Here is a 144,179-nt window from a genome sequence, read left to right on the forward strand (position 1 = left end):
AGTGCCTGCAAGGTAGGCGGGACTGTGACCACCAGCAGAGCAGGCCCAGCGGCTGGTTGCGGGTCAGAGCCGGCCCCACCCCCAGTGCCTGCAAGGTAGGAGAACCGGCGACCCATGGGCAGGCCAGGCCCAGCAATCTGCGGAGAGACAGAGCTGACACACGCGCCTGCAGGGAACGGGGTCCTGTGACCCACCAGCGGCCTTCTGTGGGGCAGGCCTGTCCCCTCCCCCAGTGCCTGCAAGGTAGGCGGGACTGTGACCACCAGCAGATCAGGCCTAGCGGCCTGCTGAGGGGCAGGACCGTCCCCTCCCCCAGTGCCTGCAAGGTAGGCGGGACTGTGACCACCGGCAGATCAGGCCCAGCGGCTTGTTGCGGGCGGAGCCGGCCCCACCCCCAGTGCCTGCAAGGTAGGCGTACCGGGGACCCATCGGGAGGTTAGGCCCAGCAACCTACGGAGAGACAGAGGTGCCCCTCGCGCCTGTTGGGTAGGCGGACCTTCGACCGGCCAGCAGAGCAGACCTAGGGCCCGCCAGCGTGGTAGACAGATCACACCAATTGGTGGAGGATCACAGCCACCATCTGTCCTGCAAGGGAGACTTTTCAACTATACAAGAGCAATATAAATAAATAGAGGGAAAATTTCAAAAACACAACAGTTTCACCAAGCAGAAAGAAACGCCAGCAGTATGAAAAGACAAGGAAAGAAAGGACCACAGGCAATGCAGGTCAACTCAACTCTAGAAGAGGTAATAGCTGCAACAGATGGAATGTCAGACAGAGAGGTCAGGATATACATGCTTCAGATGATCTGGAGTCTCAAGGAAGACATGAGACAGCAAAATCAGACAATGAAAGATCACATTGACAAGGAACTTCATAAACAAATCCAGGAAGTAAAAGATCAATTTCACAGGGAGATAGAGGAAATAAAAAACAAACAAATAGAAATCCTAGAGATGCAGGAAGCAATAAACCAACTTAAAAACTCAATTGAGAAAACTACCAGCAGAGTGGATCACTTAGAAGATAGAACATCAGACAATGAAGACAGAGTATTTCAACTTGAAAAGAACATAGACAGCTCAGCAAGTCTGCTAAGAAACCATGAGCAGAACATCCAAGAAATATGGGATAATATCAAAAGACCAAACTTAAGAGTCATTGGGATACAGGAAGGCACAGAGCTCCAAACCAAAGGAATAGACAATTTATTCAGTGAAATAATACGAGAAAACTTCCCAGACTTGAAGAATGAGACAGAACCCCAAATCCTAGAAGCCTACAGGACGCCGAATGTGCAAAATCATAAGAGATCCACACCTAGACACATTATAATGAAGATGTCCAACATACAGAATAAGGAGAGAATTTTAAAAGCTACAAGAGAAAGGAAGCAGATTACATTTAGGGGTAAACCAATCAGGATAACAGCTGATCTCTCAACACAGACTCTAAAAGCTAGAAGATCCTGGAATAACACATTTCAAACGCTAAAAGAAAATGGGTTCCAACCAAGAATCGTGTATCCAGCGAAATTAAGCTTCAGGATGGAAGATGAAATTAAAACATTCCATGATAAACAAAAGTTAAAAGAATTTGCAGCTAGAAAACCATCTCTTCAAAAAATCCTTGGCAAAACACTACAGGAAGAGGAAATGGAAAACAACAATGAAAACCAACAGTGGGAGGTAGGACAGTAAGGGGGGAAAAAATCAAAGAGAAAAACAAATCAGGTTTAACAGCATTAATAAACAAATATGGCTGGAAGAACAAACCATATCTCAATAATAACCCTAAATGTTAATGGCTTAAACTCACCAATTAAGAGACACAGGCTAGTTGAATGGATCACAAAACAAGATCCAACAATATGCTGCCTACAGGAGACGCATTTGATAGGGAAGGATATACATAGACTGAAGGTGAAAGGTTGGGAAAAATCATATCACTCATATGGACTGCAGAAACAAGCAGGAGTGTCCATACTCATATCAAATAAAATAGATTTCAAACCAAAGTTAATCAAAAGGGATAAAGAAGGACACTACATACTGCTCAAGGGAACCATACACCAACAAGACATAACAATCATAAATATATATGCCCCAAACAACGGTGCTGCTGCGTTCATCAAGCAAACTCTTCTCAAGTTCAAGAGTCTAATAGACCACCATACAATAATCATGGGAGACTTCAACACACCTCTCTCACCACTGGACAGATCTTCCAAACAAAAGTTGAATAAGGAAACTATAGAACGCAATAACACAATTAACAACCTAGACTTAATTGACATATATAGAATATACCACCCAACATCAAGCAGCTACACTTTTTTCTCAGCAGCACATGGATCCTTCTCAAAAATAGATCATATATTATGTCACAGGGCAACTCTTAGACAATATAAAGGAGCGGAGATAATACCATGCATCTTATCTGATCATAATGGAATGAAACTAAAAATCAATGATAAAAGAAGCAAGGAAAAATCATGCATTACTTGGAGAATGAACAATAGGTTACTGAATGATCAATGGGTTTTAGAAGACATCAAGGAGGAAATTAAAAAATTCTTAGAGTTTAATGAAAACACAGACACAACATATCGGAATCTATGGGACACATTGAAAGCAGTTCTAAGAGGAAAATTCATTGCTTGGAGTTCATTCCTTAAAAAAAGAAAAAACCAACAAATAAATGATCTCATACTTCATCTCAAAATTCTAGAAAAAGAAGAGCAAAACAACAGCAAAAGAAGTAGAAGGCAAGAAATAATTAAAATCAGAGCTGAAATTAATGAAATCGAAACAAAAGAAACAATTGAAAAAATTGACAAAACGAAAAGTTGGTTCTTTGAAAAGATAAATAAAATTGACAGACCCTTAGCCATGCTAGCGAAGAGAAGAAGAGAGAGAATTCAAATTACTAGCATAAGGGATGAAAAAGGCAAGATCACGACAGACACTTCAGAAATACAGAAGATAATCAGAAATTATTTTGAATCCTTATACTCCAATAAAATAGAAGATAGTGAAGGCATCAATAAATTTCTTAAGTCATATAATCTGCCCAGATTGAGTCAGGAGGATATAGACAACCTAAACAGACCAATATCAATTGAGGAAATAGAAGAAACCATCAAAAGATTACCATCTAAGAAAAGCCCAGGACCGGATAGGTTTACAGCAGAGTTTTACAAAACCTTTAAAGAGGAACTAATACCAATACTTTTCAAGCTATTTCAGGAAATAGAAAAAGAGGGAGAACTTCCAAATTCATTCTACGAGGCCAACATCACCCTGATTCCGAAACCAGACAAAGACACTTCAAAGAAAGAAAACTACAGACCAATATCTCTAATGAACCTAGACGCAAAAATCCTCAATAAAATTCTGGCAAATCGGATACAAAAACATATCAAAAAAATTGTGCACCATGATCAAGTAGGATTCATCCCTGGGATGCAAGGCTGGTTCAATATACGGAAATCAATAAATGTTATTCACCACATCAATAGACTTAAAAATAAGAACCATATGATCATCTCGATAGATGCAAAAAAAGCATTCGACAAAGTACAGCATCCGTTTATGTTCAAAACTCTCGAAAAACTAGGGATAACAGGAACATACCTCAACATTGTAAAAGCAATTTATGCTAAGCCTCAGGCTAGCATCATTCTGAATGGAGAAAAATTGAAGGCATTCCCTCTAAAATCTGGAACAAGACAGGGATGCCCTCTCTCACCACTCCTGTTCAACATAGTTCTCGAAACACTGGCCAGAGCAATTAGACAGACGAAAGAAATTAAAGGCATAAAAATAGGAAAAGAAGAACTTAAATTATCACTATTTTCAGATGACATGATTCTATACCTAGCAGACCCAATATGGTCTACAAAGAAACTGTTAGAGCTAATAAATGAATTCAGCAAAGTGGCAGGTTATAAAATCAACACGCATAAATCAAAGGCATTTCTGTATATCAGCGACAAATCCTCTGAAATGGACACGAGGACAACCAACCCGTTCACAATATCCTCAAAAAGAATAAAATACTTGGGAATCAACCTAACAAAAGAGGTGAAAGACTTATACAATGAAAACTACAGAACCCTAAAGAGAGAAATTGAAGAAGACCTTAGAAGATGGAAAAATATACCCTGTTCATGGATAGGCAGAACTAACATCATCAAAATGGCGATATTACCAAAAGTTCTCTATAGGTTTAATGCAATGCCAATCAAAATCCCAACGGCATTTCTTGTAGAAATGGAGAAAGCAATCATGAAATTCATATGGTAGAATAAAAGACCCAGAATAGCAAAAACAATACTAAGCAGGAAGTGTGAATCAGGTGGTATAGCGATTCCAGATTTCAAACTATACTACAGAGCAATAGTAACAAAAACAGCATGGTACTGGTACCAAAACAGGCGGGTGGACCAATGGTACAGAATAGAGGACACAGAAACCAACCCACAAAACTACAACTTTCTTATATTTGATAAAGGGGCTAAAAGCATGCAATGGAGGAAGGATAGCATCTTCAACAAATGGTGCTGGGAAAATTGGAAATCCATATGCAACAAAATGAAATTGAATCCCTTTCTCTCTCCATGCACAAAAGTTAACTCAAAATGGATCAAGGAGCTTGATATCAAATCAGAGACACGGCATCTGATAGAAGAGAAAGTTGGCTACGACCTACATGCTGTGGGGTCGGGCTCCAAATTCCTCAATAGGACACCCATAGCACAAGAGTTAACATCTAGAATCAAGAAATGGGACTTACTCAAACTAAAAAGTTTTTTCTCAGCAAAAGAAACAATAAGAGAGGTAAATAGGGAGACTACATCATGGGAACAAATCTTTACTCCTCACACTTCAGATAGAGCCCTAATATCCAGAGTATATAAAGAACTCAGAAAATTAGACAATAAGATAACAAATAATCCCATCAACAAATGGGCCAAGGACTTGAACAGACACTTCTCAGAGGAGGACATACAATCAATCAACAAGTACATGAAAAAATGCTCACCATCTCTAGCAGTCAGAGAAATGCAAATCAAAACCACCCTAAGATACCATCTCACTCCAGTAAGATTGGCAGCCATTATGAAGTCAAACAACAATAAGTGCTGGCGAGGATGTGGGGAAAAGGGTACACTTGTACATTGTTGGTGGGACTGCAAATTGGTACAGCCAATTTGGAAAGCAGTATGGAGATTTCTTGGAAAGCTGGGAATGGAACCACCATTTGACCCAGCTATCCCCCTTCTGGGTCTATTCCCTAAAGACCTAAAAAGAGCATGCTACAGGGACACTGCTACATCGATGTTCATAGCAGCACAATTCACAATAGCTAGACTGTGGAACCAACCTAGATGCCCTTCAATAGACGAATGGATAAAAAAAATGTGGCATTTATACACAATGGAGTATTACTCTGCATTAAGAAATGACAAAATCATAGAATTTGGAGGGAAATGGATGGCATTAGAGCAGATTATGCTAAGCGAAGCTAGCCAAGCCCTAAAAAACAAATGCCAAATGTCTTCTTTGATATAAGGAGAGTAATTAAGAACAGACTAGGGAAGAAGAGCACAAGAAGAAGACCATCATTAAACAGGGTTGAGAGGTGGGAGGGAAAGGGAGAGAGAAGGGAAATAACATGGAAATGGAACGAGACCCTCAGGTTTATACAAAATTACATACAAGAGGAAGTGAGGGGAAAGGGAAAAATAATACAAGGGGGAGGAATGAATTACAGTAGGGGGGGTAGAGAGAGAAGAGGGGAGGGGAGGGGAGGGGGGAGAGAAGAGGGGAGGGGAGGGGAGGGGAGGGGGGATAGTAGAGGATAGGAAAGGCAGCAGAATACAACAGACACTAGGATGGCAATATGTAAAGCAATGGAAGTGAAACTGATGTGATTCTGCAAGCTGTATAAGAGGCAATATGGGAGTGCATAACCCACTTGAATCAAAATGTGAAATATGATATATCAAGAACTATGTAATGGAGGGGTAAGACAAGATAATACAAATGGAAGAAATGATTTACAGTAGAAGGGGTAGAGAGAGAAAAGGGGAGGGGAGGGGAGGGGAGGGGGGATAGTAGAGAATAGGACTGACAGCAGAATACATCAGACACTAGAAAGGCAATATGTCAATCAATGGAAGGGTAACTGATGTGATACAGCAATCTGTATACGGGGTAAAGTTGGGAGTTCATAACCCGCTTGAATCAAACTGTGAAATATGATGTATTAAGAACTGTGTAAGGTTTTGAACGACCAACAATAAAAAAAATAAATAAATTTAAAAAAAAAAGAAAGATAGCAAAAGTTAATATCCAGTGGAGGATAGGAGAAGATAAAGGAAAAGTAAATTTCTCCCAATCAGATGGTAGAATGCAGCTTCTCACAAGAGCATTTCTAACTCATTGGGGGGTGGGGCTTAAGTCCAAGGTATACAGCAAAGCTAGTAGGAGACTAATAATATACTGCCATATCACCGGAAGTTAGTATTCTTTTAAAATAATCAACTAAAAGCAAGTGGAACTACAGGGTTTATTTAGGTTTTCCTTCTTAATGTCAGAGGTAGACTACTAGATCATGAGAGCATTTAAAGCCCGTGGATCTGAGAAGCTGCCCGAATTGCCTTACCTACTGGTTTCAAACTCAAAACACATCTTTCATCAGCTGCTCTTTAAACAACTCAGCCATGTCCTATAATTTAGGAAAGTGCTCTTTCACCTGCTCCATGTAAAAAAAATAGTTTTTCGCTGATAAAAGAACATTTTTAAGTTCTTGTAGGAAAGAGAGTGGTCTTCTACACACCTATTACAATCAGTATCGTGTTTCTAACGTTATTAAATAATCAGGTCCTATAAAATCTGTGATATGAGAGAACAACCCCACTAGCTTTCCAACCTGCCATCTCAGTATTTGGATCAAATTGAACAACACTGACAAATCTATCCCTGAGAGGGCACAGGGATAAAGGCTACACAGATTGAGGAAACTGGTTCTAATCTTTCAAGCAATTGGTAGCACTCGAAGTGTTTAAATTGGAGAGTGGCAAGATTTTGTATTTTCCGTTGATTATAGGACAGTCATTCCGACAACCTTGCTGAAAATGAATATAATGAGTGTTATGGTTTGGCTGTTAGATGTCCCCCAGAAGCTATCAAGTGTGTGTAGGATTATTGAGGTGAGATGATTAGATTATGAGAGCTGTAACCGAATCAGTGGATGGATTAATAATTCAGATGGACTAGGATGTAACTGTAGGCTACTTGGATAATGTGTCTGGAAGAATTAGGCCACTGGGTGCATGTCTTTGGGTTTTATATTTTGTTCCTATTGCCTCAGTTTCTGGGCTTCCTACCTACCATTAAAGGAGCAGCTTTCATTCACCATGTCCTTCTATCATGATGCTCCAGTGGAGGACAGGAGAAGATAAGGGCCCTCACTTGGACCCCAAACAATAGAATTGTCAAACATGGACTGAGATCACTGAAACCATCAGCCCACAATAAACTTTCCTCTTCTAAGTTGTTTTTATCAGGTAAAACTAATTAACACTAAAAACTAATTAACACAATGAGGTTAGGAGAAATTCTAAATAGTTCCAAGACTTGGAGAAGATCTCATGATTCAATGAAAATACCTAATTTTCAACAAATTAACTTCTTGAAATTTAGGGGTTTTTATTTATAATGGGAACATAATAATTGATGGCTATTTATACTGTGAGATTTCCATTAAATATGCTTATGAATACAATACAAACTTGGTCCACTAAAGTGTTAGTTCCCTAACATTGTGTATCTTCTATTTTCATGCAATTAATCCAAGTACTTATTAAATACATGATCAATATCTAATATTTATATATTTATATATATATATTTTTTTACTTAAATGGCTTTTTATAGGAATATATCTTTTGGAGTATGCACCAGTGTGTTAAATTAATACACAATATGAGAAAGCTATTAGACTTAAAAGAAATTTGCTTAGATGCTTAAATCTATGATATGCACAGATCAAAGAAAAATGGAAAGAGGTATAAATGAAAGATATAAATGTATGAATATATGCAGCCCTGAAAACAACACAATTCATTAATATACCATAATTATTTAATTCTAATATACAGTAATTAATCCATTATTTCATATGACTTATTATTTATTTTTTTCTAGATCTACATAATTAATGACTATATTTCTCCCTACGTTTTCTTGCAATACTGAATTTTCAAGGTTGAATAAATATCCTTTTGGAAAGTAGAGATTTCTAATTTGCACCTTTAATAATACTATTTATTATAATTTATCATTTCTAGAGGTAATTTGTTCATAAGTATATTCATTAAATAGATTTTAAATAAAATACTAATATATGTGTAAAGGAAGCAAAATGAATCATACTTGCAAATGATAATTATAACTTAAAAAGAAGTCAGTCATATTTAGAATTGCTTTTTATAAAACAAAATTTTATATGTAGTATAAGAAAATAATTACTATATTTGGAAATTAACCTTAAGTCTAAACTTAATGGTACCTCTTTAAAACAAAGAGTAAAATAGATTTATTTCACTATAAGTATTAGAAGGTAGTTTACTTAACACAAGTATTCTTTCAAATTCTAAATAAGTATGTAAATTTATTATAAGAAAAATACCTTAAAATATTTATTCTCTAATTATTCTTGTATGTTTTATGTAATAGAAGGTATCTAATCAAGTAGTTTAAAGTACATTCAGAATTCTAGCTCCACCTCCTACTCTCTAAAGCACTCAGACAACTAGCAATGTTTCTGGGCATCTATTTGTTCATGTCTCAGAAGATAATAAAAATTCTTATTACATAAAATTTTTTGATTATTTGAGTTATTATATATAAGGACCTTATACATATATAAAACTATATAAGTAATCTATGATTATTATTAATAGTTTAAATAATAGTGGAGTCAATGATATCACTGAGAGTTTCACAAATTCAGTCTTAATCCTGAAGGAAGAGCACATGAAGATTATGATTTATTTTAATGTCGTGTACCATGAAAATTTAGCAAGCATCCCATGGCAGACAAATATGCATGCTAATTATTATCAATATTATCCATTAAAACCTCAATATTTTAGCTAAGTCAGTTTTAACAGAAAGAAGTTCATAAGTTTGCTATCATAACACATTTTGACTCCTACAGTGTCAGATGATTATTTCCAGCTCCAGCTGGTGTATAGCTATTAAATTGCTTGGCATAAAGTAATTTATGATGAAGATTTTAATGGGAAAACAGCAGAGAATTTCATGTTTTTTTTTAACCCAATGCAACTAAACTCCTCTCTTCCATCTCATGTTAATGCCCAATGTTTTACAGACCATCAAGGTGAAATGGATAATTATGCAGATTAAATATTTTATTGCAATAGTATTCACCAGTATCAATCCTGAATGTCATACATTTTTGTCTTGAAATAATATTTCAAAATGTTCAATATTCAAACCAATAATATCACATGTTATTGTTTGGAAAATGTACTTCAAATATTTTTGACCAAAGACAGAAGGAAAAAAACCTTTCAAACTGGCTTTCACTGAACATAAATTCAGGGGCAAAGCATCTTCAGAGTTGGTTCATTAAGTAGCACAGTGATGACTCAAAGACCTGAGTATTTCTCTCTCTGCTTTGTCATCATGAGCATGCATCTATGCCACACTGACTCCTTTTATAGTCATCAAAATTGTTGAGGTCAAGACAGGGCACAATAATGACCTGAGAAAGAAAGTGAACTCATTTCTTGCTGTGTCTCCTTTTAAAATGTAAAAAACAAACAAAACAAAACAAAAAACACACCAAAAATCAACAACAACAACAACAAAAACTGTCTAGAAATATCAGCAGAGTTCCCTGTGTTCTCACTGGTCAGTAGTAGAAAACAAACTTAACCCCTAAACCAATCATTGCAAAGCAATTGGGTTGAACCAATCAGAGCTCGCTTATGAAGGAGGGGCTACAATCTGCCTTTCTCAGGCACGTGGTGAAAGAACACTTGCATAAACAAACTCCAGTATGTTACTAAACAGAAGAGGGGAATGGGCACAGGTTGGACAGGAGTTCTGCCTGAACAACGAGGAACATCTTTCTTCAAAGAAATGAAGTATGTTTATATAAAATCAACCACATGTTTGATTATTAATAGTGAACATGTATGTTGAAGCTCTTTGGAATATAATTTAACAAGTTAATATAACAGCATTAAGTAATTACACTTCAGATAAAGTCACTTATTTTAACTTCAGATACAGTTACATTTAATTCATTCTCCATCCTTTTTAAAAAAAAAATCTATAAAATTTGAGAATTTACGATATACCAGAGCTGAGTTAGTGAAATAAAACCCCTATACCTAGTGAAATAAAACACATATGGCCATGATCTTAAGAAGCTTAGAATGATAGGCCAACCACTAAACAAACAAATATGCAAGTAAAATATAATAAGATTAAATTGAATGATCTGGAGTGATCGCAAGATGTTATGAAAGAGAACAGAGGTAGAGAAGAGCGACATTAGACAGTTTGATTTGCGGACCCTTGGAAGGAGAGTTTCATTGAGGAAAGGAAATTTGAGTCTTGTAAGATGAGAAGGTTTTTAACCTGTAAAAAACTGGAGCAGCATTCCTGCAAAAGAAAGGTCCATTGACCTTAAAGAGGAATCAATCTTTATGTGTGTAGAGCACAAAATTAAAAAAAAAAAATCCAATTATTTGTTAGGAATAAAAGAGTTTAACAAAGATTTTTATTAAGGCTTTTTAAATTTTAAATTTGCTCCTTTAAATCTTCTATATGTAAGATAATCTAATTTTATAAAAATTATTTTTCCTTTTAGCTAAGAAAAATATCAAACTCATGGAAATTGAAATTAGCAAATAGAAAATAATGTATGAAGTATTCTGATTTCTGTAAAATAAGGCACTTTAGTTGTTACTATTTGAAGTACACTTTCAAATTCAGATTTAAATGGAATAATTTAATCCTTATAGAATTAAATAATTAATGGGTTCAACAATGGTGTTACTTTGAACAATGTCATTTTTTTAAAAGGCATTCACAATGATTGATTGCTGACTGTAGAAAAGCCTTATATATTCACCTCAATGTCTATGTTATTGTATAGTTGTACAAAAGGGAAAACTGATATGGAATGATTAATAACATATTTAATTTTACATTTTATATTTGTGACAGAATAGGGAAAAAACAGGATTTTTGATTATTATAATTTTGGAGAAGTGTTGTTTTAATCAGCCTTTTCATCATGGTGACTAAAAGACCTGACAAGTGCAATTAAAGAAGGAAATTTATTTGAGGCTCATGGTTTCAGAGTCTCAGAGCATAGATGGTCAACTCCACTGCTCTGGCTCCAAAGTAAGGCATAACATATGGCATAAGGGTATGGTGGAGGATGGCAGGTTATGACAAGGATACCAGGTAGCATAGAGATCTCTGTTTACCAGGGACAAAATATAAACCCCAAAGGCAACCTCTCAGTGACCCACCTCTTCTAGCCTATAGTTACCACCATACCTGCCTATAGTTACCACTCAGTGAATCCATCAGTGTATTAATCCATTGATTAAGTTTTACTTCTCACAATTTAATCATTTCACCTCTGAAAATGATTGCATTGTCTCCTACATGAGCTTTTGAGGGACATCACATATCCAAAACATAACAAATGTCCTTAAAGTTTATAACGTATTGTATTTATTCCAAGAAACAAAAAAGCTAATAATATTCCCCTTTATTGTTTAACATTGTCTGGCTAGATCCGCCTTATATTGGAATTTCCACAATTCTACCTTTTGGCATTCTGTGAACCTAATGAGACAAGAAAAAGAAATGGGAACTTGGAGAATGAGGCTCCCACCACCCCAGATTAAAAACCTAGGGTAAAGCTTGTTTTATTTATTCTTTTATTTTGTTTTTGTTTCTGTTTTTGTCTTGGCTGCCTGACTAAAGGCCCTACTCATGTTTGGATTTCCATCCACTCTTTTGTTGCCTGGCTTCCTTGACTACCCTAACATAAGTCAAGCCAAAGAATTGTTTTGAATCTAAACAATTCTTTTGTTTTAAGGAACAAATACAGCGAAAACTCAGGTTAACAGACACATTAAGTCATCCCATAGGGGAATAAGATCTTAAGATTGTACACTTTCAATTGAGTCAGAGAAAGAGAACAATCAAGGATGACTCCCCAGTAAAAAGTTAGCTCCCTCATTAGTACAGTATAAAATCCTAAATGAAAGCCACCAACATTACCCCCTTTTGGACCCCTCCCATGCTGTCAGAGATTTTCTTTCTTGTTTCTAATAAATCTTCTACTGAATTCTCACCCTCCTGATCTGGGTATTTCATTTTTTGGGGTGCAGGAGACAAGAACCTTCCAGTGCTCATATGGCCTTGTGTTACATGAAGAAAAGTCCACATTATTTTGAACCTTGGTTACTCATCTTCTTTCTAAGATGTAAACTGCAGAAGACAGGATGTTTGTTTAGTTCACTGGTGTATCACAAGCACCTTGAACAGAGTGCAGTACATGGTAGGAATTCAATACATATTTGTTTAATGCAATAGAACTCTTTAACAAAACTCTTAAATTTCTGTGGCTACAAGTGCTATCATGCACGTAACTGCTATTGAAAAGGACTGAGGAAAAGAGAATAAATACTTACCTATTATGTATGTCAGGGATTATCAAATAGCATTTGCAAATGTAAAATATCTAGGTTCTAGCCTTTAAAATAACATGTATTGTTACAAATAAATCTGTTTTTTCTTCTTATTAGGAAAATCACAATTTTAGTCTTTAAGTATTTTAGCATATATTTATTCTAAAAAAGTTTGAGAGAGAAAATTAGTCTGCAGACATGTAAACCTACTTAATGTTACTATTATGTATAATTATAATGCATCAAAAAAAGAAAAAATATTTGACTAATCCATACAAATAAACTTGGTAGGTGAACTTATGTAACTGAGTCAGATTCTGCAAGTTCTTAGTGATATAATCAATCCACAGAAAACATTTATATTTTGTGAAAACACAAACGCATTAAAAATTTAAGTGTAGGCATAATCACAATATCATAACTTAGATTATGAAAGAGATGATAGAAAGTTTTAGTTACGTAGGAGTAATACATTTTTTGAGATCTATTGCATAGTGTGGTGAGTATAGCCAACAATAATGTACTATATATTTCAAAATTTCTGAGTAAATTTCAGCTTTTCTTACCACACACACACCAAAAAAAAAAAAATAGAAACATGCAGTGATGGATATATCATTTAGCTTGATTTAGTCATTTTACAACATATATCAAATTATTATATAGTATGCATATACAAATATTTGCCAATTAATCATAAAAATAAATGCTATAGATTTATTAATTTGGATTAACATGGTGAATAAAATATAAATAATGTCAACTGAGAAGCAATTTAGGGAACTGGAATATTTTATTAATTTTTTGGAAATTAATAATATCACTCTCATGACTTTATTGTGGTCATATGGAAAAAGGACTTTGTATAATTTGTGTGAGGTACCCAAATTGAACAAAAATATTACATAAAAGTTAGAAAGGGAAAATTTTGTTCAACCTTAAAAATAATAATCTTTTAATTGAAACTGATATTTTATGCAATAAACTGACTTAAAAGGTAATGAATTTCATTCCCCATTATTATACAAAACAGTTGAGGGATGATTGTCTATATTATTAACAGTTCATTTATTGGACTTTAATTTATTAAATAATACAGACACTCACTTTCACTTTAACTAATACATTGTAAATATATTGCAATAGGACCAAAGCTAATTATTTTCCTCTTAGTGTATCACAGACATTCGGCAATTCAACTTCCACCATCCGGCTATCTCTGCAGCTCTCTGGTCTGTCTCTGTTTACTTCATTTTATAGTATACTTATTGTTAAATGAAATACTAAAAGACTCATCATTTCTTTCTGTCTGATTGCTTGCTGAGTTTGTACTGTAAATGTTGTATCATTCTGAAAGTGGAAAAAAATAGATGGCTATTGTTTACAATGTGGTTGAGCTCAGGAGCTATCACAGAGAGAATAAAGAATATGTGAATTTCTAGCTGGAATAGCTAAAAATGTTGTCTGGACTTAAGTCACCAATCTGTAGAAAGTCCTATGAGTCCAAGCATTTTACTTTATTATTTGGGGGAGAAAAAATAAAATTTCCAATTTTCAAGAAAGATGCATATAAGAACAATACTATTAACAACAACAACAAAAAACTTTGTCTTAGAACTTGAATGTGAATACCTCTGGTATGTAGTGAGCAGAGAGTGACTGAATAAGACTGTGAGTGAGGCTTCATGGAGGCTGCTCTATTTTGTTTTGGATTTAGGAGATGGTTAAATAGAGCTATTCAGTGTGTGGATAGCCATTGCATTTTTCATTCATTAAAGGTGTGGTTTTCTGAATGTATATTTAACATCAATAAAAGTTTATTTAAGGTTATCCTACATTCATGTTTGACTATGCAAGAGTACAATAAGAATTGATTTTCTGATTTTGATGTTGCTACAATGTGAAATCATATATTGCATTCTAAAAGGCAATGCTTTTCATCCTGTTTATAATTGTTACTTTAATCATAAAAATCATAATCATTCCAAGTAATGTATACTTGTATACATACATGTATATTATATTTACATATAATTATATGGCATAATATCATCTTATAAGCTATTTATTTATGTCAAATTATTATGTTAGAAATTTTGACTGTTTATTTCTGGCTGTAAGTAATTATGTAAACTATAAGACTTAAGAATCCTGTTAATACAAGCTCCCATAACATACTAAAAAAACATAAAATAAGATAAATTATCAAACACTAGTGTTATATAATGTATACATATTTCCAAATTTAGTAATTTTTTGGTGATTATGTTTGAAGTTGTGGTAGAAATGTGTAAATGTTGTAAGAAAATACAAACTCTATTGCTTCTCTCTACTTATTAGTATGTGCTTAGAAAAGACAAATATTACCATTATTTAAAAATTGCATTATATCAGTTTTGACCAGCAACTTATTAATTCAGAGAAAATAAATGGTTATTCTATTATTTTATTCAATGGACCAGTTTATTGAATTTGGAAAGTTAATCTATTTAAGTCAAAATCCTCCTGATACATACAAACATCAAGTATAAACTATTTGAATGAATTTGATATTACTTTCATCAATTTAAAGCCTAGTAGCATCAGTAAACACCAAGAAAATATATTTTTCTAGTTTTAAATTAAAACAAAATATGTAGACAGAAATGAGAAGGCATATGTAAAATGTGATAGATCAGATTCTCTGTTCAAAATTGATGTTTGAGTTCTCTAGATTATACTCACTCAAAACTATTTTTCTACTTATTTTTCTCATAATGAATAATCTTCTGTTAAAAAGACTTGCATAATTTTACTTTTAGAGAATTTATTGTCAAAATAGTATGTGCCAAACACTGGGCTGGGTATTGGCGAGATGAAATAGGTCGGTATGTAGTCAGGAAATACCTTTACTCAAAGAGAGATCAAGTCTGCCTCAGCTCCTAGGAGGGTAACTTGTAATCCTGAGGGTTAGGAATTTCCTCAGTGATAAGGGTGTCTTTTGTATATGTTTGCTGGTTATTTACTGGAAATGTTCAGAAACTAAACATGTAGAAAAATGGATTGCTATGGGATACAAGGTGCATGGGATTTGGTATTCATAGTAGGTCCATCAAACTATACTTGACATGATTCACAGTGGACCCGTATATGCCTCCCATGTCAAAACAACCAAACATGTAATTCCAGGGTTGATGTCTTGAGCCAGGTCATTTTTTATCCCCACTTCTAGAGATGAGGGAGTGGAATTAGATTTAATCAATCAAGGCTAGGTAATGAGCTTTCCTGGCTAGCACACTCCTTATTCCTGGATGGTAATCATCCCTTGGGAAAATGAAAGCCTTGAGGTTAGAATATGCTCAAAATCTCACACTGTGAGTTTTTTCCTTTAGCTGTTTTTGTTTTGTATGCTTTTGTTACAATAAAATAGGAATTACCTACTGTGTAGCTCTTCCCTGTATATTTTGTGAGCCATTTTAGGTTACCATCAAATCCCAGGTTGTTCAGGGGAATCTCAAGTTTGTACTCAGCTCTGCTAAACTTAGGGTGGCTTTTGAAGCCTCCAAATATATAGTTGGTATCTTAAGTGAGGTCAGTCTTATGGAGGACTGTACCCTTGAGTTGGCTAAATCTGGATAGTGCAATACTAGTCCAGTTTGTTTTTCTGTTGTGGTTCACTCATATACACCATGCTTATCCCAAAGTGTCCATCTAAGTTATTGGGCTTTGAGGCTAGGTACCAAACATCCTGTCACTTTAAATTTTACCAAATTAACCAATGCAAAAAAACGTCAGACAAAGAACACTAGAGTCTAGACAAATTTGTGAGGAGTCCAAAGTATGTCTTTGACTCCAGATAAGACTCTTTCACCCAGACTTTGCAGGTCTCAGAACAAATTAAAATCTTCAGAGCTTCATTCACACTCTCTCAGACATAAAACACATACACACACACACACACACACACACACACACACACACACACACACACCATAACCACCCTTGCCTTACAACTCCAAATTGCCTAAATACTCAAATACCCAGTCCTATGAAATAATTAGAAATTATCTGTTTTTTTCTTCCCCCAAGAGAAAATCAAGTTTAATTCCTTTGTATTTTGTCATCCTACTTTTTGAGTTACCACAAGAATTTCATGAATTTCTGGTCATCTGTCTTCACCTGAACTCATACCTCCAGATATTTCCTAATTTAGCAGTCTACCAGAGCTTTCTATTTTCCTACCCACTTCAAACTACTTTGCTTTCTGGTACCCATGATGTGTCATAAGCAAACTTTCTTCTTTCCTAATATTTAACTCATACTTTAAACTTCTTGATTAGACAGGATCCAGTTTTTCCCTAATCATATTTTATTTTGCAGCACTTTGATTGTTCAAATTATGACTATTAATTTATCACAGTTCACCAGCTATATGACCCACGTATTGTTCAAGGACTTCCCAAATCTTAATTTTCCTTGCAAATTATAGAAGTCTGTCCTCAAAACTTTACCCATTACATGTTGCACATAAAATAAGATTATCCCACTATATGCCTTTAGGGAAGACAGTGTCCTACCCTGACAGGTGTACTTCATATTGACTTCTAACTACTGACTTTCCTTTTTAAAAGAAATAATTTTGATAAAGTGTAGACTCCTTATCAAATAAATTTCATATGCACATATCCTTATCAGTTAATGTTAGAATTCATGTCCCAGCAAATGACCAGCAAGGGGAGACAAATTGTAAACTCCTTATCTAAGGTAGGAACAATCTTGTAGCGCTCTTTCTTCCTCCAGAACTTTCCACAGACATAGGGTCAAGATTATCTCTAGCCTAGACTTCATCCTGGTTTAGATTTCCCACCTTCCTAAACTTCTTCTTTCAAACCCCTTATTTTGAAAATGTTACCACAAAAAGTAGTCTCGTAAGAATTTGTTTTCAGGTCTGCCCTCAGGAAACAAACCAAACTACTTTGATGAAGATTTCAGAAGACTCTAGGTAATTTTTATCTTGTCATTTTTTTAGATTTCAACAACGGGTTCACTGTCTTTCCGCGTCCTCTGTCATAACTCTTGGTGTCTTCAATATGCATATAAATAATCACCCATCTAATAACCTGGCTTCTATAACTGATTTCTTCTTTCTTCCATGGGTTTTGCAGTATGCTCCATATTCCGGATTCTGTCACAACCAACTTGTGCACCTCCAAGATACCAATTTTAAACTTCCCATTCTCTGACCTCATAGTCTTTGCAACCACTATTTCTGACATCATAATTATAGTATGTCTTTATATTATAACAATTATGTGGTGGATTTGGAATCTTCAGTCCAATGATCCTACTAACTTTTCACTATTGCCACCTGTACTTGTTTACTTTGTTCTGACCAACTTAGCTTTTCTTATTTATTTCTAACCATTCCCTTTTATTAACTCTCTGTTCACTTGGAATTTTCTTCCATAATCATTCTCACCTGTGTATTGTAAAGATTATCCTACAAAATTTCAGGGCCACAACAGTAAATGAAGTTATTTGGAAATAGGGCTTATGCAAATGTAGTTATTTATGTTAAGAGAAGGTACGTCTAAGTTAAAAAGGGACCAAATGCAATGACTGCTATTTTTAGAAGATGGTCATATGAAGACACAGAACAGAACAGGAAGAAAACCATGTGACAATGGAAAGAGAGTATGGAGTGATGCATCTATAAACCAGGGATGACTAGAGGGCAACAGAAGTTAGAAACAGACAAAGAAAGATTCTTCCCCAGGGCTGTCATAGAGTGTAGCCCTGTCTACAACATGGTTGCCAACTTCTATCCTCCAAAATTGCATGACAGTACATTTTTGTTGCTTTCAGCCACTTAGTCTGTAGTCATTATGATGCAGTTCTAGGAAACTAATGCAGCTGGGAAAGCCACAAAAATAATATAAAGCAAATTTTCAAAACTCTGCATATGCACATGGATAACTTACAGACATATTTAATGACTTCACTGTATTTTTAATTTAAATTAAATTTACATTAATAGATACATGCAATATAAAATGTGTACATATTCATAGAGATCCTATAATGTTGTGATACATGTATATATCATGCAAAGTTTAAACTAGATTAAACATATATATTTATTTCCTCAATAAACTATTTTTTTATTTTGAAAAGATTCAAAATCCCTTTTTCTGGCTTATTAAAATCAAAAATATGTCTATTATTATCTGTAATCAACTGACTCACAGTTGAGCACCAGAACTTCTTGTCCTATCTAAATATAATTTAGTATTCTTTGATCTTTCTTCCTTCATTCTCCCCTCACCCTACTCTACCCTGCCTATGGTAACCTCAATTCTACTCTCAATTTCAATGAGACCAACTTTTTTTTTAGACTCCATATATGAGTCAGAATGTGCAATACTTGCCACTCTGTGCCTGGCTTATTTCACTTAAAATAATAATCTCCAGTTACATCCATGCTGTTAAGAATGATAGAATTTCAGTTAATGGCTGAATAGTATTCCCATGTGCATGTGTACCACCTATTCTTTATCCATTCATCATTTGATGGACAATTAAGATGCTTTCATTTCTTGCATTTTCTGAATGGTGCTTCAGTGAATTTTGGAATGCAGATATCTCTTCAACATATTTCTTTCCTTTCCCTTCCATATGTACCCAGTACTTGGATTGCTGATTCATAGTTAGTTCTATTTTAAAATTTTTCAGGAACTTCTATCTTATTTTCCATAATGACTATGCTAATTCATATTCTCACCAACAGGATACAATAGTCTCCTCCTCTCCACATCTTTGCCAGCACTTTTATCTTTAGTATATTTTATAATAACCATTCTAACTGGATGAGTTGATATCTCATTATCATTTCCATTTCCATTTCCATGATCATAGTGAGATTAAGCAAATATCTCCTTCCTTCCTGTCAGTTGTCTCCATTACTCTCCTGATTATTTCCTTTGCTTCATTGAACCCTTTAAGTTGGATGTAATCCCATTTGTCCACTTTTGTTTTATTCCTATGCTTTTAGGGTCTTGTCCAAAAAATTCTTGCCCATGCTAATGTCCTGAAGAATGCTGCCTATGTTTTCATTGAGCAGTTTCATAATTTCAAATTTTATAATTAAGTCTTTATTCTGTTTTAATTTTTACAAATGCTTTATAAATAAAAAATATAGTTTCATTCTTCTGCTTGCTCAATCTACCCAGTACCATTTATTAAAAAGAATGTTCTACTCAAGACTTGCAACTGATTTTATCTTTTCATTTAAGCTTCTCTCTCCAGTGATGAACTGTGTATAAAAAACAAGGAAGGAGTTGCTCTTAATTTATACAGAATGTCAGAAAAAAGTTAATTGACTTTTCCAAGAGATGAATTTTAGTGACAAAATTCTCTATATAAGCATATGCACAACTATATTTACCCTGAAAACATTATCACAATATTCATACTAGAGTTCTGCACTTCCATAGTTTAAAATCCCTTTTCTGAGAAGAACCTCACTTCCATTATTTCTAACATAATTGCTTTTAAAAAACCAATTCTATGGTATGTAACTAATTTTCTATGCCCATGCAGTTGCCTTATTTACCATATTTGGCTCTACTTCCATATTCCCCAGTTCTGCTTTTTGGCTTCTTGCCTTCTGCCTTTGGTTCCAACATCCCTGCCAGGTGGTTTCCAGCCTCAATTTCACCCATCAGTCCTATGAATATGTATCCCTCACCCTGCTAGAGCTCTAGCATCTGATTTTCTCTGCCCAGCATGGTAGGTTAACCATTACTCCTGTGGAGAATATCTTGCATGGCTTTTCATAATGGCTTTAACCTAAAGTAGAGTATAAAAGCGAACATGCAGAGATGAACATAGCCTAACACATCAATTAGGGTCAAAACTCTCTTCATTTAAAAAAAAAAGGAATACAAAATCAAAAGCAGCATTGTAGGTCAAGTGAAATAATTCGGAAACATGATGTAAAATAAAAGCTTTTAAAAAGATATAATGGAAAGAATGTGGATTTTAAAAATATTAAAAGAGATGGCTGAAAGCAATTTCATTATACACTTACATTATATTACCCTCTAATTTGTGTTTTTAATGACCTCTAAAAATAAGTTGTTATGTAAAATAACCACTACAGATGACATGAAACTGAAGAAAAATTAAATGAATAAAGAATTCTAATTAAGATTGGCAGAATATAGTGAACCTAAAAATCTAATGCTAAAAACCTCATAGATTTAATTTTTTTTTCTTTTGGAGACATAGCCTCACTTATATCAATGCCTTTGGTGAAATTTTGTGTGTATTTTCCCCTCCACAATCTCCACCCTTCATTAATCCAGAGTCAGCCTGTAACTCAGTTATAATACCCAGTTTCCTGAAAACAATGAACATCACCAATCATGCACACATCACCCCCTTTCAGACAACTAAAGATCTGTGGAAGTTTGACTTGGAAGCTAAGACACCAACAAAAATGTCAACTGCACTTAGAAAACAAAGAAGGTTGCTTATGGCTTTGTTACCCATCATGCAAAGGTCTTTTTCTGTTCTGACATAAAGTAAGATGAAATGAATGATAAGAGAGAAGAATGGAAGCAAAGAAAGAGGAAACAAAATCTATTTCATGGAGTAAGTCTTTTCAGCTTCCCATGCCTTGGTTCTTTAAGCTCTCTGAGTTACTGCTGAGGCTATTCCATGAGCCCAAATGTTCTGTCACTTCCTACCATGCACAGCTCCCTCTGGCTCCCAGCTCTTCTTCTTGCTGTCCAAACTCACCTCTAACAATGGAGGTAGATAAAGGAAAGGACCTGATTAGTCTTCATTCTGACCTAATTGCCAGGATGTAGTAGGAATAGTAAAAGAAATGTTTTTAATAGGGTTGAGGAAAGAAGAGAAGAATGGGAACCTATAAAAAGCATGCAGCATCAAGGTCTACTTCCAAATTTGCAGATTCTTATAAATTTGTTGGTGCTCATGTTTATAACAGGGGTTCTTTATTTAACTATTTAACTATTTAATATATTTTTCTTTTTTTCTGGGGTTTCTCTCTCAAATTTCCATAATTATTTTATTTATTTTTCTAAGAAAATATGTATTATATTTAATTATTCATGTATTTGCAATGCTAGGAATCAAGTAATGTCATTTTTAAATATAGACTTCAGAGTTTCTAATTTGCATAGAATCACAAAAAAAAGTAATATTTTAAAATTATACCTATGGGTGCCATTAGCAAGACTGAATAGAGAATTCAAGATAGACTTAGGAAGTTTGGAACAGCAAAGAAAGGGTCATTCTAGACCTGGAAGCAGCCCAGTCGAGTACTCTCCAAGGTGGCAGGGATATTCATCAAGAAGTGCAGACACACAGTCCCGTAAGAGTAGAAGGGAATGGACACAGCCTGAGAGCTGTTGTAGATAGGATCTGGGAAGTCAAGCCAGTTATATTCCTTTCCCATGGATATATTATCTTAACCCACAGCAGAAGCAAGACCCAGAGTCTTTCAACATCTTCTCCAGCATATACTAGCTTACCAGGTGTATTTTAGATTTCCATTACTGTGACCAAAATACCCAACAAGAACTTCTTGGAAGAGGAAAAGTTTATTTGGGCCTTGTGATTTCAGAGAGTCAGTCCAATGTTGGACAATTCATTTCTCAGGGACCAAAATGAGGCAAAATATCATGTCAGAGGAAAGCTGCTTAATTCATGGCAGGGAGGAAGGAGTGGGGGTGTCAGAGAGATAGAAAGAAAAAACACATATGCGGGGATCAGGGACAAAATATAAGCCCCAAAGCCAATGACCTATTTCCTTAATTCATATCCCACCAACCTAAATTTAACCACTAAGTAGCCCAATCTAATTATTAATCCATCAAATGGAATAATACACTGGTTAGATTAGCTTTCATAAGCTAATCATTTTAATTATGAATATTCCTGCACTATCACCTGAGTTTCCCCAGGACATCTCATATCCAAGCAACAACACCTGAATTAGGGTTTCTAGGAACTAGAGGCTCAGCCTGATGACATGATCGCCGCCAGGATGCCAACCTGACATGTAAGGTGATGCAAAATGAGAAAGACCTTGCAATTGCCATGATTATACAGTATATTCCCAGTCAGGTAAAGAATTTGTAGGATGGCCTGCATTGACACAGCTGATGAGGTGTATATAAGGTATATATATTTGTGACCAAAATATTTGACAAGAACAACTAAGGTAAGGGAAAGTTTATTCTGGGCTCACTGTTGTAGAGGTCAATTCCATTGCTCCAGGCCCAAGACGAAGCATCAAGATTGGAGGGCCCAGTGGAGAAAAGCTGCTCGGCTCATGATGAGATCAGAGAGACAGGGAGCAAGGGGGAGGAAGAAAGGGCTATAAGGAAGATGCTCACTTCTAGGGTACACCACCAGTGATCAACTTCCTCCAGCCATGCCACACATGTTTATAGATACCACACAGCAAGTTTATTTAAACTAGGATGAACTGGTTGGGTTATAGCTCTCATAATCCAATCATTTTGCCTCTGAATATTCCTACATTAACAGGAGCTCTTGGGGGACACCTCACACACAAACCATAACAATTTTCTGTTGCTATATAACAAATTTTTAAAATCAAACTATGAATTTATATTCCACAGGGATCGTAGAATAAGTCCACATACAGATAGAGTCCTGTGTGACTAGCAGCATCTCATACCTATAAAGTCATAAAGTCCTCTGACAAAGAACTGAAGGCTGCCTGTAGTTGTTGGGAGTTATCTGGCCAACAGCTAATAGGGAAATAGATGCCTTCATTCTATAACTACATGGTATGGTTTAAATACTAGGTATCCTCCAAAGACTGCTATTAATGTAGAAATATTCAGAGCTAAAACGATTGGATTATGACAGCCATAATTCAATCAGTCAACCCTAGTTTGAACCGACTGTGTTGTGAGTGTAGGCATGTAGGGTGTGACTACAGAGGTAAGTCACTGGGCAAATTTCCTGTAAGGGCACATCTTCCATATGACCCATGCCTCTTCCCAGTCACACTCTCTCTCTCCTTCTAAACCCTGTGATTAGCTGAGCAGCTTTCTTCCACTGAGCCCTTCCCTGATAATGCCTCCCCTTAGGCCCAGAGCAATATAATCAGACTTCTATGGACTGAGACCTCTGTAACCATGAGCCCCAAATAAAGTTTTACTCCTCTACATTGTTCTTGTCAGGTATTTTGTTCACAGTGACTCAAAAGCTAGCTAAAACACTCTATCTAAATTGATTCTGTCAACAACCATTGAGCTTAGAGGACTTAGATGTAAGAAAGAGACAGATGTCTTCTTTTTTGGTACTGGGGATTGAACTCTGGAGAACTTGACCACTGAGCCACATCCTCAGCCTAAAACGAGACAGATAAGAACTGCATTCCTGGGGCTGCGGTTATAGCTCAGTGGTAGATCGATTGCCTAGCATGTGTGAGGCACTGAGTTTAATCCTCAGCACCACATAAAAAATAAATAAGTGTTGGGGATACAGCTCAGTTGGTAGAGTGTTTGCCTCACATTCACAAGGCCCTAGGTTCAATCCCCTGGACCACAGAAAGAAAGGAAGGAAGGAAGGAAGGAAGGAAGGAAGGAAGGAAGGAAGGAAGGAAGAAAAGAAACTGCATTTCTGAGAAATACACAGTGATTTAAGCCCTGTCATGAGACTCTGAGCTAGAGAATATAACCACGTCATTCTTGAACTTTGAATTTACAGAAAATGTGAGATAGTATGGTGTTGTTTTAATGCTAATTTTCAGTAAATGTTACATAGGAATAAAAAACTAACATACACTATATCCCTTCAGTCAACTTAAGGAAAGCCTTTCAAATCTTACACAGGATTGACAGCATCTCACATAAGAGTTTACTTTATGTAAGAATCTCAACAATTGTTGTGATCTTTTCTATTAAAAACATGTAATTTTTATGTATAAAGATTTTTTTTTCAGTTAACCACATCAGAGAACTATTAGGAAGATCATAGGAATAGCAAAAAATGAAGGAAAGGAAATTTTCTAACATAACAGAATATCTGTCTCATGTCTAAAACAAAGTCATTCACAAAAAAATGACAGTAGAATAACAAGACAACAATGGCAGCAAAGGTCACTTTTGTTTAAAATAGTTATATACCAATAATATAGTTATTTTTAAAAGTAATGATATAAACACTGCAAGTGAGAATGTAACAAGAGGATGATGGCTTGTAAAAAATAGTGAGGAATTTCAAACAATTCAGCTGGAAAAGAATAATATAAATATTGAAAATAGAACACAAATTATCATATTCTATATACAAGAAATGCTTGTTCACATGCAACATCCAGGAAAATCACATCAAAACTCTGAGGATCAATAAAAGAACTCATTATAATTTTGATTAAAAAATACTAAAATATATAATAAATTATTTCCTATACAACATCTCTGACAAGAAATAAAACATATTGGAAATAAATAATATTTACAATACCAACAATAATATAAAATGCCTACCTAAATAAAACTCAGTATTATAGAATTCTATATATAAAACCATATTGGTTTTCAGACAAAAGAAAGGCAAGCATGGAAATGGACACATATTTATGCCTTTTTGTATGACACAATTTGATATATGTTCAATTGTTTATTTTATTACTACCTTTCTTTGGCTAAATACATTTATCTTTATTAAGATCACAACAAAGATTCCTCCAATACTCCATAACATAGTCTTTTGTATCCATTTCCATATATTATACTGAATTTTCCTTTCATTACAGTAAGCCATCATGATTTTGTGTTAATTTTGTATATACTTCATCTATTTCATTATTATTTTTCTAATTTTCTTTGTCTTCTGCTGACTATCAAAATTCTTTTCATTCTAGTTATTAATCATATTTCAATTTTAGATGTTTTTTGAATATCTTTTAAATTTGTTATTTTTCTATAGTCTTCTGTTTTATGCTTCATTAAATAGAAATCCTTAATTTTATTATAATATCTTCCCTTAATATTTTGCACATTATGTTTTGTTTTCTCTCATCTGAGTTCATCAAGATATCTATATTTGCATACATGCACAGATTGCCTTATGCAAAAGTTAATCCAAGTAAGCAGCCTTGCAAGTAGAATACAGTTTTTATACATTTTAATGTGTGGAAATGAAACTGGTAATGCAACATTTTTAACTATTTCATGCTTGAAAGCATAAACATTTTAGGAGTACTGACTATGTATACAAAGGGAAAATGCATATTCTTAAAAGACAGTTTATATTGCTACTGAAATAGACCAAAAATATTTGCATTAAACATAAATCTTTTCATAAGACTCCAAGACTTTACTGAGAAGTTATAAATACTTAAGGCTTGAAAGATTATAAAATCTTACAGAATTTTAATCTTCCAAAGTTTACACTGAAAACGAACATGTAGGGGTGCAAATATATTTTTGTAGACATCTTATATGAAGCTTTTGGAATGTTCCCGGTGAAAGCATATATCTTCTCACTTTGCCTGCCACCCAAGGAAGTACAAAACATTATTTACCTCTGTAATTCTTCTGAATAAGAGATTCTGGAGTCAACTGTTGCATCCATGGCTGGCAAAGAACCAGAGATATCTATGCCTACTTTATGTTTATTTATACTTGTTAGATGTGAATAACTAAATAAAAGTATATAAGCTATTAAAGATAGCATTGTAAAACCAAAAGTTTATTTTATATCCAAGATAAATAAATACTATTTTTTACACCTTAAAATACTATTTCACACCTTTGACTATTTGAATTTCCCTATATCAAGAGTGAACATTTTTTTCCTTCATATTTATCTAGGCTACTCTGATAGATCTCTCATCAATTTCTAAATGAAATTCTTTCTTTTGAGTTGCAGTTTTACTGTTTCAATTTTCCTCCAATTTGCCCCTTCAAAGTAAATGACCATCTAGCAGAGCATTAATAACAAAGAATTCCACATGTCACTCTCTTCATTGACTTGCAAATGCAATCATTCCTGTTCTCCTTTGAATTCAGAGGCATAGAGTGCATTGCTTTACAGACTGCAATTCTCATCAGGCAGTCATGTGACCTGACAGTTCTTTTTCTAATTCATATGTTGGAGATTCCTACTCAAAGTATCATATTTTGTATGCAAGCTTAATCCTATCCTTCAACCAGAAAAGAAGAATCTTAGTTGCTGAAGTATAAGTAACAGAATTAGTCAATCAAAGAATTAACAGCAGAAAGAGGGAAAAAAAAATCTGAATCCATGAGTCAGAATAGGGATAGTCACAGATAGATTTCTTAAAACAGAAATATGCATGTACTGAATAAAATAGAAAAGTAAAATACATCTATAGAGCAGTTTTAAAGAAGGAGTTAGATATACTTTTTATGTCTTTATATTGTCCTTGGAGGACTGCCTCCTGGTCAGAACATGTCAAGTTTACACGATGTTGGGTTTGCATATGTATGTATGTCTGTGTGTCATTTCAAATTTTGTGGGCTATCTTCCAACTTATTTGATCAATAACATTTCTTAAAAATGAAATGGATCTAGTGATAAAAGATTATAGTCAAAAATAATCAGGGACAGCCAAAAGAAAAAAGAAAAGAAATCTGGAGAATTTAACCAAAGCATCATCGACTAGGTGGACTAACAATCCCCCACCTCATTTTTTTTCTTCATATAAAAAGACTCAGAAAAACAGGTGATAGAATGATAAAATGTCAGATGTCCAGAAAATGCCTGGACATGCGATTTAACTATATTATTTTCAGCTTCTTTTATTTAGTTATTTTAGATAAATTACAAAACTACCCATCTATCAGTCAATCCCCCAACATATATGTAATACATACACATATATATTTGTGTATATATATATATATATATATATATATATACACACACACACACATTCAATTTAAGAAAAATTTTAAACAATATATTTTTACAGCTCTCTCTAAATATGGAGATTTTGAGAAAAATACAAATACTAATTGGAGAAGATGATACAAAAACCCCAACTTTATTTACAAATTCACCAAAATGTTTTCTTTCTTTCCTAGACACTGCAAAGACAAATTTCTTTATTCCATAGGAACTTAAATTCAGAATAATATAAGATCATTTTTAAAAATAAAAATCAGAACACTGCTGGTTTTATTTTGTTCTCTGAAGTTTAATTTCCATTTTTTTTTTAGTTTGCTCTCTCCAAAGTCTTTTCAGTGTTTTGTTATTTTATGAGAAGCAGCATTTAAAATCTGGTTGCAATGGTCAACCCAGAGATAGGTAGTTTTCTGATTTCCACTGATTTTTAGAAAACTCACTGGAAAAACACAGGAAAACAGTAGTCTCATAGTTATCTTTTCTATATCATAGCTGCATGGCTAGAATTTTGCTGTAAAAATGTCCAGTGTCATAAAATGTGCTGGTGTTTATTCTTTCTTATGTTTTCTTGTTGCTAGTTCTGAATCATTAACTGTTAAAATTATGGCCTTTTCTGGTGTACTACTTCAGGAAACAATACCATCACTTTGGGTATTTCAAATAATAATTTTAATACAAAGTCCTAGCAAGGTTGAAATTACTGAAGTAGATATCCAGCGTTCCTGGGACTAAATGTGCCTTCTTGAAGGTTTAAAAACATTTAGAAGTGCTAGTAGTTGCTTTGGGCACAAAGATACCATAAATCTCTTATAAAGTGTAGGGGAAAAAAAAGAAGAAGAAAGAGAAAGGAAAGGATATACTTTCCAAGTCCAGATTAAATTTATATTCTGGTGAGAGCTGAACTAGTAAACTTCTAATTTTTCTTTCTTTTTCTTTTTCATTGTGCTAAAAGTAGAGAAATGATAGCAAATCAATAACAACATTGCCTTATGTGAATGGCACAGATCAGTGAGGTAGAAAGGATGCCTGTCATATAAATACTCAGGTTTCCAGCCCAGAAAGGTTCTCACAGAATTGCAGGTTAAGGTAAGGTTGCAGGACTGTAGGATCTGTTTGTAATAGTGTCATGTGTGTGTGTGCAGGAACGTGCTCTCAGTGGAAATGGCTCATATTATCCAAATTCATGAGAGACTGACATACTGACCACAGGACAAATCATTAATCTATAAAGAGAAATGTAACACTCAAGGAGACTGCAATGATCATTTTCCTTGTTCAAAATGAATGCTCCCTGGGGAAAACTTCTCATGAAAAGCACAAAGAAGCTGCAATTGAGTGATGATAATAATTAGCACTTGCAACCAAAGTGTCTGTGTGTGCTAAGCAGAAAGCCCTAATGGCCAAGGCTGAAGACACAATAAAATATCCTTTCTTGAAGAGCTTCACTACTAAAAAAAAAAAAAAAATAGTCTGCTTATTATTCCCTTTCTGATCTCATGTTCTTACTTTGACAAAGGTGTATAATATTGAATTGGTTGGCACTAGATTACAGTAACTAAAACCCTCCATAAAGTCCCAGTGTCTGGAGGGATAGGTTGCTGGTTAAAGTAACACTGACATCTGAAAGTGTTTGGAGATCCACTTTTCCTTCACCTCAGAGGATGTCCCACCACACCTTCATTTCATTGCATCCCTGTAGAACTCTGAAGCTTGATCAAACAAAATCAAGAACTGCTGATTTAAAGAAAAGCAGTAGCCCCTAGTGGTTAGTGGTAGAATCTTATTTGCTAAGCATTTAAAGCTAATGCTTATTTGTTCAGAAGACAGAATAATAATATGTTCCTAAAGCACTTTGAGATTTTTTTCCTACTTTACTAAAAACACCTTTCAAATATCAGTGATATAAAGTTAATCACATTTATTTCTCATCTATTTTCACATTCTTCACAATTCCTTGCATTGTTTTTGGACTCAACCACTGTCTGGACAATGCTGGAAATCTTGAGGAGAGGAAAGGGGGTGTTCACAGGCATGCTCAGGCTTTAGATATTTCCACCCGAAGAGATACAACTTAATTCTGCTTTCACTCTTCTGAGCAAAGTCACGAGGCCAAGTATGACCTCAAGGGTTCAAGGGCATGCAATGCTGGAGGAGGGAATGGTAATGGTCTTATACACTACTTACCACTAATGTTTGCCACAAACCTGAATGATAGTCAAGAAAACTATATTATCATTTTCTAATGTTGCTTAGGTAAAATATTGTAGCATATATTGGTTTTTTTTTTCTTAAATGTATGCTGAAAGTGAGTGGAGGAGGGCCGTATGGTCATTTTGGAATATTTCCCAGCAATAGACTTTTATTTATCTCTTAGTGTGCTCCCTCAAGGTAAGAGTAGAATGGACACAGGCCCAGCAGTATTAAAAATAAGTAATTCTTCAATATTTGTTTTGCTTTTTTATTTTCCTTTTTTTCATTTCTGTAAATTTCAGGTAAGTGTACTGGTCCTGAGGAATAAGCTGCACAATTCTGCCAGAGGCCAATTTTAGGGAAGATGGAAAACCTTAAATTCCACAGAGACGTGGGCAAGTTTCCAAGCATGGCATTCACACATCTGAATGTGGAAATGTTGTAACTTGCTTACTCTTTCATTATTGGACATTACTTGTAATGAGAATTAACAACTAGAAATAAAGAATATGTTATGGGCTTGTCAATGTCCATAAGTCTCTAAAACCTAATATTTGGAAAAAGACATTGAATTACATTTTTTGTTATAGAATATGATGTTTAAAAAAGAAAAGAAAAAGTAAGCATCTGGATAAAGAAATGTTTATCTCTCCAGATACTTTCCTTCAGAACAACAACAACAACAAAAACTAGTTTTCACTTTCAAAATTTAAACAAAAGAAGCATTCCATATATCTCCCTATAAGAACACTATAATGTTAAGAAATGATAAAGGCAAGAAAAAGTACATTTTTAGTCCCCAAGGCCTTCACCACTCTTGAGGAACTACACTAGTTTTTAACTAAATAGTTTTAAGTGTTTTAGATTTTCATTTGGGAAAAACAATACACATTGAACAAAAGTAACAATGAAACATAAGTGATGTCACTAAACAAATGATATGAATCACCACCAAGTTCTGCAGCATGGTGGGTAGGGTGGCAGTCTCTGAAGCCCATGTGATTCTGAGTGTGCTCCACAGTTAGATGCTACTTAATAAAACAGGCCTGATACAAGGTGGGAACACGTCCTTTTCTGATTATTAACCAGAAAAATGGCTATTTACAATTAGCCATTGATTTATCCAGAGAAAAGTTAAACAAAACTGTTTTAAAATTCTTATTTATAAAACTAAGAACATACAAAAATGTTGTTTGATAAAATACTGGTTAATTCTTAGAGGAGATATTCAAAATAAAATGGATTTCCAATTTAAATGAAGATTTCAACCTTAAATTTAAAAAGAGCAGTTTAGCATAAATGGTTAGTTGACATTAACTAAATATAGGTTACTTTCATGCAAAAAGAAAGGAACTGAAAACACTGTAATAAGCTGATTAACATGTATACCTTCTCCCGATTCAGGACTCCAGATATTCTGTTGTTTGGTGTATTATTGCTTTTCTTATGGGGTTAGTTTGAATTAGCCAAACCTATGGGCTAACTAGCCAAACTTATTAAGGATAACTTTAAAAATTGTTTTGTAGTATGATAGTTATTCCCATTTAAAAAAAACATTTTGGAATTTATTTTGTTTATTCTAAGAATAGAACTTTAAAATTTAGTTTTAGCATACAAATTCTACATCAAAATCTGTAAAAAATAGGAGGCTGAGGCAGGACAACCATGAGTTCAACTCAGTGAGACCTTGTGTCTAAATAAAATACAAAAATAGGGCTGGGGATGTGGCTCAGTGGTCAAGTACCCCTGAGTTCAATACCAGTACCCCCCCCCAAAAAAAAATCTGGAAAAGAGAAAGATTTGATATTAATCTCTCTCTCTTTCTGTCTTTAAATTTAACAAGTTTAAATTTTCATAGACGATGTTTTTAAAATAAACCCCAGTATAGTCTGCAAAATTCCATATGTTTGAAAATAATGGGGACAATGTGCTTGTTTCTACAATATACAGAAAACTGAAAAGACCATTACTATCATTTTATCTTTAAGGAAAAAATATAATAAGTAGGAGTCCATTGGCCTGAGACTATCTTCACATTTTGACTTCCTAGGTAAAAAATACATACCTAGTAAATACTGTAAATAAACTGAAAAGAAAGATAGCAGCATATTTTTTGGTAGCAAACCCCAGATTTCAGACAATAATAGGTAGCTATGATCAAACCATGTCCAAATAAGGCAGGTGCCTAAGCTGTAGTCAACCAGCTTAACTCTCTGAGTCTTTTTCATTCCAAACTTCCTTTTGCTAGATTAAGTGAAGAACCCAATTTTACCTAATCAAAAAGTTTATTTACTTATATTATTCCCCACCAGAAAATAGTAATCATTCATAATATGATTTATGTTCAAGCCTCTTTTCTAGAAATCCCTGTGTGGGGGACTATGGGGAAACCAATAGATATAGTTTATTACTTTTGTTTATATGTTGGATTAATACTCTATTCATTTAAATTTTTTAAATCCACTGGAGTTACATGAAAAAAGTACTTGTTTCCCACAGCCAAGACAGGTTAATGTGTGTGTGTGTGTGTGTGTGTGTGTGTGTGTGTGTGTGTGAAACCAAAGTAAAAAAAAAAAAATCCTTATTCTATTCAACACTTTATCCTCTTTGAAACATAAATAATCCTCATTAATGTTAAAATTTCTTAATTTTAAAATGCTGCTAAATATCCACTAACAATTCTCTTTTCTAAGCTTTCTGGAAAAAATAGAAATAAGTACAAGCTTATAATGGAGCAGGAAACCATCCATATAAGACTAGAGGTGACATTATTCTACTAAACTCAATCAAAACAAAGCATGGGCTTATCAAGAGCAGCAAATGAATTATGGTCCTTGAACTATCCAGAGACAGAGGTGATGCCTCTCCTAGGAACTCTCAGTGCGGAGGCATCGATTTGAAACTGTCCTGCTGCTGTGGAGATGCCCTGTTCAAAGGGAAAGACCATGCCAGCTTCGAAATTATCAGTTCATTACCTAGAGTCCTGATGACAGCTGCCTAGGGGAAGAGAATTGTGGGTACAAGCTAATAGCTTAATTGGACTGTTTATACTCTCAACTTCATTTCTGTTTATTTTCAAGAAACTTTCTCACAATAATCCTTTTGATGTTTAAACCTGTATAATAAATGTGCCGAGCTTGTTTGTGGTCACTATTTCCCTACCAAGATTTAGCAATCCATCAGGCCCAGCTTTTGTTCTATTTATGTGTCTGTTTGTCTCTTCCCTGTGCCCTCACTGTCCTGCATGGGAAACTGAATTAATGGTCATATAGGGTGCAGCATAGGCATTTAGGTGAAAACACACCTTCCAGGACACCTAAGTATCTATAACTTAGAGGCCCAAGAATGTCAACAAATGTTATTTATTTGGGAGTCTCAAATAAAAACCCTAGAATTTAATAAGCTGAAATTAATAAAGATGTAGGAAAAGAGAATTTATCCATAACATAGTATGTATTTGAAATCTGCTTATATGATTTCATTGCAAAGTTGGGAGAGGAACAACATTCATATTTGCGTTTAATCATCCTGTTGTCATTTTTATTCTAAGGAAAACTTTAGTTTTCACCTTTTATTTATGTTTCCTCAAGTTGTCTCCCAGTTTAGTCCAACTTAAGTGAATTACTGAGAGGTAGTAGCAGACCCTTATGTCATTTTATCACATTCTGGATGCCCAAAATTGGAAAAGCACAACCAGATCATTTAACTAAGAAAGGAAAAAAAGGGACAATCATGTTTGAAGACCATGTACTGACATTTGCTCAATTCCATGACACCACAGATTATTAAAGATGGCATGAATAATTTATGACAGGTGCCTTGGCTCAGAGCTATATACCACCTAGTTAGCATTAAATATAATTTTCCTAATTGCAAATTTAATTTCATTATGTTAATGCTGCTCTCTTAAAAGAATACCAGCATATTTAAAAAGAACCATAGACCATTACTTTATCAACATTTTAAAATTTATTTTTAATTAATAAATAATAATTAATTAAGGAGACCAGTATTTTGTCAGAGGAATGGCACATAACATAAATGTTCTGGAGGTTGAAATTTCATTTTATTTTATGTCTACATTTATTTGTCAGTCTAGATTTCAGCTATCTTTAACTGCTTCATCAAATGAACCCAAGACCTCCAAGACATGGTTATATCCAAAGTAGCCAAGCTTATCTGAAATTATATCTTGTATTTACTGTGCTTCAAATGCAAATAAGTCCTACTAGGAGAAAGATAAAAAAACACTTGTGTCCAGCTAAAATAACCCAGGGATTCCTTTATGCCCCAGGATTTTATGCACCTTTGATATATAAACACACTGATAAGAAAAGGAAAATCTCTGTGGAGTCAATTATAAATTATTTCTTAAGTTCTGTATTTTAATCTCAGAACTCAATGTTCACTGAAAGTTCTCACTAACTGTGCAAAAATGTTAAACTATTTGTTCTTCTGTACCATAGGTATACTCAAAGTGTTATGAAATCATAATAGATGGATATACAACCAACTTAGATGGATTAGAGATGATCATTCAAATGAAATTAGGCACATGCTGAGACTTAACTCCTAATAGAATGAAAATAGGCTCAGTTAAGATAACAGTTTTTAAGTGTTCTTTACTTTAATTAATAAATAGTAATTATCTGTATTATTTAAGGAGATCTTAATCCTTCAGTAACGTAAAGTTGGTAAAAAAGAAGGATAGGTCCTGACAGTATTCTATTCCAGTTGTTGATTCTAAAACATCAACAAATACATAGATAAATACAAGTAAATTTGAAATTACTCAAATTAGATGGAACATAATATACAAGTATAAAAAGACAATGTAGAAATCTAGGAAATGTTAAAACCATACAATTCCAAGCTGAAGTATTAGGGATTTATTCCAATAGGTTTTCATTATTTGTTGTGAGAAAATTCTTTAAACCTATGAGAGACTGCTCTTTCAAAATGCTCCTTCATAGGTAAAATTTTACATGTGACCTCAAAGTGTCTGTGAAGAAGTCTGGCTTAAAATTTGGAAGAACCATGATCTTAATAATTTAAATAGGTCACTCTGTAGAAAGAAAGAATTTTAAAGAAAAAAAAAAGGTGACCTGGTAATTTAGCACAGAGTGTGTGGTGAAGGCATACTCCTGGGAGACATTTTTACATATGCAAAAATTACACCATAACTTTAAAAATAGTGTATGCAAGAACTGGGCTCTATTGACTTTGGGGCACTTCTCCCCAGGTTTCTAATGATCCAGGACATATATCATCTCCAGATTAGAAAAATCACCAAAATATGTGAAAAGAACCTCAGTTTCAGGAGAACTCAAGAAAAAGATTTCAGAAAAGTCAGGTAGGGGTCTCTGTAGCCAACCAGTTATAAGGCTTCAATAAATAAGCTTGACCTGGATGCTAGCTGAGAAATTTCAAACTTTAAACAGCTTATGTTATATAAGCAATTTGTTCACCTGTATCTCGGCTGGGAGAGAATACCAGACTTTCCTTCATTCCCGGATATAAGTAGAAAGAATGGGCTCTATTGGCCTACATCGAAGGTAACTATCTATACACTTTGAAATATGAAACCTAAAAATATGAAGATGTCCTAAGAATGTATATATGCAAGACTGAAGTCTCAGAGAAGAATAAGATTTATGAATAGAACATAGATAAGTTCAAAATTTGGAAACAGATGGGATCTCTGAGGAGAATATACCCCCAGGAATAAATAATTAAAATAAAGGAGTTTGAGTTCCATATGTCCATCAGAAACATTGTTGGAAATTTTGAATAAATAGCTGTACATTGGTATATATGAATACCGATTTTTGGAGAAGTGTCTAAGATGATGTGTAGATATAAATGTATAGATATGCAGGTATATGAGAATCAACAAGGATATTTGTGATATTTAAAGAAATGAAGACATGAGACTAGAAGCAGTCACCAAATGAATGAAGGTTACATTTAAGTAAAGAGCAGTTAGAATCAAGTAACAAGGTGACACCTCCTAACATTCTGTTGTTAAGACTGAGTGAAGCTGGTGAATCAGGAAAAAGAAGCAGAGAGGAGACAAACAATGAAGAAGAACCAACAAGAATATGTGGTATCTATGTAGGGAAGTGGGAAAGCTCTTTCAAGGAAGAAAGAGTGATCCTTTGTGTAATTAAAAACAATGCTGATACATTCAGGAAGAGGAAACACGAAACATGATGATTGGATTTGAAAACCTAGAGACTGGAGGTGATCTATAAATAGCACTTGATGGATGGGTAGGAATATCAGCCTGCAGAGAATACTGTGGCTTGTAGGGTTAAATGAAGGCATTGGAGAATGAAAGGAATCTACTGAGCAGAGTTGGCCAAAGACATATTAGAAAAAAGGAATATGTCATTTTGGTAGATAAGGGAGGAGAATATTTCAGCAAGAAAGGCCTGAGTTAGATGCTGTCATGGGATATAGAATTGAGAGCTGTGCTTTGGTAGCATAATGGTTCTGGAGAACAGATGGGTGTGCATTGAGATGGAATCTGTTGAAGAAGATGGAGCTGAAAAGAGAGAAATAAAGTTTCTATAATTTTTGTGATGGTTTTCTCATCACAACTATGATACTTCATCCAAGAAAAAAAATATGTTCAATATAGTGACATGAAGAAAGTTTAATTCTCTTTGATCATGGTGGTGCATGCCTGTGATCTCAGTGGCTTAGGAGGCTGAGGCAGGAAGATTGCAGGTTCACAGCTAGCCTCAGCAACTTAGTGAGGCTGTAAGCAACTTAGCAAGGCCCTATCTCAAAACAAAATAAAGGATTGGGATGTGGCTCAGTGATAAATGCACCTGGGCTCCATTCCAAGTACAAAAAATAATGATCATAATCATAATCATCATCATAATTATATGTAACCTTATTATATATTAATTATATTTTATATAACATACATTATTATTATCATTATCATTATTATTTATTTGGTAAATAGCCCTAAAATTATTTTTCAAATATAATTGATCCACTCTGGATGATAAGAAACAGGAAGAAATTAAGTAACAATTAACAAAATCAATTTACAATGAAAAGAATTAGACTCTCATGATTCCTGGGAAAATGATAATAAATTCACTAGAGCTGATCTTAGACATTAGGTCACTAAAAACTGCTATTTTTGAATAGTTCTACAAGAAAGGTTTTAAAATTAATAACAAAAACAGTAACAATTAATCCAAAAGTCCATTTTAAATTGGCAAGTGATCTGAACAGACACTTCTCCAAGGAAAAAATACAAATGGACAACAATATAAAGAAAATGCTTAATATCGTTATCCGTTATGGAAATCCAAATCAAAGCCACAATAGCTCCTTGTAGTTTGGGTTAGAATGGTTATTATCAAAGAACAACAACAACAAAATGCTGGTGCAGAGAGAAAACATAACTGTCTCATACTGTTGGTAGGAATGTAAATTAATAAAGTTAATAGTGTGGAGGCTCCTTAAAAAACTAAAATTAGAACTATCAGCTATCTCAATTCTAGGTATACATATCCTACCAAAGAGACACCTGCATTCCCATTTTTATTGCAGCACTATTCACAACAGCTAAGCTAGAAAATCAACCCAGGAACCCATCAACAGATTAGTAGATAAATTATCTAGAGTTGATTTAGGTACCAGGGATCACTAAAACTGCTGTTTTAGAGAATACAGTGGAATATTATTTATCCCTAAGGAGGAGTAAAATCTTTTTGTTTTCAGTGAAATAAAAGGAATTGAAGGACATTATGTTAAGTGAAATACACAAGATATGGAAAGACAAGTACTGCATGCTATCTTTTACATGTGGAAAATAAAAATGTTGGCCTGATATAAAATAGTGATTACTAGAATGTGGGAAGAGTGGGAAGGGGAGGGTGAATTTGATTATTACATGTCATACTTATGTGTTGAAATGTCACACTGTACCCCAATAATATATATAATTAACACATGTTATTCAATAATTTTTAAACTTCCTCCATCAAAGTAGCCTGTCAAAATAGCCTCTAAACTTACACATGGTATAGTACCTCTAAAGCAGAAAAAAAAAAAAAAAACCCAAGATTCTCTGGGGAAAAAAACAGCATTAAAGACCTGAACATATTACAGATAAGTTTTAAGTTAGTTCAATGAACTAAGTGAAAATACATCCCTCAAAGGAATGACTATGTGAAAAACTAAAATATGGATCCACTAATTCTGCTAACTGCAGGCAGAGACCTATAACCTAGGCATTTTATTACTCAATGGGCTCTATGCTGTCTTTAAAACAACTATGTACTGTATTGCTAACTTGTCTCCAAGAGCAATTTTTCAATTAGAATATACTACTATTGTTCAAAATTTTATGCAATAAATAATATGCATTCAATTAAATATTTATTTGAACTATGTACCTAATGTTTGAGGTTGAAATTTATAGAAATGTGCTCACTTGTTTTAAACATGTTTCATATTAACATTAACTGTACTGATTCATTTTAAAAATAACCGCACAATAAGTTTCTTTCCATCACAGAGTGTGGGTTTAAACACTTTATAAGTTATCAAATATATATTGTCCCCAGTCAATTTCTAAGTTTTTGTCTAAGAGCAAAATTAAAAATTGGGTCATTTTGAGAAAAAAACAATATAGAAGGTGTTTTCTTTTTCTTTTCTACATTTCTGCATGTTGCCTCAATGACAGAATAATTTATTTGAAAAGTAGGCTCAAGCATTTGCATGAAGTTATAATTAGTCAGAACTTCCTTTGATGACTTGTATGAATGCAGCGTATTTAAAAATGTCTTTTTTCTGAAGCCTGAAGTCAGAAGGCATACGTATTTTTCAATGAAAACTGTCTTTACCAAAAATATCAAAAAATAAAATTCACAGAACAACTAATTAACTAAAGAGTACAAGTTTTTTTTTTCCTGCAACGAAGCTTGGAAAAATTAATTAGTGCTTGTTATTTTAAAACTACTGACTAATTTAAACTTTGAATAAATGCATTTCTAGAACTTTCTCTTTTATATGATTTATAAGCAAGCTTATTTATGTCATGCATTCCTGAGTCTTTTAACATTAAATGCTAAGGGCTAAATACTTAAATATTTAAAGATTTGAAATAAAATTTGTCATTCATATGATTAATTAGGATGTAATTTATAAATTTGTGAATATAGAAATAGACCATGTAAGTACTAAAAAATGCTTTGATTTAAACTCGAAGTGTTTTATAAAACCCCTCTAGCTTTTCTATTAATTAGACCTGTAGATAAAAAGAAAACCTGTTTTTAAGTGTTTGAGTTATAACTAATTTATAGTGAAATGCACCCATTTTAATTGTACATTTCTATAAGTTTGATATATGTCACACCCTATTCATATATCAATCTTTGGCAACCAGTGACATGCTTTTTTTTTCACTATAATGGACTTTTATAGAATCTCACATAAATGGAAGCACTTGAATGACACTTTTGAAATCCATCCACATTTCGAACATCACTAATGTGTTTTCATTGCTGAATAGTATGCCATTATTTGTCCGTATCTAAAAGCATTTATTTATCCATTCATGACTTAATAGACATTTTAGTGTTTCTTACATAAGTCTGTTCTAAAGATTAATGTTCGGTTCTTGTGTGGATGTACAATTCTTTTAAAAAGAAGCTTCTTTTTTGTAAAAACTTAAGAGTATAATTGCCAGAACATTTGGTATGTATAAGCTCAAACTTACAAGAAACTACCCAACTGTTTTCCAAAGCAGCCTTATCATTTTTCATTTTCAATGAAAATGCATGTAATGTTTTGAACAACCAATAAAAAAATTAAGCCCCCCCCAAAAAATGAAAATGCATGAAGAATTTCAGTTGTTTTTCATCTTCATTAGCATTTGATACAGATATTTATAGTTAGCTATTTTACTTTTTTAAAGGTTTTTAAAGTTATTTTCTTGGCTGCATAGTGGTAGTTTATTTTCATTTTATTTTAATTTTCATTTCCCTTGTGTTTTATTTGTGTGTGTGTGTGTGTGTGTGTGTGTGTGTGTTTTAGTCAACTATTTTTGTTGTTCTCGTGACCAAAACCTGATAAGAACAATTAAAAGAAGAAGTTTATCTGACTCACACTTTCAGAGGTTATCACTCCATAGACAGCCGGCTCCACACCTCTGGGTTTGAGGTGAGGCAGAGCAACATGGAGGAAGGCTGCGGTGGAGGGAAACAGCTCAGGCCATGGCCATCAGAGAGCAGAGAGAGCTCAGTTTACCAGGAACAAATATACTCCAAAGGCATACGCCCGTGACCTACCTTCTCCAGCCACAACTCGCTGCCTACATATTACGCCCATTTAATTTCTATTAGGGGATGAATCCACTGATGAGCTTACACTTGTCATAATCTAATCATTTCACCTCTGAAAATTCTTGCACTCTCTCTCACATGGGACTTTGGGGAACACCTCATCTCTAAGCCATAAAACCTTAAATGTAGTACATATAAATGAAATCAGAAAACATTTTCTTAAGTAATTAAATAGTAAAAACAACAAAAAAAAAAAAAAAAAAAAAAAAACAGGCTTTTTGTCATACATTCTCTCTCAACCTGTTCAATCCTGCCTGGGAGCCCAAAGAAGTTACAGGCAATACATGGAAACGAAGATGTAGCTGTGATTCACTCAAACAGGTGACTGACCCCACCATATGTAGTTTGAAAACACCTAATACGGGGTATAAAGTTAAGTTCTTTTTGACAATTTATGCATCTTCTTTTGTAAAGAGTCGTTAAATTTTTGATCATTTTAATTGAATTTTTAAAAATGATCTTGTTACTGGATTTATACATTCTTATGTTAATTCATAGAGGTAGATATATTGATGGATAATATTGCAAATATATTCTACAAAGCTCAGGCTTGTATTTTTATTTTCTTCATGGACTCTTTGAAGAGTATGTCAACCTAAAAGACAAGTGGAGGCACACTGAGTATGAGAACAAAGAATTTATTCCATCCAAATGGATCAAACTTAGTAACATAAACAGAAAAAAAAATTCTAGTGTTTATATCACTTATATTCCATTTACAACTATATGAATATGAATGTATTGAACAACTATTAGGAAGAGAAAGAAAGCTTGTTTAACTTTATCAATGTCTTTTCCCTATATAATGCCCAACACTGGGCATATGGGAACATGCCTATTTATAAGGGATGAGATAAGAAGCTAAAAAATAAATCCTGTGGGTACAGCAGTGACGAATCAAACGTATTAAGTATAGGTCAGAGAAGTTTTTCTTTTTTAAAATAAATTTTTGTGAGTGCTTCTCTACATGCTAATTAGCATTGATTCTTACAAACATACTTTACAAAAAAAAATATTTACAAAAAACGCAATGTGAGAATTTTTATAGGGCTCCCTGGCAGTTTCTATCTTTGCACATTTAACAAAATGTCCCAGTTTGAGGATAATCTGCCAAATATATTTTCTAACATCTTAATTTCAAATTTTATAAGAAGGAAGATATATGGAAATTTGTGGAATTTTTTTTTCCCACATAAGAACCTGGAGTTGTTAAAAATGGAGTATGGGCAACAGTTCAGTTGAGATTAGATAAGCAAGATAGTTGAGGTAGTATTGATTTTTATAAAAGGAACAACTAGGTAGTTTTATTTTTAAAATGTGATACTAGATTAAAGAAATGATCTTCAGATTTAATTTATATTTAGTAACAAAATTGGACTTGTATAATTTTTTTAATATTTATTTTTTTAAGTTGGACACAATATCTTTATTTATTTCCTTTTATGTGGTGCTGAGGATCGAACACAGGCCTGTCATATACTAGGCGAGCGTTCTACAGCTGAGCCACAACCTAGCTCGATATTTTTTTTATAAATTCTAATAAAATCCATAGCATTTCACATGCATATTAGTAGAAACTGTGACTTAAAGAAAAGATTTTTAACAATAAAAATAAGTATAAAAAATCAAATTAAGATTAAAAATACATGAATATTTTTTTCTATGGTAAATATTTATTGCTTAAAGTATTTTAAACTATTTCACTATTTTATAACTCTTCAACTCTGATCTCATGCTCAGTTAATTTATATCATTGTTAAATAATGAGGAGGAAAAGGTGATATTTTCCGCACACATAACTCCTCCCCTGATAGTCAGATAAAGTTGAGAATACAAGGCAGTCTGAAGGTTTATAAAGAGGAATTCAAAAGGCAAAGGTAACCCCACTTATTAAAAGAGGGATACGGCTAACTTAGGAAAGATCTCCCATGTTTTTGGATAGGCAGAATTGATATTATCAAAATGGTCTTACTTCAAAAGTGATACAAAGATTTAATACAACTCCTCTTAAAACTCCAATAATGTTTTTCATAGAAATAGAAAAGGTAGTCATGAAATTGATTTGGAAGAATAAGAGACTCAGAATATTCAAAGCAATCCTTTGTGAAAAAAGTGATGCAATACCAGACCTTCAATTATAATACAGATCTTTAGTAAAAAAAAAAAAAAAACAGCATGGTACAGGCACATGTAAAGGAAGATCAATAGAACAGAAGAAAAGACATAGAGACATACCCACATGAACAATTATCTCATACTGGACAAAAGTGCTATAAACATACATTGGAGAACAAATAGACTCTTCAACACATGGTTTTGGAAAAACCTGAAATCCATATGTAGCATAATGAAATTGAACCTCTATCTCTCACCCTGCACAAAACTTAACCCAAAGAGGATAAAGACCTTGGTATTAGATCAGACCCTGCACCTCATTATGTAAGTTCAAGAACTGACATCCCCAACCAGACTCCTAAAGCACAAGAAGTAAAGCAATGGGTAAACAAATAAGTAAACAGATGGGATGGTGTCAGCCTAAAAAGAGTTTTCATGGCAAAGAAAAAAATAAAAAATGTGAAGAGAGAGCCTATGAATGGAAGAAAAGACTTGTCACCTGCATCTCAGAGAGAATGTTAATCTCCAGCTTATATAAGAAACTCAAACACACACACACACACACACACACACACACACACACACACACACACACTAAAAAAAACAAAAACAAAAACAAATAAACCAATCAATAAATGGTCAAAGGAACAGAACAGGCATACCACAGAAGAAATACAAATGGTCAACAAATATATTAAAAATTATTCAACATCTCTAGCAACAGAAAAATGCAAATTAAGAATACACTGAGATTCCTTCTCAATACAGTCAGAATGGCAATTATCAAGAATGCAAGTAATGATAAATGTAGGTGAGGATATGGTAGCGGGTTCCTCATACATTGCTAGTGGGATTGCAAATTGGTACGATCACTGTGAAAAGCAGTATGGAGATTCCTAAGAATACATGGAATGGAACCACCATTTGACCAAGTTATCCCACTCCTCAATATAGACCTAAAGGACTTAAAATCAGCAGACTACAGTGAAAAAGCCACATCAGTGCTTATAGCAGCTCAATTCACAATAGCTAAGCTATAGAACAAATCTAGGTGCCCTTCAGCAGATGAATGGATAGAGAAAATATTATATATATATATATATATATACATACATACATACACACACACACATACATATATACACACACACAATGGAATATTACTCAGCCATAGAAAGAATGACTTTATGACTTTTAATGGATTTGGACATTATTGTGTTAAGTGAAATAAGCCAAAACCCAAATGTTCTCTCTGATATGCAAATACTAACACAATATGTGAAGTGGGGAGAGGAAAAAATAGAAGTTCAGTGGATTAGCAGAATGAAAGGAAGGGAAAGATGATGGGAATAGGAAAGACAGTAGAATGAACTGGACATAAATTTCCTAAGCTCATATATGAATACACCACCAATGATACTCCACATCATGTACAACCTCAAGTACGGCCTCCTAATTAGGATAATTATGTATGAATAATATGTCAAATACATTACACTTTCATGCATATCTAAAATTAACAACAAAAAAAAGAATTTTCAGCTGTGCATGATAGCATATGTCTATAATCCCAGTGGCTTGGGAGGCTGAGGCAGGAGGTTTGTGAGTTCGAAGTCAACCTCAGCAAAAGCAAGGCACTAAGCAACAGAGTAAGACCCTGTCTGTAAATAAAATACAAAATAGGTCTGGGGATGTGGATCAGCGGTCAAGTTCAATCCCTGGTACCCCCAAAATATAAATAAATAAAGAAAGAAAGAAATAAAGAAATAAAGAAAGAAATAAATAAATGTTTGAAGTGCCTAAATTAGTGTTAACCTACAAATAATTTCTAGACAAACCACTTACCAAGATAAATATAATGCCCACACAGCTAAATATTTCATTGAAAATAGAAATAAAATGAAGACACAGACATCAGTGTGGACTGGAGATAATCTCCATTAAATGTCAAAAAAGAAAAAAAAAAGGCAAAGAAAAGGTGAAGGAGCTTTTACTTATCAAATTACTTTTTTGTACACTTGTATAAAAATTAAATCAGCACCTCAATGCCATATATATACACATATGTGTGTATATGTGTATATATACATATATACATATATGTATATATATGCAATTTATATATACATATATATTATGATATTATATAAGGTAAACTGTTTTCTATATCAATCAATTTATTTTCAGGTTTGATTACCTATTCCAATGAGAGAGAAACAGAGGATGAAAAAGTAACTATAACCATAGTTTTAATAGTATTCTCTAATTTAAAGAGCTTCAATTGAATTCTGTTTCAATTGAACAAATGTGTTTAAATAAACCAATATTTGTGCATTATAACTGTTAGAACCCACACTTCTAGAGCCAAAAGTGAGACAGTGAAGAACCTTACAGGGATTCAGCTCCTATAGAGGTCATATTATGTCAGCCTGGCCTTTCTGGAAATTCAGTTTCACCACATCTTTCATAAATGAATAGACACCTAAGGAAAGAGTAATGCTAACTCAAGTTACAAGGCTAGACTAGATTAGAATATATTGCTATCCAAGGACAGTGAACAGTTTCATAAGACTTCATACCAACCAGGAAGTCATCTTAAAGTAAAGGCTATGTTTTAATAAGTCTAAAAATTTAAATCTATTTTAATTTTGGGTATGTCTTTATATTTCCCTCTGCCTTCTCATTATTAAGCATGTTCATATGTAGCATAAAACCACAATCAAATTGATAAATGAATTTTTAAATCCATAGAAATTGCAATGGTCTGATAGAAAATCTATTTTCATATAATTTAAAATATTTTGCATAAATTTAAATTTAAAGAAATATTTTTCAAGTAAGTAGGAAAATTCCCATGTCTGAACCAATGTTGATTAATCTGATTGATCTTTTAAAATTTGGCTTCCATTTAGCATACACCAATGTTTTTCTGAGTATTTAATTTATGTTCAGTTTTTTTCTACATGGTTTTTGTTTAGTCATTAATGTTAGCTGCTGCTGCTGCTCCTCCTCCTCAATTTTATTCTCTTTTTGTTACAAAAATGATGAGAATCCACTATTTTCTCCCCACATGTGATAGTATAAACTATTGCATGTTTGTTCAAGCCATTACATCTGAAATCTCTTTAAAGTATGTATGCATCTGGCAAACAATTTTATAACTGCATATTATACAATTAATTATGTGGGGGGTTTTTGTTTGATTTATTATAACTAGTAAAATTAGGAAATTGCCATCTTAATATACATATGTTCCCTATCTATTCCAAGATTTTTGGTGTGCATGAGATATAATCTAGTGTTTCTGCATATTTTCTGTTCTTAATTGGCTATTTGTCAAGATCTTTTCTGACATTTTTTATTTTTAAATTTTTATTTACTTATATAATGTTGATCATAATATTAATGCTTTAAAAGAGAAACTAGGGACATATATTATAAAATAATTTAAAATATCTCCATTCTAATTCCTACTTTCTAAGCAGATCTCTGATAAAAATGGAGGAGAAGTTTTCCAGGGGCTTTGCCCAGTTTAAAGATTAAAGTATAAACTGTGGAATAATATGCATTTTAATCTACACTTTTGTGAAAATAGCATAGTAATATGTACATATGCAAATACATAGTTACCAAATAAGTCTTACTAGACAAATTGCTCTAAAATTTGATTTTTGGCCAAAAATAAATTATAGTTGTAATTCATATATTTACTACCTAAGTTATTCTCACTCTTGAATAATATAATATGCCAAAAATCTATCCAGATATTTAGATGTTGCAACCTACTTTCCTGATGTTTTTAGTTAGATGTTATAAAGAATGTTAAAATAAAATCTGTTCACATATTTATAAGTATTTTTAGGAAGATTTCTATAGGATGTAAATCCTTACATTAAAAAAATGGCTGGATCTTAAGTTATATGCATTTTTATTTTATATGGATATTACTTATCTGACAACCAGAAAATTTGTAGTCAACTGAATTCCATAATTGTGACTCTGTGAACTGCCAAGCTAAAGTTTTGAAAAGACTTTCAAACATGGACCAAGATAATCAGAAAATGAATGCCATTAATGTCTAATGAAGGTTCTCTAATTACTACTGTATTTGCATGCTTATGTGTTTTTGTACTTATAACCTATTCTTTCTTGAAAATAATGTTTTCAACTACTCTGTTCAGTTTTGTTAAGTTTTATTACACTCTTAGAAAGCTAGGAAAATATGTGTAACATTCATATGAAATAAAATTGTGTATGACATATAGTTTGAGGTTATTTGGTAACAAATGTATCTCAACCTCCAACCTTTTTTCTCTGATATTTTGCATATTATAATTGATGAGGAAATGTTGAAAGGAAATTGCTATGTTGATATTATCTCTATATAGATCATCTATATATTCATTTACATGTGAGCAGAATTAATTCATATGTTTAAATTATTTGAAGGATTATTTGAAGAATGTAGTTCTTTGAAAGATTTTATTATTTGCTTGATGGTGATGTATTTTATATGCATATTTATATCTTTAATAAAATTAGAAAACTATATGTCTTTTATACGCAAATATTTCCATTTCAATTTTTCTGGTTTATTATTTAGGAATTATGAATATGCATGAGTTGCCCTTTTTTCCTGACAATATGCTTAATTACTCATTTACCTTGAAAATCTGTTTTTCTTTCTTATCCTCTAAAGCATTAATTATTCTTGCCTTGATTCACCTTAATTTATTTTGGCCATAACCTTTTTCATTTTTTATTGAGTAGGAACTCCCATAGCATCAAATTAACCATTCTAAAGTAAACAATTCAGTAGCATTGAGCTTGTTCACAATGTTGTACCACTACCAGTTTAAACTATGTTGAAAAAAATTTCTTATCCCCTAAATAAAATGCATACCATCAAGAAACTACTCCCTTTCACTCCTTCCCTTCGTTTTTTACAACCACCAATCTACTTTATGCATCTGTGGATTTAATCTCTTTGAGATGCTGCATATAAATGAGCTCACATGCTACGTGAACTCTCACGCTTCATTTATTTCGTTAACGTAACATGTTCTAGGTTCATCTATGTTATACTAGGTGCATTTTATTTTTCACTGATTGTATAATGTTGCATCATTCATATGATATCCCACCAAGATACACACACACACTCACACACACACACACACACACACACACGCGCACACGCACACATACACACACACCTTATATGCTTAGCACATAAAGACTCTGGGATCAATCCACAGAATCCCCCCAAATAAAAGAAATCATTGTATAAATATTCCAGTTTGTTTATCTATTTATTTATCTTTTGGTCAACTGATGAATATTTTCTTTTTTCCCACTTTTGGTTATAGTGAATAGTACTGATTTGAACATTAGTGCATAGGTATTTATTTGAGTACTTGTTTTCAATTATTTGAGTTACATATCTAGGGGCAAATTACTGGGTCATATGGGAATTCTACAGTCAACTTTTTTGTGGAACTTCCAAACTGTATTTTTCAGAAGTAAAGCTATTTTATTTTCTCATTAGAAATATGCAAATGTTCCTATTTATCCACATCCTTGTTAACATGTATTATTTTCCCTTTTATTTTATTATACTCATGACAGTAAGTGTTTCATTTCAAAGTTTTACTTTATAAAATTCATTTTAGCTTTTATTTGTTAGAATTTATCTCTTCATGAGGTAACAAAGTGGATACTATTTAAAATCATGTTTACAGTGATAGCTCTATTCAATATTTTCTTCTTAGGGCAGCCTAGCATCTTCTTTAACATTTGTGTTTCCAGAAAAGCTCCTTAGGAGACCTGACACACACTGTAATCCCAGCATTTGAGGAGACTGAGGCAAGAAGAGAGAAAGTTCAAGGACAACCTTAGCATCTTAGTGAGATCTTGACTCAGAATAAAAAAAATAAAAATTATGAGGATGTAGCTTCCTGGCAGAGCACCCCTGGGCTCAATCCCCAGTCATTGAAAAAAGAAACTTTATATTTTTCCAGTTGCTCATATGTACTCAAGAAGGACATCTGGTAGGGAAAAAAGCCTGCTCTGTGGGCAACCAATGTGATTTTTATCTTACTGAACCAAGGTCTCTCAAGCAAGTTGTTGCAAATTATTTATTCAGTAATTCATCAAACTGAGGAACATAGGGAGAAAATTTGGGCTTTGTGTGCCTAGCAGGCACAACCTGTAGTGAAATAATTCAGTCACTGTGGTTAATCTGATATTCTAAGAATCATCCTATATACCAACATATTATTTCTTCTTATCAGCATTCTAAATGGATACCATGACATTGATGTTAATGGCTGACTGACTCATTAGTGATAAGATGCTCAGTGTCAAGGGCAAGCAAGGTCTCTAGAGGATGCCTGGTCTTTATGGCTGCTGTTGCCTTAGTATTTTTTGCATTGCTGCTGATGGATTCTCTGGATATGCACCAACAAGACAGTATCCATCTACCCTTTATCCCCTCCCAGACTGCATGAGTCACAGCAATCTTATCTGTTCACTTCTGCATATAATATGCTCACTAACATTTCTGAAGAGAATTTATTTTAACGCCTTATGCTTTTTTAAAATTGTAGAATAATCTGTGCTATATCCTCTTATAAATTTTGGTATTATTAAAGTTTCTCCTACTATTTTGCATTCTTATTTATACCACATGTCTTTATTCACTCAACAAATATCTGTCAACTGCATCAAAGACACCATGCTTCTTCAAGTACTAATCAATTAATTTGGTTTCTGAAGAACTGGATATTTTACTCTTTCCAGTTACCTTATTTCACATTATTTTTAAATATTGTTATAAATTGTAATAATTCATATTTCTGTATGCAGTTTCCAAATAGGATAAAGAAGAAGCCAGATATACCAGTCAATCACATTATGGAATATATATATCTGTTAATCATCCTGTCTTTAATCCATGTAAAGAATAAAACCCAGTTTAAGAATATGAAATATTGAATATAAATTAGGGAAAATTTGTTATAATTATTTATTGGCTTATATAACTTTGAACACATAATGAAAATTGCATGCTTTGGTTTTGTTTTCCATGAACTGAGTTTAGAGAATACAGTCGTTAAATTCATGAGTTAGGAAACAAAATACCCCTAATCCCAAATCCAGACTCTGACACTTATAACTGACACTTCAGCCAAGTCACACAGTTTTTTATGATTGCTTGCAAAGGGCTGTACTATGTTTCCACAAAAGTCATGTTGAAGGCTGAAATCTTGGTATCTGAACATATGACACTATTTAGTTATAAGCCCTTTAAAATGGTAATTAAGCTTAAATTAGGTTGTTAGAATGACTCTCCATTATGACTGTTGTCCTCATAAGTAGAGATAAGGACACAGGCAAAGAAGGTCACCAGACACTTTCATGCACAGAGAAAAGTAATGTGAATACACAGTAAAAATGTGGACATTTGTTAAGAGAGGTAAATAGGGAGCCTACATCCCATCCTGAAAACAAATTTTTACTCCTCACACTTCAGATAGAGCCCTAATATCCAGAGTATACAAAGAACTCAAAAAATTAGACAATAAGAAAACAAATAACCTAATCAATAAATGGGCCAAGGACCTGAACAGACACTTCTCAGAGGAGGACATACAAACAATCAACAAGTACTTGAAAAAATGCTCACCATCTCTAGCAGTCAGAGAAATGCAAATCAAAACCACCCTAAGATACCATCTCACTCCAGTAAGATTGACAGCCATTATGAAGTCAAACAACAACAAGTGCTGGCGAGGATGTGGGGAAAAGGGTACTCTTGTACATTGCTGGTGGGACTGCAGATTGGTGTGGCCAATTTGGAAAGCAGTATGGAGATTCCTGGGAAAGCTGGCAATGGAACCACCATTTGACCCAGCTATCCCCCTTCTTGGACTATTCCCTAAAGACCTTAAAACATCGTACTATAGGGATACTGCTACATCAATGTTCATAGCAGCACAATTCACAATAGCTAGACTGTGGAACCAACCTAGATGCCCTTCAATAGATGAATGGATAAAAAAAATGTGGCATCTATACACAATGGAGTATTACTCAGCACTAAAAAATGACAAAATCATGGCATTTGCAGGGAAATGGATGGCACTAGAGCAGATTATGCTAAGTGAAGCTAGCCAATCCCTAAAAAATAAATGCCAAATGTCATCTTTGATATAAGGAGAGAAACTAAGAACACAGCAGGGAGGAAGAGCATGAGGAGATTATTAACATTAAACAGGGACGAGAGGTGGGAGGGAAAGGGAGAGAGAAGGGAAATAGCATGGAAATGGAAGGAGACTCTCATCGTTATACAAAATTACATATAAGAGGAAGTGAGGGGAAAGGAAAGAAAACAAGGGAGAGAAATGAAGTACATTAGATGGGGTAGAGAGAGAAGATGGGAGGGGAGGGGAGGGGAGGGGGGATTGTAGAGGATAGGAAAGGCAGCAGAATACAACAGACACTAGTATGGCAGTATATAAAAACATGAATGTGTAACCGATGTGATTCTGCAATCTATATACGTGGGAAAATTGGGAGTTCATAACCCACTTGAATCAAATGTATGAAATATGTCAAGAGCTTTGCAATGTTTTGAACAACTAATAATAATAAAAAGGTAGACATTTGTAAGATAAGAGAGGCTAGTAAGAAACCAAACTCACTGACACCTGTATCTCAGGCTTCAAACCTATAGACATGTGAGGAAATAAATTTTCTTGTTTAAACCACACAGAATGAGGTAATTTGTTATGGAAGCCCTAGGTAATATGCTTCAATTTTTCTCATCTTTTCAAATGAATATTAAACACAGATCTTTCACAGCAATAATTTAAGAATTGTTTAAAGATAAGATATGTGCAATATTTATTGCAATGCCTAGAACACTGTACATATGAAAATGTTGGCAGTAGCACAAGCCTTATGAATAAATTCTCATTATCCTATGTATTTTAGAGTTACAATGTAGCACACTGTCACAATATTTTAGATGTAAAGATCAATATGATCAAATTGATAAGCATTCACACCAACCTTTGTGTGTAAGCATGCGTGTTTTTGCATTCAGTGAAAGAAATGGAAGGGTAGAGAAATGGCCTTTGGTTTCAACATTTCCATGTTCTTATTTTCCCAAAAGCATATAGAGATAGTTTAGAGCAGAGAAAGTTTTTAAAAAGCTGACAGACAAGGAGACCCTGAGAGTTTGCAGATTTACGAGTTTACAAAATGTACTCTATTGATCTGTAGGGAACCATTGCAAAAAAGAAAGTGATGAGAGTAGTGGGAATCTATCAGGGAACTCCTGTGCATTTGGGGGGATAAGAAGACTTCCGTCAGGAGGTATTGGAATGATTCCAAGATCTGCTACTTTATAGGATTGCAAATTTTGGAAATTCTGAATATCCTAAGTCATACTTTTCCCAACTCTGACTGAAGAATAAAGACACTAGCTTTAAAAAGTTCTTGAGTACAAAGAAAATGTTAAGAATAAGATATAAGGATGATCCTATTTTTGATAGTAAAAAAATATTAGTTGCATTTTTTTATATCAAGTAGATAAACTGATCACTGGCCTTACTAGTTGGTATCCAGATTTATTTATTTGTTTGTTTTGGTACCAGGGATTGAACCAGAGATGCTTAACCACTGAACCATATCCTCAGGCCCTTTTTAAATTTTTCTTTTTTCTTTTTTTTTTTTTGAGAAAGGCTCTCACCAAGTTGTTTTAGTTCTTCCTAAATTGCTAAAGCTGGCTTTGAACTTGCAATCTTCCCTCCTCAGCTTCCTAAGCTGCCAGGATCATAGGTGTGTGCCACTGTGCCCAGCCCCAGCTTTGTTTTTATTTTCTATAAAAAAGATTTCTTAGGAATCATAATTTTTTAAACCACTGTCATTTATCTATATTTGAATAAAATAAATCTCCCACTTACTTTCACTTTGTAAATATTAATCAATAATTTGTATGGTTCATTTATTTAAATTTTAAGGTAACATCTTGTTAATGAAAGAATTGAATTGGAAAAAACTAGCCAAATGTAACTTTAGAACAAGACTGAAAAAAATCATAATTTTAAACCACGGTTTTATAAAAAGCACAAGAAAAATAAGGTAAGATCAATTCACTTGTGGTGAAATAGACATATTCTTGGCTAGTGTACTTCCGAGAAATACATTACAGCACAGCACACACATTGTTTTTACAATTTTATGTGTGCAGCATTGTTCTAAATCTCTGTACTTTAATTTTCAAAGAGGGAACAAAGAAAATGCTTACTCACGTGGAAAAAATACAAAATACTAAGGGAAAGATATTTTAAGAGACAGGGATCCCATTAGTAAAGTTAATGTTCTTCACCTCATATAGCATCAGAGATTTGTAAATTTACAAATATCTTGAAATGAAATGTCATTCAAAGCCATCACTTTAAAATAAAAACTGAAGCCCAACAAGGCATAGTTTTTAGAACTTTGCCAACTATTTAGAAACAGATTTGGTCCACCAATCCAGTATTTAAACACTATTTCTAGCTTCACAGATTATATTTTCAATATCTAGTGTAGTTTCTCAATATTTGTTTATGATTAAATGAATATTCTTATCTCCCTGTCAGACCCATAGACTGCATTACATTAATATCTGCTTCCGTGGGCACAAAATATGTACATTAAGAAGCCAAAATGAAATATATAAGAAAGTTATAAAATGTTTGTTGCTTTCATTGAATATTGAAAAATATTAATTTTTTTCATACTTGTATGCCTTTTCTTAGGCTTCTAGGACATTGGAAATGTAGCTAAGTTTGCAATGGTTTATCAACCTAAGAAAATATGATAATAGATATTCATCATCTTACGTTTTTATTTCATGCCTAAATTTTAATCAATGTGCATTACTGAAATAACCAGTAGCTTCATAAATAATTCAAAGTATAGGATTCCAAGTTGACCCTGAGATAAATTTAACTGAATACAAAGCTCTTGAGATAAGCTCTATGTTGCTTTGAGAAAAGTAAAAGAAACAGATAAATCCCTGGCCCATAGTTATTTATGATCTGCCAAAGAAGATAAAGTTATATAAAACAAACCTTTTAAAATACACACAAAGCTCTCATGTGACTACACAAAGCACATAAAGTGTTAGTACTAAAGAAATGGTGGCTATTGTGATGATGAAGTACAAATGCTAAAGCTAAATAACATTTGAGACTTTAATTTTGATTACACATGTTTGGTTGTACATTAAATTTTCTATTGAAAAGCATTAAGCACTTTGTATTGGTGGTTAATGTGCCTTATTTTTGTTCAAATTACTAAAAAAATTTCAATTTTCTCATATTTTGAACCAAAGTGTACAATAAAGTACATAGTATACTTACAGGCCTCTCAAGATTTTGGGAGAGATCCAACATGTCAATTTGCCATTTAATACCTCACTACTATTTCAGATGCCAATCATTGCATTTAGGTCACTTTTGGTTTTAGAATAAAAACTCACAACAGTATGAAATTATACATTTTGTATATTAGATATTAACAACAACAGAAACACCTAGACTATCAGTGAAGAAATAACTTCCTCACACAGAAATAAAATTTAAAAATCTTCTGGTTTGTGTGAATTGTTCATTTATAGAAAAAAAACCTATAACACAGATTAGTGAGTAAGTGATATCTTCTAGACTAACACAGACACAGAGCTGAGGATTGGATAGTACATAAAAATTACCTTCCAAACAAGTTACTGAAATCTAAAAACATCTGCAGTGCCTGAGGTATACATGTCAATACATAGATTGCTAATTTCTCATGTTAATTAGTGTTAATTTAAATATGTAAAAATCTATAAAGCTATGAGTTATATATTTTCTCCATCATCAATTTTAATTTTATTATATTTTTATACTTGAATCTGAGAGAATGTTTAGAAAATGTACAAATGCCCACAGGTGTCTGAAAAGATATTCAATACCATTACTCATCAAGTATATACAAATTAAAATTATTATGCACTATTACCTCACAATTGTTTATATGGCAAGTGTCAAAAACACAAAGATCCTAACAATGATATGGAAAATATATGCCATTGCATACTGTTTGTAAGAACTTAAAAATGATAGAGTCATGATAAAAACCAATAAGAAAGTATCTCAAAAAACAAAATTTAAAACTGCCATATTATCCATAAATTCTACCTATGAGTATGTGTCCTCCCAAATTTGAAATTAGGATTTCAATGAAATAATAGCCTTCCCATGTTCATTGTAGCACTATTCACAATAATAGAAACATGGAAACAATCTAAATGACCAATGATTAATGAATGGGTAAACAAATGGGGATACAAACACACAATTGAATGTTATTCATACTCAGGAGAAAAAAATTGGAACTGCCACCTCATAGATAAACCTGAAAGATATTCTCCTAAGTGTATTTATCTAGTCACAGGACAAGTCCTGGATGTTTTCACTTATATGAAGCATCTAAAAATAACTAAATTCATGGAGATAGAAAAAAAGAATGGGCACTGCCAGAGTCTCCTCATAGAAGAAAAGGACACAGAAAATTTTTGCTCAATGTATATAAGGTTTGATGTAAGATGAGTAAGTTCCAAAGATCTTCTGTGCCCATATAATGTAAATTTATATGTAAATTTATTGCTCTTACTCAAAAATTTATTAAGATGGTATACTGTTGTACTCATACCAAAAACATTTTAAAATACAGAGTCAACACTAAGTATACAATTTGGCTATAATTTTTTCAGAATATTAAATTATTATTGTGTTTAATTTTATGTAAGCATTTTTCAATATGGTTGTCGTTTGACTCCATTATTGTTCTATATATCCATCAGTACACAAATTTTCATAAATGGTGACTTATGTACAAAACTTCTTAAAAAATTCTAAATATTCTTACTTCACTCATGTTATGGTATTTGAAATCTAAATATGTACACGAACTTCAGGATAGAGAATTATTCTGTTGTTTTCTCCAATCTATCATTATTACAGTTTCTATGCATTATTGTTTTTGTCATTCTGGAAGGAAAATGGAAACAGTAACAATTATTCAAGTCAGTTGAAAAACTAACACATAGTGTATAAATGGAAAATTTAAAAAATTATGTTGAATATAAAATAAGGTTAACTCAAAAATTAATTATAATACCTAAAAATGATGATATAGGAAATGAAGTAGAATGTCTATTAAAAACAAAAGTTGTGAACTTGGGCTGCAGCTGAGTAGCAGAGCACTTGCCTAGCATGTGTGAGGCACTGAGTTCTATCCTTAGCACCATAAAAATTAACAAATAAAATAAATGCATGCTGTTCATTTACAACTACAAAAAAATTAAAAGAAAAATAAAACACAAAAGATGTTTCCATTCTTTACTTGAAGTACATTAAAAGATTTTTTTCTCATTTTGAAGTTTGCCTCCCTAAAATTAGAGATTTCCAAAATTTTCTTGTATTATTAAAACATGTATCTCATTGTGAAAATACATATAATTTTTTAGAACACTTACACACTAGAAAATTAGGTTGAACATGTCCATTAATAACAAAATCTTCTTTTGGCAGCAAAATTAGCTAGCAGGCTGGTGGGTGACAAGTATTTATCAATAATTTTCTACAAACACAAAATAAATGTTTGAATAAATGGTTTGGGAAGGAAGAATTCAAAGCAGACAGAGACATTCTTAGTACTCAATAATATACAATATTATTTTTATACTATATAAACGTAGGGGCATTTAAAAACTGAGCCACATCCCCATATTTGTGTGTGTGTGTGTGTGTGTGTGTGTGTGTGTGTGTGTGTGTGTGTGTTGAGACAGGTTCTGGCTCTTTTGCTTAGGGCTTCACTAAGTTTTTGAGGCTGGTTTTGAACTTTCAAATCTCTTGCCTCAGCTTTCTGAGTCCTGGAATTACAAGCATGCACCAATTCACCCATCTGGGTCAGAAATTTTAATGGTAATTCAAAGTAATAACAAGATTTTGATCCATATTTTCCTTGGGTTCAATGCTGATATGATATAAATGCACCTAATTGCTTTTCAAGTGTTACACAAAACCCTGAAAAAATCATAAGTCCAATTGAGTGCATTTAGTTTCTGGTTTATCATTGCTTCTAATTCGTTTTTGCATTTGTCTCATAAAAATGCAATATACATACTTGGAGCTTATCATTATTTCCATGTTTTTCTTGCACTAACATTGCCAAAAGATAATACTTTTGAAATCTTTGTCAGCTTACAATTCCATTTAAGAAAACACAATCATCTATATTGCTCTATAGTTGTAAAATATTTTTACCATAGATTTATAAGTGCAAATTAGAATTGTTAGCATAATCATTTTTTTAAATTTGTATTTCATGTCTTCCTTTCCAATAAACTTCTTTGTGCATTTCTGCCTTCAACACTTGACCACTTAAAAACTGCCTTAGATACCTTTTGGTGTAGAAAAATATTTTAAAATATAACACATGAATGTAAACTGCTGTTTATTTTAGCAAAATGGATTGATCTAAATTCTTGTAACAAAATGTTAAATAATATATTCCCTGCCATTGAATGACTAACTGTATAAAAAACCCATACTTCCTTTAATTTTTAAAATAATTATTTACTGATTTTTATTTTTAGAAAATTCACTTAAGTTATTTTCAACTAAAAACTTATTGTTTGAGATTTTGTTACAATGTCAGCTCCACTACCATCATTAGCATCTAGATTGCTCCTATTGGTCTCTTTCCATTCATCTTCTAAGTCTTTTAATATTTCAGAAATATCATTCACTGAGAATTTTCTTTTACTGATATGATGGGCTCAAAATGAAAAGGAAGTTTAAATTATCTGTCAGGAGCAGTGAATAAATTATGGGTCTTTGAACTGCCAAAGACAAAGGTTAACACAGCTCTTGGGAATTTCTCCATGCACTGTCACCTAGCAAAAACAACCCAGTTGTATTGTGATGCCCTGTTCAAAGGGAAATTCCTTGCTAGCCAAGGAATTTTATTCTTTCATGAACTTGGGCTCAAATATCTGCTGCTGAGAGGTAAAGAATTATGGGCACAAGCTGAAAAGTTCTAATTGGACTGCTTTTACCCTCAGCTTTGGTTTTGTTTATCTTGAAGAAGCTTTCTTGGAGTAAATACTTCTGATATTTAAACCTATATAATAAACATGCCAAGCTTACTCATAGTCAGTCTTCCTCTACCAGCGGCAGACTGAACCACCAAGCCCTGGCTTTTTTACTAGCTTTGTATCTGTTTGTCTTTTTTCTTATCCCCTCATTGACCAGTCCATGTAGCCCCGAATAAACTGTTGTGCAGGATGTGACAATTATCAATGGTGTTCAGTGAAAACTAAGAAAAACCAATAACTGGTGAAGATGTGGAATGACTGAAATTTGCAAGGACTGCCACTGAGATTTTTAACTGCACTAATCACTAGATTGTGTTTGAACAGGGTTTCTTGAGATAAACACACCATAGTATATATACTTAAGAAATGGCTTTGATTATTCCCCTCCCTTTAATCTAAGCACCTTGTAATGTGTTTTTTCAGCCTCAATCATGAAAAGGTAGAGTCCATTTTCTAATATTTAACAGGATTGGATTTATTATCGTGACCAATAGAAGGTGGCAAAAGTGTGACACTCCTGAGCTATACTTATACAAATGTTTGCAACCATATATTGCCAAAGTGAGATGATTTCCTGATGTGTGCAATTTTCAAGATTCACCAAATTCGCATTTACCAGTGTATTTTATTTTTTATCTGTGCTTCAAAATAAATATAGAAGGGAAAAGTAACAATAAAAATGAGTCAGTGACATTAACAGAATATGTGATTCTCCTCCTAGTCCATTCTCTAGGACCTAATACTAAATTTTATGAAGCTTTTGGGGGAGTCTAATAGGACAGCATACAGAGTCAAAGGTGTTTAATCTTTAGCAAAAATGTCCAACATTTTAACACTGAAGATTTTATTTGAAAGTCGTTCCTTTAAAAAACATTACATAAATCATTTTGTATTCTAGAAAATTATCATTTTCAAATGCTTTGTTTCTATTCTTCCCCTAGACTATAAAAATATAAGTTCATGAATACACTGTTTTACTTTAATTTCTATTAAATTTATCCTCATTCTGAAAGAATTATGCCAAGAACAAATAGAAGGCCAGATTTAAGTTTTGTTATAAAATGACCTAGCTTTGTTGAACTTCCAAAGATGCTTCCTTTCAGAAAGCCATTCACAAAACTGCCTAGAATTGTTAAGCTTTACCTGCTTTTTTCCCCATGCATCTGTCATTTTAAAACTTGCTACTGCTTTCATTTATTTAATACAAAACAGTCAACTTAAATGGGATGCCCCACTCAGCCTGTTCCTACATAGCTCCTCTGCTCCCCAGATACCACATTCTATAGACTACCTTTCAGCTCCGTGAATGTGCCACACTTCTTTCAGCTTTAGAGCATTCAAACAAGTAGTACTTTTCTCCTGGAATCACCTTGCTCTAAAAGTGGTATTAGTGCTGTCTAGATAGACCTCATTTTCAGAAAATATCAAGTAATCAGAAATAACTATGTCTGTCCTTGTAATCTCATATTTTCATTCAATATTTTGTATTAACTGTAATGCATATTTATAGATCCATTTTTACTCTTGTTTGTACAAATTGTCTCTTGTACAATATTGGAAGTTTGGGGATAATATTAATCTTGTTAACCTTTGAAGTCCCAGAGCCTAGTACTATGGATGTCCAAATGGAAAATAAAATTCTTCAAAATGTGCAAAAAAAGAAGGAACACATGGATTATTGAAGAAGAGAGACTCTTCACCAGTCTTTGTAAATTCTGGTTTTGCTGACATCAATTTTATTCATTTTTGCATCTCTCTCTCTTTTTTGTGTGTATGTTTTGGAAATTGGACCCATTCAGGGATTTTTGCATGCTAGGAAAGCACTCTTCCACTGAGGTGAATTCCCAGTCCTGCATTCTCATTGTGTTCAAATGTAGGTTCTCATACTTGTAGATCACACAATTTTGTTTTGATTGGGAAGGGAGTGATTAAAAGTTCAGTGACTTCTATTTTCCAAATATTCTTGATTTGAAATTATTTTCTGTCTCAGGAATACGATAATCTACATTTTTTGATCAATGCTAATTTAATTACATTTAACTGAGTTAAATACTTTTTTAAAGAGAGAGAGATAATTTTTAATATTTACCTTTTTTTAGTTTTCGGTGGACATAACATTTTTATTTTATTTTTATGTGGTGCTGAGGATCGAATCCAGTGTCCCGCGCATGCCAGGCGAGTGTGTTACCACTGAGCCACAATCCCAGCCCCCTTTTAAATTTATAACACATGCCCTATAATTTCATTAATATAAATGCATTGTATAATTCTGGATTTGTAATTTTTTTTACTGGTTGTTCAAATCATTACAAAGCTCTTGACATATCATATTTTGTACATTAGATTCAAGTGGGTTATGAACTCCCATTTTTACCCCAAATACAGATTGCAGAATCACATGGGTTACCCATCCACATTTTTACATAATGCCCTATTAGTAACTGTTGTATTCTGCTACCTTTCCTATCCTCTACTATCCCCCCTCCCCTCCCCTCCCATCTTCTCTCTCTACCCCATCTACTGTAATTCGTTTCTCTCCTTGTTTATTTTCCCATTCCCCTCACAACCTCTTATATGTAATTTTGTATAATAATGAGGGTCTCCCTCCATTTCCATGCAATTTCCCTTTTCTGTCCCTTTCCCTCCCACCTCATGTCTCTGTTTAATGTTAATCTTTTCTTTCTGCTCTTCCTCCCTGCTCTGTTCTTAGTTGCTCTCATTATATCAAAGAAGACATTTGGTATTTGTTTTTTAGGGATTGGCTAGCTTCACTAAGCATAATCTGCTCTAGTGTCATCCATTTCCCTGCAAATTCCATGATTTTGTCATTTTTTAGTGCTGCGTAATACTCCATGGAGTATAAATGCCACATTTTTTTATCCATTCATCTATTGAAGGGCATCTAGGTTGGTTCCACAGTCTAGCTATTGTGAGTTGTGCTGCTATGAACATGGATGTGGCAGTATCCTTGTAGTACCCTCTTTTAAGGTCTTCAGGGAATAGTCTGAGAAGGGCAATGGCTGGGTCAAATGGTGGTTCCATTCCCAGCTTTCCAAGGAATCTCCATACTGCTTTCCAAATTGGCCGTACCAATTTGCAGTCCCACCAGCAATGTACAAGAGTACCCTTTTCTCCACATCCTCGATAGCACTTGTTGTTGTTTGACTTTATAATGGCTGCCAATCTTACTGGAGTGAGATGGTATCTTAGGGTGGTTTTGATTTGCATTTCTCTGACTGCTAGAGATGGTGAGCATTTTTTCATGTACTTGTTGATTGACTGTATGTCCTCCTCTGAGAAGTGTCTATTCAGGTCTTTGGCCCATTTGTTGATTGGGTTATTTGTTTTCTTATTGTCTAATTTTTTGAGTTCTTTGTATACTCTGGATATTAGGGCTCTATCTGAAATGTGAGGAGTAAAAATTTGTTCCCATGATGTAGGCTCCCTATTTATCTCTCTTATTGTTTCTCTTGCTGAGAAAAAACTTTTTAGTTTAAGTAAGCCCCATTTGTTGATTCTAGTTATTCACTCTTGTGCTATGGGTGTCCTATTAAGGAATTTGGAGCCCGACCCCACAATGTGTAGATTGGAGCCAACATTTTCTTCTATCAGATGCAGAGTCTTTGATTTGATATCAAGCTCCTTGATCCATTTTGAGTTAACTTTTGTGCATGGCGAGAGGAGAGGATTCAGTTTCATTTTGTTGCATATGGATTTCCAGTTGTCCCAACACCATTTGTTGAAGATGCTATCCTCCATTGCATGCTTTTAGCCCCTTTATCAAATATAAGATAGTTTTAACTTTGTGGATTAGTCTCTGTGTCCTCTATTCTGTACCATTGGTCCACCTGCCTGTTTTGGTACCAGTACCATGCTGTTTTTGTTACTATTGCTCTGTAATATAGTTTGAAATCTGGTATCGCTATAACAGGAACTTACCTCGACATTGTAAAAGCTATCTATGCTAAGCCTCAGGCTAGCATCATTCTGAACAGAGAAATATTAAAGACATTCCCTCTAAAATATGGAACAAGACAGGGATGCCCTCTATCACCACTTCTATTCAATATAGTTCTCAAAACACTGGCCAGAGCAATTAGACAGAAGAAAGAAATTAAAGGCATAAAAATAGGAAAAGAAGAACTTAAATTATCACTATTTGCGGATGACATGATTTTATACCTAGAAGACCCAAAAGGGTCTACAAAAAAACTACTAGAACTAATAAATGAATTCAGCAAAGTGGCAGGATATAAAATCAACACGCACAAATCAAAGGCATTTCTGTATATCAGTGACAAAACTTCTGAAACGGAAATGAGGAAAAACACTCCATTCACAATATCCTCAAAAAAAAAAATACTTGGGAATCAACCTTACAAAAGAGGTGAAAGATTTATACAATGAAAACTACAGAACTCTAAAAAGAGAAGTAGAAGAAGATCTTAGAAGATGGAAAAATATACCCTGTTCATGGATAGGCAGAACTAACATCATCAAAATGGCGATATTACCAAAAGTTCTCTATAGGTTTAATGCGATGCCAATCAAAATCCCAACGGCATTTCTTGTAGAAATAGATAAAGCAATCATGAAATTCATATGGAAAAATAAAATACCCAGAATAGCAAAAGCAATTCTAAGCTGGCTTTGTAATTTTGGAGGCTCAAATGTTATCAAAAAGAAATGGGATATGATGCAACAGTAGATGACTTCATAAGAGAAAGGGGCAAATATCACTTACATGGAGTATGCCATTATTATGTGTATGCATTTTCAGCTTTTGAAAACTGAAACAATATTGTACTGAAGAAATTTTGAATATAAAACACATGAATGTTTCTATGTCTTGCAGAAGATAGAGTTTTCTGGTTTAAAAATGAGTAGTACAGCTTTAGAAAAATTGATAGCATAGTTTGACCAGACAAAAAGGCAGAACATATCTTTAACACATTTCAAACGAATTTGCTTATTAAGAGGCAAGCATATACAGTAGAGGGGGTAGAGAGAGAAAAGGAGAGGGGAGGGGAGAGGAGGGGAGAGGAGACAGTAGAGAATAGGAAAAACAGCAGAATACATCAGACACTAGAATGGCAATATGTCAATCAATGGAAGGGTAACTGATGTGATACAACAATCTGTATACGGGGTATAATTGGGAGTTCATAACCCACTTGAATCAAACTGTGAAATATGATCTATTAAGAACTATGTATTGTTTTGAACGACCAACAATATAATAAAAAAAAACTCAAAAAAAAGAGGCAAGAATAGACTCAGAAAAAATCTGCATTGATTGTGTTTCTTTGTTTTCAAAAGAAATGCATCAACCACTGCTGAAGTTTTCAAAATATTCCATAATGTGATTATCACTAAATTTAAATTACAGCTAAACCATAGTTGGTGTATATTTTAATTAACTCAAATATTCTGGTTGGGAGATGCAAAAATTTCAAAGGAAATGAATACGATTTTTTGAGACTATGTCTGTGCAATCTCTTTGCTTATGAATGTACATTTTCATTAAGCAACACACATCTGTTTATAATGTCGGTATAGTTCATGTATCTGTTTTACTGAGATATTTTTCCAAATGTTAGGAGATGAATGAATGCTTCTTTTATGTGTTCTCTTAGGACTTCATCTATCCCTTGTTCTGCCCTGTATCACACACTGTCCATGACTCTGATTCTTTCCCACTAGAAGATGAGCTCAGTCTATCTTGAATACCACTATATCCCCCCAGGCACATAGTCAGCAATCAATAAATTCTTGTCAACTGAATAAATGAATGAGCTTTTGGTTTGAAATGTTAGAGTATCCTGCAGAATTATTCATTAAATTGTGAGTCACTCATGAGTTTAGGGAATCACTACATGAATAATCTACTGGATGTTTTGATGTATCAGTATTCCTTTATTTCTCAACTTGACAAATTTTATTAATCATTAAAAATGCCTCCAAAAAGCCTATGACTATCTTCCCAAACTCATTTTCTCTGTTTCCCCAAAGTATTTTTTAAGCTGAATTCACAAGCCATACTTACCACTCAGCTAGAAACTTAAAACAAAGCACTGACAATTTATACATTGTGTATATTTATAACTCTGCCCTACAAAGTATTTTTACATTATAAATTTATGAATCTTTTGAGGTTTCTCCCAAAATAGAATCAGCAGCTTAAGAATTATATTTTTCATACTTGGAGTCCTGTGTATTATATTCCCCATGCACACTGCTTTCAGCATGATGCCAGACATGACCATACTCCTAGATGACTTTATTTTCCTCACTGGATATGTATGCATTCAGTATCAATAAAATTTGAATTTTAGTAATAGTTTACTATCTAAAATATACTATTTAAGACTTTACTACTAAACATGTGAACCATATGCTCTGAAAAATAGTGTGTAAGAATGTTATGGAGATAATAGATATGTAAAATTTTAGTCTGGAATTCTAAAATGGAAGCAAACAGAAACCTCAGTAGCCTTATGGAATGATAAAATGGCTTTAATGAATTTAATTAACTTACCCTATAAGAAATGAAAATTAAGGAATTATTCTTGTCTGAACTGAGCTATTAACATAGTTTTAACAGCAGTCTTTATGGCCAGAAGTCTTAGAGCAGATGGTGAATTTATAACCATTTTGCCCCTATGGAGAAGAAAGAAGGAGAAAATATAGTGTAGTAGCTTTATGTATTTTATGAATAAACTCAGAATGCAAGTGGATGGAACCATTTCTAAATGGTGTATAAAAGTTATCTTCATAGATTTTACAATTATATAAAAAAACTCACATTTTTATGCTGTGCTGTACTTTTTAATAAATAAGAATAATGATTCATTCTTTGAAATACCCACAACATCTCTAATGGAATAGCTGAAGAAAAGAAAAGACTGTGCAGCCATATTTTGTAATTAATTTTAAATGCATGATCATTTATGTATATCAAATTCTTATGTATATAGCATGTGCCTGATATTTCTAAGCTATTATTATATTACATCCAAGGAGACTGTATTTTGACAGTGTAATATATCAAGAAATGTTCTTGGTGTGTGTGTGTGTGCACGTGCACACACACATGCTATATACACAACTAGGTACTTATAAATATATAAATTTATATGTAAATTTATATACATGCCTTCAATATACTCATGTAAATATTACAAACATAAATATGTGTAAAAATAATAATACACATGAGTACAGAGAGAATTTGATTTGATTTGTAAAAGAATTATATTACACACAGAAAAATGATAAGAATGAATTTATATATAAGCATTATGTTGGAACATAATTTCCAGAGCTCTTTTACTATATCCAAAATGAGAAGAATGTACACGAACCCACAGAACCTGTAAGGAGTAGAGTCAAGATTCAGATGTTGACTATCAAGCTCCAGGAGCCATATTGTAAACTACCATATTGTATTTCCAAATTCTACTACTGCATCCCTCTAAATTTATGGTAGCATTTGATTTTTTTCTTTTTATATTTTTTTTACCTCTGCCATTCATGTTCTGTGTTAAAAGCATGTATAGTAAAATTTAGAATATTGTCCTTTGTATTTGAGTTTATTTTTGAGGCATTTAAATATGATCATATTTATAATTATATTTTAGGTAAACTCTAAACAGTACTCATTATTTGATAATTAGAAGAAATTATTTTGTGAAATGACTAATAATAAAGATTAATTATTTTTCTAACACTATTGTTGTTTCATGTTATAAAGTTTCATTTGCTAATTTCATCTTAAAATATGCCAATAGCTGTTGAAATATAAGCCTAAAAAATTAAAGTCCTTTGATTATATTACTTATTTAAATATTTCATTTAATATGTTTTGAATCTTTTATAATTTCAAGTACAATGGTTCATTGGATATCTTAACATGCTGTAGAAGTGAATCACATGGATATATGCATAGTAGTTATAGTTAAAATCAATTGAGTATTTCTATTTATTAGTAATTAATACATTTAGATTTATTTTATTATACCACAGAGTCTAAAACAAAGTAGAAAATACATTGACCTCATTGGTCATATAAAGGTGAAAAAGATAAGAGAAAATATATACACATGGTACCTAAAATATACTGCACTAACAGAGAGGTTCTTATTACATTTTTTTGAGTAAATTCTTTAAGGAAAAAAAGAACATAGTATCTGTTTTGAGAGTCTTTCATTTTTTACAGTTATGAATGCCTGTGCCAGTTTCCATTTGTTGCATACTTATTATTTTCCAGGCATTTCTTCTACTTTTAGTTCTTCAAAGTAGTTGGGTTAATTTCCAAATTAAGTCACACAAGTCCATAGAAAGCAGATAACCTAACTAGTGCACTTCCAGAACTGGGATTCAGATCTTGGTTTATGACTCTATTATTTTTCCGCAAATTAAGCTGTATCAAAATGAGCTTCCCACTTTTCTAATTCAATTCTGGCATTTTGTGTGAGAGGAGAATCAAAGTCGGCATTATTTCTCTTAAAAATCCACTGAATATATGCAAAGTACCATATTTAGATACACAGGTTGCAAAGAAGGTAGAGAATTACAAATTTAATATTATATTATGCCAAGTTGGAAGCCCCGTTGAATGTGCTACTTTCAGTATACGCCATTTCTCCCAGTATATTGTCCACCCTAATGATGGTGACCACGATCATATAAACCTTTTGTGGCTGCTCCTGTAGGGGAAATTAGAACAGGCTAAGCCTCAGACTAAAAGAGATTCCCTGCATATCTGTTAGCATGTTTCTTCCTCTAATACAGTGTTATGAACATTGGGTACAAAAGTTTGGAGATTTTACTCATATTTATTTCACCCCCAATGTCAGGTAGTTAAATAATGATCTATACTTTTCCAGTCTTACTAAGCATAATGATTTCTATTTCTGAAGTAGCAAAGAGTTCTTGTGATATTTTTGTTTTCTAAAAACCATCCAATTTGCCCACACTATCCTAATGCAGCATATTTCCTCCTAGAAGCACCAAGTGCTATGTCTTCCTCCTGTTGTGGCTTAATTACATCTCTGAACCAAAAGAAATAATTAATATAGTTAGAGATACGTTTTACAAAAAGTTTAATTATTATTTATACCACAAAAAAGAGTTTTCAGTGCAGTTTTTGGAATGTGTTTGAATGCAGGCTTGTGCTATTAAATTAGCTGTGTTGTAGTAATCAAATGATTCTTCTTTTTATTTTTGATGATTATTATTACTGCTTGTTTCGGTGGTGGAAATATGATGCAGATACAAAGGAAGAGTGTGATGTTTTAAATATGATGTGTACCCTCAAAAGTTCATGTGGAGACGATGTAAGAACCATCAGATGTGAAATGACTCAATCAATTATGAGAGTTATAACCTAATCAGTGGATTGATACACTAATAGGGATTAACTGTAGGCAGGTAGGGTGTGGTGGGAAGAAGTAAATTACTGAGGGTGTGCCTTTGGGGTTTATATTTTGTCCCTGGTGAGTGAAACATTTTCTCTGCTTTCTGATCATCATGTCCTCAGCTGCTTTCCTCTACTACGCCATTCTGCCTTGTTGCTCCTTCTCATGTTGGACCCAGAGCTTCCAAGTTGTCCAGTGTTGCACCGAACCTCAGAAACTGTGAGCCAACCAACTTGTCCTTCTCTAAATTGTTATTTTTAGGTCTTTTGGTAACAGCAACAAAAATGTAACTAAAACAATGAGGGAACAAAAAAGTTTTCCCAAATATTTATAGTATTTACTATATGCTAGATTACTAGAAAACAGGAGACTAACCAGAGAAAATACCTCATAGATGTCATAAAATAGCTTTGTCTGATTTTACATATATCTGCATATGTATATGCATATATGCACACATGGTTATAATAATTATAGGCAATAATAAAACAAACTCCTGTGAATCAGAACTAATCTTACAATCTATGTCATTCCTTCCATTGTACCTACAATTGCATATTTAAAAAATCTTTCTCTGCACTTGAGAAATTACATGCTGTGTGTTTTTTTTTATTTCATGCCTTTAAAAATAGCACTTTTGCCTGTAATATTAATCCCAATAAATGTATTACTTCCTTTGCATGTTCAGAATTATAATAAGGTTATACTACATATAACATTTATCAACTTTGTTTTCACTTAATTTTGGAATTCTGAAATCTATCATATTTCCCATGTTGCTATAATTCATAACCTTTCATTGCTTTGTAATATTTACAAAGTACATATATCTTATCTTAATTTATGACCTCATCATGTGAAAATTTTATTTTTGCCTCTGTAGTATTGAATATTACAAATAAGTCTTATAAAATTTTTATTGCATATGATCATATGCATCTGTACAAGATTAACATATTACATACATTGGGTTTCACAGACTTTTATGAAGCCCTTCATGTTTACTCTGTGAGAATAAGAAGCTATTGATATGTTTTTAGAAAAATTACATTTTAAAATATTAACTCTGGTTGCCACATGAAGACCAGAGCAGAGGTAAAGTTTAGAAACAGCGGGGTTAGATGTTACTAGTTTGCATACATCACTGAAATTTGAATCAATGATATATTGGTGAAGGAGAAAGCCTACTGGAAGTAAATTTTAAGAGATTAGGGGAGATAGCTTTGAAGATAGCAAGTAGGGACAAATATTTTAGGGTGTTTTCCTGAAAACTGGAAAAGAAAGTCCAAATAGTGTTATGGACCAAATATTTGTATCCCCCTAGAACAACTCACGTTGAAATTCTATCCCACTATGTGATGGTATTAGACAGTGTAGCATTTTGAAAATGATAAGGTCATGAGGGTAAACAGTCATGGATGTGACTGGTGAGATCATGAGTTATCTAGAATGGTTAACAATTACATATGTAAGTGTAAGATGCTATGTTTACTGTATAAAATAAAGGGCACATTGTAGGTGATAATGAACTTCATTTTTCCCCTTTTTTATCATAAGAGTGGAAAAAAATAAAGGTAATATATTTCAGGTTTACTCAAGGGAGGGTTATTACTGATGGATTATAAGAAAACAAGAGTGAGTGTCAGTGAAGTGGAGTGGAAAGTACAAAAGTATTTAAAAAATTATTATTTCCTATAAAATTTAATGCAGAGAGGGAACAGTTCCACAAATTTTGGGTCTGGTTAATTGGAATTAATTGCTGGGTACCAAGGTAGTGGCTAAAGTGAGTGTACAATTAAAATTGGAGTTTTGGGTAATAAAATAGACCCTCATAAGACAATGGGAGTGTCAGAGTAAGAGAGCATATGGGACAGGATTGCCAAAAGACAAAAAGTGAAATAGACAAAATGATGGTATGTTCTTACATGAATATGCCACAGAGAATTCCATTATGTACAGCTATGAAGCATCAATTTTTTTAAAAAAATAAATACATAGATGGAAGACCAGTAGAGTAGAGGAAGGGGAATAGGGCAAGGGAGGAAGGGATGGGAAAGGGGAATCTCTGAGGACTGAAATGGAGGAAATTATATTCCACACATGTGTGATTATGTCAAAACGATTTCCACTATTATAAATAACTAAAATGTACTAATAAAAACATTCAACATAAAAAGTAAAGGAATGAGAGGGCATGGTTTTAGAAATACAGTTACATCATATTAATAGCTACAAAAATCACCAAAGACTAAATACAGAGATTGAAATCAAGACCAAAGTCAAATTATGAAAAAGAAGCTAAAATTCTCAAAAAAAAAAAAAAGGAGGATCATGAGAAACCACAGATTATACACAGAATTGCACCAAGGATTTGTTCTCTGTGTGTCTATTGTCATGTGATTATAAGGTAAAAATCTTATATTCCAGTATATGTGCACATATATTTTTCTTATTTTATTTTAAATGATTCAAAGTTTTTATTATCCACATTTAAGACTTTAATCCAAGGGAAATTAGCATATGGTTATGATATCTGAGGGAAACACATAATTTAATTTTGACATATCCCTGATAGTCTTGGTTCTTTCTCTTTGCCTAGTCATCATCAGGAAAATATGAAGTTTTGAATTTTATTGATGACAAAATTATTTATTTAATATTTAGGTTATTTAATATTTAGGTTAATTCAGTTCTATAGAAAATTTCTTTTTCTTAAATTTATTTTATTTTTAACTGACAAATACTAATTATTTCTACTTATAGGGTACAATGTGATTTTCTATACATGTATACATGAGAACAATCAAATTGGGCTAATTACCATATTCATCAGTTCAGTTACTCACCATTTTTTGTATTGACAACATTTAAAATCCAGTCTTTTAGCATTTTTTTAAATATATATTTTTGCTAACTATAGTCACCAACCTATGAGATGGACCCTCAGAACTTAGTACTCTTGAAATTTTTAATCCTAATTGAAACTTTTCATCCTTTTAGATATTTTTTATATAACATAAACATTTAAGACTACATTTAATTCTACGTGTTACTGTTTGAAACTTTTAAAATTCATTCTGTTTTTTTTTTTAGTTAAGAGTTATTTAGAAGTGCTTTAAAATTTCCTAATATTTTAGAATTACTTTTCATTATTTTAGCTTTCATTGATTTTTTTTAACTTCTTCACACCATAGACAAAGATAGTGGTGTATATGGCATAGATTCTTTAAATTTGGTAAAACCAATTTTTTGTCCCAGTATGCAGTCACATCTTGTAACACTTCTATGTATATTTAAGAATAATATATTCTTAATTGTTGGAAGAGGATTGCATTTATCAATTACAGTTGTTAATCATTGTGTTCAAATCTACTGCATAGTGAACTTCTGCTTTGACTCTGATTCTTGATTGTTTGTACCTATGATAAGATAAATAATATCTGATCCCAAGCAGCCTCTAATTCATGAAAGCTTCATTTGGTAAATTGATAATTTATTGATTCTGTGAGTACTCACTCACAATAACAATGTCCTCACTATAGAACTGAATTAACCTAAACAAAATAGAGAGATAATGTAAGAATAACAGCAGCAATGTTATCAAAAAAAAAAGAAAGATAATATGATGAAGATTTGATGTTAGGATGGCTACTTACTATCCTTCTTATGAGAAAGTGAAACATTTATAGAACATGGGGCATAAATTTAATCAATAAAATATGCAGGAAATACATTTAGAATGACCTGGGGGAAATGGTTAAGTGAAAAGACAACAAACAAACATACAAAAATAAAAACAGGACAATGGGAAATAGTCAAATGATATTGTGCTGTCATTCCAGACCAAAGCCATAGCATTAATAGAGAAGTTAGTGACAAGGCTGAGTTCTCCTCTCACTGGAGACAATCTCATGCTTACATGAGAATTTGGGGTAATGTCTTTTTCACGTTCATATTACTTCTAAGATCTTTGGTCATAATGAAGGAAATGAAATCTTTACATGGAGCTAGAGGTAAAGGTGACTGTTTACCCAAGAATAGTCTTGGGACCCTTGATGAAGAAATAGCAACATCTGGCTAATGGATAAATCTCTGTATGGATATTTAGAATTGGCAACCAGGGAAGCATATCACTACTTCTAGAAACTACTAATTAAAGGGGATTATTTGGATAAATAATCAGTAACTAAATGGCTGCAAACTTTTTGTGAGCAGACTCATTACAATAGTGACAACTAATCTACTATAGTGGATAATTGGGACTAAATAAATCTTTCTTCAAAGAAGCTATTGTTGATCCATATATATATATATATATATATATATCTCACTCACATAATGCTCTAGAGACCCAGACCCAAGCCTGCTTTTAGGAGGATCAGAAAGACACATCTACTTTATATTATATAACATGAAAATGTTTCAGTGTTAGGAGCAGATATGGGAACTTATTTAATTTGAATACCTTATGAAAAATCTGTTCTTGCCTGGTATGGTAGTATACACCTATAATCCCAGTGGCTTAGGAGGTTTAGGCAGGAGGATCACATATTCAAAGCTAGTCCCAAGAATTTAGGGAGGCCCTAAGCAACTTAAAATAAAAAAGAAAAAAGAACTAGGGATGTGCCTCACTAATTAATTGCCCTCGGGTTCAATCCCTGGCACACCTCCCTAAAAAGAAACTGTTCTTGGGAAGTCAAATATTGTGGAAGAGGAAAGGACTGTTTCAGTTTCTGTGTATAGGGTAAAATGATGGGAAAAAGCTTTATGCCATAGCAAAGAAAGGAGTCAGAAAACGAAGAAATAAATGGGAGGAATGGAAGTGATTACCAGCTTCATTTGGCAGTCGGTTAGTTGATTGCTCAGCTGATATCTGAATACCAGGGAAGTTAAAGACATTGATGATTCTTTTTTTTCATTGGTTGTTCAAAACATTACAAAGCTCTTGACATATCATATTTCATACATTAGATTCAAGTGGGTTATGAACTCCCATTTTTATCCCAAATACAGATTGCAGAATCACATCGGTTACACATCCACATTTTTACATAATGCCATATTAGTAACTGTTGTATTCTGCTACCTTTCCTATGCCCTACTATCCCCCCTCCCCTCCCCTCCCATCTTCTCTCTCTACCCCATCTACTGTAATTCATTTCTCTCCTTGTTTATTTTCCCATTCCCCTCACAACCTCTTATATGTAATTTTGTATAACAATGAGGGTCTCCCTCCATTTCCATGATTCTTACTAAGGAGTAGATAGTATTTGGGGGTGGGGGACAGAATACCACAGGCCCACTCCCTGCTCTTGAAGTGTCCTGGCAAACTCATTCTCTTTGTTTTAATCTGGAAAATTCAAATCCAATTATAGAGATCAGGATTTAGAAAGACAAATATTTGAAAGAAGATCTGCCTTAGCTTCCTTTAATTAAAGCCATATTATTCAGAAAAACAAAGAAGGCAGCAGCAAGGAAGCAATGACTAAAGCCATGTACTAAATGAAGTGGTTGGGAACCAAGGAACAGTAATCCCTGCATGAGATAGGATGGTGATCACCCAGAGTTCCCAGATATGAAAGTAGGGGCCGATGTAGAGGTGCCATCCATGGCTGGAGGAAATAAAGTAGAAATGGAGTCAGAAACTGGAAAGCATCACTGGAAATATCCAAGTGTTTGCCCCACTTTTTACATTAGTGCACTGTTGAGTTGGACAATGCACATGCAGGGGAATATATTGCCTTCACTTGTTTCACTCCCTAGTTGATTAAGACCATCCTTTGTTTAGTTTCCATTAGCCATACAAAATTTTAAAGTTAGAAATGCAGGCTGCATTTTAAAATTAGAAACTATGATTTTTTTAACTAAATATCAAAGCAATTCCAATTTCCAGGACATTAAGGAGAGATTCTTGCTTGAACTAAAGAAATTGTTGAGGCTAGAAACTTAGTTTCTATTAATTACCTTTTTAATTTTACTGCTTGGACAATCTGCAAGGCAGATGGTTGCTAGTAGTTAACAGCAAATAACCCGATACTAACAAGGCAGTCCATGATGGGCAGCAAGCCAATATAAAGTGGTATGGCCATATAGATTTGTCTCACATCAACACAGAGAATAGTATCAAAGGCTATTTTATGAGGACCTCATGATCTTATTTCTCATTGATTTTAGGAATATCAGAATGTACACAGACTGGAGTCCTGGACAGAGAGTTAGAATAGGTCCTATTATAAATGTTTTGAGCTAGAAACCTACATTAGGTTCCTCACTGCATTTCATTTGAAAGACCATGACTTACTTATTATTACTGCACTTTGGTGCAAACTTACCATTGTTACTGAAGAATATCAGATGAATTTGAGATTAGGAATTCTGGTCTTGTTTTCCATGATTTCAAAGAGATCTGAAAAAAAAAACAAGTCTCATAAAAAATAAAATCATGAAGTGGAAGTGATATATTCAGAAGCGTCCACCAGAAAAGAGGTTCAGGCGTAGTTACTTATCTGTGCATAGTATCAAAAACAGAAACTTCACAAAACCTTCCTTCCCTGAGAGCTGTGTTGTGTAAACCCTATGAATCTCTTCCTGCTGAGGAAAAGTAAGTGGAGAATTCTTGATTGGTGGGTGGGGGGTATTGCTATTTGGAAACCAGCAAGAATATAAATGTTCTCTCTAGCTAAACTTTGATGAAAGAAGACAAAGCAAGACACTAGAGGTGCTTATTTAGCATAGGAATTGGAGCCTCTAACTTCTGGGAAGTATTTGGATATTGCATTCACATTCTTGATCTATAGGCAATGGCCTTGCTATATGGTCAGGCAAATGAACTTTGTATGACTGAACAATTAAAGAATACCCCAGAGCTGATCAATCTGTGATGATTAGACTATCTCTGTTAATTACTCCTTAACAATGATTAATGGTGATATGTATCACTCCATGGAGCATGCATTTGTGAAGATAGTTGGCAAAATTTTTATTGAGAATTAGAATGAACTATATAGTTCTTTGTAACAAAAAGGAAGAGGAGGATGAGGACTACTGAGTTCATGAAGTGAGCAAGCATATAGGACACACACCAAAGTGCTGTGGGAAACATATTTACCTTGAGCTGATGTAATGACTAAAGTGACAAAAGACTGCACCCAATGACAATGGGAAATGAATTCTATGAAATTGCATGTGCATAAAATTTGCTAAGAACAAGTGCTGGGGCACAGCTGGTGAGTGAATTAGATTTGACCCACTGCTGGTAGCCTCAGAGGATACAGAAACGGTTTGATAACTATTCTACTCCAAGTTCACTTATTCTGTAACTGAAATAAATTACAGTTAAAGGTTTGGTAAAGTGAATTCTCTATTAATTATGGCAACTTTGATATATTTCTGCTGATCAAAATATGCATTGTACTGCCACCAATGACAGAAATTGGCAGAGAAAATAGTATTGCTTATTCATGCCATATTCCTTATCACCCCTAAAGCAGTGGACTCATTTAAAATTCAAATAGACAAGTAAAAACTTGTTTCTCAAAAAAAAAGTGTTTAAGAAGGTTTTAAGACTAAACAAATGCATTCTAAAATTGAATACGACAGGAACTAAGGTAGAAACACAGAAGGGAAATATTCTAGGATTAGAAAGTGGAAATTAGCTGTTGGGAGAAAATGCAATTACTGGACTACAAAACTTTTCACCTTAACATTTTTTTTTCTTTCATTCTACCTCATCTGATGGTCCTAGTCCAGAATGAAAAGTTACTTTTATCCAAGGAAAGAGGTGTGTCAGGTTCACTTGTAAGCAAGTAAAACATGTTAGTTCATTTAGAATTCTTTTTTTTTTTAAGAGAGAGAGAGAGAGAATTTTTTAATATTTATTTTTTAGTTTTCGGCGGACACAACATCTTTGTTGGTATGTGGTGCTGAGGATCGAACCCGGGCCGCATGCCAGGCGAGCGCGCTACCGCTTGAGCCACATCCCCAGCCCCATTTAGAATTCTTGAAGAAAAAGATGATTCGTTATATTTTGATTTTGGGGTGATACTAAGGATTTGAAATGCTTGTCTGTTTTAGGATATAGATTTACTGGCATTAGAAGTCACCATATATATCCTCCTACAATAGAGGATGGAAACTTACCAGAGGTAGGAAAAATACCATAAAAATAGTATAGTATAAAATACTTTATTATATTCTATAGTCTAGTATGGGTAGCAATTCATAAATGTGTAAACGGTAGGTAGATAGAAAGACACAGCAGATGAGACATTATATGTGCAAACATGCTGTAGGAAAAGAAGAAAACAAGACTGAGTAACAAATCAGTAGTATTATTGTAAAATTTACCCTAAAACTGCCACATTTTCAAATATTTCCTTAATGGTGACTAGTGTTTTTCTTTAATGAACCTGGGTATGCTAGCCATTACAGTTCTTATACATGTTAGTAAACATTTAATGATTTCAGAAAGTTTATAAAAATCCCCATCATTATGTCATTCATACAAGAAAGAGAAGCACTTAATCCTTTTCCTTTGAAGTATTTGATATATGCTTTCTAGGGAGGTGCAATAAGCTAATGTGTGAGCAACCACCAACACAGTCAGAAACTCAGTACTCAGTCTGTGGTATGAATGAAGTACTATATAAAGCAAGTAAAATGAACATTGCCCTAAAAAATTTAGAAACCTATAAAACATACTGAAAAAATCTTAATATGTATGCAAGAGTGATGTTAGCATTAAACAGTAAGAATTATGTTCTCCAAAAAAAATCTAGATGAACGCATATATTTTTGCTCCCATATTAAGAAAGTATATTTTAGAATATATTTTAGAAAGACAAAATGATAATCAGGGAGACAATCCATGCAGGCACATGCCATAAGGCTTCTTCTAGAATCCGGAAAGAATTTATTCTGAAGTATGCCCGTATTATCTGTAAGTGAACTCAACCTTTTCTCAGATGAAATATTCACAAGATCAAAGAGCTTAGTATATTGGTGGCTAAACAACTGTGAGTTAATTTTAATTAATACTCCTGGAGTGTCTCCACTCAATTCTTGAAGTAAATTCTTGAATATTAGTTCATGGCTCTCATATCAATCCAGAGGAAAGTGTGTACATGCTCTCAATAACCACAAGAAGCAAAAAGTATTAGACATTCCTCTTCATTATACTTTCATATGCAATATCAAAATAATGAAAACGCTAGGCATGAAAATTATATCTGAAAAAAATTCATTAAAAATCACAATGCTGTATTTTTATTTTCTTTCTTTTAAATACATACTAATAGATGATTGAGCCTTCATTGAAAATTTAAACCATCTTCCCTTACATAAAATGTCACTTATGTAAAATTAACGAATACATTTAAAATGGCTTTAATATGAAATTCTTCTACTGGAATATCATAACTGAAAACTGCACAGGTTAAAGTCAGTGGCAATATTATAAATATTAAAACATTAGATATATTATCTTTAATCAAATATAATAGACCAAAAATGACATATTTCTTATAACTTCATAACTAGTATGGTTTTATATTTATACAAATGTGCTTTCTCTAAATCCATACAATAAAAATGTTAAATATCAATTTTAATTAATAAGATTTCTACTGAAAATAATCTCATCACAGAACCATTTTAATAATTGAAAAAGTAACTATTCTCATGTTTCACTGGAAGCATATAAATTGTCAGGGCCACTAGAGAATTGCATAATGACAAACTTCTTGATTGCTATCTTACTAGTACCTCTCTTGATTTTACTTATACTTGAACTTATTCTATAGAATAGAATAGTTAAAATATTGAAATCTGTGTGTCATTTTTGTTGTAAATTATGATTGATATAATATTGCTTCCATATATTTGGATAGTTAAATATAGCTCCTTTAACCTATTGTGAATTAAATGCTAGTACACTAACGTTCCAATAAAAACATGTTTGAGTGATGGGATTTTTAAATACTTAGTCAAACAGGTGAGCACAAGCCATAAATAAAAATAAATAAATAAATAAAGTGACTGTTTTAATGAATGTCAGATGACCATCAGATTTCCCCTTACATTATATAAAGTAGAATGAAGCAGTGATTTACAAATAAGTGTTTATGTACCAATAACAACAAAATGAATATTTCAACTTTTCTTCAGAATAATTCCTATCTTACTTAGTGACAAGTAAATAACATTTGCACAAGTTAGTGAATCAGATAGTTATTTCCAGGGGAAAAAACTCACAAAATAAGCATTGAACAAACCTCAGTGTCATAGGAAAATAAATATTTTGCTTTTCCTGGGACTTTGCTGAATTTGGAGCACATGATTTTATTAGAGTTTGAACTGTGCCTTTTGAGTTGCTCTAGGGAAAAATCATTGGGGTTTAGAGTCAGCTATGTGGTGGTGTTAAGAGTAGGTGGAATGGGATGGAGAAAACTTTATTGTTCAAATCTGAAAGATTTCAACCTAGAGAGATAAAGGAGAATCAGAAGCAAATAATCCTAGTCAGTAACTGCAGCCCAAATTCAAAACATCTCACATGTTCAAGTGAGATTAGTCACCAGGGTTTGGTAGTACTCCCAGGGAAATATCAAGTATCCTGGAAAAAAATCAGTCGTCCCAGAAATCATATAATCTCTAAGAATAATATCGCAAATACAAAATATAACGCAATAAAAAGATAATTAGGACTACTGGAAACAGGCAAAAACTATATAAATGTAACTGGAAAACAATATAAACAAAACAAAATAGAAGGAAATTATCACAGACATGAGAGTTAAAAGTACCAATTTTCAAATATGTGATAACAATCTAAAAACTAAGCTCTAAGTAAGAAATCTCAAGAATGAGCTTGGTTTATTCAATGGCAATGACACAATTTGCAAGAAATTTGGAAATATACCGTTTTTCATCTTTATATCACAGAGAAAAATACTTTCTAAATAATTTGAATATGTAACTATTATATAAAACTGGACAACTAATAAAATATGGTTCTAATTAAAATAAGGTAACATGTGATTTGTTTGTTTGTTTGCTTCAGTTAACTGAAGTTCAGTGGTAGAGCACCCTTTTCTTGAGTTCAATCCCCAGTACAAAAATAAAAAGGAAAAGTTTTCTGGGATAATCTATGGTTACTCCATTTATTACTTTTTATTTAGGCAAGACTAGAAGAATAAGTCAGTCAGATGGTTATGTGCTTATTATTCTAGCAATTATTAATTGTACACACTTTCACAGAAGACATGTATTTGTTCTGGATATCTCAATAAACAAAACAGGTAAATCCTCAAGAAATTACAGGAGAATTACTAAAAACTTTCAGAGCACTTATAAAGTTTAGTGCATATTCATGATCAAGTACAATAAGAAATATGCTTTTAAAACTTGTTTTTCTTTTTCTTTCAAATTCCTCAAAGTAAATACAACTATTGCTTGAATGAGATGGGTGTAAAAATAAGCTGTTGGGGTTTTTTTCCCTATGACATAATGCTTATCTCTCAGTTATCTCTACTAATGGAGAGGATCAGCAGTGTGGAACATTCAGAATGCCTGATAATCATAAAGTCATGAATGCTTGCAAACAATTTATATGCTATATATTTTAGTAGCTTCACCTTCCCAGTAATATTTTGCTTCAGTGCACTTTAAAATTAGTTTACATTTCCTGTGTACATACTATCTAGATGATAAGGGAACATGCCCAGGAAGTATGCAGTATGGTTAGCAGCAGCCCTTTCAAGAGGTAATACAAAGAGCAGACCATCTGTATATAGTTAGCACAATTGGCAATGCATAAATCTGTTAATAGGACTGCAGGTCTAGCATAAGTATTGTTTCTTTCTATTATTATGGTCTACAATATTTCCTAAAATATATTTAGGTTAACCTAAATTTATAACTGAAAGCACATTGTAAAACTATATTTTTTTACTCAAACAGAAATAAAACTATTCAAGAAATAATAGCAGTCACCAGTCACAATCCAAGGAACAGATGACATAATTAGGATACTGATTTTTCTCTTAAGTTTTCTGGTTATTCAATAAGAAAAAAATTTTAATTGAATTTTGGTTAATACAATGACTATTTCTAAAATTTAAAATAATAACTTCAATTTAGAAAATTTAAAATTCTAAATGGTTAAGGAAAATTTACAGTAACATCACTAACTAAAATATAGAGCTAATATTGTACATAGTTTCTTCAAGTTTTAAATAGGTATTTTATTTTATGACAAAAAATCTACTTAGAAAACATTGCATTTTCTAACATTTAATTTGTATGTATCTTTTTCTCCATGATTATAACTTTATATTAGTTATGCATAGTCAAAATATTATTTAATTAAGATCTTATTATTGAATATTAGGGTTTATTGCAAATTTTTTTAAAGACAAATGCATATTATTTGGCAGTTACAAATTTGTTCTTTAGATGGATAATATCTATATTTGAATTCCATTTCTGTATTTTGTATTTTGTTTGTTGTTATTGTTTCTCAGTTTCACTGTTTCTAGGTAAATTATCACAAAATTAATAATATTGTCTCCTTCCTGGCCACATAATTTTTGGTTTTATATATATATATATATATATATATATATATATATTTATTTATTTATTTTTCTCATTTTAATTTCCTCTCAAAAACTGTTTCACAGAAGATCCAAACTGCAGCTTAATGCTTCCATATATCATGGGAGACTATGTTTGTTTAAATGAATCCACTTATAGAAAAACTGCACATTAATAACTATCCATTTCAGTTATGATTATTCTTTTCTTCAGACATAATTATATTTTAATACTGTGTAACTTAAGACTGATTTGTGTGATTTTCCACAAATAAGAAAGAGAGAAAAAAGAAATTGGCAATTATGTACAAATATTGGTTTGTTTACAATGAAATGACATCATTTGTTTCTGCAACTGCACAATAAGATATTTTTGGTTTTGAGAAATTTATTTTTCAGTTACCCATTATATGTTTTGCTTTTATCACTACAGCTGATCATATTTCTTTGCCAAACATTCATACATGAAATTTCTGATGCATTCTTTAGTCTTTGTAATTCCTGCCTGTATTGGATTAACACACTGATTAACAGTGAACACTTGCAGTGAAGTCATACCTAAATTACGACTAAAAAAAAAATCTTGTTTATTCAGGTTTTACAAGAGATTGTCAAGATTATTCATCTCAGCCTGTTGATTAACTTTCTTCTTTGGCCATTTTTTTCAGTGATAGAAGAAAGACTTAATAGCCACACAAATATTTTCACTTCTTCAAATAGGATGTTTTGTCCCCCAAGAGATTCATCTTTCTCTTGTCACCCAACACCACTAAACTAACAGAGGTCAATGTTGCAGAACTGGAAAACAAAATCATGGCTTAATGTAATGGTGAGGGAGTTACTGCTGTCCACTTAATAGCTTCTCAAACTCTTGCTCTGGGAGCAGCAACAACCCAGACAGAGATAGTTCAAACAATATTGCACATCTAGGAAGACAGCAAACTCATCACAGTGTTTGTTGATTCTTAGTAGGTATCATAACTCAGTTTTTCTTAGTCAGCAGTTTCCTGAAGATGCTTTATACATTTGTACTAGAGATGTTCATGACCATAAAATAATTATTTTCATTTCTATAATTTGTGTGTATACATATATTGTTACTACCTAAAAAAATCATTCTATCAGAAGCAACATTTTTGTGAAACAAGGTCACTGAGAACATTTTTGTGGAACAGGGTCACTGAGTCTTATATACATAGGTCACAGGAATGAGAGAAATGTTAGGAATAAGAAAGGTAAACATATATCCAGGGGAAGTATATATTTCAAAGAAAATTTTCATTTATATGATAACAAATATTCAAGGTAATTAACCAGCCACACACGTGGCTTGCTGCCTCTCCTGAGAAGTAGTGATTTGTGGTCATACTGATGGTAGGGGAAGTACTCACTGGTGCTGGCAGTCACATTTGTCTGTTGTGGAGTCAATGGGAGGGAATAATCAATATTTTTTACTAGAGGCATAACTTCCTTCCCTACCTATGTGGTGAATATATTCACAAGTCCAATAATCAAACATAGGTTATTAATATCTTAGAATAGGTGAATATTTTGTGAATTTCTTTTCTTATGGTTTCCTTTTGATGAATACTCACACAGAACACTGATATCCTTATTCTTTTCTCTCATTTTCAAAGGTTCATCATCATACTATTTCATACTTTTTTACAAATCCTTTAAAAATTATATCCCAAACACTGGACAATCTTCCATAAGTGTTAGATACAATGTCATTAGAGCACTATTCATTAATCCTTCCCGGGAAACTGAGATTGTTGGTTGATTCTTCTAATGAAACTAGTTAGTGTTTCCATGGACCACAGGCACGAGAAGACCAGATCAACGTAAGTTTATTCTCTGATTGTTCACAGGACCAGAACCCTAGGTGCTTTTCTTTTGGAGACTTTCAAGGGAACTTGTTTTGTTACCTTCTCCAACCCCATTCCCAGACCCAGACCCTTTCCCTCCCTGCCATGCCTTTTCCTCTTTCTTCAAAGCAACCCATTCCAAGCTCTTATAATGACCCTGATGATTATATTGTGGCCACAATAATACTACAGGAGGATAGTCTCCTCTTGTAAGGTTCCTTAACTTAATCACACTTATGAAGCAGCTTTGACTATTTAAGAGGCTATATTCACAAGTTCTCAGAGTTAGATTGTGAACATATTTGTAGCAAGGATAATCAAGGTAGTCCATTTTAATTTGATGTATGCTCTTTCCAAAATCAAAAGAAAAATCAACTCTCATTGTATTTTACTTTTGTTTGCTTTTGCAATAAGCAAAAGACAGACTTATTTTTCATTTTAGAAGACTGTCTTATTATTGAATAGACATCAGAATCCCAAAAAATATTTACCAGTGAACAGTGATCAGGTCTTTCAAATTTCATGGAAAGTCACATTACATCAAAAGCTATTGTTTTAAATTAAAATCCATGATTGATCTTCCCAATCAACATGATTTTATCAGTAGAGTAGATTGATAATAACTATATTAGACAAATTACTAATTGGTTCCACAATAGATGTAACAGGGAATGATAAGATAATCAACCTTGCCTTGGACTAGATTGTAACACAGGATTTACAGCTGTCAATGCCCAGACAGAAGAAGCTGACTGTATACTGCCAAAAATGCTGGATTAAATGGAATTTGCTTCAGAAGAACTTAATAAACAGTAAAAGAAAAACCAAATATCCAACTTGGTAGTTTCAACGAATAACAATTCATTGCAGTCCACTTAACTTTCCTGCATTCCAATTCCCAAAGTCTCAATACTTGCTAATAAACACTTGGATTTTTACGTAAAAAACAGGCATATGTTGTGAATTTAATGTGTGTTATCAGTTTGAATTCTAAAAATTATCCATGCATGGTTGCACACATTTATTATCCAAACAATCCAGAGACTGAAGCAGGAGGGTCACAAGTTTAAGGCCAGTTTTGGCACCTTGGTGAGCCCCTGTCTCAAAGTAAAATTAAAAAGGTGATGAGGATATAGCTCAATGATAAAGCACCTCTGGGTTTGATCTCCACAATCAAAGAAAATCTTCATGTCAAAATATTGATCTAGATGACATTAACCCATTGGGTTAAAATGTTAACAAAACATCTCCTAGTAGTTACAGAATACCTCTAGTTTTCCAGTCATGTCTTGCACTGAGAACTAAAAAGCATGAACCGGATTTTTTTTTTCTCTGTATATTATCTTGTGTAATGAGTGATTTTAACCAATCCACAAGTTCTTGTAATTATTTCCAAATAATATTGTATTGTAGAAGAGGTCTCCAAAATTCTTGACTTCAATAGATACTTTATTTTAGGCAAATAAAGCCAAAAATCTAATGATCTCTTTTCCTATAACCTAGTGAATTCTCTCTCTCACTCCTGACTGATGTTGGTATCATTGTTATCTTAAAATCAGAATAGGTCAGATATCCTTCTCCTTTCTGTGTTTTATAAATTTTTGTAAGCATCACTTTAGTTACCAAGGACATTAACAGAAATACATTATTACTCTAGATATTTCAGATTGGAAGACATTTAAATAGACACATATAAAATGGCTGGAAGGGCTAGCACTGTTCAAGAAATTGGGAAGTGTAGAAATCACAAGAAACTTTCACCAATAATTTCAGCTGTTGCTAACCTGAGGAGGAGGGTTTGCAAGAGGACTCACAGAAGTTTTATCAAAAGTTTATATCTCATTAAATAAAAATTTGGTATTGTGTATTTTTTCCCGATGGAGCAAAAGTGGATCGGGCTTCTGTTATATGTTCCCAGCTTTGCATTTCATTGGCAGAAAAGTAATTATCAATTTTCCAATCCTTGCAATAAAAGCATAGAAGGGTTTTTTGGATAATTCTCAACAGATCATTTAGCACAGATCCTGAAACCTCAATTATGTGAATAGTAATGTTGGAAAGAGGTACAGTAAGGGATTAATATTCAAGGAATTTGGGACAGCTTGTAAACTGGATTTTGTTTTTAATTTCTTAAATTATTTCTATATGATTCCATATACAATGCTGTTTGTTGTTTTTCATTTTTTTACATCCTATCACTCTCACATTCTGGGGCATGTTTTACTGACTTTAGGAGATTCAATTACTAGTTTTCATTTGTATAATGTGTTCTGAAAAAGTTTCACTTACATGTAAATTAATTGTACCTTGAATGTTTTAAAGCTTGGCTATTCAAAAAAAATTCTGCTAAGACTGTATCTTTTTAAATAATAAAACATAGAAAGGATAAATTTTTAATATTCTTTTTCAACCTCTTTTATGTAGCTTTTTCTCACCTCTGTCATCAATGCGACATTTTCCTAGACATATGTGTATTTGCTGACATGGAGTTTACATGATATGCTGTCTTTTATGTAAATCAAGATGGCATAGTTACTAATACTGTTGGCCTTAGGTGAAACTACCTGAAATATCAGCTCTGCTCATACTCTTAATCCAAATTACTCATCTGTGTGTTTTCAGTTTTCTCTTAGGGAAACTGAGAGTACTGCCAGTATTTAAGTTGTTGTTTGTGTAACAGATCTAATAGTTCATATAACCTAGTTCTAGTCCTTAGTATGCTCCAGGCAGACATTGCAATGGCTGTTTGTATCAGTGAATGAGGTTGTTTTGGTTCTTAACTCTAGAGATGCAGGCATTTAAGATAGGACTTTTAAAATTTTTATAATTAGAAAAAGAAAAGTTGTTTTTTATTTCCTTTTATTTTTTATATCTTGCCAATTCATAACTTTTAAAAGAAATGTATTGGTGGTTTTTGTTTGTTTGTTCACTTTCTTCCTGGGATTCTTCTAAACTTGAGTGGCTTTAGTGAAACAATTAGGTTATACACTCTACTCACCACACACCACCAGCTCATGGTTTGTTTTTGTGTGTGTGTGTGCTTTCACAACCATCGTGGTCCACCTTCATGGTTTCCATATAAAGTGAATAATTGTAGAAATAAGTGATTTGTAAGTTTCAAATTGTATACTAGATTGTATACTGATATGAGTAGTGTGACAAAATTGCATCCTGCTTACTGTATACACTACTGGCCTGTTAGTCAATGAGTAACTGCCTTAGTCATCAACTGTTATAGTATGGAAGTGCTTGTATTTAAGTGACACTTACATAGTACTCTAACAATGTTGCAAAGTGCGCACTGTCTACCTTGTGGATATTGTTTCATCTGTCATCATCACATCAAAATTGAGTGCAGTACAATGAGACATTTTTGAGAGAGATCACACCTGCATAATTTTTATCATTATATTGGTATAATGGTTCTATGTTATGATTCTTGTAAATGTTTTACTGTTCTTAATTTGTAAATTAAACTTTATCATAGGTAGGAATGTATAGGGGAAACAGCATTCACAGGGCTCATGGCTTCAGGCACCCCTTTAAGTACATGAAGAAATATGCTAAACAGTGTAGTATATGCTACATTTTTCATGTCCAGCTTCAGCCTTGACCCTCAGAATTCAAGCAAGAGAATTAGAGAAAATTGCAATGATGACCAGGCTGAAAACATTTACACGTCTAGTTGGCAGTTCTAAGACTGCACAGCTTAAAAAAAAAAAAAAAAAAAAGAAAGAAAATCCTTTTCTGTAACCTGTTTTAAATGGATTTCTTGAAGTCACACACTGATTGAATGAATCCCACATCCATTCCTCCAGGCAGAAAATGTGCTGTCGAAAAGTCTGGCCTGGTTTGTAGAGCAGTGCCATAAAAATCCAAATTTTACTGTTTGATTTTCCTATGTCAGGCAGTCCCCACATGTCTACTGTGAAATATAATCATTTCTCTTACTGTAACACACCAATATAGGGGAAACACAAGCAATGTGGAGAAAAAACAGGGAAGCATCTGGGCTTGTCCTAAGATATCAGAACAGAACATCCTGCCCTTTACAACCACTCTCTTACTTTATGGATTATAAAATAGAAAAGAACGTTTTACTAGTAAATTTACCTGTATCTATTTCCTATTCTTTATCAGTTTTTAAAATAACATTACATGCACATTTGTTAGGAATTTCTATGTGTTTTAATATTAACCAGTAAGATTATACAGCTGAATATTTTTAAACTGCTCTTCAGTAATGTGCCCCATTCAGTAATCCATGAAGTAATTAATTTAGGAAAAGCATTCATTTTACCAGTTTTCAGGCATGAAACAACAAACAAAGTTATTTCTGCTGAAGGAAGAAGGAAAATAGTTACTTACTATAAAACATGTTAGGTATTAAAACACAGGGATATTTGAAATCCTACTGGTCCAAGGGAATCAGCAGGAATGTGGCAAGAACTTGCAGAAGCAAACAAGAGCAAGGGGGTATAAGGACAATGAAGAAAATGCTTAGCTCAGAGATTGAGGCTTAAAGCCAAAGACAGAGTAAAGCATACAAAGAAAGTGGAAGAAAAAATTCCAGCAAGTTCAAGAAAAAGAAGTCCTTGAAATATTGAAAAAAAAACCAACAAAAAACGTTGAACACGTTTTCATATATTTGTTGGCCATTTGTGTTTCTTCTTTTGAGAACTGTCTGTTTGGAAATTTTACTTATTTATTGATTGAGTTGCTCAGTATTTTGAATTCTTTATAAAGTGCTGGAACAGAGGCTAGCAAAGAATTTCTCCTATTCTGTAGGCTCTCTCTTCACGCTTTTAGTGGTTTACTTTGTGGTACAGAAGCCCTTTAATTTGATGCCATTTTACTTATCAGTTCTTGGTTTTATTTCATGAGCTTTGTGGATCTGGTTAAGGAAGTTGGTGCCTGCACCAATATGTTGGAGTATTGACTTCTAGTTTTCTTCTAGGTGTTGCAAAGTTTCTGATCTAATTCTTAGGTCTTTGATCAAATTTGAGTTCATGTTCAACATCTTTAGCAATCACAGAAATGTAAATAAAAATTACACTGAGATTTTATCTCATTCCAGTTACAATGGCATCAAGTATACAAATAACATCACTTGCTGGTGAGGGTGTGTGGGGAAATTTAAGACTTAAACAATTTTGTTAAGACTGAACATTAGTACAATCACTTTGGAAAGCAGTAAGGACAATACTCAAAGGGATTAGGAATGGAACCAACATGTGATTCAGTTATCTCACTCCTTGGAATTTATCCAAAGATCAAAAACCAAAATACTGGAGTGCTACATGCATACCAATATTTATAGTAGTACAATTCACAATAGTCAAGTTACAGAAACCAGCCTACGTGTCTATCAACAGATGAATGTATGAAGAAAATGCTTAATATACAATGGTATGTTCCTTAGCTATAAAAAAGAGCAAAGTTCTGACTTTACTGATAAATGTATGGAACTGGAGAACATCATGCTGAATTAAGTAAGTCAAACTTTTTGTAAGATTAGGTAGTTTCTTACATATGCGGAAGTTAGAGAGAAAGAATTTTTTAAAAGAGGGGTGATCTCTAATAAAGTAAAGAGATTAAAGTGGGTGGAGAAGGGTACATAAACAAGTACTGTGTTATAAAATCTACCAAATTATCCTTTGTCCATGTACAATCATATAACAACACATTCTACTTTATATATAATTAGAATGAATCAATTAAAATAATAGTTATAAAAATGAAAGGGAGATCCATAGAGTCAAGTCTGTAGATCATGATGAGAGAGAAAGGTAAGGAAAGAAAATGTAGTCAGAAATGCAGTTCATCAATTTACATTATGCACATACATACATATGGACTTATGAATTCCACTATTATGTATAATTATAATGTGCTGAGACCACAAAAGGAGCCTATGCAGATGTTTGATGGTCAGCGATTAGGCAACTTAACACAAGTGTTATATTGTGACCATACTTAACGGGGACCTTAAAAAAAAAGCTAGAAGGTATACAGAGTCCTTATTATGTCCATATCTAAACAGAGATGCCTATCAAGCAGGTGCCAGATGGTTCCATAATTCTTTCTCTATCTCTCTAACTTCCACATATGTGAGAAACTACCCAACCTTACAAAAAGTCTGGCTTAACTTAATTCAGCATTATGTTCTCCAGTTCCATACATTTACCAGTAAATGTCATAACTTGGCTCTTTTTTATAGCTAAGTAACATATCATTGTATATTTAACATTTTCTTTATACATTCATCTTTTGATGGGCACCTAGTTTTATTTCTTATAAAACAAGGTACTCTGAATTCCTGTGACTGACTTTCTCTTTTACCAGTTCATTAAACATCCTATAAGCATGAATTATCATTTCTATCACCTATTTCTTCTGCTAAATGCTAATTGAGTAAGTTCAAATACACCCACTTCTTGATGTTATTTTGAAAATGATGCTTTGTCTCACTTTTAAAAACGGCTGGACCTTTTTTTTAGAAATCAAATGCTATGATGATCTTTTATATTAATTTACTCAATGAATATTTATTCAGTCCACACTAGGTACTTAATAAGGTCCTGTCCTTGAGACACTCATGTTGTGCTGGAGAGAGAAATATGTAAATTAATAAATATAGTAATTAGGCTTAGAATATAAACACTAAAAGAGGAAAGAATAATTTCTTTATACTTGGAAAGGGAGAAAGAGTTGAAGTTGTGATAATTTAGCTAATCTTTGAAAATGAATAGGTACTTGTTCAACGAATCAGGCAACGAAGATGAAGCGGAGAAGCTTTACAGAGAAAGGGATGAAGACATGAACATTTCATGCAATAAATGTACTTTTTTTTCTTCAGATACTGTCAAAAAAAAATTATGATCCGAACATAGGAAATAATGAAAGAAGTCTGTACTCTAACCTGAGGCTCCAGAGGTGGGAGGAGAAGGGAGAGATGCTAAAGGGTGTGGATATAATCCTGACATTCTTAAAAATCTAGCAGGATGGATGGCATGATGAGATTGAATCTTTTAAATGGATAGTGTGAGAATAGACAAGTAGATTGTTGAAACAAAACAGAAAGTCTATAAACAAACTTCAATGTGTGTTTAGGAATTTGATAAATCACAAAGCTGCTATTTTAAATCTGTGGGGCAAGGAAATTGTTTCAGAAAACTGAATAATGTAGAATTGTTTTACCAGAGTTAGAATGCTGATCTTACTGTTTAATATCTGTACAAATCCGATAAACTAGATAATAATTGGATGCCTTCCTTATCACTTCTTTAAGATCTTTGTGTTATTCTAGATCAATAACAGAAGTCGTTTTTATACTAAACAGTGCCTGGCACAAGTTAGTGTTTTTCAGTGAATATCGCTGATTTGTATGTTACTATAATGGCAAGTTGACTCTTAAAGAATATTTGGATACATACATCACATCATGCATGAGAATAGATTGCAAGCTGAGAATAGTACAACAAAGCCAGGAAGAATTGGAAATGAACCCATGCAACAAAAGAAGTATCTGTGAGGATACTCTTCCTTCCCTTGATTAGTGGAGGTGGTCTTTCTTTGTCTCAAATGTGAATGGTAGTTTGTTCAGCTATAGAGTTCTCAGCTCTCTGTCTCTAATCCCTCAAAATTCTGAGTTTTGCTCCTTGTTGTTCCGTGCTTAGTGTTGTTGAGATTTCTCAGTTTGTCTTCTATTTTTTCCACTTCATATAAACTAAATTATCTCCCTCATTGAATATAATGTTATATTGGATATGATTCATTAAATATTATATTATTTTCTGAAGGCCAATGATTCCTATAATTCATTATTCAATTTTATCATTGTCAATCTTATAGCTTTATTGTCTCCTATTAGAAATTTTACCATACACATGTTGGAACAACTACACCTGTTCTTCGTGTGTCATCTTTTCTGATGATTTTATCATCTCTATTCCATTTCTAATGAACTTCATAGGGAAATTTTTGTGTCTATTATTTTTTGGTACTTTATTTTCTATTTTGTTATAATGTAATGGTTTCTCCCATCATTATTGATCTTAATTCAGCAATTATTGTCTTTACTAGTATGTACTCTTTCCCTTTTAATGGCTATCAGTCCTCATTTCATAGAAGCTATGTGTTTTTAAATTTTATTATTGCATTAAGGTAAACTTCTATTTACATTTTATATCAGGGTTTTCCAGAGACACAGAAAGAATAGGAATATCTAATTTGAAATAGAAAATAGGGGGAGGAGAGAGAGAGAAAGAGAGAGAGAGAAAGAGAGAGAGAGGGAGGGAGGGAGGAAGGATTCATTTTAAGGAAGTAGTTCATGCAATATATAGGTTGGCAGATCTGAAATCTGTAGACTGGCAGCTGGAAACTCAGGCAAGTTTTCTGTTATAGTCCTGAAGAATTTCTTCTTCTTTGGGAAACTTTAGGATTTGATTTTTAACTCCTTCAAATGACTGATGGTTTTTATCCCTGTTATTGAGGGGAATCTCCCTGTTATTGAGGGGAATCTCCTTAAAGTGAACTTATTAATGTTAATCACATCTAAAAAATATCTTCACAGCAACATCAAGATTAGTGTTTGACCTAACAACTGGGCGCTACAGCCTAGCCAAGCTGACATACAGAATTAACCATCACACATTAAAATTTGTATAAGTTACTGCTATGTTCATATAAAGTATTACAAATATCTGTGATATTACTATTCCTCTGAGTCCTCTCATTTCTTTACTATTCTCTGTAAAATAATTTTATCCTTATTCCTCCACCTAGTTTTTTCCCCCAAAGGTACTATTATTTCACTTTTCCAATTTTTTGTTTCATTTTGTTTTTAATCAATATAAAACTTATGTGAATGTCTAGATTCAGGGATGAAAATGAATTCTGTAAAACCAGATAAGGTTAGATAGCCTGTATAATATTCTCATATTATAATCTCTTTAGAGGTTTTTTTTTTTTGAAGCTTTTTTATAGTAAAAGAAATGTGATTGTAATGACCCTTCTTAGGTATCTATCAGGTTGAATTCTCACTTTGAGCTCATTGATAATACTAGGAAAAATAATTCTCAGACTCTCATCAAAAGTAAATAAAATCATTAACACAGGCAATAACAATGATTCATTTGGTAAAATAGGTATTAGTAATTTTAAATTTCTTAAAAGTAGCTAAAAATAAACTATCAATATATTTTATGAAAGTAAAGGGAGTGGTCAGTGGTTATTAATAAAACAAATAGTGCCATCTACTGACTATAAAATTATGTTCTGAAAGTTGCCATAAATATCAATATCACTTTATTTTCCAGCAAGAGATAATGCTATAGTCATATATTTGTTATTCTCAATTTTCAAAATTTTTCATTCTTTTAAATGATCACATTTAAATCTTTAGTTCTGCTAACTGAAGTGGAATTTACATGTACTTAAGTCAAATGACTGCCACTTTACAAAATAACTGTCATCAAGAAGCTATTTTTTAAAACTGTCCCTTTGTGATAGCAACGATGTCATATAAAAGAAATGTGCCTGAATTTTCTGCACATACTATATATACACATAGGATTCAGTAAAACTTACAAAATTATAGAACTGTAAGAACAATTAGACAACAAATTTTTAAAAGTTCACTAAGATTAAAGAAATAATACAGAGAATGATTTTACTATTAAATTAGAAACTGAAGAATATTTTGAAACAGGTATTATAAGTAGAATTAGAGTCACTGCATCCATGGTCCAGGGAGGCCTAATTACTGCTCAAGCTGGTATCATCCACCGGGGCATCGTCCACATGGCACTTGTGATGCAGGAATGCAGTATGCTAGAGTTAGGGGGTCTTGGAGTCTTGCACTGAAATTCCAAAGGAAGGCCTGAGAAGCCAGGACAAGAATAGTAGGGCCTGAATCCCCCCTGCAGGCTGCCCATGAGAGGGCAATGGATGGTGAAGTCAAAGTTGAAATGAAGATCCCAAGAATTAAGAGATGCCAGTAACATAGAGTGCCTTCTGAGGAAAGCTGCTGCATACAGAGAGAGAGGGAGCCAGGCTAAAAGAGAGAGCACATGGGCTGTAACCAGAAAGGCTAAGGGTTGGGGTTGCCAAAATGCTTTGGAAATATGCCCCAGGTGCCAGAGTTGGAGCTACAGAAAATGTTTGCCTGATTGCATTTTGGTCTTATTTTAGTCTCAGGCCTTCTTTCTATGCCCCTATTCTTTTTTTTTTTTTTTTTTGGAATGGATGTGTTTACACTGCACCATTGTGTATTGGATGTATGTAGTTTGATTTTAATTTTTACAGGAGCTTTTACAAAAAAGAATTTGCTTTGAATCTCAGAGGAAACTTTGAATTTGGAATTTGGGGCAATGCTAAAATTGCTAAGACTGTGAGGACTCTTGGAGATGGGCTAGATGCAGTTTGCATTTGGAGAAAGACAAGGACTTTGGGGGTCGGAACAAAATGTTATGATTTGGATATAAGGTTTCCACCCTGCCCCCTAAATTTCTGTGGTACTGCAGAAATATTCAGAGATAAAATAGTTAGATTTTGAGAGCTGTAACCTAAAGAGTCTATCTAAATTTTAATCCTAATTTGAAAAGATTATTGTGGTAGATGGTAACTCTTAGATGATGGGCTGTGACTGGAGGAACTGGTTTGCTGGGGGCATGCTCTTCAAGATGACATCACTCTGGCTCCTTCCTCACTCTCTCTTTTTGTCTTCTGGGCTCCATGAGTAGAGAAGCACTCCTCAACCGCGCCCTTTTGCCATGCTGTTCTGCGTCACTTGGGCTTAGAGCAATGAAGTCAGCTGGCCATGGACTGAAACCATGAGCCAAAATAAACCTTTCCTCCTTTTATGCTGTTCCTGTCAAGTATTTTGGTCACAACAATGAAAAGCTGACCAACATACAAGCTAAAACTTCTTGCAAAAAATCTAATCTTTACATCTGTGTTCTTCCTAGATTTCCCTCTTCCCAGCATAAATTATTAAACCTATACCAGTCCTGTTAATATTCAAAAGTATTACAGATCTGTGTACTGGATATTTCTTCTGATTCTAATATCCCTTGTCTCTGACCATCACAATGAGCAACTCTCCTGACTTCTTTCATTCTGTCAATATTCTCATTGAGTATATTCCAACTACCGTATTCTACAACCCAACCCATGCTTCACCCAATATACCAGATTAATTGCACACTGCTTTCCTTTTTGTTTTTGTTAAATATTTAAATCTCTAAAATGTTACATCATTTACTTAATTCTTATAACTATGTTACATAATCTTTCTTCTCCCTCTAATATGTAACTTCATTAAGTAGAAGAATTTTTCTCTTTGGTTCACTAATATATCTCTAGTGCATAGAACAATATCCACTTTACTACAGGTACTCAGCCACTTTTATTTCTTCAAGTTATCATTGAAGTAAAACATTTTAACATTTGTTCCAATAAAGTAGAGATACAAAGAGTCTAAATGATAATAGAGCATATTTCAGTATATAAACTTTCATTCAAAGCAACATATTATCAAATTTTCTTGTGTTTGGTTTTTGTTCTATGATAGCTAAAGTAAAGGGCAACAGAATAGGTAATACTTTGCAGAAGTAGTATTGCTACATCTTTCATGTTATCTAGTAGGCTGATAGCTTTTCTACTTATTTAAATTCTCAACTGGTTTCCAAGAGGACCTATCTTGTGGACTAAGGCAAGCTGAAAGAAATACCAGGGATTGAGCATTACAACAAGTGTGGGTTAGAGGATTTGCTACTGGACCTGTTAGGCAATTACCTATATAGTTAGAAATTCCAAGTGAACACATATAAAGAAAAAAAATTTGAACATTTTCCAGATAAACTGAGTAACATGTGTGGAGATACAACTTTCTTTTTAAACCACTTTGTTGAAATCTTCCCTGATGTATTAACAATAAAAATCAAGAGAAATTTTCATTTTAATTTTTTTTTAATGGAAAAGGATAGAAAACTGAAAGAGATGGTAACCTTACTTAAGAAACAATTTCTGGTATGATTTATAAACTTGCAAAAGTTGGTGGGAAGGCATGTTCTAAGTAATAAGTAATGAAAGGAAAGTCCTACAGGAGAGGAAGAATATTCACAGCTATTGAACATGCAGAGCAGTGGTGACTATCAAGTGGCGCCTAAGCAACCACAGTCACATTCTAAGGAGAGAGCCTACACATTGACATGGAGACCCTGGTCACATGAATATTGAGGAAATGTAGCATTTGGGTTAATCCAGACTTCCTTGAAGATATTTTCAAGAGTTTTTAAAAATTTTATATGTGATTTCAAAGTGTTTTCATTTGGCAATTTAAGGTAATTTTTTTCTTTTGTGTTTTAGCAATGCATTTACAAATAAACCGTTCCAAATAAAGAGAATTGTGTTTCACTTTTTAAACAGATGATGCAATTATTCCAATTAAAAATTAACATCACCTTAACAGGTTTGAATATTATTTTTGGAGGGAGTGAGAAATCTATCACCCAATTCTATTTTGAACATATGTGTTTTAACTTACATATTTAGAATTTAATATTAAAGAAGATTCTCTAAGGAAGAGTAATAGATCATAGAATTCCACAAGTAATAAATCAGGAAATAAGACTTAAAATATATCAGTATTTAATTACAGTTAAAAATACTTTAAAATGTAAAAGTATTTAGAGTTAAATCTGAGATATTTAAATAAACAACCAGAAAAAAATCTCAAATAGAAAATATAATGTCTAAGTAAACATATAACATTAATGACTTTAGAAACCCCAGGGTGCTCATGGTGGAAATTTCTATAAGACTAAAGTTATTTTAAATAAATATGTTAGTCTGTATATATAGATATTTTGATATAACAAAATATCTCAGAGGGTAATTTATAAAGAAAAAATACCTTATTGAACTCACAGCAGTGAGTTTGTCTCAGGGGAGAGTCCCTGGCCACATCATGTCATGGAAAGTGGCATCTTAGTAAGAGCATGCACAAGAGGGATAGAGCACATGATAAGACAGGAACTAGTGATGTTTAGGGATCAGGCTTGCTTTTTTATGACATTTGATTCTGACAAGAACTGACATACTGTGTGAGACCAGTATTAACCCCTTCCAAGGATAGCATCCCCCGGTAATCCAATCAGGGTATGCCACCTCTTAAGGCACCATGTGCAGGCCCAAGCTTCCGGTACAGGAAGTCTAGGGGAATGCACTCAAATGATATTCAGACCTAACCAGTATGGTTCTACAGAATGTTGACCTCAAAGACAACTTAACACAGCATTGACACAATCTAGCATTTGGATGATACGGTAGTGAAAATTCAGAGATATGTTAATAAAACTGACAATTTTATGAATTTACTCTTAAAACTAATAGATGATAACATTTTCACTGATTTTTGCATGTGAAAATGCACTCATTCATAAATGCAGTCATTGCATGGGGTCCTAAAAAAATAAACATGAGTGTAAAACAATCCCTGTCCTCAGATGCTCTGAGTTGGATAAGAAAGATAAATAAATAACACCATAAAAAATTTCTAATTAAGAAATTCTGTGGGTGTATTCCTTTGGCTTCAGAACTTATATATGTATAGTCAAAAGTGATTTGGTTTCTCCACTGTGTTCCTGATTTTTTTTAAAAGTATTATCCCACAAGGATGAGTAGGCTGCCAAAGGAAATATTCTAGGCATGGGGATCAACTTGGACACCGGCATGTAAACTAGAAAAGCACATGTGGATAAAGGGTACATTTAGGAAGCTGGGAGTGCACTTGTCCAGGAAAGGTGATGAAGAGTAGGCAGACCTTGATCTGTAAAAGCAATAAATTCAATAGAATAATTAAAGGGTGGATAATCAACCTCTAAAATATTAGCATAGAAAAATTCTCCGTTGGTTAAAGAGGTTGGCTCCTGGGTAACCTTCCCCTTCCTAAGACAAGAATCATGGAAGAAGGAATTGAGGGTGAGCAGCTGGGCTGCAGAAGCCTGCAGTTTGTGCAAACAGCATCTGCTTGCAGTGAATCACATTTCTGTGAGTGGAGCTTGGGCTGGCACCAGAACAGGGACCCTTCCAGATGTGTAAGCAGGAGAAAAGAGTAGCTTACCACCTGGAGCAGGTTGTGATGCACATCTCTCAATAGCTGGTACCCATCCTTACTGGGGGAATCCAAGACGGAGTAGAGGAGATCCCTTTCTTGGCTGCTCTGCGTGAATCCAAGAGGGTGGTCTGCGGTTTCTCCACGGCAGGGGGTGGGGGGAGTTAGCCATGATGAATTTGCAGCTTCTCTGAGCATATGACAGGATACCAAACAGCGAATCTTCACAGAGTACTCCGGAAAGGCAAGCACAGCACAGAACTTGAGGAAAGCAGAGTGCTCTTTGCAGGTGGGAATCGGAATAGCGGCATTGGAGCCCACCATCTGAGCACTTCCACTTGGTGCTCTGGTGGCAGAGCAGAGCAGAGACCCTGGGTCATTGTCCTTACAGGGCCTCAGTGCCAGGCTGCTCTCTGCTTCAGCTCAGGACTCCATACCGAGAGCTGGACGCAGCATAAGGACAGCTCAGACACCCCGTGCAGGAATTGGGTGGGCTCCATCTTGGAAAACCTATCTCATCAACTTTTGGCAGGTGTGGCTGATAGCCCGCATAGGCATCTGAACAAGTGCGTGGTTCTCAGCCCACCCTCTCCCCAGCTGTGGTAACTCAAAACTGATCTCACCAGATTTTTGTGGGCATGGCTATTAGAGGGAATACAACTGACCAGGTGGCGGGTTTCCAAACCCCCTCTCCCCAGCTGTGATGATGCAGTGACTACCCAACCCAGAGGTAGCGCTCAGTCAATCAGGAGCATGGATTGGCCAGGGCAGGGTGCTGCCTACCTGGGGAGAACCGAGGGCTGCAGGAAAGAGATCCTGCAGTTGGGACCTGGTGGGCGGGTCAGGCAAGGGGTTAGAGACCCCGAGCAACCCAGAGAGACCAGAGAGGCTCCAGGCAGGAGAAGGAGAGCCTCCTCACCTGGGTTGCTTCCACCACCCTGAAGGCAGAGACTCAACCTGGAATACACGGTGCCACCTACTGGAAGAAAAGAAAACAGAATTCTAAGAGTGTTTTTTTTTTTTTTCCTTTATTTTTCTTTTCTTTTTCTCTTTTTTTTTTCTTTTTATTTTTCTTCCTCTCTCTCTTCCTCTTTAAACCTCCCATTTTTACTATTTCTGCTGCTTGTAATTTACTAAATACATATATGTGTTTGTCTCTATGCTTCTTATTGTCCTCCCACTTCCTGGTCTGCCCTAAAATACCTCCTGTCTGTTCTCCTGCTACCAACCCCCTTCATTAGAGTTCTCCTCCAAAGTTGCTGAGATATATTAACCCTATACCCTCACATCTTTCCCCCTTAACATAACATCCTACGCCTGATGCCCAGTTGTCTATATGCCACCAGAAACTGTACGCCTTTTATGAAACTAATGACTATATTTTAAATAATAATTTAATCCTACATTTCTAGTCATTGAGAATAGATATAAATGTCTTAATAACAAAAACTTGTTCATAGATGATATATAGTTGATATTGGAAACAGTTAAAATAGTCCTTCCCCAAAAAGGAGAGATCTTTTTGGAAATATACAAGAGCACTACAAATCTATAGGATAAAAACAATAACATTCCAGTCTCACAGAGCTGGAAAGAAACATGAGCAACATAAAAAGACAAGGAAATAAAGTACCACAAACAATGCAAGACAACACATCATTGGAAGAATTAACATCTACAGCAGAAAGAATGACAGATAAAGATTTCAGGACATACAAGATACAGATGTTTTGCAGTCTCAAGGAAGACATTAAACAGCAAATACATACAATAAAAGATCACTTTGACAATTAATTACATAAATAAATCTAAGAAATAAAAGATCACCTCTACAGGGAGATAGAGGTTATACAAAACAAACAAACAAACAAACAAAAATCCTGGAAATGAAAGAAATAATAAACCAGATTAAAAACTCAAATGAGAGTATCACAGGAGAGTAGACCACTTAGAAAACAGTACACCAGACAACCAAGACAAAGTATATCATCTCAAAAAGAACGTAGACAGCACAGAGAGACTAATGAGAAACAATGAGCAGAATACACAAGAAATATGGGATAACATAAAAAGACCAAACTTAAAAGTTATTGGGATAGAGGAAGGTACAGAAAACCAAACCAAAGGAATGAGCAATCAGTTCTATGAAATAATATCAGAAAAGTTTCCAGTCATGAAGAATGAAATGGAAATCCAAACCCAAGAAGCCTACAGGACACCAAATGTGCAAAATCACAAAAGATCCACACCAAGACACATTACAATAAAATAAGGAAGAAAAATTCCCGCATTACATGGAGACTGAACAATATGCTACTGAATGAACAATGGGTTAGAGAAGACATCAAGGAGGAAATTGAAAAGTTCTTAGAGGTAAATGAGAACACAGACACTACATATCGAAATCCCTGGGACATTATGAAAGCAGTACTAAGAGGAAAATTCATTGCTTGGAGTTCATTCCTTAAAAGAAAAAAAAGCCACAAGTAAATGACCTCACACTACATCTCAAAGCCCTAGAAAAAGAAGAACAAATGAGCAGCAAAAGCAGTAGAAGGCAAGAAAAAATTAAAATTAGAGCTGAAATCAATGAAATCGAAACAAAAGAAACTAGTGAAAAAATTGACAAAACTAAAAGTTGATTCTTTGAAAAAATAAATAAGTTTCACAGACCCTTAGCCACGCTAAGGAAGAGAAGAAGAGAGAGAACCCAAATTACTAGCATAAGTGATGAAAAAGGCAATATCACAACAGACACTATAGAAACACAGAAGATAATTAGTAATTATTTTGAAGCCTTATACTCTAATAAAATAGAAGATAGTGAAGGCATCAATAAATTCCTAAAGTCATATGTCCTGTCCAGACAAAGTTAAGAAGATATACACAACTTAAACAGACAAATGTCAAGTGAGGAAATATAAGAAGCAATCAAAAGATTACCAACCAAGAAAAGCCCAGGACTGGACAGATAAAATCTATTTCAGGAAACAGAAAAAGAGGAAGTACTTCCAAATTCATTCTACAAGCCAATATCACCCTAATTCCAAAACCAGACAAAGACACTTTAAAGAAAGAAAACTTCAGACCAATATCTCTAATGAACATAGATGCAAAAATCCTCAATAAAATTCTGACAAATTTAATACAAAGACATATTAGAAAGATCGTGCACCATGATCAAGTGGGATTCATCCCAGGGATGCAAAGTTGTTTCAACATGCAGAAATCAATAAATGTAATTCAACACATCAATAGACTTAAAAATAAGAACCATATGATTATCTGGATAGATGCAGAAAAAGCATTTGACAAAATACAGCACCCGTTTATGTTCAAAACACTAGAAAAACTACAGATAACAGGAACTTATCTCAACATTGTAAAGGCTATCTATGCTAAGCCTCAGGCCAACATCATTCTAACCGGAGAAAAACTGAAGGCATTTCCTCTAAAATCAGGAACAAGACAGGGATGCCCTCTGTCACCACTTCTATTTAACATAGCTCTTGAAACACTGGCCAGAGCAATTAGACAGATGAAAGAAATTAAAGGAATAACTATAGGAAAAGAAAAACTCAAACTAATATTATTTGCTGATGATATGATTCTATACTAGAGGACACAAAAAAACTCCACCAGAAAACTTCTAGAACTAGTAAATGAATTCAGCAAAGTGGCAGGATATAAAATCAACACCCATAAATCAAAGGCATTTCTGTATATCAGTGACAAATCGTCTAAAAAGGAAATGAGGAAAACTACCCCATTTACAATATCCTCAAAAAAAGTAAAATACTTGGGAATCAACAAAAGAGGTGAAATATCTATACAATGAATACTACAGAACCCTAAAGAGAGAAATCTAAGACCTTAGAAGATAAAAAGATCTATCTTGCTCATGGATAGGCAGAATTAATATTATCAAAATGATCATACTACCAAAAGCACTATACAGAGTCAATGCAATTCCAATAAAAATCCCAATGGCATTCCTCATAGAAATAGAAAAAGCAATCATGAAATTTATCTGGAAAAATAAGAGACTCAGAATAGCCAAAGCAATTCTAAGCAAGTAGAGTGAAACAGATGGTTTCGCTCTATCAGACCTTAAACTGTACTACAGAGCAATAGTAACAAAAACAGCATGGTACTGGAACAAAAGCAGGGCTGGTAGACCAATTGTACCGAATAGAGGACACAGAGACTAACCCACAAAATTACAACTACCTTTTATTAGACAAAGGTGCCAAAAGCATGCACTGGAGAAAAGATAGCATCTTCAACAAATGGTGCTGGGAGAACTGGAAATCCATATGCAACAAAATAAAATTGAATCCCTAGCTCTCACCATTCACAAAAGTTAATTAAAAATCGATCAAGGATCTAGGAATCAAGGCACAGACTCTGCATATAATAGAAGAAAAAGTAGGCCCTAATCTTCATCACATGGGGCTAGGTCCCAACTTTCTTAATATGATGTCTATAGCACAAGAATTAAAACCAAGAATTAACAAATGGGATGAACTCAAACTAAAAAGTTTTTTTATCAGCAACATAAATAATCTGTGAGGTGAATAGGGAGCCTACAACCTGGGAGCAAATTTTTACCCCTCACACATCAGATAGAGCACTAATCTCTAAGGTATATAAAGAACTCAACAAGCTAAGCACCAAAAAATAAATAATCCAATCAATAAATGGCCAACGACCTGAACAGACACTTTTCAGAAGAGGATATAAAATCAATCAACAAATATATGAAAAAATGCTCAACATCTCTATCAATCAGAGAAATGCAAATCAAAACTACCCTAAGATGCCATCTCACTCCAGTAAGAATGGCAGCTATTATGAAGACAAACAAGTGTTGGCAAGGATGTGGGGGAAAAGGTACACCCATACATTGCTAGTGGGACTGCAAATTGATGCAGCCAATTTGGAAAGCAGTATGGAGATTCCTTGGAAAACTGGGAATGGAACCACCATTTGACCCAGCTACTCCTCTTCTCGGACTATACCCAAAGGACCTAAAAACAGGATACTACAGGAATAAAGACACATCAATGTTTATAACAGCACAATTCACAATAACTAAACTGTGGAGCCAACCTAGATGTCCTTCAGTGGATGAATGGATAAAAAAATATAGCATTTATACACAATGGACTCAGCACCAGAAAAGAACAAAATCATGGCATTTGCAGGTAAATGGATGGCATTAGAGAAGATTATGCTAATGAAGTTAGCCAATCCCTCCCCAAAACAAATGCAGAATGTTTTCTCTGATATAAGGGGGGGGGAGGTGACTCAAAGTGGGATAGAGAGCGAGAGCATAGAAGGAAGATTATCTCTAGATAGGGAAGAGGGGTAGGAGGGAAAGGGAGGAGGAAGGAGACTAGCAAGGATGGGGGAATGTGATGGTCATCATTATACGAAATATATGTATGAAGATTTGAAGTTGGTTTCAACATACTTTATATACAAACAGAGATATGAAAAATTGTGGTATGTATGTGTATTAAGAATTGTAATGCAACAAAAAAGAGTATGTGTGTAATGGCATAATTTGGTGTGAACATACTTTATATACAGAGTTACTAAAACTTGAGCTGTAAATGGGTAATAATGAGTGTAATGCATTCCACTATTGTCATGTATGTAAAAAATAAGTAAATAATAGATAAAGTTTTAGTATATATCTAAGCAGGTTCCCTTTTGTTCCAAGTATTGTTTTTGTGCTCTATTTGTTATGAGTATATGAATCTTAAATAAAATCCATTCTGCCAAGAACACCCTTCAACAGTCAATGGAAAACCAATTGGAGATGTGGACCATAGTATCCCAGAATATATAAGCAAGTGGTAATATGCTGTGGACCAGGAAATATGTATTGATAAAAATGAAGATTCTGTAACGATTTGCAATAGGCATAATAAATACATTCTGAAATAAATTGAATAAGAGAATTCAAATAGGAAATAGTAATTTGAATTTAGCTGGTGAGTGTATAATATATATAAAATGAGGCACTAGGTAGAAAAATGTGTCATATTAAACTTTATGCACAAGATTAGGGGTCACCAGTACTCCCCAGAAAAAATTTAAGGGAATAAACTAGGGACTTGATCATTGGGGATTAAATCAAAGATGTACTTAGCACAATTCAGATATAAGATGTACGGCTTTCCTACATTGGTCAAAGACTGCTAAAGGACTTTTCCTATAATTTCACAGATAAAGTCTACAAATAAACTCTGTGTTTAATACCTGCTAAACACCTTTCCTTTCACACTTGTCAGAATAAGTGGCAAACCCAGGACATTCCTCCTGCCATTTCCCATCTGGAATCATAACAAGTATTGAAAATAATCATTTTACTCCTCTTGTGGAGCTCAGTCATATCTGGGGTGTGATCTGTATTGTCCCTATAAGTCAGAATAAGTATCTAAAATGGTTGTTATTTTAAATTAGATAGAAAATGGATCTATGTTCTGAGGCCAAAGGTAATATTGAGGCAAATTAAACCACTATTTTATTATTCCTTTGTTAATTGCTGGGGTCAAATTCAAGGCCTCTCAGAGCCTATGTGAACACTTTACTGATGAGCTACGTCCCAGTACTAAATAATTGTTCTCACTCAAAGACACAAGTATTCTGTAAATTCTCTCCTCTAAATAAGATTGTTAAAATGCTTTGAAACCACTTGGCATAACCACATAGATAATGACATATTACTAATAACTATGTCACAACCCTTTGAGACATCAGCTTTGCTGATCTATTAACAAATCCAGATCATAGTTGCCATGAGAGTTCATATTGGTGGAAGATATAATCATAATATATTCTTTTTTTAAATAGAGAGAGAATTTTTTAATATTTATTTTTTAGTTTTGGTGCACACAACATCTTTATTTTATTTTTATGTGGTGCTGAGGATAGAACCCAGCGCCCTGTGCATTCCAGGTGAGCATGCTACTGCTTGAGCCACATCCCCAGCCCATCATAATATATTCTTTTTTTTTTAAAGAGAGAGAGAGAGAGAGAGAGAGAGAGAGAGAGAGAGAGAGAGAGAATTTTTAATATTATTTTTTAGTTCTCGGCAGACACAACATCTTTGTTTGTATGTGGTGCTGAGGATCGAACCCGGGCTGCACGCATGCGAGGCGAGCGCACTACCGCTTGAGCCACATCCCCAGCCCCATAATATATTCTTAATAATTCATTTGGTAGTAGGTCATTTGTATTTGTAATATTTCAGAATTCTGAAGGAATTTTCAAGTGACCCTAAAACATAGAATTAGTAATTAAAATATTCTACTATTGTTATGCTTTATAAATAATACACAATTTCAAAATATATACAAAATAGAAACCTACTTACATAAAATAACAAGAAAATTTTTTTGTATTTTATATAGAGCATTTTGTGAAGGACAATTTGGTTTCAAAAGGAAGTTTAGTAAGATTAATATTTTTAATAGAGATTTTATATATATATATATATATATATATATATATATATATATACTTTGCAGCTTTTTTTCTTATGTCACCATCTACAAAGAAAGCATGTAAAATACTGGATGAGAAGAAATATGAAAGAATGTATAATTTTTGTTCAAGTCAATGTAGAAAATAAAATTGAGTGATGAGTCACACTTCAAAATAAGTATTCTATGCAATACAATTATCCCTGAGCTCTTTTAGAGGATTAAACATGAGATTCAAATCCAATGTGTCTTTAGGGCTGAATACAAATGGATTTCATCAGTAAAGATTAGCACAATACATAATTGAATGTTTCTATCATCCAAAATCCTACCGCCTTCCTATTTTAAAATGCATTTCCAACCTAAATCCAGCTTGGTCAATGTTGGACAAATATTTGTGTGAAGTTTATACAGGACAAACTGCATCTATTGATGGCATTGACTTGCATATCTGTCCTTGGAGTATGATTTTTTTTATGTAGCCATACTTTATATAGAATGTGTGCCCTATTTATATTCAGGTGTCATTTCTCACCAAGAGAAGACACAATCCTGTCATTTTAATGAGTTTTATTTTCATATCTGAAGCAAATAAAATACAAGAACATTGAAATTTAAAAGAAATCAGATACCTCTGAAGAAGCAGAGATGCAATTCAACATATAGGAGAAAAAGAGAAAAAAAAAGAAAATACTTTCTAAAGGGAAAATATTCCTCTAAGCAGAATTAAAATTGATGGTTGGCATTTGTTTTAAAACATGAGTGTTCACAACTGAATTTGTGTTTAGTAGGTCAGTCCTGTTTAAAAAATATTTATGCACTTCATTTTAAAAAGTGGTATTGAAGTGGGACACTTTCAGGCAGAAGCCAATCATATTCAACTTGGCAGCAGTAAAGAGCTCTAGGAAAAATAGCTTGGTAGAACTGAGATTCCATCTTACTCCAGTTAGAATGGTTGTCATCAAGAATATAGATAATGATAAATGTGGGGTAAAAGGAACACGTACACACTGTTGTTAGGAATGTAAATGGGTATAACCAGTATGAATGTTCCTCAAAAACTAAAAATAAAACTACCATCTTATGCAGCTATAACTGCTCTTTAATATTTATCCAAAAGAATTACAGTCAGCATACTCTAGAGATACATGCATACACAGGTTTATCATAGTACAATTTACAATGACCAAGTAATGGAATCGGCCAAGGTGTTCATTATCAAATCAATGAATAAGGAAAATGTGTTTGTGTATATATGCATGTGTGTATGTATAAATATAAATACACACGTAGGTATGTGTATTTTAATATTATTTACATAAATAAATATATCCTTATCCATTGATCTGTTGATGGAAACCTTGGCTGATTACTTAACTTGCCTATTGTAAATTTGTGTGTGTGTGTTTGTGTATGTGTGTACATATACTCACACACATACACAGTGGAGTTTTATTCAGTCATAAAGAAGAAAAAGGCTATGTCATTGGAAAATGAATAGAACTAGAGAGCATAATTTTGAGTGAAATAACAGACTCAGAGAGAGAAGTATGGTTTTCCCTCATATTTGGAAGCTGGAGGGGAAATACAAAGGAAAAAAAAAGAGGGGGCACCATGAAATAGAAGGGTGTAGAGTATGGGAAAGGGGTAGAAATCGGGGTTGAAGTTGATCACATTGTATTTCAATATATGTGAGAATAGGACAAGCGAAACCCAGCATTCTGTATAATTGAAACACAGCAATTTTTTTAAAAATCAATAAACATTAAAAAGGATTAAAACAGAGCTACTGGGTACATAGTTCTAGAAATAGAGGTTACAATTAGGTAATAAGATTTGAAAGTCAACAAAGATCATGATCGAAGTATTCCTCTCAAAATAACTATTGCAAGATCTTTCTTCTGTTCACTCAAATATTACGCATTCTCTAAGAAAAACAATGGCCTCTGACTGATCATTGTTATGTAATGAAGACACATGCACCTGGATGATTTTATCAGGAAAAGCCATCAAAGACTCTGGAAGAACCAGTGCAATTGCACATGCCTGTAATCCTAACTGCCCAGGAGGCTGAGGCAGGAAGATCCCAGGTTCTAGGCTAGCCTCTGCAACTTAGTGAGACCCAGTCTCTAAACAAACTTTTAAAAAGGATGGGGTGATGGGCTGGGGATGTGGCTCAAGTGGTAGTGTGCGGCCCGGGTTCGATCCTCAGCACCACATACAAACAAAGATGTTGTGTCCACCAAAAACTGAAAAATAAAAAATAAATATTAAAAATTCTCTCTCTCTCTCTCTCTCTCTCTCTCTCTCTCTTAAAAAAAAATAAAGGATGGGATGGGGTTGAGGTTGTGGCTAGAGTGCTGGTTGCCTAGCATGTGCAAGTGCCTGGGTTTGATCCCCATTACTGGGGAAAAAAATTAAAAAGACTCTGGAAGAAAGCCTCAGAATGTGCTGTGTTGCTTCAAGGGAACACTAAAAACACTTCAGTTTGGAGCAAGAAGAAGCCGAGTAACAGAGGAATTCTTCTTAAACTGTGCATTTCTGTTGCAAAAGTGTGAGAAAAGGCTCCTGAAAATTAAATAATGCAATGGGAATGCAATAAATGAAAAAAAGAGATATATTTCATTCAATTTTAAATCATGAGTTACAAAACAACACTCATTACTTAATGTGAAAGTTAGCTGTTTATAGTGTATGAGTTTTAAACAATTCTCCAAGGCTTTCCATAGGTTTGCTCTCATACTTAATCTCCCAAATAGATTTATCCACAATCGTCTTTTAATTACATAATGTGTACTTGTAAAAAGGATTTGGTCATGTCGTCTAGCCATTAGCCACCTTAGAACATTTCTAGAGCAACCTCCATTGCTGATTTCCATACTGGTACACTAATTGATGTCCCCACTGACAATGCATACATGTTCCTGCAGCAGCATTTACTGTTATTTGTATTCTTGATGATTGGCATTCTACAAGGAAAGAATAGAATGATAGTCTAAGAAATTTTTTTTAACAAAAGGAAGAAGAAAGAAAAAGAAGAGGAAGAGGAAGATGGGGGAGAGATACAAGGAAAAGCCTTCTGACTGAGGAGTAAGAGTACTGTGTGATATAGTAAAAAGATTAGGAAGTAAGGAAAAGTACTGAAAGCAAACTTCAAACTTCACATTTTAATTAGGTGATAATGTCCACTGTGTATCTTTCTAGATAGATTCACGAACAGTTTTTTTCTGTATGTTGGTCCCACTTATATTTTTAGATTTTCCATGTATGTAAATATTTTCATTTCTGAAGAATAATCGATATTTTCCCAATGGTTAAATTGCAACAGAGTATATGATTTATAATATTAGGATGCAAATTGTTGCATATAATAGAAGTTAACCAATAGTAATGGACAGGAATAATACTTCTAAAATGAGGTTGACAGTGGCAAAATGAGAATTCATCAAACAAACCATCCATTCATTAAAAACTGATCTTTCTTATACATGCAAAATTTTGTCATCAACTAATAAAACAAGTAGAAATCATACACAGAAATTAACATTCAAACTATACGCATAAGGGAATTTGAGCCAGTTCAAACCAAGGTAACCCTAAAATGCTGGCCAACTAATAAAATACCTTAAATATGGCTTAACTTGTAATTTATAATGCTCCAAATTAAATTCATATTAAATTTCAATAGGGTGAATCAGAGAGAAAATTTCTTATATTCCATCAGCAGGAAAATACTAAGTTTTCTAATACAATACCTTATCAATAAATTATCTCTTATTATACCCCCCAAATAGTCTGAGTTATATACTTTCTAAAATCGAATGACAGAAAGTTTTGATACTTCTACATTATTCATAGTGACTGGAGCAATTTTAAAACTTCAAGTAGAATCAGATATTTGTAGGTCATTTTGAAAATTTTACTTCTTAGTATATAATAAATGCCCCTTTAATTATGTCTTTTAAACATAATTTATAAAGTCATTTAGCAATAATAGAAAGCTTCTTATTAATTTCAATGATTTTCAGGTGGTTCATTGCCAAAACATGTGCACTGCTTCAAGTAATAAGTTAATAATACATTCAAAAAACTGCCATTTTATCTAATTGATTCTTTTAGGTGAATATCCTGGGCAATTTACTCTCACAAAGTCACATTTTCTGTAAAATATGTTGAAAATATTAGGTACAAAAAAGAAGATACTTTCAAGCATAATGTTAAGATCAACTCAGAAATTATAAATCAAAAATTGTTCTGTATAGTATGAAGAAATGTCAAGCAAGATTGTGTTGCTTTTGTGCAGGGAGAATTAATTTGTCTTATGATAGAGGCTACAGTTTGTTATTCTGTCTTATTGTAGAGGATGGAGTTTGCATATGTATTTGTGTAAAGAGGTAGAATAAATCTTAAGCATCATATTCTTAGGAAAATATACTCTTTATTTTAAGGAAGAAGTTGACAAAATGCTAGGATAAATATCTCAAGTCAGGAGTTCATCACTGACATTTAAAAAATCAATTAAAATGTAGCACGCAACAGCAACAAGAAGAGACTTTTATCTGTTCTCCTATGAGTAGTAAAGAGAAAGCAAGAGACTAGGAGGAAATAACCCAAATTCCTGATTTATATTTTTCTTTGACCTTGGTGTGTAGAGTTTTAGAGACAGATTGAATTTGATACAGAAAAAGGTAAATATGTGTCTTTTTGAGATGCACTGCCACTTTTCATTGATTAAATAAGTAGGAATGCTCTCTCTTCTTTCTATGTATTTATTCATTCATTTATTTGTATTAATTCTCACTAGAAGTTTTTAAATTGAGTGTACTCAGAATTTAAATATAAAGGAATCTCATCAAAAATATATCAATACTGATTCCAGTAGACAGCAAGTGCAGTATTTTAATCATGTTATAATTGGATCATAGTAAAAAGAAAAAAGTTTCAAATTCTTTTTATGTATTTTTAAACTAACAGAGCAAATTGTACATAGTTTATGTATAACAACATTCATTTGCCTTTGAATTTATATAATATCATCTACTTCCTTAGATAATGTGGGTCAATTTATATAGTATTAGCTTAAAATCATTTTAATATTTCCTATATCTCTGTATTGTTTCCTTTTCCAATCCTACAACAAAAAGTCACTTTTTGAATGGGACAAAAAAGGCAAAATTCTCTTTGATAAAAGTTTAATCCTATCTTCAACTACTATGAAAGACGCATTTAATCCTGTAAATTTAAAATTGTATTAGTACCTTCTTTTGTCACATTTGTGCTTTGAATCTTTTACTGATCCTGTTTCTAGATTGAACCATATGAAATTGCTATTGTTTGACTTTTGACTGAAACAAAATTTTAGCAATTTTATATGATTCAACATATTAAAGGTTTATGCTTTTATTGTTTTTCCAAACTGTAGCAAATATGTGTTACACAGTTTGCTGCCTCCCTAAACATTCATTGAATAAATAATTAAATTGGTTATATCCTAAAATCTTACCATGGCTCAATGACATTACAATAGAATCTGAATCTATCATTTCTAGGGTCATTATTCTTTATTACCAAACAGACTGATATTGCAAACATAATAGAAATATTGTCATACCATATAAACAGCAGGCTAAATCTTTACAAATTCTGTTTGTGATTCTATTCAAAATTTCTACTATACTTTTCCCTGATTTAGAAAAAAATGGTTCAACGTCCACTTTTTATTAAATGTCTTTATAATCTTATCATAAATGATACATGTTCAGAAGTTGCATTGCCATTGGGTTGTTACAAACATAATATACATGTCAAACTCAACATTTCCCAAACATACCCTATTATTTTCAACTTCCAATTTGCTGTTTTTCCATAATTCTCTCTCAAAGTGAATGATAGCAATACCTAGTGATATAAGTTAGAAAAATCTGATGTCCTCACAATTGGAATATGTAGTAACAAGAAACACAATGAACATATTATCTATAATAATTTCTTGTTAAAAATTTGTATTAATATAATTTAACTTGTTTCATTGAAGCAAGAAAATGTTTCAAACATACATCATTTAGGGGATATTGTTGAGGAAATTATTGTCCTATAGAAAATAAATTAAATATTAATATATTTAGAGGGAACACATAGACCAAACACTTGTTCTTCAATAAACAATGAAAATCAGCATGTCAAGGATTTGATGTGCATTGTATCTTTATAGTAACTAAACAAATCTCTGATACAGAGGGCAAATTGGAAAATTGGCTGGGGATGCCACAATTGATACCATAGGCTATCAATCATTAAATATCTATTTAGTATTACATTTCGGTCTGTGAGAGAAAAAAAATAAGATAATTTATTTATTCAAAATCTTCAGTGTTGTTGGAAAAATAATTTGACAGCATGAAACAGTAACAAATGTAAAAAGACAATGTGGACAGTGCAAGGGACACCGAAAAGCACAGAGGAAAGGGAGAACTATACAAATTGGTTTAGTCCAATGAAAACCAGAGGGCTGATGAGAAACATCAAGAATTCATGTAATTGTGGGCTGAAGAAAAGAAAAAAAGTTATTCCAGAAAAAGAAACAAGCACATTTCTGAGAAGAGGATGATGAGGATGATGAAGCAGACAGTTTGGTACCTCCATTGAGCATTTACAGTATCCTCCACACAGAGCTAAATCTTTTACCATTTTATGTCACTCATTCCTCACAAAATCATATACACTAATTTTATATTTTGGATGTGAGGTGTCCTCCAAAAGCTCAGGTGTGAGACAAGGCAAGAAGGTTCAGAGGAGAAATGACTGGATTGTGAGAGCTTTAACCCAATCAGTGAACTCATCCCCTGATAAGGATTAAATTAGCAGGAACTGAAGGCTGGTAGGTTGTGGCTAGAGGAGGTGGGAGATTGGGGGTGTGGCTTTGGGGTATATATTCTGTATCTGGTGAGTGGATCTCTCTGTTTGCTTCCTGATCACCAGGTGAACTGCTTTCCTCCACCACACTCTTCTCCATGAGGTTCTGCATCACCTTGAGCCCTGGGGAAAGGAGCCAGCCTTTTAAGGACTTGAGCCCTCAAATAAACTTTTCCTCCACTACAGTTATTCTGGTTGGGTCTTTTAGTGAAAGTGGAAAAAAAAAAAAAACGCTGACTAAAACAAACAGGATTTATATTCTCCAATTTGCAGATAAGGAAATGAAACACAGCCTCTGACTTAGAATGCGAATTAAGATAAATATTCTGACTCAATGCCCAAGCTTGTAACGAGACTCAAACAAGGTAAATGGAAATGAGGAGCTCAGCTTTTCCAGAACTGGAAATACACACCTGAGGAAAAAATGGAAATGAGTTGAATGATTAGTGGCAGGTTGGACAGGAATGCTACCACAGGGACTTTAATATAGAGAAATAGACATCGGTGAGGTTTGAACATGAAAAGGATATGGTGACACTATAACATCACTGCTCTTTTTGGCTTTAAAAATGTATTTTGTAAATATCGTTACCATCACCAACATTATTTACTACTGAAAAGGTGTTCAGGCAAGTTGCACAAAGAAATATGAAAAAATAGAGGGATGAAAAAAAAGATGTATCTCTAATAAAATAGAGCCTGGTATTTTAGTCACTTATTCAACTTAATGTATCATATTCAAACTTTCTTTAAAAATCTGTTAGAAGTAAAAATAAAAATATTTTTCACTAAAGAACATTAGAAAGAAATAACTTAGAAGAATGAGTAAGTAAATCTAGTAAATATAAAGTAAAAACTGCTCCAAAAATATTGTATCTAAAACATTATAAACCAGTTATTTTTTTACTTACTTCCACCCTCTGTTCTTTCATGCAAATGTTTTAAAATATTATGTATTTTATTCTTCAATAAGTACTGAACTATATAACTGAAAAACAGGCTTTAAAAGGTCTGCTTTCTAAATGTTTGTTGCAGCACATACAATGAGTCAGTGACCTCTCATCATCTGTTCATCCTATCCAATGTCAAGTATGTAGACAGAAAGTTGTTTTTATTGTTTCTAATAGTTTGCAAAAAAAATTTAAAAAGAGATTGATGTTGATTTCTAAGAATGAAATTCTAAAGTAAAAAATTCCAAAGTTTAGGGAGTCTTTGCATATTTGAATTAAAAATTTATATAAAAAACCTGTTTCAAACTTCAACTATAAGGAGTCCAATGTTTGAGAAATAAGCATGTTATTATAAATTATTATATTAACAACCATTAGTATTAATATTATTAATAACTGATTTGAAACGGGATTAATTTTATGTATTATTATCACTAACATGAATTTATAATATTTAAACATATATGAAAAGGAAATTCTCCATACATCTTCACAGTAGATTGCTTTAAATATTTTAAAATAATGCAGAAAATTTGTGGATCATCATTAGCTCATGTGGTAATTTTCTTTCTCCAAACCATTTCCCTTTCTAATGAACAATCTGTAAAACTATTTACTCACATGGTACAATATTTATACAAATGTTAATTTAAAGAAGTAGTTATCCACATGCAGAAAGTTTAAAATTATATGTATAATGATATTACAAATATACTTAAAGGGAGGGACTTGGTTGTACACAGAACATCTAACAAAAAGTGTTTTGAAGAGGCTTTAGGAATATGTGCTCACTATCCATCCCCCATCAATTCACAATTTATATCACTGGATTAAAGAATATCACATCCTAATGACTATGCTTTTCATTTTGTTTCACTTTGTTTTTTGAGACATGAGGGGTCTCTCCATATTATTCAAGTAGTCTCATACTTGTGGGCTCAAGTGATTCTCTAGTCTCAGCCGCTGAGTAGCTGAGGTTACAGGTTAATTCCTATTCTTTAAGTTATTTTCTCACTATTAACCTGTTCTATCATGCAGTCCCTTTACTTCTGACAAATATTCTCTACAGTAAAGATATTTTAGATTTTCTTCAAAGTAAAATATAGAAAGAAAAAAGAAAAAAATGAAAAATTATATTTTTTACCTTTTGAAGAAAAACACTGTTTTACAAAGGGCCCTGGCCATGACACTCTCAGGAGGTCTGACATTATTTTAGTTCATAAAATCCAAGGTTTGTGCCTTAAGAAGATTTCTGCAGGGGTTGACCTATGTAGGTTATTAAAAGTCAATGGGAAGCAATTTAGTTACTTTGATGGCAGAAACCAACTTTCAGAAACATTGTCAGAACTAACATGTTCAGCCACGTGATATTTTATCCTGTATAATTGAATAAAATAGAATAATTAAATAAAATTAATTTAATTATCAATTAAATAATTACTGCTTTGAGGAAGATGGGTACCTTCATTGTAATGAAAATAAACTACAATAAATATTAAGATTCCATATGGAGGTGACTGTATCCTCGACAACTTCTTAATACAAAAATTTTAAAGGTAAACATAAAAGTGAGTAAAGAGTAAGTTCTTTTAGACTTGTGATTTATTTATTGTCTCTGGATATGTGTTCTGAAACAAGCTGAAGTCATTGTATTACCCACCTACAGCAAGTAATAATAATAATAAGTACATCAGATTTAGTGGTGGAGGACACCTGGATTCAATTCTCTGTACCGGAAAGAAAAAGAAAAGAAAAGGAAGGGAGGAAGGGAGGAAGGGAGGAAGGGAGGAAGGGAGGAAGGGAGGAAGGGAGGAAGGGAGGGAGGGAAGTAGAAAGGGAGGAAGGAAGGAATGGAGGGAGGGATGGATGAGTGAGTGGGTGGAGGAAGGAAGAAAGAAAAAAGAAACAGCTTATGGCTTAGGTACAATGTACTCAACAAAAACAAAAAATGACTTCAATTAATTCATCAATATTTGTTTCCTTTGTTTGGGGAAACAGATTTGGAATAATAAAAACTTCATAACATTATTGAAAATCGTACTCACTTTTAGAATCTAAATATCTATCAATTCATTCTCATTGAGGAGGTAGGTATTATCATGGATTGTTTGATAATATATGTGTGTTGAGTAAAATTATTGGATAAAACTAGAGTGGGCAGGTGTATTCAAGATGTATGTATATCAGAGTTTTGTCTTAAACTGATACTATTTGAGAAAAATAATGTATACATGAATGTGTAAAAAATGAGAATCTATATAAAAATTAGAAAATTTGGGTAGTGTTGAACATTTAAAAATTCTATGGAGATAGTGAAATACAATAATTTTTATGCAGATAATTTTTTCCAGGGATAGATAAAGTATAAGAACCTAAAAGGCTATAGCATAACTGTAGGTAAATATAGATATAGAGAGACATATAGATTATCATTTTATATACATAATCCATCATGGATGGAAAAAGACAAACAAAAATTTGGAACTTTGTTAAGAAAAAAAACTTTCATACAATGTATCAAGTAAAACCACTCAGAATAAATCTAATATAAAATAAGCCAAATTATACAGTTTCATGTTTAACCAAACAATGTTAATATTGGGAATAATTTTCAAATCATAAAAGTGATAAAATACTCCCAAAGATTAAATTTTTCTTCAAACACAATTAAAAATTTGAAACTTTTGAAAAAATTGCATAAAATTTAAAGGCAAATTACTAAATATGATATATCCATAATAAATAAGAAAATTATACAAGTACCAGCATGTACTTATAAATAATTCAAAATCATTGAGTTTATGAAACCCAATAGAAAAAGTGATAAGTAAGGTCAATTTAACTATCATAGAGTAGAAATAAAAGCACACAAATATGTGAAAAGTATAAAATTTTGAAAAACAAGTAGACAAAAACAATGAAATATGTGAATATCATTTAATATTTTCCATTAAAATTTTTGACACATAATGTCTGTATGATGTGATATTTTGATTCCTAGTGATGTTTTTGTATTAACAAAGTTGAGAATATTATGCAAAATATAAAGTAAGAAAAACAAATATTGTCTAGCTAGAAATTAGAGGGTGCATTAAAGAGTAATACTGCCTTGGGAAACTGTTCAAGATATACTGCTAAAAGTGTAAACAAAGACAGACCTATAAACAGCACAATTTCAATTATCTAAAAGTGTATCAATGTGGGCTGGGGTTGTGGCTCAGAGGTAGTGCATTCACCTACCATGCATGAGGCACTGGGTTTGATCCTCAGTACCACATAAAAATAAAATAAAGATATTGTTATAATTAAAAATATTTTAAAATGTATCAATGTATAGAAGAAAGATTAAGGAAAATGCTCTGAATTGCTAAATTAAATATGTATGGATGGTGAGAACTTGAGTGATTTTTATTCTTAATATATTAGCTTCTCCTTATTTAGTGATATATAACATGTAAAAAAATTTTAAAGTACTTAATGAAAATCATTTCCCATACCCTAAGAATTCTCTTCAATCTACAAAAAAAGATCATAATACATACAAAAAATTATGTTAGGCATCAAAATGTATAACAAAAAATAACCACTCTAAAATATACAGTTCAGTGGCATTTGAGTATAGTCATGTTGTTCAACCATTATTTTTTCAGTACATAGACACACAAACATGTATTAATTCCTGTGTAAATGCTATTTCATTCAGAAAGGTTTTTTTTTTCTTCTGATCCTACTCAATTTGTGCTATAATTTTAGTTTGTCTTATGTTCCCTCTTTTTCAATAATGAATGTATGTCTTGGTTTCTCAATTACAAGACAAAATTAAATAATTTGATTTTTGTTTTTACATGAGAAAATGTTTTCCATAAAGGTTAGAGATTCCAGGAATGTATATAGAAGTCTCTGGAGCACCATGACAGTCTTTTGAGGGGTCATTGGTTAAAAACTGAACATGGAAATTCTGCATGATCACTTACTTATGCAGTAGCAAGTCAAATGCCAACTTAAGCACTTATATTTTGTAGCAATGCTCTCTAATAACATGATCTTCTTATAAGTTAAATATGAAAATATAGGGAATACATTAGATAATATCTAAGCTAACATATGTGAAATTTCACTAGTACCACTTATTTTGTGCTTTTGGGGGGGAGAGAAAGGTATTCCAAAGTCCACAAAAAAAATCAATAGACACTTGCAGATGAACATTATACAAATATAACATTTCACATTCTTATAACATTGTACACTGCATAGCATAAAGATTTAGAATTTATACCCTGGAGGTAAACTTATTGGACTAGATTCTTAAGTTCAAATTTAATGGGATTTGGAGAAATTCTTCAATCTTTCAAAAATTAATAAAATGGGAAAAAATGAAAGACATATTCCATAGTCTAATTGTGAGATCTGATGAAGTGAACTGACTTAGATTTGAGAGAGATTACATGTGTAGATCCTAAAAATCTCAGTTTGGTGGAAGTCAGAATTTAAGATTTCATTAATCTTGTCATAGCTTTATGTCAGTCCATGTAACAAAATAACAATTAAACAAGGCCTAGTTTCAAATAAAGTTTTATGAAAAATCAGTAATATCAAGATCCATCTATATTATTTGGATAAATGTTATTTCTATCAAAGTCATAAATTTGGCAAAGTTTTTTACTAAAAATATAACTTTAGAGATCAGTTTAATGTACTTAAATGAATTAGAGAAAGTACTACATTTAACAATCCTTTAGAAAACATCTACATTCAACTGTTTTTTAATTGATTTACAGGGCACATCTGGCAATGTGTCTAAGGAGATTCAGTATTGGAAAAAATAGAGGTGGCTTTTATTTCTCAAATTACCTTCCTTTAGGGGAAAATGTTGATACAATATTTAAAAGTGAAGGTCTATGTCACATAGTAGATTAATGAAATAAACAACATTTAAAAGTGGAAAGATTCCCCTATTACCAAAGGTACTGACAGGTATTGGAAGATTATAGTAAAAGACACTGAGTTGTAGAGAAAATATTCTCTAAACAGTCTATGTTTGCCTTCAGCATTTCTTGGATCACACTAAAATAATGTCTCAGATTTTAAAATCTTTTAATGCATAGAAATGACCACAGAGGAACTATTTTTCTTGCTTTGAAAGCTAAGCTGTCTATTGCCTTGAGGAAAGGAAAATAATGAATTTAGAAAGTGACATTCATATTTTAAATATTGCTAGGCCTAGTGATTTGTTTTTTATTTGCTATGTTCTAGTGTAACTTGGAAGAAACTGTAAATGAATACTGATTAGAAAATTAATCAAACAGTAATGAATGCTTTTTTGCCCTTTTCAAAGCAATATTATTACATTTCTCTTTTCTAAGGCCATGCTATCTAATAAAAGCTAATAAAATCAGGACTCTGATACAAGTTTTCTGATGGTCATTGGTTTGTCGTTGTGCCAAAAATGTGTCAAGAGACTCAGTAGAAACACCTTAGCAAATAATTTGAGATAAAATAACTCAAAATTCAGGAAATTAAACAAAGAATAAGAACTTAATTGTATAATTCTAGGATGTAATGATTGAGTTTATCACTTTCACCAGATAAAACATTTCTACTAGTCAGAAACATTTTGTTTATTTGACAATAATCAAACAAATAAATATTGAAGACCAACTCTAGAGCAACTGCTAGTTAGGTAATGACATGCAGATTAATGCAACACACACAATGTTCCTACTTTTGTAGAAATTCATAGTCTAGTGGCAGAAAGACAATTGGCTAGACACAATTGCACACATATTGACTATGACAGAAAATATTTACATGTTCTGAAAACACATAAGATAAAACCTTAGTCAAACCTATGGTTTACTGGCAATTTTTCCAGAAACAAATGATATCCATATCAAAACTTTAAATTAAATTATTTCCCAAAGAAACCAATAGTCATTTGATACTTTCTACTAGAATCACATTTATGAAAATGAAGGTTTGGTATATCCAGTTCTAATGTATTTAATACTATTTTTAAATTGCTTTTGTTAAAGTAATACATTTTCATTATTTAAAAATTATATACTATTGCTGGATTGATAATAAAAATTCCACCTGATAACCATGAAGCAGTTCCCAGAAGCAACCATCTGAAACATTTTAGCCATTACTTTAGTTACGTACCTAAATATTCACAGCATCATTCTTCCTCTGCTCTTCCTTGATTTTTCAGTTTTGTTTTCCTTATGAAGCATGATTGAGCTGTCACATAACACTCCCCTCACTATGAGCACCTACCTAAAAACAGTACATGCTGTCAACACACACACGTTAACACAAGGGTTTGTTTTTATCTTTTCAGTGAATTCACAACACAAGCATCCCTATTGGTAATGACAGAAAAAAAATTAAGTACTAAAATTGCACTTCCATTTGTTTTACTTGTCACCTAGCAGTTAAGTAGTTAGATTTGTATATTTGTCTATGTATCCACTACATTTTATTCCTAAGCAAAAGTCACCAACAATTATGTAAAATCTTTTTTTTTTCCATATGTCTGGAAATCTATTCATTTATTTTTCTCTTTTTTCTGTAGTTTGGTATGTAGTTTCCTCTGCCCTCCTTAACTTGCTATTTTTTGTACCACCTGCTTTAACAGTCTTTCTATACATACAGCTCTCTCCTGAGATGACCATCTCTTATTTAAAGTTACTTTCTAGAAACTTCTTAAGAAAGGGTGACTAGAAAATGAGTTTTTTTGATACTTTACATGTTTAAAAATATCTACATTATATGTTCACATTAATCAAGAGATTGAACATATAACTTGATTGGCAGATGTCTTCTCTGATGATTTTGAAAGTCACTCTCTTTTGTCTTCTACAATTTAATGTAGCTTCTTTAAAATCCAATATAATTTTTTGCCATGACCTCCACAGCTGAACCCAAGAAACAGGCGAGGAGTGATGGGAGATTAAGAAGCACACACACACACACACACACACACACACACACACACAGATATTGAGGAAAATCTGGGATCAGGTGGAACACTGTACTCCAATGGAGAAAAAGTGTCTGAAGAGCTGGCCCAGCAATTTTTTTTTTATATAGGGTCTCATAATCAAGAAGTTAAGGACTACAGAGGCATTGTTCTTTGCACACTTGAAAGTTACAGGGCTAGAAACTTTCTTGCAGCTATTTCACTGTTGGAATGCTTGAGGCTTCCTGTGGCACCCAGGAAGCCCATTGTTCAAAGTTTTTACTAAGGGGGCAGGCTTGAAATTTCCAGCACTGGTGAAACATTGTAGTTACCTTGCTATGCTCCAAATCCTCTATTCCTGGGAGCTGGTACTTGAACTCAAAGCTGTGAGCTGAAGAAATCTATGGCAAGCACAGAATTCTCCCTTTTAACTGGGGTCACCATCAACTGGGCAATTTTCAATCGGCAGCTTCCCACCCAGTATAGAGCGGTGTCACCTCTATCCAGGGGGTCAGTTCAAAGCAACAATGCATTCACCACTCCCAGCAACTTTTATTGATTACTAGAATGTGATCAGCTTTCTCTTTCTGCTCTTCCAAAGCATCATGTTCTCTGGCTGTTTCTTTTCATGACATCATACCCTTGATTTATAAAGGCAGCATAATCTCTTGTCTCTGAAGTATATTAGTGTTAGTTTTAGTTACTCTCCTGATTCCTTCCTTCACTGTTTGTTCCAAGTTGCTGTTCTCCATCATCAGCTGTTTTGGTATTCTCATTCACATTGAAAACATTGCTAAAATAATAGGGTAATCTGAGCCTTCATAAGATATTGTAAAAAAGTGAAAAGATTCTTAGATGCTCAGGGTTTATGGGCAGGAAATGTGAACCCTTGGACTTGAAAGTATAGTAATTCAGCCAGGATCAGACCTGAAAATAAGAGCCCCAATAGTAAATGTGGCCTGTGTGGTTGTAAAAAAAGTGGTGATATGTGGGGTAAAGAGAAAAGAAGCTGCAGCTATTGGCATTCAGTATCTAGACTTTCTGTTTCCCTTTCTGTTTCCAACAAAATCACCATTCTTATTTTTAACGGGGTTCAATACACTGGCAACCTTCTGTTGATTTTTTGCCTAGAATTATCTGCTTTATTGCTATGGAACCAGTGGCAGACCTGGGGGTAAGGGTGGAGACTGCCTGATCCTCAAAGTCTAAGCAAACGTGTTTTAAGCCTACTTCTAATTTCCAGTATTTCCAAGGTTTCTAATTTCCTACAATCTGAGTTAACTTGATTTCTTGCTGATTCTGATAAGAATTAAACATGTGTTTATCTTACTTGTTTTTTTTTTTAGATTTCTAATCATCTTTTTCATTTTTTTCTATTTCTCTTTACTTCTTCAGGAAAAGAAAGTTTTTCAACATTTTTTCTTTAATTTTCCTGAGAATTAAGGAAGGCATGAAGATAACTACACATTCAATTTATACCCATGTATTAAAATTTGTGTTTAACCACAAATCCACAATTGTATATATAAGATTTGGGTTAAATAGCTACATGCCACATACACATACATGCCATTGCCAATGGATCTCCCCAGATAAAATCTTATAATATCTTGTAACTTTTATGACATTTTATTATTTTCTGCAACTCATCCTTAGCAATAATTTCCTCACACCCACACATGGAGAGATAATCTTAGCAAAGTTAGGGCTTATCTTTGTTGATCATTATTGTGTCCCCAAGGCTTGACATAGAATATCGGTTAAATACGGTTGGCTGACTGACAAAATGATGTGTCACCAAGATGTCTCAAGTCACAGGATTTTAACACTTAAGCTTTTATAGTTACTATAGTGTGATTTTTGTAATAGGAAAAGAATTGCTAAGGATAAACTCAGCAAACCCTTTTGGAGGGGCAGATTTCTCTTGATGCTACAAGTATCCTTTAGGATCCTTTTTAAAAGCTTTATTTTACCTTGACGTTTTATGTCAAGTGTTGTGCTAGGGACTGTGTTCTTCGTTAATAGCCAAAAATCATTAATGCTCTGATGGAACAAGAAGTTTCATTGCCTTCATCAGAGCTGGCACCAGCTGAAACTCTAATTATATGTATACCATATAGACTGTAATTCAGTCTTTATCTTTTGTGCATGAGGCAAGTACTCGACCTCTCAGCCACATTTACAACCCAACTGATTCAGTCCTTAGACTTTCTAGAACATTGATCATCAAGTCCTATCTAACATTTTATTCTACATACCCTTTCCTATTGCTAAATATTCTGACAACTTTGTTTATTCTCTCATAACTTCAATGACAGAGTAAGTCTAAATTCTAAGAGCTGGGCATGGTGGCATTGTTATAATCATAGTGACTTGGGAAGAAGCTGAGACAGGAGTAATTTAGTGGTAAGGCCCTATCTCAAAATAAAAAAATAAAATGAAGTTAAAAGGTCTGGGGGTGTAGCTTGGCAGTACAGCCTCTCTAGATTTGAGTTCCAGAATTGAAAAAATTAAAAAGACTAAATTCTGGTTTATGACAATGTCATAATCTGCTACTGTCACCTTACTTAAATTGCTTTGCCAATGATGAACTCTGCTTTCACATTATACCTGCATAGCCACTAAGGAGGTAATGTCTTCCAATATTTCCCATATAAGTTCATATAGCTGCTTAAAAGAAACCAGCATTTCATCTAGAATAATAGGAAATATTTTTCTCTGTGCTTTGCTTTTGACATCTCCTCTCATTTCCTGCTTTGTGCATCCTGCTCTCACACCTTAAACAATAACAGCCTGAGTCATCTTTACTCAGATTTGTTTTCCTATGTCCTTGTTTATATAACTACATCATGATTATGGATTACATTAAGAGACAGAAGACATAATTTTGTCTTTCTGGAAAAGAAGATACTGTTTCTGATAAGAATTCTAAGTTTTGAAGATGAAAAATCAAGTTTATACGATACATCTTTTTTGGTTTTAACCCAAATTTTTAATTTTTAAGAGGGTGTTACCTCTTAATTCTGAAAGACAAAATAATATTAATGGTAAATGAGATGGAATATGTAACCAGCATGAATATTTTGTAATAATCCTGATTCTATCTCTTATTAATGGTATGATCTTGGTCAAATTACTTGATATTTCTTGAACCTGTTAACCCACCCATCATTCATTGTTATAGTCAGCTTTTTCAGTGCTATGACTATAGGATCTGCCAAGAACAACTATAAAGAGGAAAAGTTTATTCAGGGGTTCACAGTTTCTGAGGTGTGGCAGAGGGAAGCAGCTCATATCATGGTAATCAGGGAGCAGAGAGAGAGACTTCACTTTCCAGATACAAACATATACACCAAAGCCATGCCCTAATATTTCCCTCCTCCATCCATACCCTGCCACTTCAGTTACCACCCAGTTAATCCCTATGAGAGAATTAATTCACTAATTGAGTTAAGACTCTCACAACCCAGTCATTTTTCCTCTGAACCATTTTGCATTGTCTCACATGTGAGCTTTGGGGATACCTCACATCCAAACCATAACAATCATGGTAACTATTTCAAAGGTTCTTGAGGGATTACATGTCTCTCTGTATAAAAGTACATTAGAAAAGTATTTGCTGCCAAAGTTATTTGGGTTCACCATAATGTGAGAGAAATTTAATATCTAGAATTTTAATAAAATTTCTAAAATATCACTTTGCAATAAAAGGAACTGACCTACCAAAAGTAAAAGTTTAATTACCTACATCTGAGAATTTATATCCAACTCCTCAAAGATGGCACAGGGAATTCAATTTTAATCCAACACCCACTATTACATTGTGATATTATTAATTGGTTTAAAAATTCTCTCCTCCTATGGTATGATTCATTGTCATTTCCACTAGGCATTGTTAATAACATGTAATTAGGTCACATGTTGAGAATGTATCCACGGCTCCAATTTGCTAGGTCAGAAACCCAGTAGCATAGCTACCAGTTGACCCCACTGAGTGCACAACATTCTTTAGTTAAATGGATTTGGTTTCTCTTATGGTTGACAACAGACAAAATCTTAACCATAAAAAGATGTTTACCTCAAACCAACATTTTTTTATATCTCTTTTCAGCCAAACAAAAGTGTTTTCAGTTCATTATCCAATCCAAATTTTACCATTTTAATGCACAGTAAACCATGGTTAAAGATCCCTCTGAAATAAAAGCACTCAACTTTATTTTCGACCTACCTTAATCTTAGCCCAATGAACCCATGGGTAACTATTAACAATAGCCAGAGCTGAATATAACGTCCAGTTCTAAATCAGTAGCTCTATGGATCATATAAAGGGAAAAGTAGTATAAGTCTCAAGCAAAAATATCACATATTGTAAAGATCAAGGTAAAAGCAATGTGCAGATCAAAAATAGTAAAGGAAGACAAGATGAAAGAAAAATGACCTTAAGAGAATAGAGCCAAACCAGGTCCTTAGTACCTCAAAGAAGCCATCTCATTTTGTGATTCATTAGGTCAATGTAAGCTGTATTGTCATAATTTAAATGCAAAGAAAAATCATTGCCAAGGAGACAAGATAGTTGCACATTACCATAATATAATGCTCCAGTGTAAGAGTATCTTAACACCACACTTCTGAGAGGAAAGCTAATTGCTTTTGATTAACTCGGTGACTCCTGCACCACTGATAATGTTGAGGGCTTGCTGTTTTATATCACTGTTGCTCAAGACTTCCTTTTTTTAGATAAAGATGATTTAAAGGGTCTCAAAAGGCTTACAAGTGAAAGTTAAGTCACATTTCATTTTGTTTTTATAATTACGAATTCAAAAACCATATAATTCTAATTAAAATTAAGGAATAAGAAATGCAAACATTGTCAAACTCATTATTGCAACTATCATTTGCTTATTTCATTGTGTAAATTGTTTCCATTAAAACTTGTTCTTCTCAAGGGATTATAAATAAACAATAAGGATTTATTGCAGTGTACACATTTATGTTTTACAAGGTCACAGCTCTGATGTCACCTAAAAATATTTGGATATATTCTGTTTTGTAATTTGCAACTTGCTATATGCTTATTCAATTACCACTGGAGATTTTTTTTAAGAGATGTTAACTTTATGGTACCAACCAATGCAAATCTAAATGTCTCTGCTTTTGAATACATTGCCATAACATTTTTCTTGCACAAAGCATTTCAGTTTCTGAATGTTTGCAGGGTTCTTTATGGGAGATTTAACCTTTCAGGAGTTTAAGCAAAAGCAACAACATGATGAAACACACTGCCTTAATTCAAATTGAACACCTCTTCTACCTGATTAATTCTTTTCAATTTGTATATCTCATCTGCTTTTTGTTATCATATTTCACTCATTCTCTTTCAGTATGAATTTTCTTGAGTGAGTTACAGGTACCCAAAAAGAAAGAAAACATCATCAGTTTAGTGACCTGGTAGACATTAAAAAAATAGTATGTCTGAAAAATCGACTTGTTTATTGCTTAAAGGGTGCATGTTTATACAATATTACAAAAATGCAGAAGAGATAAACGTAATAAAAAAGTAAAATAAAATATTTTAAAGAATTCACAGCAGTAGTATAAAATGAGATTTGGACTTAACATTATTTTATTATACAAATATGTCCCTTGGGTTATATTTCCCATTGGAATTTTTGTGCAGATTACTTATCTTTCCTCCCTTATTTTATTCTGTTTATCTCTTTGACTTTTTATGATGATGTTATGTTTTATGGCCATGTTATGTGACAGTGTGATTGTTAATCTCGAGAAATCACTACTGATGTATCATTGAGTGTTATAAAAAATTAAGCATAAAATACTGGGAAGTATTTTTGAACTCTCGTATCTTATTTTGATAAAGTTTTCTATTTTGATAACTACCATTGATTTCTGCTCTGAGTTTTTTATAGATATTATCTTATTGGCATAATTCCCTGGCTTGACTAAGAGTTTCTATCAGTAGATTCAACTAGTTTTCAAAATCCTACCTGATTTTTTAAATACAAAACATCTTTTCAAAAGACAGCAATCTTTATAACAGACCTAACTAAAGAAGGTACATATTATGGTGTGAAAATAATATTACTTGTATCAATATTAATAATAAAAAAACTTAAAAGTTTTGATGAGTATAATTAGTAGTTTTGATTTCTTTGAAAAGCCTTAAGCTTACAACAAAATGCATGACACACATATATACATAAAACACATAAAACATACACAAAGAATTTTCAGAACTTACCTAATACCAAAGGCAAGCATAGAGAAATATCATTCATATAGTTTGTTGCAATAGCAGAGATAGAACTAACTAGCTTCATTGTTCATTTTTCACTCAGCTACTCTTTGGGCTGGATATTTAATTAATAATTCAGGAGGAGTAGATGACAAGAACAAAATGTTCCTTGAATATAATTTAACTCTGAAATATTGTGTAAAAATATTTATATAGTCATTTTTGTAGAAATGTTTTCAGATAATGTTTTCTACTGCATTGATAGTTGTTTTGTTTTTGTATTTCCCTAGGGAAGTTCTTATATCACCATCTTCTAAAAGCTCTCTCTAGCTTTAGGCATATACTCCCCCCAAAATATCATAAGGATCACCTGAAAGGTGTAATATGGCCATGGCTAGTAGTTCTTGCTTGGGAATTTAGTCCATACACTTTCACTGAGGGGGCAGATGACACATGGAAGTTAAAGAGATGGTTGATCAGGTAGAGGGACCAGGCAGTGAATAAAGTGGTGGAGGTCAGGGAGAGTAGTTCTGAGCTCATGTAGCAAAGAAAGTGTTATGGTTTGGATGTGAGATGTCCCCCAAAAGCTCACATGTGAGACAGTGCCAGAAAGTTCAGAGGAAAAAGGATTGGGTATTAAGAGTCTTAATCCCATCAGTGATTTAATCCCCTGATAGGGATAAACTGAGTAGTAATTGAAGGGGTAGGATGTGGCTGGAGGAGGTGGGATTGGGGCATGGCTTTGGGTATATAGGACTCTTCTTCTGCTTTCTGATCACCTTGATGTGAGCTGCTTCCCTCAGCTACACTCTTCCTCCGTGATGTTCAGCTTCATCTTGAGCCCCTAAAAATGAAGCCGACTTTCTATGGACTAAGACCTCTAAAACCGTAAGCCTTCAAATAAACTTTTCCACCACTACAATTGTTTTAATTGGGTCTTTTAGTCACAAGAGACAGAAAAACTCACTAAAACAGGGAGCAAAAGGAGCATTATTCCTTCCTCCAGGAATTTTATTCCTGGGCATTTCAAGTTGCATGATGTGATGAGAAATCTCATCATCTCTTTATTTTGTATGCATCCCCTCTTTTTTTCATAATTATTAATGTTCATTCAATTTTAAAGAAAATAATTAATCAGCATGCATTTTAAATATTGTGGAGATAGAATTTATTTACAGGTGTAGTTGAGATGCCATTTGTCTAAGGTGATACTGGGATGTCTGATTTCTAATTCTTGGATAAAATAGGCACAAAGGAATGTATAATGAGCTCTCTAAGGTCTAAGTGTTCCCCTAATGATCTCCAAGGTTGCTTTCTTTACTAATGGCTTGTAACTCTCCTAAATAGTTTGAGGATCCTGACTTGGTCATTGAAAGAGCTACTGAAAACTTTTTTCTGGGAAGCTTTCTGAATGTCCAGATATTTTTCACACATATTGGCTCCTTAAAGCCAGAGGCTAGAATATACAAGGACCCAGGGGAGTTCATGGTAAAGAATATCCATCAGATCTGTTCACTCTCTTTCTTTGACTGCACATGTCTTTTGCTTATCTAGTCATACATTTTAGAGATTCTAGTGGCTCTGCCTCAGGAGAATTTACTATGAAATATTTGTGTTTGGGTGTATCTTTCAGAATTGGCCCAAATTCTAATTTTTAAGTACAGTTTTATTAAGTCATTCTTAATGATGTACTTCAGCTAGTATTTAAACAGCTCTCCCAATTTTTTCTTTAGTTGTAGATGGACACAATGACTATATTTTATTTATTTATTTTTATGTGGCATTGAAGATTGAACCCAGTGCCTTACACATGCTAGGTGAGTGCCCTACCACTGAGCTACAAACACAGCCCATCTCTCCCAAATTTTAATGTTTACATTTCTTCCCATAATCTTCCTATGGTAGTTCTTTGTGTGATCCTTATCAGAATTACCTAGAAGATAAAGCTTCCTATGATGGAACTAATCATGGACTCTGTTATCATTTTGTTACCTATAGTCTGACAGGCTTAGGTGGGGGACTATGTAGGCTGACTTTACCTAATTCAATAATTCATAATAAGATATGTAATCCCAACAAATCTTCTGAGCTGATCAGGAAGTAAATATCAGAAATGCTGACTGAGGAACATCCTACAAAATAACTGTTGAATACTCTTCAAACTCATAAGACTACACAAAGTAAGAGAAATCTGATAAATTCTTATAGACAAGAAGAGCCTAAGAGTCCAAGATTACTAAATATAAGATGGTATGTGGATTGGATCCTAACTCAGAAAAATGACACTAGATATAAACTAAGGAAATTGGAATAAACTATAAACCTTAATTAAAATAGTATATCATTATTGGCCCATTACTTGTGATTATTGTACCATACTAAAATAAAATAGTAGAAGAAACTGGTGGTGAAGTATATGGGAACTCTGAGATATCTTTATGATTCTTCTGTGAATCTAAACTATTCTAAAATAAAGTGTATTTAAAGGCTTGCAAATATGATATTTGCTTATATATTGTTTCTCTTAATACTTTTGTGGTATAGAAACAAAATAAGTGAAATAACACTTAAGTTCTTTCAAAGCAAAGTCAGTAACAGAGTACTAGGCATGCAAAATCAATATTTTTAAGAACATTGGGGGTTAATATTTCTGAATGCCACAGTAAACAAGAAACTATTGAATATTAAACATTCAAACAGGGAGTTACAATGAGTCTCATTTCTCAACTCTTGGCCAAATGCTATGGTTTTCTTATCTGTACATAAAATTCAGATCTGTTTATAATCTAAAGGAAAAAATTTTCCAAACTGAAAACATGTAGAATTTTAAGTAATTAAGAACATTATTTATTCTTATTCATAATAATTAGTAAATATGACACCATTTACTTTTTAGTTATATACTTGCCACTGAGCAAAATCTTTCCAAAGCATGTACATGTGCACAGTAGATTTTTCTCTGCATTAAGTAGGCATTTCTCGGAATTGGGAATTTTTATAGTTTGGGCTATAAAAAAATGATCCTTGTGGAAGGCATAAATATGAAATTTTTAAATCAAATTTGATTTATTAAAAGAAATCACACAGACAGTAACAGTATGATATGCAAATTTAGTAGTTGAAACATTCTGAAAAGACAAACTCTTTTATGTGCACTATACCATAAAATCGAAAAGGAATCTAATAAAGTACACTAACAAAATAGGACTCAAAAAGAACTTAAATCAACAAGTATTATAACTTTAAATTATTTCTATTTACCCACAAAGAATTTTAATTGTTTTTTGTTTTTTCTTTGCATCATCTTCTATGAGAGTCATTATTCAGACAGACATTATTCACTGAGTTGTTTAGGTACTCGCTGAATTGCTGAGGCTGGCTTTGAACTCGCTATCCTCTTGCCTCAGCCTCCCTAACCACTGGGATTATAAGCATGTACCACTGTGTGTGGCTCATGATTTACTCTACATGGTAGTAAAAGTATTTGCAAATGTAGTTGTTTAGGAATTATAGAAATTCACAATAATCTATAATCCCACAATTCAGAAACAATGACTAAATATCAAACTATTTAATTGCATGTGAATGAAAGTATCCTAAATGATTTTCTCACCATGAAATCAGTTCAAAGGGTCTGTGCAGTTTGGTGCACTTCTTAATTTTTTTGATTGATACATAATATTTGCATGCATTTATGGCAAACAATATAATTTTTTATTTATTTATATACTGAGTAGTAATCAACTCATAATAGTATAGCCATCCATTTTAATTTCTATCATTTTTATGGTAAATATATTAAAACACTGTCTTCTATTTTAAGATCTATAATGCTTTATTGTTAATTATATTTGCCCTGCTTTTTGTGTCATAGAAAACCAGAATATTTCTAATCCAAGTACTCAATTTATACATCATCATCAATATTTTACATCATTCATTAATATTTATCAATTTAATATAGAAATTGATTCAATTTTAAATTCTTGTTTAACACTAACACTGAGGTTAACATTTTGAATGATCATATGAAAAGTGCATACAACTTTTACCTTACACTATGTATAAAAGTAAATTCAACATGAATATAAAACATTAAATAATAAACTTTCCATTAGAGAATACCAGTAAATATATTCTGGTTCTTGAGGAAAGGAAAAGAGTTCTTTAAAAAGATGTGATACAATTAATAATACACAGCATTATTGATTAAATATTATGCTAATATCAAGGATTTCTGTTAGATAAAGAAACTATTTAGAGGAAAATTGCAAACAATAAAACGAAAGAATATTAGAAACAAATTTAGCAGACAAAAGGCTATTTTTAGAATATATGAAGAATCACTAAAAAGAACTAGAAAAGATAGATACCTTAATAAAATGAAAATGAAAATCACAGATTTCTAAAACTAAATATAGAAATGCCTAACCAAATGATGAAAATGCTTAACTTCATTAGTCAATCTCTGGGAAATGGAAGTTAATGCCTTAGTGAGGTCCTACCACACATTCACCAAAAGGGCTCAATAAAAAAGAGCAAAGCAAAATAGTCCTGAAATGTGGGACAGCCAGAATCCTTACAGAGTTATGCATCCCTAAACTAGAATGATGAATTCTTAGAAATGTGTTGTGAAACAGTTTCATTGTGTGAATAGCACAGAGTATCCCTGAACAAACCTAAGTGATTAAAGGTCAATTACTAGATTTGACCTCTTAATGTTGTCAAGAGATAAGGAAAACATAATATGTTCACAACAGCTGTCTATATAACATGTCATAATATTTTACAATAAATTTTTAATATTATAAGGAATGCACTCTAAAGCAATCATTAAAAGTATGAAATGGTATATATATAAAACAATAAGACATTCCTTTATGATCAAGTGTTTTGCCCTGTATATAATTGTATGTGGTATACATTTATGTATCATCATAGGTTTATTTACACCAGCATCCCACACACAAGTAAGTATATGTTGCTATATGTTTCATGAACAGCTAGCAACATTATGAGGCTACAATGTTATTGGATGATAGGAATTTCTCAGCTCCATTAAACTTTATAAGACTACCCCTATATAAGCAGTTAGTTGTTGAACAAATGTCATTCTGTGGCACATGGCTATATATTGCTATTTGGAGTGCAAATTTATGCAGCAGCTTTCTTAAAAATGATGAAATTATTCAATACATTTAAACATGCATATATTTTGTGAATCAATAATCTACTCCTAAATTTATGCAAAATTGTAGTGCATATATAAACAACAAAAAATTTTATACACCTCCATATTCATTGAACATTATTTTTGATAGCCCTGATCAACAAACAGTCCAAGTATTCATCAGTACTAGCAAGGATAAATCAATTGGATTATATTAATAAAATAAAATGAAATACCACAACTATGCACAAGATCCAGGACAGACTTCAAAACATAATTTAGAACAAAAACAGCTAAGCACAAAAGAATACATTTTTCATGATTCAATTTATATAAATTTCAGAACCAGAAATAGTATAGTGGAGTTAAGACAGATACCACATGTTCTTTCCCATATGTAGCTGTTAAAAGAGTGATTTCAATGTGTAATTGTGATACTACATGCCTGGAAGTATGGGGCTTGAGGAATAGAGACAAAAAGAGAGTGGATAAAGGGAACCAAAACATAGCTGGATAGAAGAAATAAGTTCTAGTGTTCTATATATAGTTCACAACAGATTGCTATGTTTCATGAACAGCTAGCAAGAGGATCTCAGTCTCCAAATACAAGTTAATGATAAGGAGAGGTATAAACAATAATAATCCTTATCTGGTCTCTTCATATCATATACAAGAACTGAAATAATATAATATATACCACATACAAATGTACAATCAGTACATATTGATCACAGTTTTATTTAAAAGCTTATGAGGATGGAAATGTAAACACTCTGTCTTCATCATTGCACATTGTAGACATGCATAAAATTATTACACTCTACCACATAAATTTATGCAACTAATGTAATAATTTTTTAATGTTCTGGGAAGAAATGAGAAACATAATCTGAAGAGAGCATAAATTCTGGGAATATTCTATTTCTTCATCTGGTAAAGGTTACATTGGTTTTTTATGTGTGGTAATTCACTAAAATGTATATTCATGATTAAGTTTATTTTACACTAACTTTTAATAAAATAATTTTTAAAGTTGAAGGCAGTATAGCTAGGGGATGTTAAAAAATAATATATCTTAAACTTCCAGAGAGTAATTAGAGAAAGGTTCAACTTTTTAATAAAACATTTTTTCCTAGCTTCTTAACTTGTTTTGTGCCCCCAGAGAAAAGACAATTACCATAGTTTTACATTTTGTGGATTTCATTGGGAAATAGTATATTCAGGATAAGTGAGTGAAAAGTGCAGAACATCATTTTATTTGTGAAATACCACTGATGACTACCTCTGTATGCATCTTATATGACACCATCATATTTTATGTTTGGGGAATGATACAGAATAGCTCAAATAACAGAAATGGTTACCCAGCGAATACCTGACTGCAACCATTAATCTATTCCAGGATGTGGTTTCAAATGTCACATTAAGTTGTAAGTTATTATTCCCATGAAACTATACGTTGCTAGAAAATCAAAATCACAAGTGAGTAACTGAGCAGAATATAATCATAACCTTACAGAAAAACTTTGAAATTGTCACATGCTTGCTGACACAGCCTGTTCCCTTTTGGTGGACTACTTGTACAACATCTTGTATAGATCAGAAATGAAAGCTGAATATTATTTTTTTTCAAAGGGACATAGCAAAATATGACCAGAACAAGTATGGAAATTGCAGTAAAAACATCGGGATTGAGGTTAGGAATATATTTACATAGTTAAATTTTAACAAATAATAATCATCTTTTTTTGAAAATAAAAAAAAACTTTATTGGTGCATTATTGTAATTATACATAATAGGGGGATTCATTGTTGTACACTTGCACATGCACACACAATAATAATATTATTTGGTCAGTTTTGTCTCCAATACCTCCCTTTTCTCTTCTTTCCCTTCTCCTCCTCATCTCCTTCTCTGTTCTGCTCATCTCCCTCCTATTTTCATGAGTCCTCTCCCCGTTATTTCCTTTTTCCTCTCTAGCTTCCACATATGAGAGAAAATGTATGACCCTTGGCCTTCTGAGTTTGGCTTGTTTCATTTTACATAATGCTCTGAAGGAATTCATTTTCCTGCAAATGACATAATTTCATTTTTCTTTATGACTGAATAAAACTCCATTATGTATATATATCACATTTTCTTTATTCATTCATCTGTTGATGGGCACCTAGGCTGGTTCCATAGTTTGGCTATTGTAAATTGTGCTGCTATAAACATGGGTGTGCATGTATCACTATAGTATGATAAATTTAATTCTTCAGATGAATACCAAGGAGTGGTATAGCTGTGTCCATTGGTATAGGTGGTTCCATTCCTGCCATTATACATGAACTCTTTTTTTTGCATTAAATTCTTAATACACATATATAACACAATTTTTCAAATCTCTGTTTGTATATAAGGTAAGTTGACACCAACTTCAAATCTTAATACATATATTTTGTATAATGATGACCATCACATTCCCCCATCCTTGCTATTCCCCTTCCCCTTCCCCTTCCCTTTCTTTCCCACCCCTCTTCCCTATCTAGAAATAACCTTCTTCCCATGATCTCCCTCCCTATCCCACTTTGATTCTCCCCACTTATATCAGAGAAGTCATTCAGCATTTGGTTTTTGGGATTGGCTAACTTCATTTAGCATAATTTTCTCTAATGCCATCCATTTACCTGCAAATGCCATGATTTTGTTCTATTTTAGTGCTGAGTAATATTCCATTGTGCATAACTGCCACATTTTTTTATACATTCATCCACTGAAGGACATCTAACTCCTAGTTTAGCTATTGTAAATTGTACTGCTATAAACATTGATGTGGCTTTGTTCCTGTAGTATGCTGTTTTTAGATCCTTTGAGTATAGTCTGAGAAGAAGAATAGCTAGGTCAAATGGTGGTTCCATTCCCAGATTTCTAAGGAATCTCCATACTGCTTTCCAAATTGGCTGCACCAATCTGCAGTTCCACCAGCAGTGTATGAGTGTACATTTCCCCCCACATCCTCGCCAACACTTGTTGTTGTTTGTCTTCATAATAGCTGCCATTATGACTGGAGTGAGATGGTATCTTAGAGTAGTTTTGATTTGCATTTGTCTCATTGCTAGAGATGATGAGCATTTTTTCATGTATTTGTGGTTTGATTGTATAACCTCTTCTGAGATGTGTCTGTTCAGGTCCTTTGCCAATTTATTGATTGTATTATTTGGGGGGGGGGTGGGTTATGGTGCTTAGTTTGTTGAGTTCTTTATATACCCTGGAGATTAGTGCTCTATCTGATGTGTGAGGGGTAAAAATTTGCTCCCAGGATATAGGCTCCCTGTTCACACTCACAGGTTATTTATGTTGCTGAGAAAAAACTTTTTCATTTGACTCCATCCCATTTGTTGATTCTTGGTTTTAATTCTTGTGCTATAGGCGATTTATTAAGGAAGTTGGGGCCTAGCCCCACGTGATGAAGATTAGGGCCTACTTTTTCTTCTATTACACGCAGAGTCTCTGGTTTAATTCCTAGATCCTTGAGCCATTTTGAGATAAGGTTTGTGCATGGTGAGAGCTAAGGATTCAAATTCATTTTGTTGCATATGGATTTCCAGGTTTCCCAGCACCTTTTGTTGAAGATGCTATCTTTTCTCCAGTGCATGATTTTGGTACCTTTGTCTATTACAAGATAGTTGTAATTTTGTGGGTTAGTCTCTGTGTCCTCTATTCTGTACCATTGGTCTACCAAGCCTGTTTTGGTGCCAGTGCCATGCTGTTTTTGTTACTATTGCTCTGTAGTATAGTCTAAGTTCTGGTGTAGCGAAACCACCTGTTTCACTTTTCTTGCTTAGAATTGCTTTAGTTATTCTGAGTCTTTTATTTTTCCAGATGAATTTCCTGATTTCTTTTTCTATTTCTATGAAGAATGCTATTGGAATTTTTATCAGAATAAATTCATTCACTAGTTCTAGAAATTTTTTGGTAGTATGATCATTTTGATAATATTAATTCTGCCTATCCATGAGTAAGGTAGATCTTTCCATCTACTAAGTTCTTCTTTGATTTCTAAATGATCATATGATTCTTATCTTTAAGTCTATTGATGGGATGAATTACATTTATTGATTTCCATATGTTGAACCAACTTGCATCCTGGGGATGAATTCCACTTGGTTTTTTTGATATGTTTTTGTATTCTATTTGCCAGAATTTTATTGAGGATCTTTGCATCTATGTTCATTGGAGATATTGGTCTGAAGTTTTTTTTTTTTTTTTGAAGTGTCTTTGTCTAGTTTTGGAATCAGGGTGATGTTGGCCTCATAGAACGAATATAGAAGTACTTCCTCTTTTTCTATTTCCTGAAATAGATTTTAGAATATTGGTAATAGTTCTTTTTTAAAGGTCTTATAAAACACGGGTGTATATCCATCCAGTCCTGGGCTTCTCTTGGATGGTAATCTTTTGATTTCTTCTTCTATTTCCTCACTTGATATTGATCTGTTTAAGTTGTGTATATCCTCCTGACTCAATCTAGGCAGGTCATATGACTTTAGGAATTTATTGATGCCTTCACTGTCTTCTATTTTATTAGAGTATAAGGTTTCAACATAATTTCTAATTATCTTCTGTATTTCTATAGTGTCTGTTGTGATATTGCCTTTTTCATCATGTATGCTAGTAATTTGGGTTCTCTCTCTCTCCTTTTCTTCATTAGTATGGCTAAGGGTCTGTAAATCTTGTTTATTTTTTCAAAGAACCAATGATTAGTTTTGTCAATTCTTTCAATTGTTTCTTTTGTTTCGATTTCATTGATTTAAGTAATTAAAATTGATTTTAATTATTTCTTGCCTTCTACTGCTTTTGCTGCTGATTTGTTCTTCTTTTTCTAAGGCTTTGAGATGTAGTGTGAGGTCATTTATTTGTGGCTTATTTTTTTCTTTTAAGGAATGAACTCCATGCAATGAATTTTTTTCTACATACTGGTTTCATAGTGTCCCAGAGATTTTGATATGTTGTGTCTGTGTTCTCATTTATCTCTAAGAAGTTTTTAATTCCTCCTTGATGTCTTCTCAAACCCATTGTTCATTCAGTAGCATATTGTTCAGTCTCCATGTAATGCAGGAATTTTTCTTCCTTATTTTATTGTTGGTTTCCAATTTCATTTCATTATGATCAGATAAAATGCATGGTAGTATCTCTACTCCTTTGTATTTGCTGAGAGTTCCCTGTGACATAATATATGGTCTATTTTTGAGAAGGATCCATGTGCTGCTGAGAAGAAAGTGTATCTGCTTGATGTTGGATGATATATTCTATATATGTCAATTAAGTCTAAGTTGTTAATTGTGTTATTGAGTTCTATAGTTTCTTTACTCAACTTTTGTTTGGAAGATCTGTCTAGTGGTGAGAAAGTTGTGTTAAAATCACCCAAGATTATTTTGTTGTGGTCTATTTGACTCTTGAACTTGAGAAGAGTTTGTTTGGTACCAAACATAGCTGTACCATTGTTTGGGGCATATATATTAATGATTGTTATGTCTTTTTGGTGTATGATTCCCTTGAGCAGAATATAATGTCCTTCTTTATGCATTTTGATTAACATTGACTTGAAGCCTACTTTATTTGATATGAATATGGACATCCGTGCTTGCTTCCAAAGTCCATGTGAGTGGAATCATGTTTCCCAACCTTTCACCTTCAGTCTGTGTATGTATTTTCCTATCAAATGAGTCTCCTGTAGGCAGCATATTGTTGTATCTTTTTTTTAATCCATTCTTCTAGCCTATGTCTTTTAATTGGTGAGTAAGCCATTAACATTTAGGGTTACTATTGAGATATGGTTTGTATTTCCAGCTATATTTTGTTTATTTTAGTTATTTAACTTGACTTGGTTTTCCTCTTGGAAAAAAAAAACTAAAAGTTTTTCTTTTAGTGTACCACCTCCCACTGTTGCTTCTCATTGTTATTTTTCATTTCCTCTTCATGAAATGTTTTGCTAAGGATATTTGAAGTGTTGGGTTTTCTAGCTGCAAATTAGTTTAACTTTTGCTTATCATGGAAGGTTTTTATTTTTTCTTCAAACCTGAAGCTTAATTTTGCTTGATACAAGATTCTTGGTTGGAAACCTTTGTCTTTCAGCATTTGAAATATGTTGTTCAAGGTTCTTCTAGCTTTCAGGATCTGTGTTGAAAAATCAGCTGTTAATCTAATTGGTTTACCCCTATATGTAATCTGATTCCTTTACCTTGAGGCTTTTAGAATTCTCTCCTTATTCTGTATGTTGGGCATTTTCATTATAATGTGTCTTGGTGTGGATCTTTTGTGATTTTGCACATTTGGTGTCCTGTAGGCTTCTTGGATTTGGATTTCCATTTCATTCTTCATGTCTGGAAACTTTTCTGATATTATTTCATCTAACATATTGCTCATTCCTTTGGTTTGGATCTCTATACCTTCCTCTATCCCAATAACTCTTAAATTTGGTCTTTTTATATTATCCCATATTTCTTCTATATTCTGCTCGTTGACTCTTATCAGTCTCGCTGTGTCTACATTTTTTTGAGGTGATATACTTTGTCTTCATTGTATGATGTCCTATCTTCTAAGTGGTCTACTCTGCTGGTGATACTTCTCATTTGAGTTTTTAATTTGGGTTTTTTTGGTGTAACCTCTATCTCCCTGTAGAGGTGATCTTTTGCTTCTTGGATTTGTTTATGCAATTAATTGTCAAAGTGATCTTTCATTGTCTGTATTTGCTGTCTAGTGTCTTCCTTGAGACTCCAAAACATCTGAATCATGTATATCCTGAAATCTTTATCTGACAGTCTTTCTGCTGTAGATGCTAATTCTTCCAATGATGTGTTGTCTTGCAATGTTTGTGGTACTTTCTTTCCTTGTCTTCTTTTTTTCCTTGTTCATGTTGCTTTTATTTCTTTCCAGCTCTGTGAGACTGGAGTGTTATTGTTTTTACCCTATAGAGTTGTAGTGCTCTTGTATAGTTCCAAGATCTCTCCTTTGTGGGGAAGGACAATGTTAACTGTTCCCAATATCAACTATACATCATCTATGAGCAAGTCTTTGTTATTAAGATATTTATATCTATTCTCAATGTCTAGAAATGTTGGATTCAATTGTTATTTAAAATACAGTCATTAGTTTGATAAAAGGCATACAGTTTCTGGTGGCATATAGAGAACTGTGGGACGGGTGTAGGATGTTATGTTAAGGGGGAAAAATGTGAGGGTATAGGGTTAATATATCTTAGCAACTTTGGAGGAGAACTCTATTGAAGAGGATTAGTAGCAGGAAAATAGACAGGAGGTATTTTATGGTAGACAAGTGGGAGGAAAATAAGAAGCAAAAAACAAACACATGTATGTATTTAGTAAGTTACATGCAGTAGAAATAGTAAAAATTAGGAGGTTGAAAGAGGAAGAGAGGGAGTAAGAAAAATAAAAAGAAAAGGATAAAGAGAGAGAGAACAAGAAATGAAAAGAAAAAGAGAAGAAGAAAGAAGAAGAAAAAAATTTAAAAATAAAAAATAATTAAAAACACTCTTAGAATTCTGTTTTCTTCTCTTCCATTAGGTGGCATTGTATATTCCGTGTTGAGTCTCTGTCCTTAGGGTAGTGGAAGCCACCCATATGAGGAGGCTCTCCCTCTCTTGCCTGAAGCCTCTTCTCAGAGGCTTGCCCACAGCCCTTGGTTCACCCCAGGTGGGCAGCGCCCTGGCTTCCCCATGCTCATGATGGACTGAGTGCTACTTCTGAGTTGGGTAGTCACTGTGTCATCATAGCTGGGGAGAGGGGGAGTTGGAAACCAGCAACCTGGTCAGTCTTATTCCCTCTGATAGCTGCGCCCACCGAAACCTGGTGAGAAAGGTTTTGAGTTATCACAGCTGGGGGAGGGGGAGTTGGAGACCAGGCCCTTTTTTCCATTGCACTCTGTTCTGATATCCACGCCCACCAAAAGCTAGTGAGAAGGGTTTTGAGTTTTCACATCTGGGGAGAGGGATGGCTGGGGACCACACACCTGTTCAGATGCCCATCTGTGCTGCCAGCCACATCGGCCACAAGTTACCAAGATAGTTTTTCCAAGATGGAGCCCGTCTGTTGCCCTGGCTGAGAAATCTGGTGAGGTAGAGAGTGCCGGCCTGTCTGATGTCCTGTGTTGTAGGGGACCACACTAAGGCCCCACTGGGCGATGGGCCACTGTCTCCGCTCTGCAGCCACACAGCCACGTGGCAGTGCTCAGACTCCTGCAATGCTGGCAAAAATTGATTCCAATTTCCTGGCGTTCTGCACTGCGCTTGTCTTTCTGGTGTACTCTGTGAAGCTGCAAATTTCTCTGGGGGAGCCCTGGTGAAGAACCATCTGACCGTTCTCAGACAGAGCAGCCCTGAACAGGATCTCCTCTACTCTGCCATCTTGGATCCTTCCCCTCATCTATATAACTCTGGATGGACCATTTAAATACGGTGAAAATCTCATGGCTACAATATCATAGATCATGTTTGGAAGAGTGCAAGATGTCAAGGAAATGGGCATGAGGTCTGAATCTGACTGTGTCACTGCCAGATATATTGTTTTGATGGTTAATTAACTCCCAACAAAAATAAGAATAAAAATATTTACCTCAAGGTGTTTGATTAAAATGTTTTAAATTGTGTCTGTATAGAATTGTTATAAATATAATTCTATTTAGTTTTGATTAAAAGTCTTTAATAAATGTTTTAAAAATGCTTTCCCATTTTTATTGATTATTTAATAGTTTGAAACATGAACATGTGTTTTAGGGTTTTTTTTTTTTTTACTTACTACCAGTAATAAATTGTTTTTTAGTTATTCCAATAACATGACATTGTTCTGTGCAAATAAAACAAGTTTTATGCAAATGGCAATTTAATTCATTTATTTACTTGTTCAATCTTTTTATTATTTTGGTTTATGGGTGTGTTGTCCAAATATACCTGTCTGCATAAATGATAATTTCATGATCCAATTATAGTTTCTAATTATGATAACTAGTATGAAATTTATTCATCCATAGAGACCTATTTTACTACAAGTGCATTAATCAGTGTAGTGAATTCAGGTGAATAAAATTGTAAATAGGCTAGAGAAAATGGGTGGAAGATGCATAAGTAATTATCATATTATTACATACAGCATTAAATATTTTATTTTTAATATATTAGCCAAGAATACCAATTAACTGAAAGTCTTCTGGAAGACAATACGAATTCAGCTTCATTGAATCATTCAGTAAAGCGTGTTTAGTGAGCACCTACTCTGCACCAATTACTGCAGTCTCTAAAAGTAAAGACATATAAGTCTTTGTTCTAATAGACCCTAGCTTTTGTGGGAAGGAAAAATGGATAAGCAAGTAAGTAAATCATCTATCTTCAGATAATAAAAATGTTATCAAGTAGATAAAATGGATATGAATGGCTGAGAAAATACATGGTTGGAGAATATAACCTAGTGTGCTCAAGAACAGCTAAGCCTTGCCTTCCCAATAAAAGAGAGTGAAAGCCATGCTAATATCAAAAGCTGAAGATTTCAGAATTAGAATGATTTGACTTTAACTGACTTTACTTTCTCTTCATTTTAGTATCAAAGAGCCAAAAATGTAGGCAACTAAATTTAACTGCACAATGAATGATATGAATGTATGTGACTAAAAGAGAACCCCCTGAATTTTTGCATTGCAGAAGCTCATGTAGAAAGAATTCTGCCAAATAGGAGGGCCCCATGAACACAGATTCTCCTGCCTTTTATACTGTTTTAGGACAGATTGCTTAAAGATTTCCCTAAAAACAAATTATATATATAATACTTCTCCTTTAAAATTTAAAAAGTATCAAAAAGGCTGACAAAATAATACTTTGAATCCATTCATGGATTATGGATTATGCTCACAATATATATATATATATATATATATATATATATATTCCTGATTCACTGTTAGGTTTACTTGAAATTTCAGTGTCAATTCTGGCCATGAGCAGGCAAACTTTGAGTTGCATACTAAATGATAAAATGGATGGAGACACCATCTGAGAACAGAAAAATAATCAGGGTGGATAGTTGGTAAGAAGCTTATATTGATGGTAGGGATAGGAATATATATGTCCCTTTAAGTGCTGTGAGAAGCCAATGAGGATTTTTCACCAATAGAATCTCATGATGTCATTAGCATTTCTGAATTATCACATTTGCTATTAAAATGGAAATGTAAGCTACTAACTCATGAAAGCCCAGAATCCAGCTAGAAAAGTGGGCACTGTGGTTTCATCTAGAGTAGTGACATGGGAAATGAAGAAAATATGGCCAAATCAAGTTATATCTTGGAGATAAAGGTGGCAGGATTCATAAACGATATAGATGTGGGAATGAAGGGAATGAAAATAATTAAAGATGATTCCCAAATTTGAGGATTTAGTAGTAATGAATAAAGGATGGTGCTATTTATTAAAATGGAGATTATTGGGGAAGAAGACATTAATGAAGAAATAGGTAAATGGAGCAGGGAAGATATAATGATATAGTTGAAGTGTATGAAGCACATATTAAATTTTAGTACCTATATCTTATACATGTGCCTAGAATTCAGAATACAGAATAGTTCTGCAGGTGAAATTTTAGGAGTTTTCATTACATCAATTGCATGTAATGTTTATGAGATTAGAGGAAATTATAAATAATACACATTAAAAACAGAGTAGAGGGAGGCCCAGAACTCAGTTCTTGGATTCCTATATTTGAAGTCCTCGAAAGAAGGAAGCAATAAAGTGTAGGTTGATGGGAAATCAAAGCACTTTGTCTTTGTAATCAAGGGTTTGTGTTTCAAAAGGAAAACTGTATTGAATACTGAGATTGGAAAACAGCATTTTTCATGGCCTTTACTTTTACTTAACCAGAGCATCTCCAGGAGAACAGAGAGGTCGAGGTTCCATTGGAGTAGAGTGACTGGGAATCGAGTCAGATGGAAGTGGAACCAGTATGCATCAGATAGTTTTCTATAATGTTAACTGTGAAGGAAAAAAAAATAGAGGGATGTATATGAGGAGAAATGGATTCAAGGTGTTACTTTGTCAGCCTTTTTGATCTTTTTTAAATTTTAAAGGAGAAGTATTTCTTTTGTTTTTATGCTATCTAGTGCATAGGAGAAATTTAGGGTTCTAGGAGATTGTTTCAGGAATGAATTCCTTAAAAAGTCTAAAGCGTATGAGGATTAGAGACAAATTTGAGGCATGGACTGGACTTTGGAGCAGACAATACATTTTCTCATGTCACATGACAGAAGTCAGGGACTCCTAGGAAAGACACAGAGAGCTTAATGTGGACAATATCAAGCATTTTAGGAGTGTTCCTTATCCTTTCTCAGTAAAATATGAGGCAGACTCAGTGAAGGAACAGAAGATTGAATTATTAGAAGTCTAAGAAGAAAAAGAATCCATGACATTATCTCATAATGCAGGAAAATTAATACCCAGAAAAAATGTAACAGAGCTGCGTATATTTATTTTATACCTAACATCATTTGACGTAATTGCATGAACTAAGCATTCTTAAATTATAGAAATTAAAAAATTAAATTTTTAACATATGTATTGGTTATCCTAATTTTTTGAAACAGATATTTTTCTCAAATGTGATGGTAAAGACATTGATTGAATGTTTCCAAAACATTTATGTTTAAAGTGAAATGTCTACAAATCCTTTAAACATAAATAATTATGTATGTTTTAATTCAGCAATTCTATCCCCTTTGAAAGAATCAGGATTTTGTCTCTTCTTGGACTAGTCTCAGGCCTGCATGTGTGGGGACAATTCCTCTGGTTCTCAGGGGTCTGCACCCAGGGGTAACATCTACCTCTAGACAGGCATGTGCTCCTGAGATCTCCTATATTTAATAATGTTGTAAGTCTTTCAAGTATACACTAATTTTGAAAATGTGCACATTGATCTAATCTTATTGTTTTTCTTTTTTCATTTTCAATACCTTCTATTCTATCCTGAAGTAATTTCTAAGCTTTACATACAATGTTAATCTCATAGTTGTCTATAAGTACAGCAAATAGGCAATATGCTGAAGAAAAATTAAAATAGTGCACAAAAAAGGAATCGTGGAGAAAGGTAACTTTATGTATTATTTAAGTAAGGCAATATTTATAATTTCAATAATACTGGGAAAATTTTCTATGATATTAGGTGAAAAATATAACCAATTGAATGTGAAATATTTTCAACACTTCCTATTTTGTTTAAAAAATATTTAAGATAGCTTATAAAATTCCATACTATTCAGTATGACAAAATCTATATATAACTTGGAAAGTTACTGAAAAGGGAAAATTATTAGCAAAAAGAAAAGAGTCCTATTAAATTTATACTTCTAGAATTCTGCCAAAAGATTTTACAGAGAGACACTCTATGGAACACAGGTTTTTCTCTGAGCATTTTCAAAACCACATTTTTCTAATGCAAAGCTGAGTTTTATAATTTAGAGCATCTGCTAGAGAAAGCTAACTTGCTGCACCAGGGAAGCCCAGATAACCATGCTGGGGTCACTAGCTAGACTCACCTGCACTGCCTCAATCTCCTTGGCATACGGCCCATAGAGTTCTCTTCATGGAGAACAAAGCAGAAAAGGTGCACAGAAGCAACCTTCCCCAAAACACAATTGTCATAAATATACAATTAAAAAGAGGTGTATTACCCTCTGGTTCATCTAAAGACAATCTCAAAGATCAAGACCTTCATTTGCATTGAAGTGAGAATTAGCACTTTGTTGCCAATGCTGCCTGGTGCTATACGTGATGATAATGATAATGGTTAATTATTGTCTACATAAGTTTTTTTTTCCTGGCATTAAGGATTGAATTCAAGGGTGATTTACCACTGAGCTATACCCCAATTCTTTGTTTTTGTTTTTGTTCTGAGACAGGGTTTTGCTAGATTTCTGAGGCTGATCTCAAACTTGGGATACTCAGTCTCAACCTTCTGAGTTGCTGGTATTACAGAATTACAGGCATGCAACACGACTAACAGCAAGATTTAGTTTACAGGGAAATAAAAAGCCACAGTAGGTTGGCCTAAAATCATATGCTCTATATGTACTATAGCAATATTGCTGTGGGACAGGGTCTCCGGGTCTCCATTGCATTATCCAATCTCATATAATCAGACATGTTTTGGAATGTATTTTTAAAAATTTTTAGTAAGCAATAAAATACATAAACTCTATACTATATTACACCTCACACACAAACCTGCTGATGTTTCTGCAGAGAGACAAGTAAATACTCTCACTTGATCAGTAAAAAAGATTGTAAATGGCACGGGAGTTTAAAGCATGATTTGCTACCAAGTGAATTTACTGAAACACAATAAAAGAAAACTTTTGGTTTGTATTATTTTCATTTTACCTTTTGATTTATTTTATTTTAGTGGAGAGTGGAAGATATTGGAAATTTATGGGAGAATTCCATACAGGGTAGTTGTGAAGGTTAGAAGTGATCATTTAAATCATTTGCTGGCTACACAGTAAGTGCTCATAAACACTACTGATTTTGTCCACACTCTTGGCAGGTCCTGGGTTCCATCCAGCATGCTGGTTTTATAGCACAGTGTTACTGCACAAATGGGAATGTAACACATCTTGCTGAATGTCTGACTGGGAAGTTAGACACAGTTCTTTTTTGATGTACTGTTAGGACTGCAAAGCTGGATATTGTCCCTGTGCTACAAGTCCCATATTCTTAAGAGGTTTTAATTCTTTGTTTATTTTTTATTCATTCATTCATTCATTCATTCATTCATTTTTGTAATATTGGAGATTGAAATAAGGGCATTTTAACACTGAACTACATTTTCTGACCCTTATTTTTATTTTATTTTGAGACAGTCTCACTAGCTGAAGGTCTCACTAAATTACTGAGGCCGGCCTCCAATTTACTATCTCTTGAGTTTCTGGGATTACAGGCATGCACCACTGCACCTAGCTTAATCTATGTATTTTTAAATGCCAACAAACTTTAACATAAACTTCATAGAATGATGTAAAATGGAAATTACAATACTCATTTGGAAAGCAAAAAATACCAAAACTGAAATCTTATTTCCTAACTTCTTTGAAGGGAGGTCCAAACTCAAGTAACTCATTGTTACCATTTGATCACTAGACATTTAGATATATACTCACAAATCTAGAGATAGTTTGTCAAAAGATCCAAACCAGGAGAACATGGTTGCACTTGCCTGTAATCCCAGCAATTTGGGAGGCTGAGGCAGGAGGACCACAAGTTAGAGACTAGCCTCAGAAACTTAATTAGGCCCTAAGCAACTTAGCAAGACCCTCTCTCAAAATGAAAATTAAAAAAAGCTGAGGATGTTGATATGGCTCAGTGGTAAAGCACCTCTAAGTTAAATCCTCATAAAGAAAAAAAGCCTTTGAGGTTTTAGAACAGAAATTCTATTAAAAGAAATTTAAATACCCTGCGGTTGCATATGATAATTGCAAAAATGTTCCTACTCTCACTGGTGGGCAAAATATTTAGAGGTTTTTTTTTCCTTCTGTGTTGGCACAGATAACCTGACTTGGCATCTTGACCATAAATTCAGGATCAATGTGCTAGTTAAACTAATACAGAAAAATTATCAGGCCCAATTTGTTTCTTCTACATTTATTGAGAAAAAGCAATTATTTTGAGTAAGTTATTTCCTAAAGTATCAGCTATTCCCTTCGTATGCAAAGACCTTTTCTCTAATTTGTACAAGCCAGGTATTAGGATCTAATCATGTTTTCAAACATAAAAAGCAAGAACTTTATATATTTCACTCAGTTGCTTGGCTTTAATTTGATTTTCAGGACAAAAGCAGTCAATGATTTTAT

This window comes from Ictidomys tridecemlineatus, chromosome 10 (assembly GCF_052094955.1).
Source record: "Ictidomys tridecemlineatus isolate mIctTri1 chromosome 10, mIctTri1.hap1, whole genome shotgun sequence".
Taxonomy (NCBI): Eukaryota; Metazoa; Chordata; class Mammalia; order Rodentia; family Sciuridae; genus Ictidomys; species Ictidomys tridecemlineatus.